At 35.3% G+C, this 144179-nt stretch overlaps 1 protein-coding gene across 1 annotated transcript; it reads right to left on the bottom strand.

The window, feature by feature from the left end:
• Positions 1-55406: 55406 nt before the first annotated feature.
• On the bottom strand, positions 55407-126269 carry LOC149572318 (putative phosphopantothenoylcysteine decarboxylase). Its single transcript, XM_089813522.1, has 3 exons — positions 126045-126269; positions 95993-96380; positions 55407-55804 (listed from the first exon to the last, which is right to left on the bottom strand). Exons 2-3 carry the CDS (start codon positions 96338-96340, stop codon positions 55532-55534), a joined length of 621 nt encoding a protein of 206 aa, XP_089669648.1. The 5' UTR covers positions 96341-96380; positions 126045-126269; the 3' UTR covers positions 55407-55531.
• Positions 126270-144179: the final 17910 nt, after the last annotated feature.

Raw genomic sequence — 144179 nt, 5'->3', positions numbered from 1 at the left:
TAAGGACAAACTATGTATATTATACTTGTTCATATCTTAGTTGAAGCCAAGAAATTGTTATTTTCGAGAAATTCTATGGCCACTGAGTACTCCTATGCATTCCAAGTGAGATAGAAGATAGTATAAGGTGATCTATACAGAATCAATTCATGTTGAGTCATACAGTAAGTGTTGCACATATAAAAGCTAAGGGACAACATGAAGATTAGCCATGACCGAGCACTAGAGTGTTCATGTGCTGAGCAAACTAGTTTTGATATATTTGTTTGGAATAGTACAAACACTGAGGTAAAACATTTTTGGTAGACTTATTGCATGTTTTAATGATTGAGGAGTAAATTAAGGAGATGACTATGCATTTTTTTATGGATCATTAATCCTTATGCAAGGTGAATTAACCAATTAGAAAAATGGAAGGTTTAAGCGAAAAAAGGGAGAAATCTAGATCATTGATTTTGGTCTAGAACCTTCTCCAATTGGTTATAAAACAAGGATCCAAGCCCTATTTTTGTATTGTGTTTGCATGTATGTGTGTTTGGATATTTCAAGCAAAGTTTGAAGGAGAATCAGACAAAGCATCTAAGCAGAGCAGTGAAGGGAAGAATAGTGATATATCATATTACAAATCAGATCAAAAGTGGAAAGAGGAGATTTGTAATCAACATATTAAGTGCAAACTAAAGTATCATTTACTGATACATTCTAGCAAAGTGTTTTACGGTAAATCTCTTAACAGAGTGGTCCTAACTGTTAGAGCAAAAGGTTAATTTTATTTGATTTATTAAATTACCTTTACTCCCTTCTTAAGATTTCCCTTTATGCACTTGCATTTCCATTTAATAATTAATTAGTAATTATTAAATTTCATTTACCTCTTAGGGTTTCCCTTTTAGGTGTTCTAATATCCTTCTATAAGGATCGATCTTTTGTAAATATATCTCATCTTTTCATTGTGATAATATAATTTTCCATATTTTTAGAGAAAAACACTTGCCTCTTCATTGTCTTTTCGTCTCTTTGGCAAGTTCTTGCATACAGGTGTTCTTTAGGTTTTATGGATTTTTATTACTCAAATTTTACATGGTATCAGAGCCTAACATGTTGTAGCTTGTTCTTATTTGGAGAAAAAGGAGAACGAGGGTTTGACAGAACACATCTGGCTTTTTTGGGAAATTTTATGTGAAAATAGGGGGGTCTCTAATTTTATGAGCACTTTAAGGCCAAAAAAACCTTTGGATTCAAAAGGTGTCAAAACCCCCAATTTCATATAAAATTTGGTGATTTTGGACAACACTGATTGGTGAGGCAAATTTATTTTTGCATAGAAAAGTTGTACAACCTTTGGCATGCATTACGAGGCACACCCATGCAATTTTTTTATAAAATATACAAAAATCATGGTGTAAAACACCACAACAATTATCCAAACCATCGCATCCACTGTTGGTGGTCGGCCTCACCACATGCGCTCACTATAGTGCTCTACCTAATTTCATCACCATTGCTTTTCCTTCACTTGAGCACCACTAACTCTCCTCTGCCCAAGTTTTGTCACCTCTCCTTCACCCAAGCACTATCATCGGGCCACCTCCACCTCCTCTGCCCAGCCCATGGTCATATGGGGGGTCAAGGGCTTAACTTTAGCCCCATTTTCATTTTTTGAAAGGGTTTGTTATTTTTTTCTTTGAGCATGCATAATTGTTTTTTCAATATGAAAGAAGCATCGGAAAGCTGATTTCGAGATGGAGACAATGATTTATGTATTTTTTGGAATTTTTTCCAATTAAGTAGCTATTTTTTTACTCAAAGTTAGATAATGCCTTATATCTTCTAGGGGGCATAACTTGCTCATTTTAACTCTATTTTTTGATCTAAAGTGTCGAAAAGATCTTCTCAAGATCTATCCAAATTCTCTATTATTTTCATTAGTATTTCTCAAAGGTAGATGTGATAATAAATTGAAACCTTTTTTTCTCTCTTCATGTTTATCCATTCCTTCTAGCATCTAGGGATTGGTTTTTTGTATTGTGGGTGGTGTTTTGTATTATTGTTTCTATTATGTACATCAGTAAACTAGAAATTTTTCAAAAAAAATCCAACACAATTCTAAAATAATGGTCAAGACCTCTTCTTGTCTATAACTTCTAATCCTTCATAAATATGACACATGGAAGTCTCTGATGACATGACTTCTTCAGTCAAAAGGGTTGTGATCTTGTTTAGATGTAGTGCAACCAAGTTTATAGAGGCCTTTTGAGGTCATGTGGCACATGAACAAGATGGATGAGGCAATGGGGTTGATTTCTTTACAAGTATCCGACAATCTATAGTTTCATCTTGATGGGTGCAATACCCCTCTAGCAATGTGGACCAAGCTTGAAGGCTTGTTTGGTACAGTGAATGAGTTCAGAGCTCTTTAGATTGACGTAGAGCTTACCTCTCTTATATTAGATTATTTTCCATCCATTGAGGACTTCTTGATGAAGTTCAAATGTAATAGAGATCTTTATTGTAGGGTTGTGGGAAAACTAAGACTGACACTGAGTGCATTTACCTAATTCTTTCTAAGCTTTGTGGAAACTTTCATATTTTTGCTTCTACCTTCTATTCCCCCAAAGATGCTTTGGGTAATAGATTTACCATGCCATCCTTTGAGGTTTTTTGTGATTGTTTGACTTGAGAGAAAGATAAGCTCTCTCATTTGGATTCTCTCATAGGTTCACATACTTATGCATTGGTAGCTCGACCATCTTTTGGGATGAAGGAGAACAAAGAGAAGTCACATCCTACAAAGTCTCAGATTGATTCTATCCCTCACATCGCATCAGGCACACCTCCTCCTAAGGGAGATAAACCAAAGCCAAAAAGACTGAAGTGTACTTACTTTAATAAGACTAATCATGATGAGTCATGTTGCTATGAGAAGAGTTAGATGGCTATGCCAAACAAGTTTCAAATTTTACAGCTCTCCTTCAGAAGAGAAACATTGATATTCCTTCTACTTCTCACAGATCTTCTTCATCATCATCATTTTAGTCAGATGGTAAAGATATATGAAAGGGTCGTGCACTATGTGCAACTACTATTCCACCTTCTTCTAGATGGTTACTAGATTCAAGTGCTTCACACCACATGACATCTTCTTAGGATTTGTTCTCTTCTTTTGAGGCTTCTCCTACTCCACACATTTTGATGGGGAACAATATTATTTTGACTATGTGTGGGAAACATTCTATTGGAATTAATGCTGGTACATTTCATGATGTACTTTTATTTGATCTTTTTCCTCTAACCTTATATCTATCTATCATATTACACATAGTGGGATAGGGAAGACATTTGAGTTTGCACAAGATTCAATGCACATTAGAGATAGTGAGACATGCAATATGGTTTCTACAAGGGTTTTTTATCACTCTTCTCACCTATACTCTTCCTTTCATTTTCGTCCACCATACCCACTATCAAATACTAACTCTCCTTCTTCACGAGAGACTACTAAGGTAAACTTAGGTCACTTGAACTTATGTGTTATTCCTGAGATCAATGTTGTGATTTCTACACCTCCACCTCCTCTTTAGATTCTATCCATTGCATAGAATTACTCTTCAACATTTCCTACAACTATAGTTCTAGTCATTGTGCCACCTACTATAGTTGTTGAGGGTATGTTAGAGGATGCAAATCTCCTCTCAAATGACAAATTCAACACATCTATTATCCCACCTACATTAGAGATTTTATTTAAGAATTCACATGCATCATCCTTTGTGCATCAACTAGGATTTCCAGCTTCACCTTACATTTAGGGGTTTCACCCTCCTTATCCACTATCTTTGTTTATTTCAAATTGGAGCCACATTGGTATGTTCATCAACACAGGAGTTCTTCCATTCTAGGAGGAGGGGCTATGGAGTCTCAAGCTTCTATCATGGGGAGTTTCATTGTATTTATGGTCCTGAGAGAGTCTCTTGAGATATTTCATTTGTGCATCCTTTTCTATCTCTTTTTGGAGTAGGGTTTTTTGCACTAGGTTTTCTCTATTTCTCTGTTTCATACAAATTTGATTGTGATTGGGTACCTCATTAGGCCTTGTTGTCAGGACCCAAGTTTTTCTCTCACCATTGTAGTTTTCTTTCTTTTTCTTGCATTGTTTGTAGCTACATTGTTGCTCATCTTAAGGGGGGGGGGGGGGTGGTTAGAGCAAAAGGTTGATTTAATTTAATTTATTAAATTACCTTTACTCTCTTCATAAGATTTACCTTTATGCACTTGCATTTCCATTTAATAATTAATTAGTAATTATTAAATGTCATTTACCTCTTAGGGTTTTCCTTTTAGGTTTTTTGATCTCCTTCTATAAGATTGATTTTTTGTAAATATCTCTCATCTTTTCAGTCTGATAATATAATTTTTAATATTTTTAGAGAAAAACCCTTGCCTCTTCTTTGTCTTTACTTCTCTATGACAAGTTCTTGCATGTAGGTGTTCTTCAGGTTTTGTGGATTTGTATTGCTCAAATCCTACACTAACATACCATTGTAAATCTCCTAACAGAGTGCATACTTAGTTGTAAGTTGAAATCATTTGATCAAGGTAGATTGAATAATTCTTGTAAGCTCGTAACAAGGTAGACCCCTCATAGAGTAAATCATATAAGTGATCAAACTCGGAGCCCTAACAAGAAAAATTTATTATTACAGTAGTAAAGATTTGTGGGTGTCATCCCCACCTTGATTTTCCCTTCAGCTTGGAAGGTTTCTAGGTTACCAAATCTTTGTATTATATGTTGATCATTTACTTTCATATTTGTGGATGTGGTTAGTTGTTAGATATATTACATTATTGTAGTATAAGTTTATGTGATTTATGATATTGTTGAGATAAGGTTTTAAGGTGAAAGATATCAAATTTACTATTTGTTTCAAAAGGTTACAAGTTTTATATATCCTAATTCACCCCCACCCTTCTCCCCCCCCCCCCCCCAATTCTCGATATCTAACTTTCCCAATAGACTTCATATATATATATATATATATATATATATATATATATATATATATATATATATATATATATATATATATATATATATATATATATATATATATATATATATATATAAGGTGAAGGGTCATGACTACGTAAGGATATGACCATTATGTGGTATAAGACATGTAGGGTCATGGCCCTACATGGTCATTCCCCTTGATAAAAATTTTGTTACAATAACAATACCACATCAATCTATATAACAAATACACTAATAATGTTACTTTGGATCGACAACAATCTGAATTTTAAGGTCTTGACCACTATGTAAGTCACAATGTGATCCAAGATGACTTTACAGTACAAGGCCCAATTGGGAATGGTTAAATGTTATATGCAATCAAATCTGAGACCAGATTTAGTAAATTGGTTAAGTCATTCAATGTATGATTAAAGCACAAAATCAGAGCATCAATCTGACTAAAGTTATAATTCTAACATAAGAATGGAATTAGATCTTTGTTGGACCTAAGATTAGATAAAAAGAAGTTCTTATTACTCCAATTGAGGAAAGAATTTCTCTTGAAGTTACTGAAGAAATAGAGGAAAAAAATAAACTTAAGAAAAGACTAAAGGCACATACTAAATTTTTTCACATACATCATTGACAAAATTGGATTATTGAAGACATATAGAAATGTGTTTACAAAAGGAAGAGACTTGCCAAGGAAAGTAATATATCGAATTGTTTACTCTTATCTAGTATGGACCTAAATACATCTGCATAAGGAATCCAATATGAGAGCTAGATGAAAGTCGTAATGTAGAGTTAGATCAAATAAAGGAAAGTCATAATTGGGAACTTGTGCTTATACCAGTGGAAAGAAATGTGACTGGAACTAAATAGGTATTCTAGAACAAGTTAAATGAAGATGGAAAAATCATTACCAACAAAAAAATATTACAATGTAAAGGTTATACTCAAGTAGAAATAATTGATTTTGAACAAACTTTTGCTTTGGTAGATAGATTAGAAGCAACTAGAATATTTATCTTTTTTTTCTCATAAAAAAATTATAGTTTATCAAATGGATGTTAAGTCTAAATTTCTAAATGGAGAATTGAAATAAGTGTATAATGAACAACCTGATGGTTTCTAGTTTTCAAAAGATTTCAACATGTTATGTAGACTCAAAAAGACGTTATATGGAATTACACAGGATCTTAGAGCTTGGTATTGTAGAATGGACAAAAATCTGACACAACTAAAATTCAATAAGGATAGGATTAATAGTAATATTTATTTCAAAGTTGAAAATGGTAAACTATTGATTGCAATTATGTATGTTGATTAATTATATTTAGAGGAGATGGAAATATCTACAAGAAATTTGTTTAGGAGGTGCAAAGTGAAGACTTTTTTCCTCAACCTTCAAGTTGTTCAGAAAGAAGGTGACATAATTATCTCTCATACAAAGTATATTAAAGAAATCTTCAAGAATTTTATGATGAAAAATTATAAATTATTTACAACTACTATGGTTTCTAGTTTTTTGCCAAGTAAAGGTAGTGAGACTCCAAAGGTTGAACAAAAAATGTACAGATCCATTATAGGTGGACTACTTCACCTAATTTCTTCTAGACAAGGTAATATTCATTAAATATGATTGGGTGTCAGAGATCAAGCCAATCTAAATCAAATTCATTAGATGGTAGAAAAGAGGATTCCAAAAATAGGTTGAATAAGCTTGGAGAATGTCTTGCATTATAATTTTAGAATGTGTAGTTTGGTGGACATGTTCATATACTTCATGTAGTGTTTTTATTCAAAAATCTTGAGTTGGTTTTCTCTGCAAGTGAAGATGCATTACTATAATTCTATTACCATTGTTTGTAAAGACCTTTGGCCTCAAAGTAATTTTGGATGAATTAATTTAGTTCCTATGCGTTGGAAAATGACTAAAGATGTTAATAATGATTTTATAATAGTTTTGGCTTTTCATTGGGATGTGTGCATCAGAGGATGATCTAGGGCTAACTAACAACATGTTATTGCACATTAGGTTTGGATTTTTTTCAAGAGATTATTGTGATGATTATAATTTTATGAAGATTTCTTTTGGAGAAGTATTTTGATATTATTGGGTCTCTTTTATCTCTTACAGTGGAACACATAGACTTTGGGTGGCTACATTGGCCAACTTTGTGTAAATGGTTATATATTCTTGAGTTGATGGCTAAATAAGTATATATTTGTGTTTAATGGATGGATTAAGGTGTGAGTGAATGCAATGATTGTGTGTCTAATGAACACAATTCAAGGGATTGAATGGTAAGTTAGTGTTAGAAGAGGCATAAATCACATGAACTGATAGAGAGTCTATAGTGATTAATCAAAAGATACTATACACTTTTCATATTTTTCTTTTCTTTATTGGAGGGGAGTGTGTTTATTTGGAAGCTTTGTGTGAATTTGTTTATTTTTGACAATGAGCTCCTTGGCATTATGCCTAAATTTTGAGAATAGTAAGTTCCTTAGCCTCTGACCTAAGCATTATAATTGACTATTCATATATTGCAAGAAAATTTCTCATCGTGGTTTTTCTCTCATTGGAGTTTCCATGTAAATTTGGTGTCTCGTGTGTTTACATGTGTCTTCATTGTAGAACTTAAGAGATAGAAACTATTTTAGAATTAATTACAAAAAAGAGTTAAATTTTATTATGTTTGATTCACACTTCCCCCTCTTAGCATTTGGTAGTGTTCAACAAGTAGACCAATTGAGTTAGGTCAATTAAATGCTTGATTTCATTACGTATTGGTACACTTACTAGTGATTTGAATTCAGCTTGATGTCTTGCCAAAATATAATTAATTATATTCTATTAGGTTACCATAGCAATTATTTTGGCATGAGTAATTGGAATAACTAACTTTACCTTAGGTAAAATCATTAGAAGCATAAATTCTTTAGTTTTAATTATATTTGGTTTTACCACTTATATATGATATTTTTGTGTGAATATATGATATTTTTTATCACACAACTTAACAAGGACACTACATAAATTATTTTCCTAATAATACGTCATACACATCTAAAGATATTGCATTACATATTACCTCTACTTTGAATGGTTTAATGGAGTTGAGCAAAATAGAAGTATATTTCTATTCAAATATCTCATCCCTATATCACCCATCCATGGAGTATAGTTATGGATACATAACATTATTTCTAATGCCAAAAATGAATTTCAAGGTTGTTCCATTCACCCACATTTATGAATAGAATAGGTATTCCTCACTTTCACAAGTCAAGATTTTGGCTATGGATACAATTACTAATGGGTCAATATTAATTGTGTCATCACCATTATATTCAAAAGAGCCCATAAAGAATAAATGTGGTTTAATTTCCACTTCAAGTGTTCATTCCACCAACATCATGGTTTCTCAATAATCCTTAGTGTTTTTTCAAGTTTTTTTATGAGCTTTACACCAAATTCCTATGTATCTTTTTTCCTTGTTGTTGCCCTTCTTCATTTCTATTCACAAAATATTTCTTTATTTTTTAAAAGGTTTTTTTTTTCAATATTTAAATTTATTTGGAGGTACACCTCAACTTCTTAATGTTTAGAAAGCCTTCTTAGGACAAACATATCAATGAAACTCATTACAAAACTTCATGCCTTGATGTTTCTCTATACCACAAATGTTCATCTTTGTTGAAAATGCATGGAACACATTGGTCCATCTCAAACTAATAGATCTTTTTTATATGGAAACAATTATTAGCTCATATAAAATTTATTCATTTTTATCTTCACAAAAATGCTCAATATATTCTACAAAGTCCTCCCATGTGGAAACTTCATCAATCTTTGCAACACTTTCTTGACTATCAAGGTTTCGCTTTCCATTCTCCTTGGAAGAAAGAACTTGGCCTCCTAGGATTCTTGCTTGTGATTCTCATATTTGCAAAGGGTTAATATTATTTATTCAACTTAGAAAAATATTTTCAATAGTTTTCCAATTTTGGTATCAAATTATCAATATCTACATCAAACTTCCAAATTTGGAATATCAAAATTTACATGTACATTGAAAGGGGTGTCTTCATTGAGAGATCTTCTAATTATTTTTGTTTGTAAGTAATACCACTTTTACTAGAGCAACTAATTAAATTAATTAGTTCATTATCTTCTTGTGTTATTTTCCAAAGAAACTTCAACCAACACTTTGAAGGGGTCTAAAGTGGCAGCTTGTTCCTCAACCATCTACAATCATTATCCTCAAAAGAGAGAAGTATGATAGATAACTTCTCTTCCACTAAGGCTCCTATTACCCTAAATGTGTGATGTTACATGGAACCTTCAAGAAGTGATTTACAAAAACCAAATCCTAATTCTAATATAAAATATCAACATTTACATAATATTTCTTCACAAGTTGGAATATCAAATTTTATTCATATCTTAAAAGGAGTGTGTGATCATTTAATGGTCTTCTCATTTTGTTTCTTGATCTACTAGAGTAATTTATTGAGCAAGTGTTAGAAATGTTTATAATAACTAAGAGTGGGGAGGGTGAATCAGTTAGTCAAGGTCCATAAGTATCATTTGAACAATCAAACATAAAACACTCACTATTGTGCTTATCATGTTGTTGCTCAATCTCTACTATACTGATAAAAAAATTATTTTCCCAAACATAAAATACTTTTTTGAATATAAACTTTATCAAATGTAAAACATATAAAGCATTCAAAACAAGTTTGACATTATGATTTTACATGAAAACCCAATATCGGAAAAACCACCAGCAACATGTCACCACTTTTTCACTCTTTCAAAGTGATCTTTGTTAGGAGCCAACCCTATTAAAGGTTTACAATACACATTGTTAAATGTGACTTGGTTAGAGGATTTAATCACCTTGTTAGGAGTGGCCTTGTCAGAGAACTTTGATCATTCTATTTAGAATGTTACGTTGTTAAAGGATTTACATAGACTGTTAAATCCTTCAAATGACTATTAGGTCAACCTATGTTAAAAGGATTTCAATACAAATTGTTTACAATGATTAGAAAGAAAATAGTAGGGTTTTAGTATCTTTGATTACAAATCACTTTGCAAGTTAAGATCATTGTTCGGTTCATGTGTTGATTTATTGATAAGCTTCCCATTTTCATTTCTATTCTTGATTCACTTGGAAACCCTTCAAGCAATCAATCTTCTCCTTTCAATCAAACTTAACCCATCTACTCAGATTCACTTATCAATATCAATAGAATCTGCACAAGCAATTTCCTTTAGCTTTTCATTCATTCTCACACACTTGTGCATCTCTGATCCACCTTTCTCTGTATGTGCCTCTCTCACACTCTTCAAGTTTGTCTCTATATCTCTTTAAATAGGAAATTATTTCTTTGCTATTTTCCATGATCATTGTAGATCTTAGGGTTTATGATCAAGTTCAACATGATTCATTGTATCTATCCACCTTCTTGATCATCGTCTAGAAAATTCTCTAGAATCCATCTATTAGGTCTTTACCTAATCCTCACCTTGAATTTAATGATTCCACTCATCAATCTTATCTTCAACATGATTTACATCTCCCAAGAAATCAACTAATGTGAGGCCTCGCCCTGACCCATCATAGCTTAGTTGATACTTTATTATTTTGGTACTCATGACTCCATATGTCGGGACATTACTTGATGCATTGAACATTATTATGCTATTTTACGATGTGTGATGCTTTACTTCAGTTATTTGATTTCATCATTTAATTCTTTATGAACATGTATAATGATGAAGTAAATGAATGCAAAACTAACACTTTGATTATGCAATTCTAATGGTAAAAAATATGAGTAGAATTAGATAAACAATTGATCATTAGAAAAATGGATTTTTTTATTTATATGATTTTTTTTCTGATACGTAATTCACATAATGCATGTGATTTCTTGATCTACTAATGCGTGCAATGAGTGTACAGGAAATTTAGCCAGGAAACCCAATGGAAAGACGAAACTAAAACCCCTTGTTAATTTGTACTATCTTTGCATTATCTTTCTTTGAAGCTTGTTAATTGGTCTTACTACTCTCCTAGCCTTTGTTTGTTTCCTATTAAGTCTTTAAGGTTTAAAAATATTAAATTTAAGTACCCTTGGGGTAAGGATATGGGTGGGGAGCACTTTCCAACCCCTTAGTCTCCTTGGTTAACTTTTAGGATCACTCAAAAATTCTATTTTTGGTTGATTGCGAAAATTGATTGTCTCCTACTTGAGTTGGTGACTCAAAACTCCACCTTGAGGTTACTTGAAGTCTAGTTGACTTAAGGATCATACTTAGAGGCAATTTGGAGTAGTTTTGGGGTTGTTACCCAATCTCTAGTTTTGGATAAAGTTTGAAGATTGAAAGAAAAAAAGGACAAGCTCTTCTCAACTTACCATTTTTCCATAACTTTTTGTGAAGGTAGGAGTTCTTCACTCTTTTGAATTGTTCTTCATGTTGTTCATGCTTGAATCATGCATAAGGCATTCTATTGTTCCTTGTATTGCTTTCTTGTGTGTTGGGAATTGATTTGGAGGGATCTTAACTTTTTTTTTTATGTTATTCCTATGCTTGCCTTGATATTTTGTTTTTGAGGGGATTTCATGGGGATTGTTTTGGCATCACTCGCCTTTGGATAGGGAAGAAGTGGCCATGTATGGGGGAAGGGCCTTAGTTGGACCTCAATAGTGTAGAGTCTCCTCTCATGGCGAGAGGAGGGAAAGAGGGTAGGGTGTACGGGCCCCTACTTGTCATCCATACCTTGTATAAAAATTTGAATTCTTGAAGAAGGGAAGGAATGAATACTCTTCTGATTTTGGCCTCGAAAGGGCATTTGTAGAAGAACGAAAGTTCTTGAATTATTAGCCCCAAAAGGGCTATGTTATGGTATGGTGATTGACATCTCCTATTGAGAAAATCCACCTCCTCCCTATTTTTGGTTCATTGTTGAATCTATTGTACAAAAATGGTTGAGAATTCATGCTTGAATTGTTCATCATTTTATGTTGTTTTACCTCCACGTTGGTTCTTGTTTCTCCATGGTTCCCTTGGTGCATTGAAGATATTGGAAAAGACCTCTTGTGAAGGGCCTAGAAGAGTTTTCATTTGAATTGTAACCTTATGTAAATATGTATTTTAAATTTTGATGTATTTGGCAAAGACATCGAGTTTTCTTACTGGTTCTTTCCCGATGGAGCCTTGAACTAGGTTGAATAATAGAGGAAGAAAAAGATTGTGAAAACCTCCTTGCATTGCTCTTATGTGATTTCAAATTATGCATATGTATGTGAGAAAATAGATCAATGGATAATGTTTTTGAATTATGAACTCTCAAGTTTTCAAATATGTTAAGCAAAAGAAATTGGATATGTTGAAATTTCAATTGCAATGTTATATGTACTAAGAGGAAACGAATAATCCTACATTGTGGACAACAAATTTACCTCTCTCCTTGCTAAATTATATCAGTGACAAAATCAAATTTGATTAAGGAATTATGCATCTCCTTGAATTCAACATAAAAGGCACATATACCTTTGTTATATGATGAATTAAAAAACATAAGTTATATATATATATATATATATATATATATATATATATATATATATATATATATATATATATATATATATATATATATATATATATATATATATATATATATATATCACCTTGTCATGAAATACTATTAGGCAAAATAAGCCTCTTAGAAAATTAGGCTAGTTAGAAAATTTTCACACTTCAAAATTCACTCAACACTTAGAAAGAATTTGGCTTGACAAAAAAAAAGTGCACCTACAGGAGCATTTTGCTCTCTAGATTTTGTATGGGCAAGCAAATTAATTGGTCTCATTTTATAACATAGAATATTCTCTGTTGATGCTTTAATTTAAATTTAAATTTAAAAAAAATAAAAAAAACAAAAAAAAAACTTTATAATAATCTAAATTTCCTAGAATCTACCCATAAAAATTTTTGTCATTAATTCTACTCCCATTCCCTTTTGGCACAGGCTTACTGACCAAGAAAACAAAACACATTATAATTGCATTCAATGGGGACTAGTGGGTGATAGGATGTGTGGGAGTGAGGCTAGTTCTAAAGTCAAACAAATGATTAATGCAAACTTTTTTTTTTACATCTCCTTCTTCCCCCCCTTAGGCGCAGTCCCTTCCTTCATGGGATGGCATTATATTTTTTGAGAGTTGCTATTGGTTGAAGGGTCTAGGTTGGCAGATAGTACCTGCGAATGGCAGGTGGGCAGTTTGAGTAAGTACTAGTGATTATACCATTTAAGTTTGAAATTGTGTGCATTGAATTCCTTACCTTATTATCCTTCTTGGTCTGCGCACTTTCCATGGTGCCTGGGTAAGTGTGCTATGTCCTTGGTAGTAGGGGTGGCAATCAAAATTTACCTTTTTGACCCCCACGTAATCCCTTTTTTTCTCTTCCCCACTTGGAACAAGATGAGGTGGCAGTACAAAGGACTGTTGGCACCTTGTAGCTTTGGAAAGGGGGTTAGTAATTATATGGGGTAGGTTAGGTATGTCTTAGCATAGGTTTTTATTTGAGTTTTGATTTAAATGTGAGTAGTATTAAATTTAGTTTAGTGTAGCAATATGTTAATTTTGAATTTTATTTAGTTAGATTTAATTTAGTTAGTTTTAAGCTAGGCTTGTTTAATATTAGTGTATGTTAGGATTTTATTTTGTGAATTTTAATCATGAACTGTTATTAGTTAGTTTTTGGGTTATTAATTTAGTTAAAGTTTTAAATTTAATTAAGCTTTATCTTGATAATAATTTTAATGCTTTTTTAATAATTTTTTTTTTTTTAAATTTAAATTTTTTATAAACATTGATTAAATTATTGGTGCAAATTATTTTATAAGTCAGAAATGAGATAATGAAACAAATGTCAATATCAACTTATAGCGAGAGTTCAAATTTAACGAGTTATTTCTCCTCAAGATTTTAAACTTAAGGTGTTATGTAGAGAACCTATACTTTAACTATGAACACAAAATTTTCAAACTTAGAGCATTTTTAATTATTAACTTTAAAAAAATAAAATTGATGTGTGTTTATGCCCCTATATTTTGGGCATGACAACTAAGTCATCTAGATTTCACAATTTCCTCAAATTCATTCTCAACACTATTACTCAACAATCACTAATTTCTAACACTCAATCATCACTTAATCACTTGATCATTGTAAAACTTCTGACTTGGCATCAACTATCTAGCTTGATCGATATTGACACTCGGTCAATACTAGATTTTCTCAGCACTTATTGCAGCTCGGTTGCCACTAGCATCACTTGGCATTTATTAACCTTTTTTCTCTATTGCTCAGCTTGGCTTAACTTTCTTCATATAAAAAATAACTTTGTCTTACCAAAGTCCAACTAATCAAATGTCCATTGCAACTTCCTTTTCATAACTCAACCTTTCCTGTAGGTGCTATTGTTATGAGTAATTTCTTAAATCCTCTTCATCAATCAAATAGATATGACATTTAGATTATGTAAAAATGTGTCTTATCAATATATTTGACATCAATGACAAAACAACAATTCTTCCATTTGTAAGTTTCCAACAACAAGTTCATCATAACCTTCAATTGTATTTTTAAAGCATCTTTAATCAACACCTTGAAGCTAATGAGTTACTTTGTTCTTCAAACATATATGTTCATTGTGCCTCAAAAGGAAGATGATATGATTGATTGCATCTTCAACCCAAACTTATATTATCCTAATCATGTGTGACATGACATATAGGAAAAACAACAAGATTTATCATACCTTTATCAAGGGAGAAATATCAAGTATAACTAGATAAGCTAAATATATAAGCAACAAGAGTGGAAGGAAATAGCAGAAAATACCTCAATAACATAAGTGAGAGTGGTGAGAAAGGAGAAGAAATCGAGGAGGGGGAAATCTTGGCAGATGGTATGTACAAAATAAATATAGCACAAATTCGAGAAAAACAAAAAAATAGAAATCTAGATGATGAGGGAAATGATCACCTAGAAGAGAATGGTATAGACTCAAAGGAAAATATCTATAGTGAAGATAACATAACCAGAATACAACAATACAAACATTTTCTTCATCAAAATCTATTTATAGAAGATATAAGGAGAAATGTGACCACCTACAATAGGTCAACCCATGAAATTATGCTAACTCAAAATGACACAAGTGATTAGCTAATCTTATGGGATGAAGCTCCCAAGTGAAACTTGCAACTAAACAATCATATTAAGATAATAGAAAACAAAGTAAAAGAGAACAAGAGGTTGGGAAGTAGCATATTGTGTAACAATCATAACAACCAAGAAGTACATCTTCATAAACTAACTCCATAAAGGAATAGTGAGAATTTATCAATTAAATTAATAAAAGAATAAATCATTCTCTTAGAAAATAATCAATCTAATAATAGAAAGGATGACATAATATCAAATAATCAAGATGAGAATGATATAAAAAGAACTCCACATATGACCCTTAAACCTATCATGGATAGAGTTGGCTTATTTAAAGAAGAAAATCTTGAGAAAATAGAATCTGATTCAGAAAATGAGGAAAATGAGGAAGTATTAAAGGAAAAAATATGGTTAGTTGGAAGAATTATAAAAATGGATAAAGACGATTATGAAGATATAGACCTAGAGACTAATACATAAACTTTCAATAATATTAATATTAAGGGTATTAGTGAGTCAAAGTTAGATACAATTGTAAGGATAGGAGAAGATATTCATCTAATACCCTTAAAATAAAAATATAAACTCAAGAAAAAAGATTAATCAAACTCTATTTCAACCATAGAGGAAATGTAGAAGTAGAAACTAATACTTGTAATTTTATTCTATAGAGGTAAAGATGCTTTTAAAAGAATCCAAATTATTAAATCAAGAAGAAGACTTAGATAATGGAAGTATTTCAACAAGAGAAGGATAGTATAAATGAAGTAAATTATCAAACTTCTAAATCAATAATCAAAGAAGTGGTAGAAAAAGATAAAGATATAAGTAACAAAACTATAAAAGAAATAGAAAAAGATTATGTAGATAAAGATAAAGATGATTTTATTACTAAAAGTGTGTACAATGTAAGTAATAATCTAGATAACCTAAGTATTAAAGCTAAGCAGGAAAAGAGGTAGAAAATTCTTAGCTAAACTTAGAGAAGCTACAGGTATGGTTGGCAATCAAAAAAAGATTAACTATAATGCATCGCCAAGGGATCCAAAAGAATTAACCTAAATTTTTACAAAGTTTGCCAAAAAAAAAAATCTTTTTAAACAAGAAAGATAATCATACACATCAAACACATAGTAGTGGAAGCAATAACATGTAATCATCTAAAAACATACATAATAGGTTACATTCCTTAAGGATCCCAAGATGTTGAGTCACATTTCATCTAATTAATACTAAGTCTAACAACTACCGCATCCACATGAAAGAATAATTAAAGTTCCAAAGTCCATAATATACATTTGTTCTAAATGCCTCTTGGCAATTAATTTCAGAATGCTCAATCATCCACTGTACATGTCACAGGGTATGAAAGTCTTAAAGGAACATACATATGTAGAATAAAGATACATCATCATCCTTGAATCCATGATACAAAGTAGAATAAAGTAAATGAAACCAATAACATACATGATACATCCATCCATCAATAAAGATATAACAACCATCATAAAAGATAACCATCCATCATAAAACACAACTAACTAAGTGCACGGTTCCTCCCAACCATCAATAGCATCATTAGACCATCGTGGGCCCTATCCATCCCTTCGTGCATAACATCCCAATTAACCGAAGAGATCATTGGTATTATCATAGTAGGAATGTCACTCCTAAGACACACTACAACTTATGAAGAAAGAAATCTAACATGCTACAACATATGCATGCAAACATTAAGCATAAGATGATCCTAAAAATTAGATAACATCATCTATCACATGCTAATCATCAATATAAGGATATGTGTCCATCATAATGATCTAAGAACATAATGAAAATAAATGCCAACAAATAATGCTCCAACCACGATGTCTCAGACGGATCCCAAATGGTAAAAGCGAAAAAGCACTACCACCCAACTGCATGGGACCTAAATGGCCCACTCCCACTGCGCTGAGGAGATAGTCTCAAGTCCCAAAAAGGATATCAAATCACATAACACAAGTACTCTCTAGTCTAGGAATCCTAGAAGTATACTAACTATAAGGTTCTAATAAGAATGGCATCTAATCCCAGAGGCACACAAGGCACGTAGGAATCTACTATGTAAGCGAAAAAGTGTCATCGCACGAATCATGTTAGAGTTACCCTAGTAGTCTCTCAATAGACCCCGGCCTCCTAGTGATCCCTATGCAGCCACTAGTATCCTCTTGTACTAATGAGGCATACTACAGAATGCAAGGTCACAACCAAGCGTTCTCTCTACTCCCATCTAGTCTGTACTAGCACTTGAGGCATGGGCGAGAACATATAATTATCTTATTAGGTTTATTTTAATCCCCATTTAGTGTAAATGTTTTCACTTATTAAATAACTTACAATGAGTTACCCTGGAAGCCACTTAGGGCCCCAGCCCCCATTGCAAGCCACTTCTCGACACTACAAGAAGATAACCTACCCTAGGCTCATGAAATCACAAATCACAAAATCACCTCAGTCCTATACAAGTGACTAGAAAGCATCATAAAGATAATCCACAATAATCACATCAGTTCTCCACGAGCAACTGAAAAGCATCCAATGATAATTATAATATCCATCAGTTCTCAGTGAGCAACCGGAAAGTATCTCAAAGTAATACTGATTGAAGACTCCAAAATGGTCAAGTCAAAACATGTCACAATATGACATCATCAAGATCAAAACAAACACTTCAGTCCCATCAAGGCAACTGGAAAGTAATCCAAGTATAACTGATTGATGACTCAAAAATGGTTAAGTCAAGTATCACAAATACATACACTTCAGCTTCACACAAGAAGACTGGAAAGCAATAATAATCAATAAATACAAACATCTCATAGAGCATACCATCACATTACAATGGTTGGGTTTTAAAAAAATTGAGACCAAATACCATCAACATGCCATCACATCCGCATAACTCCCAAGCCTCTAGTTCACATCCTATAACTGGTCAACACTCTAGGACCACCTAATCCCCAAACATGGATAGCATAAAGAACAAGATACAAACACATGTTTTAGTTTTCTTTTGCAATCACATGGTTAAGCCAAATATGAGGTTTCAGTTTCATTTCAAGTATACTTCAAGTGTATAAGATTCTTCGTTTAATCTCCAAGTCAACCCATTTATCTTTTCGAATAAAACATAGAATTATCCCTCCATTATTTTAAAACAATTTTCTAAAATAATCATAAGATAATTATTTACTTGTATAAATCATTGCACTAGCACCCATTGACTTTTAATATAATCATTCACATTATTTCACTAAAATTCAATGTTACTAATTGAATAAAATTCCCTTAATATTTAATTTCTCCAAAAATAATTAAAGGATAAGTAACCATCTATTATTTAAATTATAAAAATATTGCTCTTTGATTTTCAAGAGATTCATCTTGACTCTATTAAACCAATATTACAATAACAACTTCCCTCAACTCCAAGAGCATCTCCCATTATTCAAATCATAAGAATAATACTTATCAACTTTCAAATAATTAGTTTACAATTTCCTTAAAACATTTCAAGGACAATAATTTATTTAAAATAATGTTCATTGATTTTAAGTAAAATAATCTCATTAATAATTCAATTATTTAATTCCACTAAACACTTATTAATATCTCTTTTCTTTTAATTTGCCTTCATTTAAAAATCCATTTTACTTAAATTGACTAATAATTAATTACACTTCTTCTACTATTAACTAATCTTAATTAAATTAAATTAAATTAAATTAGATTAGATTAGTTAATAAATTATATAAAACTAATGCATAATAATAAAATTCTATTTTAATTCGAACCCAAACTCGAATCAATTTCCAAATCTTGATTCTATTAAGGGAAGATTGCAATAATATTTTTTTAATTCCCATAACTAGATGAAACAATATGCATGCTCAAATTCCAAATTACAAAATTGAAGATTCATTCATAGAGAATTATTCAGACACACATAACAGACACAATGAAGACAAGAAAAGAAAGAGTGTAATAAAATATGTGAAATAATCACGAGTGCCTACCTAGACACTGATGCTAATTCGTTAGGCCTCAAAATATTGTAGAGAAGCTCCTCCTCTTAGAACCTTCTCCTTTCCGAAAATTCCTTCCTTCTCCAACATTCACAATTCCTCCAAGAACCGAACCCCCCCAAGTGACTAGGAGTGCTTGTAGAAGCATATGAGGATGTCTATACACACTAGGAGAGCATGTATATAAAGGCCTCTAAGATGCATCTAGAATGTGTCTAGAAAGAACTAAGAGATAAGCATGACAACTAAGCACATATCTTCCACGATAAGAAGATGAACATGATGAGGTGTCTAGAATGTTGTAGACACCATGTGCTCAATAATGTGCTAACTCCTAAGTGTAGACAACATGTGCATAATTAGAGTGTTATACAACATGTGTTGTCAACATGACAACCCACAAGGGTTCACATACTCCTATGTGAATAAGTATTAAAATTATGCACATTAATTTATTTAATATTCAATTGGCTCTTTTTAAATTAATTTATTAATTTTAAATCTCATGCACTGATCATGAAATTTTTAATAAATTAATTTCTTTTCCACTTTTAAATTTATTTTTGAAACTTAATTGATAAAATATTTATTAACTTAAATAATAATATTATTTAGCATTTATTTAAAAATGAACTCTAAATATATTATTATTAAATAAATATTATCACGTTCCAAATTTAAACTTATAAGTTTCATCTCCAAATTTAATTATTTTTTATTTAATTGATTTCTCAATTAATTAAATAAAAATAAATATTAAAATATCATAATAATTTTTTATTAAATTAAATCATTAATTAAATCTTTTAATTGGACTTAATTAATAGAAAATACACCAAAGACTCACAAAGTAAAATATGAAAAACCCATCTTAGCAAAACACATACAAAATCAAACCAAGGGTTAATATCATGAATTACGTCATCCGACGCATTCAGAGGGTACTCAACTTAGATACTTGTCCTAATTTTCAATTAGGACAAATGGCTTAAAGGGTTGGGATTTGGACTTGAGAATTTATCTCCCCTCTCTTACCATTAAGATAATGCGATAGGGTAAGCTCATCCTGACAATTTAAGGAAGTTGATACTCGGTACCTGTAACCTGCATAAAATTCACGCATGTACATACACAATATATACTAAGCTAAACATGCAATGGCAGGAAGTGGTGCATCATGTAGATCCCGACTAGCAGGTGACTACGACTCCCTTCCTTAACCACATCAGAAACACCATACAGAAAGAAAAAAAACACGCACACCATACACATGCAAGTATGGGGTAAGTATCCATAAGAAAACACATATGATAATAAATTATCTAACTAATCATCATCAATAACTACAAACACTATAATAATCATCATACATACATGAACTATAAAGTACCAAGTAATCTCATCATATAATAAACTGAATCTAAAACAATATCTGATAATCTCAAAATAATGTTACTAATAATCATCAACATAAAACTAGCCCTAAAAGAGTCCGACAATGATAGCAAAAATGCAAACTAAGGCAGGCACTACATTAACAGCCTACTAAATGTAGGAAAGGAAAGGCTCCCTTCTACTTAATCATGAAGTTAACAACTTGGAACATAAGGGGTCTTAGAGCCCCTAATAAATAAATTTTATTAAAGTGCAACTTGTCATTATTTGAATCTGATATAATTTTAGTTTAAGAAACAAAACTTAATATAGAAGGAGACAAACTTATAAAACAATTAGGGTTTTGGAAAAAAAAAATTATTTGAATCAGCTGGGGCCTCTAGGGAGATAGGTATTTTATGGGATCCTAGGAGGGTAGAATTTAATACACTCATTTCAAGAAGTAAGATGGGGGGGGGGGGGGGGAGTTAAAAGCTTTAAAAGGGAAACTCAATTTATTCTAATAAATGTATATGGACCAACTCCAACATCAAATAAGAAAGATTTATGGAATTGAATAAGTAATTATCTAGAAACAAATCCTTTAGAAAATAATTTTATTGGGGGAGATTTTAATGCTATCCTAGACTTTGGATAAAAATTAAGTGGATGCTCGACCATTTCCCTAGTTATGCTAGACTTCAAAATTTGGTTTGCAAAAGAAAGTTATATAGATATCCCAACAACTAATGTAACTTTGACTTGGAACAATAGACGAGCGGGTTTTTGTAATATAGTAGAAAGATTGGATAAATTTATATTCAAAAGAAACAAAATTTCTTTTAATCATCCTTTTGGTACAATCATTCTTCCTAATGCATGATTTGATCATTGCCCAATTAGGCTAGAAATAGATGAACCACGTAAACCATTAAGGATTCCTTTTAAATGTGAAAAATATAGTTTGTAGATAAATATTTTCTCAATAACATTAGGCAACGGTGGAATAAAGAGGATTTTGAAAGATCTCGATTGTTTTTTTTAATATCAAAACTAAAATCTTTAAAAGGAAATTTTTTTAAAAATAGAATAAAGAACAATTTAATCACATTCGTAAAGATAATTAGAGAACGAAGAGGAATTAAGAAATTTAAATGAAGAATTTATCAAGGGAGGAATGTACAATGATAAATTTATCAAAGAATAAGAACTTTTGGCTAAACAAAATAAAATTCTAACAAAAGAAGAAATATTTTGGAAACAAAAATTAAGAGAAACCTGGTTGTTAGAAGGAGATAGGAATGCAAAAAAAAAATCACAATAGTACTATCAATACAAGGAATATAAATAGAATACTAAAATCAAGGATCATGTAGGTAGGGTAATGGAAATCCGTAATGAGATAGCATAAAATTTTGTTAAATATTATGCTAAAATTCTAAATATTTATGAATTGTCAAATTTAATAGCTCTAAATAAGATGTTAGGATCGATTCCTAAAATAATAACTTCAGAAGATAATAAGACTTTAAATAAGAAATTTATTAAAGAAGACATTAAAGGGACCCCTTTTTAACTTAATCTAGATAAATCTCTGGGACCATATGGTTTTCAAGCCTTTTTCTTTCAAAAGTGTTGGAATATCCTAGGAGATGATCTCTAGAAAGCAATTGAGGAAACTAGGAATTATGGATCTCTTTTGACAAAAATTAATTTACCTTCGTAGCTTTAATTCCAAAGAAGTCAAAATATGAGGATCTGGGAGATCTAGGCCCATAGCTTTATGTAATACAATTTACATGATTCTCTAAAAAGGGTTAGCCAATAGGCTTTAAAAAGCTCTCCCAAAACTCATTTTAGAGGAACAAACAAGTTTTGTTCCCAATAAGTCATATTCAATGGTATTATTATTATTCAGGAATTAATACACTTTGTACAATCAAATAAAGAATCTTGTATGTTAGCAAAATTAGATATTCAAAAGGCTTATGATAAATAGAATGGAGGTTTCTTTGTAAAACTCTTGAAGCTTTTGGATTCTCTTGTCAATGGATCAACTTAATATACAATTGTAAACAATTGTAGACTCAAAAATACCCCTTCTTATAAATGGAACACTTGAAGGTTTTTTTAGTATTTTTAGAGGGATTAGACAAGGGGACCCTATTTCACCTTTCCTCTTTATAACTATGGCAAAAAAAATTAGTAGAGCAATAATAAAGGCTCAAGTTGAAAGGAAGATAAGAAGTATTTCAGTTATTGAAAAAGTACCTAAAATAACCCACCAACAATTTACGGATGATACTATTTTACTAGGAGAAAGTACAAAGGAAGAAGCTCAAAATTTTAAAGAAATAATAAAAAGTTAAATGGAATCTTTAGGACAAAAAGTAAATGACAATAAGTCATAAATCTTCTTCATTAATACAAAAGAGGAAGTGGAAAGAGGCATATGTAGAATTATGGGATATAGAAAAGGAACCTTCCCTTATAAATATCTTGGGATTCAACTTGAAAAAGGCATTAGATAAGGTAAAGCTTGAAAAAATAGATTAAAAAATAGGAAGTTGGAAAGGAAAATGGTTAACTAAAGCTAGAAGAATGACTATGATTAAAGTCATTCTTTTAGCTATTCCTATATATCATATATCATGCCTACCACTACCCAAAGGTGTTAAAAGGAAATTAGACTCTAAACTTAAAAATTTCTACTAGAAAGGAATTGAAAAAAAGGAAAAACAATCTTTGATAAAATGGGATAGAATATGTAGACCTAAAGAGTATGGAGGATTAGGAATTAAAAATTTGAGTTGGCAAAACAAAGCACTAGGGGCAAGATGTCCAGAGAATATTCAAAGAACATAATAGTAAATGGGCTAAAATGTTATATCATAAAGATGTCCAAAGAATATTCAAAGAACATAATAGTAAATGGGCTAAAAATTTATATCATAAGTATTTAAATAGCAGTAATCTTTTGTCTCTATGTAGAACAATAAATCCACCAAACAGATCAAGAACTTGAAACTTTATGTTAAGTAGTTGTCTTTTAATAGCTAAAAACATAACTTGGGATATTGGTTTAGGACATGAAGCTTAATTTTAGGAGGACTCATGGGATGGACTTCCTTCTCCAAATAGTGAAAATCTCCAATTGAACATAAAAAATATCCTGAGAAATCTATGGGGTAAGCATGTATGTGATTACAAAATTAAAATAAACAATAACAAATATGGAGAAGGGAAATAGAAATCTTTAGATTAAACCCCTTTATCAGATTAGGATAATCACATATTAAGTCAATATTAAAATAAAAGACAAACAAATCGTAAAGAAAGGGAAGATAAACTAATTTCATAAGCATCAAAAGATGGAAAGTGTAAAGTTAAAATAGGTTATGAAAAGGTAATAAACTCAAAATAATGGAATAAGATTGATATTCCTTTAAATTTATGTTGAGATCTGGTATGTGTTCCAAAAATACGCACCTTTCTCTGGGTAGCTCTTCAAAGGAGAATTCTAACAACATATAGGTTTACTAAAAATGGGTTTTGAAGGAACGTCAAGATGTCCTCTCTACAAAAAAGAATATGAAACTATGGAACACTTATTTTTTGAATGTTCATTTGCTAAACAATGTTGGCACTGGTTATATAAGAAATTAAACTAGAATTCTATATTTTAGGAAAATCTTTTTTAAAAAATTAAGTAGTTGGCTAAAACATGGAAGTTCAAATGTTTATAATAATCTGTGGAATATATCTCCATCTATTCATCTATGAGAAATATGGAAATAAAGGAATAGAAAAAAAATTTGTAACACAAAAATGGATCTATCATAATTCTTTAAAAAATTAGATGTTTCCATAAGTGAGATAGTAAATAGTAATATCAAAAATTCATATAGGGAGGAAGGATCCTTTTCAGATTGAGATGCAAAAATGTGGAAGAATTGGTTTAATCTAATGAATCCTCCAATGATTTATAACAAAAAAATTAAGATTGCTAGGAAAGAATGTAAATGGGAACGTCCTCATGTAGGATGGTCAAAATTTAATTTTGATGGGGCTTCTAGAGCTAATCTAGGATTAGAAAGCCTAGGATGTACAATTTATTCAGATAAGGGATGATGTCTAATTTAACGTAATAGGGTTAATGTCTAACAATCTAGCATAGTTTGAATCCTTGATAGAAGGCTTAAAACTTGATCATGATATCAGAATTAAGAAACTAATTATAGAGGGTAATTCATAAATAATTTTAAATGTGATAAGAAAAAGGGAAACCCCTAATTGGATCCTAATTTCTAAATTTGAGTATGCCTTAGATATTGTAGATAATTTTGAAGAAACAATTATCAAACATATTTATAGAGAAGGTAATAAATAGGCAAACAACCTTGCTAATAAATGAGTAGATGAAGAAGAAATATTAAGAAAATAAAATTGACACGTTAACCATTAGATAGACAATTGTGCTTAGATAGTAATAATTGTAGAGGGATAAAAATTTATTTGGGATAAATCTAATAAAGATTAAATATAGATGTTGTCAATTGGATAATTTCAAGATAGGAGGAAACTTTAATGCAATACTAGAACTAAAAAAAAAAAAGTGAGGGAATACAAACAATCACCCAAGTAATGATGGACTTCAGAGATTGGTTCATTCGAGATAACTTAATAGACATACCACCAACAAGTGGGTCGTATACTTGGTACAACAAAAGGAAAGACTTTTGCCAAATAGTGAAAAGATTGGATAGATTTATCTTCAAAGGAGATATGCATACTTTCAACTATGCAATCCAATCAATAATTTTATCAAATGCAAGTTTAGATCATTTCTTGATTAGCTAAGAAATAGTTGAACAACAAAAGTCATCAAGAAATCCATTTAAATGTGAAAAAAATGTGGTTTTTGGATGATAAGTTCATGGAAAACATTAATTATTGGTGGCAAGAAGGCAGATTCGAAAGATTTAAGATATTTTTCTTTGTCTCCAAGTTAAAATTTTTAAAAGAAAATATTCAAAAATGGAATAAAGACCACTTTAATAACATCTCCAAAGAAAAATGGAAATAGAAGAAGATCTTCGTAAAGTCAATGAAGAAATAATAAAATATGGTACGGATAACAACAACTATATAAAAGAAAAAAAATTACTCTCTAAACAAGAAAATATACTAGCAAAAGAAGAAATCTTTTGGAAACAAAAATCAAGAGAAATATGGCTAGCAAAAGGTGATAGAAACACCAAATTCTTTCATAATAGCATGAAAAATAATAGAAATATAAACAAAATAACTAGCATCAAGAATATTGCAGGAAATTTGGTAGCTAAACCTTCAGAGATATCAAAATTATTTGTCAACTATTTTATTGATATTTTTAATAACTACAAAAGCTCCAACTTAACAACACAAAACACTATGTTAAATACAATCCCAAAGGTAATAAAAAATGAAGACAATAAGTTACTAAATAAAAAATTCACTAAGGAAGAAATCAAGGCTGCCCTTTTTAGTCTTAATCTAGATAAATCTCAAGGATTAGATGGCTTCCAAGCCTTTTTTATCCAAAAAAAGATGAGAAATCCTAAGAGAAGACCTTTGGCAAGCTATAGAAGCTATAAGGAATTTAGGCATATTATTGGTAGAGATCAATAATACTTTTTTAACCCTCATACCCAAGAAGTCTAATTATGAGGTTCCTAGAGATTTTCATCCTATTGCAGTATACAACACTATATATAAAATTGTAACCAAGTCTCTAGCTAATAGACTCAAAACAATTCTACCTAAACTAATTTTGGAAAAGAAAACAAGATTTGTTCCAAATAGATCTATATTAGATGGAATAATAATCATATAAGAGTTAATTTACTTGATTCAAACTAAAAAGGAAGCTTGCATGCTAATGAAAATTGACATTCAAAAAGCCTATGACAAGGTTGATTGGAGATTCATGCAAAAATCACTGGAAGCCTTTGGATTCTCCCATCAATGGACAAACTTAATATACACCTGTATCTCAACTCCAAAGGTTTTAGTACTTATTAATGAGACTCAAGAAGGCTTCTTTAGCATCACCGGCCGAATCAGACAGTGAGACCCAATCTCTCCTTTTCTCTTCATAATTATGGTAGAATCATTTGGAAGAGCAATAAAAAAGGCACAAAGGGAAACAAAAATCAAAGGAATTTTGGTTATAGAAGGGATAGATAATATTACACATCAATAATTTGTGAATGACATGGTCCTACCAAGGGGAAGAACGCCAGAAGAAGATAGAAACTACAAGAAACTAATCAAAACATAAAATGGAAGCATTAGGACAAAGGGTCAACACGAAAAAATTAGAGATATTCTTTCTAAATACTAACCCAACAATAGAGAACAACACTTTTCACTTGATGGGTTATAAAAATATGTGCCTTTCCTTGTAAATACCTAGGCATGCAATTAGAAAAAGGATCAAGAGAAAGTAAAACCTAGGACCTCATATTAGGTAAACTAGATAAAAAGATAAGAAGTTGGAAAAAAATGGTTCACAAAAGCAAGACGAGTAACAAAAATTAAATCAATTCTTTCAGCTATCCTCGTGTATCAAATCACTTGTATGCCCCTACCAAAAGGGGTAAAGAAAAAAATAGATAGAAATCTTAGAGACCTTTTTTGGAAAGGAACATATGATAAGAAAGAACAAGTGCTGATAAAATGGGAAAATATATGTAGACCAAAAGAGTTGGGGGTCTAGGAATAAAAAATCTTAGTTGGTAAACCAAAGCCTTGGGAGCTAAACTAGTATGGAGAATGTTTCATGAAAAATAGAGTAAATGGGCTCAAAATATCTCAATAGCTCTCAACCTCTTTCCTTGTTTAGAACTATCGATCCTCCTAAAGGATCTAGAACTTGCAACTCTATGATGCAATGTAGTCCCCTCATTTGCAAGAATCTAACCTAGGACATAGGATGTGGAAGGAATGCTCTCTTTTGGGAAGACTCATGGGATGGGCTCCCCTACCTAGATTCTTTTGGTCTTCCTCCTAATATCAAATATAAACTCATCATTATTTGGGGAAAACATATCAAGGACTACAAACATAAACTAAATGGAAATCAAAATGATGTACGGGTTTAAAAATTGGTTGAAGAAACTAATCTATCAACAAAAGAAAAACAATTGTTTGATCAATTCATTAATCAAAGATCAACTAAATCTAGAGACAGACAAGATAAATTAATTTGGGGTGCCTCAAAAATAGAAACATATAGCCTAAAAAAGGGGTATGAATTAATAATAACTCTCAAAGATGGGACCAGATTGAGATACTCCTAGCTTTGTGTTTGGACTCGATGTGTCAACCTAAGGTGGGTATCTTTCTATGGGAAACCTTACAATAGAGAATACTCACTGCTGATAGATTTACCAAAATGGGCTTCAAAGGGCCCTTTAGATTTCCTCTATGTAAAAAGGACTCAAAATTAGTTAAACACCTTCTATTCCAATGTAGATTTACTAAAGAATGTTGACAATGGCTAAGCCACAAACTCAACTGGAAGAGAAATTTCCCAAACAACCTTTGGGAACTCATACAAAGTTGGCCTAAGAACAAACAATCCAAGATATATAACGAGCTGTGAAAAATCTCCCCTACAATCCTTTTATGGGAAATATGGAAGTAAAGAATCAGAAAGATTTTTAATACTGAAGAAATAAAAGTTAGATCATTAAAATATAAAGTAGAGGCAAGTATAATAGAAGCAAACAACAACAATCTGAGAAACACAATCAAAGAAGAAGGTTTATTCTTAGACTGGGATGTAGAGATGTAGAGAAATTGGGGTAATTTAATTAATCCCCCAATGCTATATTCCAAAATGAATAAGCAAGCCAAATTGAATTACAAATGGGAACCTCCACCATATGGATGGACAAAACTAAATTTTGATGGAGCATCTAGAGGTAATCCAAATAGGGAAGGATTGGGATGTATTATCCATTCGAGCAAAGGATCTTGTCTAGTTAAATGGGCAAATTATAGGATCGACTTATAATAACATAGCAAAATTAGAATCCTTAATAGAAGGTATAAATCTCAGCATAGGATTAAGAATTCCAAAACTAATCATAGATGGAGATTCCCAAAGCATCCTTAATGCTACTAGGAAAAGACCCACTCCAAACTATCTAAATTAAACTCTATCCTGCAACAAGAACTACCACTAGTAGATAAGTTTGAAGATATCAAGATTCAACATATCTATCAAGAAGGGAACGTCGAAGAAGATAGGCTACCAAACTTAGGGGATGGTGGCATCGACATTAAAGAAAAATAACTGGGCAATTAATATAATCTCCAACTTTAAGTATGACAAACCAACATGTATATGTACCGAATATTAATGAAATACATATTTACAATTATCCGAAGGAATGGAAATAAGAGTATTTCTTTTTACTCAAATTTTATCAATGGAAAAGGTAGTATTAATCTGATAACTGAACTAGAAATTATGTTGAACTATGTAGGACCTGTAGTTTCTTTAAGAAATTTAAAAAAAGTGTTGAATGGTAGCACAAAAAAGAAATTAATCCACATGGGCGTAAATAATTTATGAAGCCAATGTTAGATGCCAAAGCTTGCCTCTATTGTCTCGCTATGTTTTTTTAGTCATTAAAGGTTAATGGAGACAAGATGTGAAGTTGTGTTTCTATACCAGGTTTCCTCTTAACAAATTTATCAAGAGAAGACCAAAATCCTTGAGTAGCCCAAATTGAGCACATAGATCTATCAAATATTAAGGAAATATACATCTTTAGTAATCAAAATGAATGACAATGGAAGATAATTTGTTTTCACTTAAATCACATCATCGTCAAGGTGGGTATCAATACTATAATTGGAATAAAAATATTTTAAATGTAACAAATCATTTTTTTTTAGTAGGTCAAAGCTCTCAGAGCTTATCAATAAATTTATTAATAGAGCATTATCAAATTAAAATAGGGGTCAATATTCTTCTGGGTGTTGAATCAAATTTCAACATATCTAGCAATATTAAGTTTTTTGTGGACATAGAGTTAGGGGAAAAGGAACTTAATACCAAGAAGATCATAAAAAATAGGTCTATCTATGAATTAAATTTCACAAGATTTGAAGGAGAAATCAAAGGTATTGTTAGACCTAAAGTTGGTCTGGATTCTAAACTCACAAATATTAAAGAGGTACTAAGTAATATTAATACCTGGAGGAAAATATCAGAATATGAAAATGAAAAAGAAATAGAAAAGAAGGGAGACACAAAAATTATATAAAATGAGAAAGGACATAAGGAAGAAGCATCAGATGAAGAAGTAAGCTTTGGGAAGGCAAGGAAGAAGAAAGTACATACAAAGAAAGAAAAATTAGAACAACAAGAGGAAAATGAAGATCTGAGAAGAAACCAAAACTGGCACTAAGGAAAGTTTGGAAATGCAGCTCAAAATCTCAAAATTTAAACAATGTGTATTATGTCAAATAAAGAATGGCTTCATAAAGGATCTTGAATCTAGCATGAAGAATCCTAATAGATTATCCCATGACACCTTACTTATGCAAAATGATATGGAAGACCAAATAATATCAAGAGAACAATTGCATAAAGAACATTGGAAAATAGCAACTCATGATCATAAAGAAGAGAACACTAAAGACTTAGCAAATAAAGAACAAGGAAGATTTTTATATAAAATGACTAAAGATGGATCAAGTGATGAAATAAGACTAGAAAACAATCAACACAATAGCCAAAATTGTAATGAAGTCCTAACTCTTAAAGAAAATCCAAAGATAGAAAATTAGGTCACATTAAAGAAAAATATGGAGATCATAACAAAGGAAAGACAAGATCAAGAAAAGGATAGAGAACATCCAAAATTAGTAATTGATAATGGCATCAAGGTACAGTCAGAACCTAATAAGAACGTAGTAGAAAAGAGCTACCAAGACTATACAAAAGAAGACACTTATATAGAAGAACAGATTTAGGAAGACAATATACCTTCAGCCTCATCTACATAGTCGAGTAAGGTTACAATCCAAAAAAAATCATAGAAAAGAATTCACAAATTCTATCAAACTCGTGCTACTAGAAAAGATCCCTTTGAAAATAGAGATAGAGAGGAACAACAAAAATTTGTGGAAATGAATAAGACTAAGGATCCTTTAATACCACGGAAGTAGCTACTTATATTAAGGTAACAAATCCAAAGCAACAAGATAATTGTGAAGAAAAAAGGACAGAAAGGGATAATTGGATTGAAAACTATCAAATATGGGAAGATTTTGGGGTTTTGAATGATGTAGAACAAATAAGTGAGGAAAAAGAGGCCAAAGATATGGAACAACAACACAAAGAAAGTAAGGAACAAGATATCGTTGAAATGGATTTAGAAGAACATATTATTAAGGAATTAGAAGAGGAAGAGGAGGATTCGAAAGAAGAAAGGAATTCACTCAACATAAAGAATGATTAAAGTTTTATGGATAATTTAGGCATTTCAATTAATCAAGAAGGCTTCAAGACTCTAACATGTGGTAAACAGAAAATGAAGCATGGAAGGAATTCACTTAAGGAATTGAGAGACATTTTTGGCCAAGCAAAGTGTTGATGTAAATAGGTATTTACTATTTACGCTTTACTTAAGTTTACTTAGGTTAGTGTATTATTTTATTATTTATTTTTATGAGACACTTAGGATTTTGCGCACCTTTTTGAGTTGTCATGTTGACAACACAGAAGTACGCAACTCTAATTATACACATGGTGTCTACAACACTGGAGTTTGCATCATTCACTGAGTGGTCATGTAGACAACATAGTTATTCGCACTCCTAATTTAGCACATGGTGTCTACAACACTGATTTGCATGTCACACCATTGTAGGCTTATCCTCTCATCATCGCACTTACTTCTGTGCTTAATGGAGGATAACCCATATCTAGTGGACATGTGCTTGGTTGTATGACTTATCATAATGCTGATTCTAAGGCATTCTAGATGCATCTCAGAGGCCTTTATATTCATGCACTCCTAGTGTACTTTTACATTGTATTGAATACTATACAGTTATTCTGATCATACTCTGGTCTAATTTGTTCTTGTGTTTTGAGTTCCTTGGTCTTGGGTGAATTCTGCCCTAAAGTAGTTCTTACATGGTATCAGAGCTGAGGGAGATAATTGTCACATAGCCATTGGAGACCTCATTGCTTCATCTCTTGAAGGGACCTGATTCAAATCTAGAGCATCTGCAACAATTGGGAGCATTTAGAGCTGAAGCAAACCTCACCATTGCGTCCGGAGGGACGATTTGATGAAGGTTGACTATAAATTTGCCTATTTTAGGCCATAGTCAATCATGAGGCAAAAAATTTTGCAAATTGAAACCCAAAGGCCCGATTTGCAAGCGGGGTATGGTCTTCATTTGATCTGTTAAATTTAATTTTTGGATCTGTTATTGTGCAATTTTTCTACATTTTTAGAATATTTTTTCAAAATTATTTTTGCCCAGTCGAACGTGCAAAGAAAGTGCAGAGAAAAAATATTTGGTCCAAGCACCAGGCAATCACACCCCGGCCCTAAACCAGTGAGGAATATTCTACAAGGAATATTTTATCAGTCGACAGCATCATTTTTTGGCATAGCAACGGTCATATTTTTTGGCTAAATCACCGGTCGAGCCTCTCCTTCCTCACCAGTGGGTGGCTTCCTTGTTTGCTTGTGTTGGGTGGACCTTTCCTTTTAAACAACAGACACCGCCCAAAACTTATAGATGTGGGACTAAAATAAAAATCAAAGTCTCCACCGAAACTTTTTGGCCCCCGCCAAAACTTGTTAGTACCGCTGCTACTCTACCTGCTGGTGCTTTTTTGTCTACCACACGGCGACCACCAATACGTCCACACCAGCCTAATCTTTGTTTCACATTTACAATGACTTTAAATATTTTTTGGTGTTCGCACAAAAATTCAGGCAATCATTGCAAAGTCTGGCATCAAAAAAATATAATCTGGTAACCCAGTTAGTAATCCCTACGAGGACACGTGGCACAATTTTGTTGGCCACTACAAATTCCATGCGAGTAGACAGTGACAAGTCTAGTGCTCACGTGTGTCAGATAGATAGATTGCCACTTCGACTGAGCACTTGCCTGCCACGTTAGCTTCATGTGCAGATGACATGTCATCGTACAGAAAGACACGTCACCTATGCCATGCAAGCATTGAGTCACCTGTCGTACACTGAGTCAGTTGCACATGTCAGACCCATCCATACAGTTTATGTACCATTCTGTACAGTCTTTATGTGCTAATGTTAGTAGCCGTATAGGGTGACATCATCACCACGTCAACAGGGGCCTGCATTTTCGTTGATGTTACCAAAGTACTAGCCTAAATTTGATAGCCTCTGACCATCATTCCAGAGAAAAATTGAACTACTACAATGTTCATTTGACCATCAAATCTAACATAGTGTTTTCCCCTCCAAACCCCTCTTCAGGTGCAGTTTTGATTTGTTAGCCTGACTTCAAACGACCATACCTCAGTCATCCAGACTCCAAATCAAGTGCAATTTTTTAAATTTTGGGTAAAATTTCCTGAACTTTTTAGTGGTGCATCTATTTTTTAGTTTTGGTGCACAGATTTGTCAAAATTAGCATTTTTTGGCCACTGTACCTATCTAATCTTGCATTTTGCAACTTCAAACACATCGTACGGGCTCATCTGGACTCCTTTCTAGGTTTCACTTTTTTTGAAAGTGTATTTTTTTTTTAGATTTGCAATCAGATTGTAGTCTTATGTCGACAAAAGTATCAATTTTAGAGATAGGTCCTGTTTTGCATTGTACTGCTTCACGATTATTGTATTTTTGAGCTACATTGTAAAGGTCCAGATTTGTACTCTATACAAAGGTTGTAATCAGAAAAATCAAAAAGCCCACTTTGTCCATTTTGATAAGTGGCCCATTGTAAACGCACTATATATAAAGTGTCAAAATCATTCATTTGGGGGGGGGGGGAGCGTTGGGATTTTTTGATTGAGTGAAAAGGGGGGGTGTGTACTGTGTACTGTGTCTCCTTGATCTTGTCTTCTTGTATAATGGGTTCTTTTTCAAAGTTAACTCCACATAATTATGCTACTTGAAAAGAAAATATTAAGGAACCATTGGTAGAAAAAGGTTTATTGTGTTATGTCACTAGTTCAACAAAGAAACCTCCTGCTAATGCTGATGAAGCTCAGAAAGAAGACTGGGAATCCAAACAAGAGATGGCCCTAGGAACCTTGTTAAAAAATATCTCTGATCCTATCAAATTTCACATTAGGAAGCTTACCGATCCAATAGAGGTTTGGGCTAAACTTAAAGCTTTGTATGGGACTAAAGACATGGCTTACACCATAGAGGACAAACTTCTCAAATTGGATCTTAGAAATTTTGACACTATCAAAGACTATCTTACCCAAGTAGAAATGTATAGGGCATAGCTTAAGGATTGTGGTGAACCCATCAAGGATGGAAAGATCCTCAAACACATCATGACTCATCTTCCACCTGAATATGCTCCTTTTGTTTCTATCTTTAATACACATTAGTTAACAATGGGTAGTGCCTGTGTTAAGCCTTCATTTGAGAAATTTTTAGAAATGTTGATCTTAGAACATGACAATCTAGTGGGTATGGAAATTTTCAAGTCTTCCAAGACCAAATCCTTGGTAACAAATAAAGGTAATTCAAGTGGAAAAAACTCCAACAAGAAGTAGAAGCAGTGGAAGGCTAAGCCACAAGATCACACACAATAGTCCTCCTCAAAACAACAATCTTCCTCAAATCAATCTTCTTCACAACAAGGAAGGTCTTCTTCCAAAAATAATCAAAAGGGGAACAATTCCAACTAAAAGGAGAAGAAAACTTGCTCCTATTCTAAGAGGAATCGTCATGATGAACATGAGTGCAAGGATAAGTAGATTGATGAATTGGTCAACATTATGAGGAAACACAAAATTGATGTACCAAATGCATATAAGGATAAGAGATCTTCATCCATTTCAAAGGGTAAGGGACAAGCTTTGGTAGCAAGTACAAATAATGTTGAGGAATGGGTTCTTGATTCAGGAGCAACACATCATGTGGGTGCTTCAAGGGAGCAGTTTTCCTCTTTGAAACCATCAAATGTATCTTACATCTATGTGGGAAATGATACTCAAGTGGAAGTAGAAGGTAAAGGAAATGTTGATTTGGAAAATGGTGTCTTCAAGGATGTACTTCATGTTCCTAACCTTAACACCAACCTTCTCTCCATCTATCAAATAACTCACTATGGATGTGGCAACAAAGTAGAGTTCCTCCCCGATACAGTTGTAGTGAAAAATCTCAAAGATGATTCTATGGTGGTGGTTGGAAAGGCAAATCATTAAACAAGACTTTGTTCTTTCTCACATTTTGTGTCTAAGTCCACTTCTCTTGCCTTGTTAACTCATTCAAACACTCAAATTAAACTATGGCATGAGAGACTTGGACATCTTAATCATTGCTACCTTTAGCAACTCAGTAGCAAGGAAATGGTCATTGGTCTACCTCAAGTCAAGTTTTCAGAGGGTGTATGTCCAGTTTGTGAAGCATGCAAGCATCCCGAAGAGAAATATGACAAGAGGAAGTCTTGGAAGGCAACTATTGTTCTAGAATCGGTTCATAGCGATGTAGCTGGTCCATTTCCAATACCATCTTTTGGTAAGGCCCACTATGTTCTCACATTTATTGATGAATTTTCAAGGTACACTTGGGTCTTTTTCCTAGCTCATAAGAATGAAGTATTTGATAACTTTATCACCTTCAAAGCTCAAGTTGAGAAAAAATCAGGGAAAGCCATCAAGATCCTACAAATAGAAAATGGCAGAGAATATGTCAACTCCAGACTTATAGACTTTTGCACACATTATGGTATAGATCTTCAACATTTAGTTGCATACACACCATAGTAGAATGGTGTCACTAAAAGAAAGAATAGAACCCTTAAGGAAATGACCACTTGTATGCTTAAACACAAGTCTCTAGATCAAGTGTTTTGGGTAGAAGCCATGTGTTGTGTCAACTACATCCAAAACAAAAGTCCACATAAGGCCTTAAATGGAATAACACCTTTTGAGGCATGGTGTGGTAGAAAACCAAGTGTCAAACACTTCAAAGTTTTTGGTTGTTCAACATGGGCAAGGATACCTCCACAAAAGCATAAGGCATTAGAACCACAAAGAAAACCATGCATATTTGTTGGATATCCTAACCATCTCAAGGCTTACAAACTAATGGATCCAGAGATGCATGAAACCTTTAATGAGAGGAGTGTTCATTTTGAAGAAACATGTCCAAGCTTGGCTTCTTCAACTCCTCCTTCTTCCTCCTTCATGGATAGTGATCATAGTGATGACAGTGACTCTGAAGATGAGATTCCTTCAACCTTGACTCATAGGACACCACCTTCACAAGGTCAACAAACAATTGAGGACATTCCTTCTTCTTCTTCCACTAAACCTCGTTGGGCACAACAAACTCTTGATGCAACAAGATCATTGGTGGGAAATCCTTTAGACACTCAAAGGACTAGGTCATAGCACAAGTCATTTCCACATGCATATATAGCCATTGCTTCAGATCCACAGTCTTTTAAGGAAGCATCAAGGATTCTAGAATGGGACAAGGCTATGGAGGAAAAATATAACCCCTTTGATGAAAAACAACACTTGGGACTTAGTTCCCCTTCCTAAGGGAAGAAAAGTGGTTTGATGTAAGTGGATCTATCGAACCAAATTTGTAGCGGATGGGAGTGTGGATAAACATAAGGCTAGACTAGTTGCCAAAATTTTCTCACGGGTTCCAGATATTGACTATACAGAGACTTTTGCACCAGTTGCCAAGATGAACTCCATTCTATTGACACTAGCAATTGCAACAGCTCAAGGTTGGGTTATACACCAGATGGATGTTAAGAGTGCTTTTTTGAATGGTGATCTTCATGAGGAAGTTCATATGGAGCAGCCATAGGGGTTCGTACAGGATTCTACTATGGTTTGCAAATTGAAGAAGTCTATTTATGGTCTTAAGCAGGCTCCTTAGGCTTGGTATGCCAAAATGGATTCCTTCCTACTCTCGGCAGGTTTCACTAGGTGTCATTCTGATTCAAATGTCTACATTCTTTAGAAAGATGACTCACACTTGATACTAGTGCTTTACGTAGATGACTTGATCATTACAAGGAGCACTTCATCCATCATTGTCAGTGTCAAGACCTCTCTATAGGATAGATTTTCCATGACAAACTTGGCTTTGCTACATTACTTCCTTGGCATTGAGATCACACAGTGTCTTCCACAACCCAAGTATGCTCTTGATTTGCTTTCTCAGTTTCACATGAGTGACTACAAGCCTAGTCCTACTTCCTTTTTATCAAGTGTCAAGCTAGAGGCTAAGTGTACCACTCCACTTGTTGATGCTACAATATATAGATAGATAGTTGGGAGCCTTATCTACTTGACACATATACGCCCTGATATTGCTTTTGCAATTGACATGGTTTCACGATTTATGCAAGAACCTCATTAGCTTCATTGGAAGGTTTCCAAGCACATTTTGCACTACATTAAGGGTACATATACACATGGGATACATTATGCAATAGGTATAGGACTTCAATTGGTTGGACACGCAGACTTAGACTATGCAGGGGACTTAGATTCTTGCAAGTCCACTTCAAGGTACATATTTCACCTTGGTTCCAGCCCTATTTTTTGGAAAAGTAAGAAGCAAAACAATGTTGCTCTTTCTTCCACAGAGGCTGAGTATCAAGGAGTTGTCAATGTAATTACAAAGGCTCTTTGGTTACAACACATCTTGGAGGAGTTTCGATTTGATTTGGTTAAGTCTACAGTTATTCATTGTGACAATCAGAGTGTCATTGAGATCTCTAAGCATCCAGTTCAGCATCAGCGGACTAAGCACATCGAGATTCATATGCACTACATCAGAGAGCTTATACATGATCAAATAATTGCACTATAGTATTGTCCTACAACAGAGCAAGTCATTGATATCTTCACCAAACCCTTCACCAAGGTCAAGTATACTCATTTGCGAGATCTCTTGGGGGTGCAGGATGTTGCAGAAAGGGGACTCCCTTGACTTCTCTCTTCTTCTTCTTCTGGGAGGGATTTTTTCTTGATCTAAGGTCTTCTTCTCTCTCATCTTCTTTATTGTACTTATCTCTCTTTTTGGAGGAGAGTTTTTCCCATGAGGTTTTCCCTCTTTCTTCGCTTTATGAGAGATTGCATGGCCTCATAGCTGAGACCCATCTTGCATTTGTCAGCTTAAGTACATTCCCCTAAGTTTTACTTAAGGGGGGTTGTTGGTGTAAATAGGTATTTACTATTTAAACTTTACTTAAGTTTACTTAGGCTAGTGCATTATTTTATTATTTTGCATTATTTTATTATTTATTTTTATGAGACACTTAGGAGTTTGCACACCTTTTTGAGTTGTCATGTTGACAACATAGAAGTACACAACTCTAATTATGCACATGGTGTCTACAATACTGGAGTTTGCATCATTCACTGAGTTGTCATGTAGACAACACAATTATTCACACTCCCAATTTAGCACATGGTGTCTACAACATTGATTTACGTGTCACACCATTGTAGGCTTATCCTCTCATCATCGCACTTACTTCTGTGCTTAATGGAGGATAACCCATATCTGGTGGACATGTGCCTGGTTGTATCACTTATCATGATGTTGATTCTGAGGCATTCTAGATGCATCTCAGAGGTCTTTATATTCAGGCACTCCAAGTGTACTTGTACATTGTATTGAATACTATACAGTTATTCTGATCATACTCTAGTCTAATTTGTGCTTGTGTTTTGAGTTCCTTGGTCTTGGGTGAATTCTACCCTAAGGCATATTCTTACACAAAGGAATAGAAAAAAATTATCGAAATTCTAAATGCAGGGAAGGAGAAGAGCCTTCTCATAGACCATTAAGGATCACAACCTAGAATGTTAGGGGTCTAAATGCCCCTAGCAAGAAATGCTTTATAAAGTGTAACCTAACTTTATTTGAATTAGAAGTAATATTAATTCAAGAAACCAAATTGAATAAAGAAGGAAGAAGATTAGAAAATAAGTTGGGTAATTGGAGAATTGTACTAATGGAATCTAATGGGGCATCAAGAGGAATAGGCTTCATTTAAAACCTATGGAAAATAGCTTGTAACATATTGGCTTCAAATAACAACTAGATAGGGTGAAAAATTAATATCTTTAGACGTAATCTTCAAATAATCCTAATTAATGTTTATGAGCCTACCCAAACAAAAGAAAGAATCAATTGTGGGACGAGACTAGTTCTTTTATGGAAGATAACTACAGTGAGAATTTCACCATTGGAGGTGACTTTAATGCAATCTTAAACTTGGAAGAAAAGTATAAGGGTTCTCAGTTGGTATGGTAGGAAATAAAAGATTTCAAAGAATAAGATGGGGAAAACAACTTATTGGACATACCGACCACTAATGAAATATATACTTGGAACAATAGAAGAAAAGGTTTATGTTACATAGTAGAAAAACTCGATAGGTTCTTCAAAGAAGAATTAAGCAATATAGATCTAGTACTTCAGTCAACTATTATGCAACTTGCAGGTTCGAATCATTAACTTGCTAGATTTTAATTAGTAGAACCTATTAAACCATCTAGGAACCATTTAAATGCCAAAAATGTGGTTCTTAGATAGTAAGTTCATGGAAAACATTAAGAAATGGTGGCAAGAAGGAAATTTTCAAGGATAAAAAATGTACTGCTTTGTATCCAAACTTAAAATTCTTAAAGAAAATACGTTAAAATGGAATAAAACTCACTTCAACAACATATTTAAAAAAAAATTAAATAATGAAGACGAGCTTAAGAATTTAAACGAAGAAATTATCAAAAAGGGCATGGATATGAAAAGATTTAAAAAGAAAAAGAGTTGTTAGCAAAACAGGAAGACATTTTGGCAAAGGAAGAGATATTTTGGAGACATAAATCAAGGAGAAATGGTTAGCAGAAGGGGACCGAAATACAATTTTTTTCATAACAACATCATTACTAATAGATCAATAAACAAAATTGCAAAAATAAAAAATAAATAAGGGAATATAGAAGAAGATCCTACTAAGATAGCATAGGTGTTTGTAGATTATTATAATAATATCTTAAATAACTTTGATTGTTCTAATCGAATAGCACAAGATAAGATGTTAAAAGCAATCCCAAAACTGATTACAGCAGAAGACAATCATTTTTTCAATAATCTATTTACTCTTGAGGAAATCAAAATTTCCCACTTCAACCTTAACCCAGATAAATCACCGGGGACTAGATGGTTTTCAAGCATTCTTTTTTCAGAATTGTTGGGAGATTATAGGGGAGGATCTTTGGAAGGCAATAGAAGCATCAAGAAATGCATGATCACTATTGACAGAGATCAATCACACCTTTTTAACCCACATACCTTAAAAAATGATCTTAGAAGAACATGGAAACTTTAAACCAATTACATTATGTAATACAATATACAAAATATTATCAAAAGCTTTAGTTTGTTGTCTCAAAAGCATCCTACCTAAACTTATTTCGGAAGAACAAACTAGTTTTGTATTGGTTATATCTATTTTAGATGGTATTTCGATTATTCAAGAAACCATTCATTCAGCCTCTAGGAACAAGGGTTCATGTACGCTTAAGAAATTAGATATACAAAAAGCTTATGATATGGTGGATTGGATATTTTTATGTAAAACACTACAAGCTTTTGGGTTTTCTCACCAATGGATTAATATCATATTTAAATGTATATCAACACCAAAAATTTCACTCCTTATAAATGAAACTCTAGAAGGTTTCTTTAGTATTTCTAGAGGGATATGACAAGGAGACCCTACATTGCCCTTTCTATTCATTATCATGGTTGAAGCATTTGGTAGAACAATAAAGAAAGATCAAGTAGAAGGAAAAATTATAGGAATAACTGCAGTAGAAAATATCCCAAACATTACTCATCAACAATTCACTGACAACACAATCTTACCAAGAGAAAGTACAATTGAAGAGTCCTAAAACTTCAAACAAATTATATAAGAATATATAGAAGCATTAGGGCAAAAAGTGAACGTTAAGAAATTAGAAATATTTTTCCTCAACGCATCATTAGAAGTGGAAGATCTCATATGCAATAGCATGGGATACAAGAAGGGTTCCTTCCCATGTAAGTATCTTGGTATCCACTTAGAAAAAGGGGCAAGGAAAACTAAAGTTTGGAATAATATCTTAGATAGAACTGATAAGAAGACTAAAATCTGGAAAGGAAAATGGTTAATTAAGGCTAGTAGACATGCAAAAATCAAAGCTATTTTTTCAGCTATACCTACTTATCAAATGTTGTGTCGCCCCTTACCCAAAAAAAGAAACAAAAGATTAGAAGGAAAACTAAGAAATTTCTTTTGGAATGGAACAAAGGACAAAAAGAAATCTACATTGAATAAATGAGAGAATATCTATAAACCAAAAGAATTAAGAGGTTTAGGTATTAAGAACTTCAGTTGGTAGAATGAACCCAACATCATTACTTATAATTAGGAATCCACCTCTTGGAATTTCATGACAACTTATCATTCAATGATGACTAAATATGTTACTTGGGACATAGGGAAAGGAGAAGAAGCATTATTTTGGGAGGACTCTTGGGACAGATTCCCTCCTTTAGATAGTCTTAATATACCTTTAAATATTAAAAATGCTCTAGTTAATTTATGGGGTAAACATGTAGCTAATTATAAACAACTAAAAAGGCTGAATGGGAAGGACATTCGAATCTGGAAATATTTAGAAGAATTAGACCTAACTTCTGAAGAAAAATAGATCTTTGAGCGAATAATTAGTCATCGGTAGGTCAATCATAAAGATAGAGAAGATAAACTCATATGAGGAGCTTCAAAAGATGGGCTATACACTGTGAAGAAATGCTACAACCTCATAATAAATTCTTGAAGATGGGAAAATATTAACATGCCTCTTAAACTATGTTGGGATCTAGCCTACTTACCGAAGGTAGGAATCTTCTTATGGGTTGCAGCTCAAAAGAGAATTTTAACAACCGATAGGTTTAGGAAGATGGGGTCCGAAGTTCCCTCGAGATGCAATTTGTGTAAAGAAAATATTGCGATAGTAGAACATCTACTTTTGCAATTCTCTTATGCTAAGGAGTGCTAGTATTAGCTCCATCGAAAGTTAAACTGGACCTCTCCTCTTTCTGGGGATCTTGATAGTCGTCTAATTGGTTGGCCTGATGGTAGCAAGTTTAAAATATATAATAAACTATGGAACATATCTCCTACCATCCTTATGTGGGAAATATGGAAAGAAAGGAATAGGCGTATATTTTGTGATGCAGAACTTAGCATCTCTTCTTTTCTCAATAGAGTAGAAGCAAGCATAACAAAAGTCATGAATAATCATTTAAGAAGATTAGTTAAAGAAGAAGGACCTTTACTGAATGGGACGAAGAAATGAAAAGGAATAGGGTCAACCTAATCAATCCACCATTAGTTTATGATAAGAAAAATCATAAATCAAGGAAAGAATGTAGATGGGAACTGCCTCGGATAGGATGGACAAAACTAAACTTTGATGGAGCATCAAGAGGAAACCCAGGCCAGAAATAAGACATAGGTTGTATTATTCGTTTTTGATTCTGAAAACTAGCTTATTAAAAGAACTAAACTATTGGGTATCTCAAAAAATAATATAGCAGAATTAGAAGCTCTTCGGGAAGGGCGTTACCTGAGTTTACAATTGGGTATAAAGAGATTATAAATTGTTGAAAGGGATTCCCAATTTATTTTGAATGCTTTAAGAAAAAGGAAGACTCCAAATTAGATTATGAATTCAAATCTTGAGAATGTACTAAATCTTATAGATAAGTTTGAGAAAACAAGATTACTGCATATATATAGAGAAGGAAATACAAAAGCAGACCTTCTAGCAAATAAGGGAGTGGAAGGAGAGGATATTATTCTTTGAGCAGCTGAGAATCTTCTATGATTTGTGCATTTTATCCTTAATTGATCCCTTAGCCTATCAATTCGGTTGATACTAGCATTCTCCTTTGATTTTATCATCCTTTAGTTAAACTTTCCATAGAACCTTATCTTTTAATCTTCAACTAAGTAAAATATCCTTTATAAGTCTATTTATCATTCAAAATTCAAGATAATTAATGAAACTATAACATAATGAATGTTTTTTAATAGTTAGTAATTATGATTTATACTTGTCATGAGCTTCCTTAGCTTATGTAATTTCCATCATTTTAGAACTTTCTAAGTCTTTCACGAAGGTCTAGTCTTCTGTAATCAGGGTCTATATATTTACTCCTTTTCTTCATACTTGTCACTCTCGTTTGTCCCTTCTTATAGGTGTTTGTTTTTGGTGATTTGTGGTCTATCATGGAGTCTGATATCTACTTGTTTCATGCTATAGAGGTTTGCACTATGGCTTTTAGGGGGGTTGTCGAACCAGAGAGATGGAATATGATTTTGAATCTAGTTGATGATATGACTAGGGTAGCTATGAGCAAGGTTCTAGGTGAGAATCATTTTAATTATGATTATACATGGTGCACCAATAGATATGTTCTAGGTTCTTTCATAGTGTTTCTAGTTAGGGCCCATGTTGGCCAGTGAGAGATAATCTGCTTATGTCATAATATCTGTGATTCAATCTAGTTAGAGGATCTAGAGTATACACTGCTCAGTATTAATTAGCACATGAAATTCCACTTGCAAAGGTTTATATGTCAAACCCTCTAAGCAACTTGGGGCAAGCTAATGTTCCTATGCACCCAATTTTATATATTAGAGATAACATTCAATTTTATAGGGAATGGCCTAAGATGGAGACCAATATCTAAAAGGAAAAAAAGAGTACCTTCCTTTGTCATTTTAACAGTTTTCCATATGTTTAGTAACTTAAATCTTATAGTACTCATGATCTAAAAGTTATCCCTTGGTATTTTTTGTCCAAACCAAATCAATGAGTGACATTTAACAGATACTATATCCATGAAAAACATACCAAATAAATTTAAACCAAATTGATCAGATAAAAGAACACTACAAAAAGAGATAAGAATCACACCATATCTAGAAAATATCTTTATATTGATAGTTTGATTATGTACAGGTAATCCATAATGTACTGACGAGGACTAATTTATAGAGATTTGGACATTATATATTTACGGGATAAAGAGTGAGACCCCACAAACTAGAAATATATCCTTACATTATTTGTCGCTTACAATCTTCATAATCCAATAAAGAAAGTATCGGAGACCCATACCCACTAAACCTAGGAAATTAAGAAAGCCAGAGAAACCTATTATGAATAGAGGAAAACTAAGAAGAAATGAAGGAAAAGAAGAACACCCAATTATTTCAAGGAAACCGAGGAAAAGACAAAACACAAACCAAAAGACAAAATCAAACGAAACAACCAAAAGAGAAGAGGAAGCCAAAACCTAGCCGGGGATCCCAACCAAAAAGACAAATGAATCAACCAAAATAAACCAAGATTCAAAAAGAAGGATATAGGGTCTCAAAACTAAGAATCCTACTCTTCCTTCGAATATAACATGATAAGATCAATCACTTCCTCCAAATCTGCCACCATGGAACCCGGGAGAAGTCCAATTTATTTAGGTCATCAAATTCCACACTTAGTTCATTGTTGATACAAGGTCTAAAGCATTAGAGAGATTTTTTTAGTCATATAAAACTAGGTATGAAAATATATTCAACAATTAAAATTGCATTTAAGTAATTAGTAAATCCTTATTACTCTAATAAATAAGAAACAAAGAACAATACAAGGTCCAACAAAACTACTAAATAAACAATAACTATGGAGACCATATTCAAGATAATATCTATTTAAATAATTTAGAAGCATCAAATTAAATTATTTAAATAGGAAGAAAATTGATAATATACCCTTTTGGAGTGTTAAATTTATTTTTGCTATAAAGTTATTTAGATTTTACTAAATATTATTTGATTATTTATAATTATATTTTAATTAAATAGATTTGTTTAAATAATACTATTGAATGAGGTTTAACTCTGCGAACATAAATTATCATCACATATGGTTCATTATCTCTCACAATCAAAGACTTGTGAAGAATGTATTAAAAGATTTCATAATGATCTAATATAGTTCAATTTTGAATCTCAAAAGACAATATTTTATAATGAAATTAATACCTACAAAATTATACAATATTAAGTTTTTAGAAACAATAAGTAATTATTGCTCACTCTTGATGTAAACTGTAAAAGAGTTGTTCTCTACTCTAAACAATCTGAAGCAAATCGTACCCAGGCAACAATGATGAATGCAAAAATTATGCAGTTGCTTACCCTACATAAAATTCAAGTAGTTAGAGCAGTTCAATTTCCCTCTTTCAATACTTTTTGCTTTTTTGAAAGACCATTGATCATTAGAGTGGTGAGACAGGTCTTTTCTAAAGTAGCAATAAGATCTTTTTATGCCAAGCTACAATTCCACCTATACGGAGCTCTGTAGGAAGCATCCATGATCCTTGGTTTCTTACATTGTTGAGAATTTACATGTTCAGAGAAGAATCGCTACATAAAATATTTTGCTATGTTTTTCTCCTTTTTCATCTCTTGTTTAAGAAATTCTTGCAAAAAAATAATTATGTATTTTGTATTCAGTTTTGGATGTAACCGATACAACTTATTGTTGATTGTTATTGAAATCGAAAAACTTGTTTTCCTTGTAGTCATTTTCAAAAATTGGAGTTTTATTAATTTTCCATAGTTTTTGTCATTTGTGTTCTTGATAATTTCTTTATGATAAAAACAGATAATGAAATGTGATTTTTTCAATAATGTTTTTGTTTTATTTATTTATTTTATTAATAAATCATTGAAACAACATTCTTAAATAAATTTAGAGGAAATTTAACTTTAAAAAATCTCAAATCTATCAATTTGCATTTTAGTCTAAAATAATTAATATAAAAAAATGATTGAAAAAAATATTAAAAATTAATTATTAATAAATATAATTGATTAAAAAATAAAAATAATTTAATTATAATTTAATTTGATTATGAAATTATTATTTTTAATAATATGATAAATAATAAATAGGTTTAAAATTCAAAGAATTTAAAAAAAAAACATTACTATATTATTTGTGAACAAAATAGATGCTTGTTAAATAGTGTCCTCTCCTTTACAATTTTACATCATTTACACTTGAAACCTTTCTTGGCAATAGTTTGGAAAAAAATTAATTTATATTTATTGTCCTCTCATAAACTATTTATTGTCATATTATATCTAAATTTAATGTTTATATCAAATTTATTATAAAAACAAAATCTTCTTTTATCTTAAGAATAAGAATATGTATAAATTTGATTTTAAATAATTATGATATAATTTTATCTTCTAAAATATTTCATTGCATACTTTATTAGATCTTTTCTTACAACAAATTACTCCTAGCTATTTTAATATTTACCCTCTATAATTATGGTTCTTTATATATATATATATATATATATAGTTTTAAATGTTTTAATTTAATATACAATTAATTTCATGACACAAAGCACAATAAAATTTTGCATTACCTTTTCTATATAATGAAAAATTTAATATTCTATATTAACAAGACAACATGCAATGTAGAAAAAGACTAGCAAAAGGCAAGTTTTTAGAAATGTTATATAAGAATTATATTCATGTAATATTTTGAAACTTTTTAGACAAAATAAAAATAATAATTGCTCTAAGAAAATTAGGAATATCTAAAAATATTCAAATGATGCTTTAAAGAAAGTTCAATTTTTAGTTTTTTTTTTTTTTAATTAGCTTAAAGATTTTTATAAAATTAAGTAGTTGCTTAGTTTTACTTTACATTTATTATTTTATTTATATAATTTTCTAATTTATTCAAGCATTATATGTTATTCAAGTAGTTAGTTGAATCCATTTTATTTAGAAATGTTATGTCATCATTTGACACGTGGCTGAACTCTCTCTTATTGTTGTAAGTTAAATTATTTGTTGAACATCATGGGGTCTCTAGCTATACTCAAGGAGGTGCTGCTAGCTTCTACTATAATGTCCCCATTTTAGCAGTTGACCAAGTGTGTGTGCGTTAGCCTTGTTCTACATGGTCCCGAGGGCTAATGAAGGGTTTAATAGGATCCTGGAGTGTTTTGGCCTAGTCATTTCTAGTTTGGGCCAAAATGAAGTTGATTTACTCAGTTTCAGGCATACTTACTATTTTTAGTAAGTCAGCAGGACACAATGCAGGTCAATTTTGGTGATTGGATTCGATACTCCTCGGTGAGAGCTTTCCGATGAGCTATCACTCGCATTATTCGGAGTCCGATTGCTAATACATTTTAATGCCTGAAGTTTTATTAAAGTAACGTCTAATTTAATTGTAAAATATTAAAGTGTTACTTTAACATTTATTTTATGGGGATGTGTACCCAAGGGAGACATAAGGAGTATTTTAATATGTGTTTTATATACTACACATCTTTTATCCCACATTGCCCATATGAGTTGAGCGGACCCTTGGAAATAGAATAAAAGGAAGCATTTGTGGCTTCATTAGCGAGGTTGAATATGAGAAGAAATTGGTGTGAGTTGCAGCTCCGTTCTTGGCATTTGAGGACGTCTATCCTCTCTTGTAACATTCTAGACGTCATTCCCTTGGGGTTTGGCCTTTGGAATTCTTTGTTATTGGCTTCATTATCAAGCAATTTAGTTGCATTTCTAGCTACAGGCAGATTTGGTATTTTGCTCATATTTCCTTCACTACTTTTCCGACGCTTATGCCGCTTTGAGGGAATGATATTATAAAGGTAGTGGACTGATTGAAGGAAAAAGCACTATAGCAGCAAGTTCGAAAGCATGGGCTGGAGTATTATGTCAATACTGCTGAAGTAATTAGTGAGTTGATAAATCTGCCATGTATTTGGTTTTATGAATTCTGAAAATAACATTTTATTAGCAGCAGTTCATTTCCACTTTGCATATTATTGTAGTTTCTTTCTTGTTTATGTTGTATGATACCAATTCCATGCACAAAACACAACAAACAAATAAACGTTTGATTTTCGGAGTTATAAGGGGTTTAAAACATTAAACGGAGAAATAAGAGGTTGAATGCAAACTGTTTGAAAAAATTACTTTCAACAAATTGGTTTAGTTTTTTGGGACATCCAGGGGTGCCCATTACAATGGTATCAGAGCTATAAGTCCTGCCATCCTGTGGAGGTCTTATAGGGAATTTAGAACAGCCGGATAGAGGGAAAAGTGTTTGACGAAATGTCAAAACACTAAAATCAGAAATAAAAAAACACAGGCTAAGCATTTATGTTTGAGCATGCGATAGGGGCCTTATAATTTCCGCGATACCAGAGCAAGACAAAATAGGATTTTAGACTTGCAAAGAAAACAGTCTAGTACATTCGTGCAGGGGGGCATTGAATCCAGCCATACAGACATAGAGGAGATATTCTTTGATCAGGACAACAATATGGGTGATCGAGATGACAGGAATACAGGATTAGGCAGAGGCGGGAATGCCGGTCCAGATCAGGGGGACGTAATGTTCAGACAATTACTAGATACATTAGAGCAGGGGCAGCGTATGCAGCAGGAGCAGAATAGGCGAATGGACATGATGTTGCAGCTCATGGCTAGACAAATGGGTGTCAATATTAATCCAGGTGATGCCAACAACAGAAACAATAACAATGAGGGAAACAATAACAATGGGGGAAACAATAACCATGGAGGCCAAGGCAACAATAATGGTCCTGAGAATAACATTAATGGTAATAATGGACACGGCAACAATGGGAATGAGGTTGATAACTTTAGACACGTTGCACACCCAACGCGGACTGCGAGCTCAAGACCTCTTCTACCCACCTTCCCACCCAGAGATCCGGTTCAACCAGTAAATGAACCGCAGATTACTGAGTTACAAGATCAGTTCAGGAGGGACTGGGAGGCTAGTGGATCGGAGTTTCAGGCGGATACTTCCCTCAAAGATTATATGGACTTGAGGATGAGACACATGCCTAGAGCAAGAGGGAGGAATCAAAACTTTGAGCTGAGAAAGAAAGTTGGAAAACTTACCTTACCTTATTATGATGCTTCAGGGAAGATGACTGCACGAGCTTGGGTGCAGAAGGTAGATACATACTTGCAGCGAAATCCTATGCCTGAGGAGGAGGCTATCAAGTATGCGGCTATGCACTTGGATGGCGTTGCACATGAATGGTGGCATCATGGCATGGTGACTTTGGGGCATAATCAGATTACATCCTATGAGGAATTCATCGAAACATTGATTGAGAGATTTGACACTAGGGATCCCGAGCTACATTTCAAAGAACTAGCACAGTTAAAACAGTCAGGTTCTGTGGATGCTTACATTGTCGAGTTTCAGCGCTTGTCTGTACTTGTTACTGATATCTCTCCTAGGAGATTGGTGGTGTTATTTTGTGATAGTCTTGCTGATCCATTACGAGGTTGGGTGAAGGGACATGATCCACTCACCTTAGCTGAAGCAACTAAAAAGGCACAAGATTTAGCCCCTTCAATATACAAAGGAAAAAACCATTCAACAGATTCTTCCTACCGCAAGGACAAAGACCAAAAATCGTTTCAAAAAGAGTATAGCAAACCCAAAGAAGGATCAAAAGGACTAGAAAATGAAACCTTGAATGAACTTCGAAAGAAGAAGTTGTGCTTCCATTGTAGAGAGCCTTGGGACTTATCTCATAAATGTTCTCTCAAGGCTAAGGCAAATCAAATGGAGTATTTTTCAGTAGAAGATTCAGAGTCAGAGGGGGAGGATCGGCACTCCGATTCAGATGAGGGTAACACTATAGAGGAGAGCAGCATTCCTAAGGATGATAGATCGTTGGCACGCTTGACAGGGGCCCAAAAGGCAATCACATTTAAGGTCAGGGGTACTATCCAGGGGCAGAAAGTGATATCTCTTATTGACACTGAGGCTACACATAACTTCATAGATGCACAGTTGGTAGCCAGGAGAGGGTTACAGACAGAGGAGCATGATGGGTTTAGAGTCATGGTGGCTAACGGTGATAAATTATTATGCACTCGGAAGATATCTGATCTTCACATCAAGTTTGGAGATGGCTACGAGTTGAAGGATGAGTTCTATGTTGTGGACATGGGAGATTATGATGTCATCCTCGGCATGACATGGATGGCTTCACTAGTGGAGTTCACACTCAACCTAGCGAAATTGGAGATGAGATTCCAGCATGAGGGCAGAATTGTGGTACTTAGAGGTCTTTCAGATGGAGGTTGCAGAGTAGTGTCCTTGAGGAGAATGCAAAGACTTTTTCGTCACGATGACATATAGTGGGTGGCAGAGTGCTACATTATGCCAACTTCACTAGAGCCACAAGAAAAGAGTCATCCACCAAATATCCAAAAGATACTTGATAGACACGCTAAAGTATTTAGCGATATTCCTCATGGGGTTACTCCTGACAGAGGGATGGAACATGTTATTGAGCTCGAGGAGGGAGCCAAACCAGTTATGATTACTCCCTATCGTCATCCTAAGAAACACAAGGATGAGATAGAGAAGGCGATTAAGGATTTGTTGGAGATGGGGCATATCAGGCCCAGTAAGAGCCCCTTTGCTTCAGCAGTAGTATTGGTAAAGAAGAAGGATGGGACAATGCGCATGTGCATCGATTACAGGGCACTGAATAAGAAAACAATTAAAAACAGGTATCCCATTCCTAGGATTGATGAGCTGATTGATGAGTTGCATGGGGCATGCTTCTTCACCAAAATTGATTTGTGATCCGGATACCATCAGATCAGGATGAGAGCAAAGGACATTGAGAAAACAGCCTTCTGATGTCACTATGGCCACTTTGAGTTCATGGTTATGTCATTTGGTCTAACCAATGCACCTGCTACATTTCAAAGTTGTATGAACCAGGTATTCAGGAAGCAGTTGAGGAGATTTGTCTTGATCTTCTTTGATGACATCTTGGTCTTCAGTAAGACCTGGGAGGAGCACTTACATCATCTGGAGGAGGTGTTATCTATTATGGAGAGAGAGTCATTGTATGCCAAGGAATCTAAATGTGAGTTTGGCATGACTGAGCTCCTTTACCTTGGGCATATCATTAGTGCAGATGGCGTTCGGGTTGATCCTGAAAAGATTAGAGCTATTGTAGAGTGGCCTACTCCCACAAACCTTACACAGCTTAAGGGATTCTTTGGTTTATGTGGTTTTTATAGGAGGTTTGTTAAGGGATTCTCACAGATTGCTACACCCTTGACAAATCTTACCAGGAAAGGAGCCTTCGTGTGGACAGGGACAGCACAGAGGTGTTTTGAGCATTTCAAGCAGGTAATGTGTTCATGTCCAGTTCTAGCTCTACCGGATTTGACAAAGCCTTTTGAGCTTCATTGTGATGCATCAGGTGATGGGATTGGAGTAGTATTGATGCAAGAGAAGCATCCCATTGCATTCGAGAGTAGGAAGCTTTGAGGAGTTGAGAAGAGTTACTCTGTCTATGACCGGGAGATGTTGGCCATAATGCATGCATTGGCCAAATTTCGATCATATTTGGTAGGTGGACGTTTTGTGATCAAGACTGATCACAACAATATTAAATACTTCATGAGCCAGTGTGATCTTAATGACCGGCAACAAAAATGGGTGACTAAATTGCAGGCTTATGACTTTGACATAGAGTTTGTCAAAGGTAAGAAAAATGTGGTGGTTGATGCCTCATCTCGGAGACCTCACTTACGTGCTCTGGCAAAGATTTCAGGAGATTGGAGAGATCGGATTATAGCAGAGTATGTCGAAGATGCTTGGGCTTTTGGATTGATTTCAGGTACCATACAAGATGATCACTATGAGGTGATAGATGGATTGATCAAAGTTCAAAACAGGGTTTATTTGATTCTGTCATCACATTTGAGAGAGGCGATACTGAAGGCATTTCATGATGCACCCACAGCTGGACATCTGGGGGTCTTCAAGACCTACAGGCAGATCTGAAAGCGGTTTTCATGGAAAGGGCTCAAGGATGATGTTCAAAGGTATGTCAAGGAGTGTGTGGTTTGTCAACAAAATAAGGGAGAGCACACATTTCCTGCAGGTTTATTAGAGCCCTTGCCCATTCCTGATAGGAAATGGGAAAGTATTTCGATCGACTTCATTACTAGTTTACCACGAGTGCAGGGAAGAGATTGCATCTATGTGGTGGTGGACCGCTTGACGAAGTTTGCTCACTTCTTTGCTATTCCGTCCACTTACACAGCAGCACAGGTGGCAGATCTTTTCTTTAGAGAGATATTCAGGTTACATGGGCTGCCTAGATTCATTGTCAACGACCGAGATAGTAAATTTATGAGAGTTTTTTGGCAAGAGTTGTTTAGGTTGTGTGGTACAGATCTTACACCTAGCACTAGTTATCATCCACAAACAGATGGGCAAACAGAGATTGTGAATAAATGGGTGGAAGGATATTTGAGGAACTATGTAACTGCACAACAAAAGGCTTGAATCAGATGGTTGCATATGGGAGAGTATTGTTATAACACCACTTATCATATGTCCATCAAGATGACTCCTTTCATGGCACTCTATGGTTATGAAGCACCTAGCTTCATGGATTTAGTTTTGGGGGACAGTAGAGTGCCCAAAGCCAAAAACTTATTGCAGGATAGTCAGGACATCTTGAAAGTGCTCAAAGAGAATATACAACAAGCCCAGAATCAACAGAAATTGTATGCTGATCAGCACCGAATAGAGCGTAGCTTCGAGGTAGGGGATATGGTTTACTTGAGGCTACAACCATATAGATAGTCATCGCTCAAGAAGAGCGGAGCTGAAAAGTTGAAACCTAGATTTTATGGTCCTTACAGGGTGATTCGCAAAGTGGGCAAAGTCGCCTATGAGCTTGAGCTTCCAAAGGGAAATCGAGTGCACAATGTGTTTCATGTGTCTAGGCTTAAGAAAGCCATTGGTCAGAATGTAGTGCCTTCTGCAGATTTACCCCCTTTGGATGAGGAGGGGAAGCTTGTGTTAGTACCCGAGGCTATTCTGGACACCAGAGAGAGGAAGCTTAGAAACAGGATAGTGAAAGAGTATTTGGTCGATGGAGAGACCTACCGGAGGAAGATTCTACATGGGAGAGTGAGCAGGTTATTCAGCAGGCTGGACTGAGATTGCTTGAGGACAAACAATTTCAAGGGGGGCGGACTGTAATGTCCCCATTTTAGCAGTTGACCAAGTGTGTGTGCGTTAGCCTTGTTCTACATGGTCCCGAGGGCTAACGAAGGGTTTAATGAGATCCTAGAGTGTTTTGGCCTAGTCATTTCCAGTTTGGGTCAAAACGAAGTTGATTTACTCAATTTCAGGCATACTTACTATTTTTAGTAAGTCAGCAGGACACAATGCAGGTCAATTTTGGTGATTGGATTTGATACTCCTCGGTGAGAGTTTTCCGATGAGCTATCACTCGCATTATTCGGAGTCCGATTGCTAATACATTTTAATGCCTGAAGTTTTATTAAAATAACGTCTAATTTAATTGTAAAATATTAAAGTGTTACTTTAATATTTATTTTATGAGGATGTGTACCCAAGGGAGACATAAGAGGTATTTTAATATGTGTTTTATATACTACACATCTTTTATCCCACATTGCCCATATGAGTTGAGAGGACCCTTGGAAATAAAATAAAAAGAAGCATTTGTGGCTTCATTAGCGAGGTTGAATATGAGAAAAAATTGGTGTGTGAGTTGCAGCTCTGTTCTTGGCATTCGAAGACATCTATCCTCTCTTGTAACATTCTAGACGTCATTCCCTTGGGGTTTGGCCTTTGGAATTCTTTGTTATTGGCTTTATTATCAAGCAATTTAGTTGCATTTCCAGCTACAAGCAAATTTGGTATTTTGCTCATATCTTCTTCACTACTTTTCCAATGCTTATGCCGCTTTGAGGGAATGATATTACGAAGGTAGTGGACTGATTGAAGGACAAAGCACTGTAGCAACAAGTTCGAAAGCATGGGCTAGAGTATTATGTCAATACTGCTGAAGTAATTAGTGAGTTGATAAATCTGCCATGTATTTTGGTTTTATGAATTCTGAAAATAACATTTTATTAGCAACAGTTCATTTTCACTTTGCATATTATTGTAGTTTCTTTCTTGTTTATGTTGTATGATACCAATTTCATGCACAAAACACAACAAACAAATAAACGTTTGATTTCCGAAGTTATAAGAGGTTTAAAACATTAAACGGAGAAATAAGAGGTTGAATGCAAACTGTTTGACAAAATTCCTTTCAGCAAATTGGTTTAGTTTTTTGGAACATCCAGGGGTGCCCATTACATCTACAGCAGTGTTAATGATATCATTGTCTGAAGACAATTGTCCCAACCTTCAAAATCTCACCCTAGATGGGAATGACCATCTGATGGATACCCAAGCCCTGCCAACATCATTGCAGAGGCTACGTGTATGCAACTATACCTATACCACCGTGAAGACAGACAATTGCAGATATCACTAAAATAATATGGTATGGTCGTATGAGTAACTTGATGTGCTACATTCCAAGATGATTGTCTTTCTGAACACACTGATAGCGACAACCTCCACCATGACCCCAAAAGGCAAGGACTCCAGCTTGCAAAGAGCTCTTGTTTATACAGTGTAAATTACGTCACTTCAATAGAAGCACCCAAAAGGATCATCTCAAGAATTCTAAGCCCAAAAAAAGTTCCTCAAGAGGAGAAATTACCATAATGGAAGGCTAATTTGCCAACATGATTCAACGGAGATTTCGCATTTTAGTGTTGTCACTAAGTATACATTTAATTTCTTAAGATATAGATGTCCCTCTATAGGTTTTGATTTTTTAGTATATTTTAAATGAAATACTCATTTCTGCTAAAGGTCAGTTTGGCTGTTGGAATATAAATATGGGAATAGGAATACTTATTCTTGAATAGAAAATGGGTGTATGTATTCCTATTCTTGTTTGGTTCAACCAGATTTTGATGGGGAATTCACGGACCCAAAAATTTATGTTTTCTAAAATAAATAAACTTAGAATAGTAATATGTATTTCAATTCCACCTATTTAGGTGGAATTGCAAATGCTCATTTTTTAGCCAAAATTGGAATATGTATTCCTATTCCAATTTCGATTTGGAGCATCCAAATGGAGAATTCAAAATTTCAAGAATTTACATATGCCTGTTCCACTTGTATTCCAGCTGCCAAACTGGCCTAGATCCTTCATGATACAGCTCATGCATTACCAATTGAATCAACACACACGGTCTTGAATAATCAAATTCATTACTACAAACTCACATTAATGACATCTCAGTTGCAAACATGATATGAACAGGAAACACCCAGCAGAGCCCTATATAAAATGACCAGAAAGCAAGAATAATTAGAAGAAATTTTAAATATGATTCTTCAGTTTACTTTGGATACATCCAACTTTATACCAGTCAATGGTGCCATGGCATTCTCATTTAATGAGAAAATGTGTTGAAATAGTTCATACATAATTCACTCTTTTAAAGCATCAAAGAAAGCCCTGAGAGTAGTATCTATCACAGAAGGTTCTGCCATCGCACCATTTCCATAATCACCGCAAGCCAACTTCTTTGATATTGGTGGGATAAATGAAATTCCCAGTTCAGTAAGTACATCCAAATGCCGTTGTGTGAAAGGGCTGTTCCACATGAAAGTGTTCATTGCAGGAGCTATAAAGAGAGGCTTTTTAAAGTCCCATGCACGCACAATGCACGTCAAAAGATTGTCGCAAAGGCCACCTGCTACCTGCAGATGCCAAAATTTCAGTCGAAAATCACCCAACTAGCCTGATGGCCTAGTTGTCTCATGCAAATTTACAATGTACAACTAAAAACTTGCATCTCCGTCTATCATCCCATGAGCTATATTTTTAGCAAACACTGCAGGTTAATTCTAATTGACATCAAATTATATGCATATTAGACTCGAATTAGCATCATCCCAATACAAAAGACGTGGTATTTATAATCCAAGTCGGAAGACAAACCAAACTGTTTGTTGAAAAATGGGCAGGGTGACTTACGGTTTGTAATGCTGCTTTTAGTAACTTAGCATGTTCGTTCCAAATCCCTCAACAGCACTGATAATTGACATGCAAATTTATAAAGCTAATAGGAAATACAAGAATCAATCTTTTGTGACATATCCTACCAATTAAAAAAATATAACAAACCAATTTCAAAAAAAGTGCTTTAATTGGATAAATTTCATAAAACATTCCTTGGGATATTTTCATTAAATATCAGAGCTAAATCTTGCCAGCTTGTGAGATTTCCTTCTTATGCAGTCAAATGGAAAAGCCAGAAGAGATCATCAAATGGAACTTAGAAAAACTCAACATCAATATCCTAAGAACAAACTCCTTTACAATTTGAGGTAGAAGTAAACATGAAAAGAGAGAAAACGAATTCGAAAGATCTTACAGATAAGTTTGAAAGAAAGCTCAACATTGTGTTAGATATGATTGTGTCGTGAACTTTTCACACATCATCCCATTGCAAATGAGACCCCCTATATTTTTTTGCTCTCTTGGTTGTTTGCTTTGAGTTTCTGGTAGTTTTGGCATAGTTTCAGAGTATTCCAATCATTTGGATGGGTGCTGATGATTTATGTTAGTTCAGGAATAAAGTGTCATTTGCCTTTGGCTATGAGAAAAGAAGTTTTATGATTGAGGGATAATGGAATTTGGCTAAGTATGGAAAGGATATCTATCTTCCAAAATGACTAACAGTAAAATTTGAACTGCTTTGATGATCTTGCTTTAGTAAGTTTCATGATGCCTCTGTTTGGCCTAGTTTTGAGTTTGGATGAACTTACTATTTTTAATAAGTCTCATTGTGGCTCTGTTTGGCCTAATTTTGAGTTTGGGTGATTTTACTATTTTTAATAAGTCTTTCTGTTGGCAATAGTTATGCATTGATTGCAAAGGAAACAGAGACTATCCAGGTCCAGGTCAATTGAAGTGAAAGGCTAAAATGAGGAAATCTAGTTGAGGTATGGCAACAATCCAAAATATTTCCCTGCCTCCACAATGTGCTAAGGAAAGGGAATCCACCATGACAAATGATTCCTCTTTAATAGCAGAATTCCTCCTCCATCCCAAAAGTGCACCCAGAAGAGGGATTCCACCATGATGAAGGATTCATCTTTAACTCCAAAAATCTTCCTCCAGGACAAAAGTGTGCCCACAAGTGGGAATCCACCACAATGGAGGATTCTTTGAAAACTCAAAAATACATTCTTCAGGCTCCACATGCACTCGTGGGCACAATCTCACCTGGTGCAAGGAATTTCCTCCAAGTCTCAAATGTGCTGAAGATGGCAAGGTGTCCAATATTTTATTATGTATGAGAAAACTCCTTGACCCCCTCTAATATGTGCTCATGATTGGAGAGAACAAGTAAAGACCAAAAAATGGCTAAGTATGGGCAAAATCCTTCTCCCAAGTCTACAAGTGCTCGTGGGTGCTTATTCTCCATCTGCAAGGAATTATCTCTCGCAAGGTAAATCCTCCAATATGTCTCAAGTGTGCCCAAGAGCAGTAATTCTCCTTGGCCAAGGATTTTCCTCCTCAAACAAGATTACTCTGCCCAATCTAAAACATGCCCAAGGAGGAAAATTGCATGAAAGGAGCACATGAGTTTGAGAAGAGCAACTTTGGAGAAGTTGAATGGTGGAATGAAAGGTTGCAAGCATGTCAAGATAAGCAAAAAATCACGAGTGAGCTCAAAGGATTTCTTCCGGGTCACAAATCATGTCAAAATAGAACGAAGTTGGCGACACCAACTTGGGATCCCTTAATCTGGTTGAATTAAGAAGAAGAATGTTTGGCCATCAAGGATGTTATCCATCATTCCTAGCTAAGAAGTTGACCTAAGTGGAATTGTGGTGGCAGCTTGTTCCCTCCTGCTATACAGTGCCCAGATTTGGTTCTTGAATGTGCAAAGTACTATAATTTTGGACAAACATCAATCTGGCTCCTGATGGCAAGTTGTTGGCAAATCTTACCCCAGAAACAATTGCTGAAGCATTTAGGATTCCAATGTATCATTCCATGGTGTGAGACAAAGGAGAGGGTGTTAAGGCTCTATTTGTCTAGAGTTGATGGATGCATGGAAGTTATCGATTGTAAGTGGATGCAAAACTCCAAACCTTATCATTCCATGATGCCCAAGCAGCTTGTCGGCATGGGCTTCAAACAAGAATTGGCGATGTTCAGCCAACTCATGGGACGCTCGCACTCATTCATGTTCAAATCAAGGATATTCTATTTCATCGAAGACATGGCGCATGGAGTAAAGATTAACCAATGACAACCTGGATGAGCAGTTGAGGAATTTGGAACACTCCGGGTCTTATTATATGTGCTGTTATATTGTATACATATTAGCAAGAATCGCCAATTATGAAGGTTTGTAGTGTAGGGGACCCATGGTATACAGTCCAAAACAACTCGGTGTATGAGTGCTACCCTCAATTGCTCCTATATAAAATTCTTGATTTCCTAAGAGCCGATGACACCTTCACCATGCATATTGGCAGGTCTCTTCCAGGAACTGTTCACATAAGGGTGTCATAAGAAGCAATGAAGTTAATAGAAAAGAATGGCTCGTGGATCATCAGCCCCCAAGATTGACCTACATTCAACCTCAAGGATTCTCTTCCTATACCAACAAGCTTCCAAGGTATCTGACTGATACAATGGTGCTACTGGAGGTGACAAGGCAATTGACAGATTATGATAAAATCCAAAAGAAGAGGAGGAAAAGTGGAGTCCAATTCCCAAACATCATGGGTAATTCTGATGAAGTAAGCCCATCATTGTCCACAGCAGAAAGATCAGCAGAAGAATTACAACTTTACCATCTCTCATATCATACAGCAAGGTCGGATTTTGACCCATATAATAGGATAAGAATGGTGGCTAGCAAAAAGTATAGGCATAGGATGCAACTTGAAGAAGTGTTCCAAATTACCACTCAGGAGTCAGGATTAGTAGAATATGGGAATATAGCCAGTGCCAAATCAAGTAGAAGAAGATTTGAACTCAGTTCAACATGATTTCGACAACGAGAGGAATAAGTTGATTCAACTGCCAGATTGGTATGGACCTGGAATGGCAAATCTTAATACATTATCCAAACCAGTCACAAAATTCACTAGCTGGTGGGTCAAGCAATGCATTAGCAAACTAAAACGCAAAAAATGTGCACCTAACTTATGACATGATCAGCGATAAGAAGTCACATAATGATAAAATTGCAGTCACTTGAAGTTGAATAAGATATTTCCTGCACGTGACCGAAATAAATAAATTGTAAGAATTTGCCTGTAGCAACAACCCAAGATCTAGTGGACAATCAATAGTGCAAAAGCAAGAGAGACAATGGACAAGAACAAATTGTATTCACATTAATGATGAAATAACTGAACTAAACTGCAGAACTGCAATGGATGAGTACAATGTAGATGTGTTAGCTTATATAGGCAATGTAATAAAAGAATATGATAACCAGGAGATAACTGATCATCCACACAAGGCGGAAGCACATGACCGCTATAGGTGGATCATCCTCCATTGTGCAATTAGTATGTGCAACATGTGGAGGATTATAAAGTGATAAGTGCACTATAGTTGGAGACAACACATAAATGGAATGCAGTAACAACTATCACCACCTAAAGTGGAGTTTCTCCTACACCATGTGTATCGAAATGTGCATCAGAGGTGGAGTATGATAAAATGATAAGACCACAAAAGGTAGATCGCCCACCTAAAAGGTGGAAGAGTCCATCCACTATAAGTGGATATGATAAATAATGGCATGATATGTCCACATAAAGTGGAAATGCTTGAACTATTCCTATGCAATTCCCTAAGTAAGCTTAAGTAATGTTTAGTAGTACATAGTTGTGAATTAACCAAGGTAAAATGCCTTAACTGCACCAACAGATCCACAAGAAAAGGTAGAGCGTAGGAAAGGGAAGAGTATTGTCCAGGATATGGAGTCAAAAAAAGGTAGGATGTCCTCAGTGAAAGGCCTCCATGCAAAAGTCAAAGGCCAGAAGTACCACCATCATCACCAAACAATCCCCCAAGCATATAAGGAGTTGACCTCTTTATTCAGAATAGATTGGATTGAGCATGAGATGAGAGTTATAGGAAGAGGTTCAAATAACTCCAAAACCACAAAATAGACAAAGTATCAATACTTCCAGAGAATTGGCCCAGCAAAGGAAAGAAGAGCAAGAAACTCCTTCAAAAGCAGATCTCCATATCCAACAATGCCTTGACATAATGTTGGTTGAAGACTTGGGAAATCCTAAAGAGTCCATTCCTAATGAGGGATTCCATATACAGAAGCCAAAACAATTACAAGTGCACAATCAACAGTTAGCTGCTCCAGAATAGTTTAGGGGAAAGAATGAGGAAAGAAGCTATGGAAGAAACTAATCCTACGCTGGAGTTGCAAGAATTTCTTAGCCGAATAAATAAACTAGTGGGGAAAAGTAAGGCAAAGAAATTCTCCAAAATCACCAAGGATGAATCAAGATCCGAACTTTTACATTTAGAAGTGCTAAGGACTGATAAGGCCAATGACAAAATTGCTCCAAAAGAGTATGATGTGACAATGATTGACCTGGGGCATGCAAACAAGGTGCAGTTAATGTTAGAATTTGATGATTCCACCCAAACATTGAAAGAACGGATAAAGAAAATGGAAGAAAAACATCGGAGATTGAAAAGCAAAAACATAGCTTTGTAAGGATATCTATAGCGCCTAACACATCCAATTAGGCAAGAAGATCAAAAATTTCTTGCCCCTGCAACACTTCCAAAGGAATCAGATGATGGCTTTGAAGAATTGAGGAGAATCACCCAAGGTGCTAAATGTTAAGTTTATATCAGATTAATAAGTAAATAGAATTTTAAGTTTAATTTTCTGTTATACAGAGGTATATATATAAGGATCGAATCCTAGAGTTCATTAGTATAGAATGAATCACTGCTATATGCAGTAATACTACAGAGATACCTCAATCTCTATCCGCTGTATATTAATGTTAATATGATATGGATCAATATTGCTGAGACCAGTTGATGGAAGACCGTATACTATATTGTCTGCAGTTAATGATTTCTGTACATCGCTCAGTATTGGATCGCCTTCATATAAATATATTAGTAAAAGGTTTTGTGCCTCACGAAGACGTCGAAGAGACATATCTCTACATGAGACATGTCACTGATAATAATTGCCATTTACTGATAACAACTGCCATTTTAGTATGTCAACGATATCATTAATCAAATACGTGATTGATATATATATATATATGCTGCGAACCTAATGATTTATATATCAATATTAAAAATCAATACTTCAACAATCAATGATTGTTAATTATTATAATATAGTTGATTGTATATGTGTGTGTTATATATACCAAATCAGTAAATGTTAAATCACTGATTATTAATCATGTGCATCAGGGGTTAATTACAATGTAACACAGGGACGCACACCCGACCCTAGCCCACCCCCCCCCCCCTCCCCCCAAAACCGATTGCACGTACATCCCCAGTACGGGTACCGCCGCTGCACCCGAGTGCCCCCACCGCCACTGCACCCGTCCCCATCCCTGTATGCTACTCAGGTACTCAGGTGCAGAGGGACAGTACCTGAGGGCTCCACAGGCATCCCTTGACCACACCCAGGATGTGATGGGATGTGGCCAGTTGTGGGGGACAAAAAGCAAAAAAATAGCATTTTTATAATTTTTTGTTGTTTCTAATTTAACCCTAACCTACGTGGGTCCCATATAGGGTCCTCTAAGTCTTCAAAAGCCATTCATACTACATTTGGCACTCACATTTGACATTTCTATTTTTGCAAAAGCTAAGAGCAAAGTGAGAAGAAGTGTTTGAGAGAGCTTGGAGAGTGATTTTGCACGTGATTGCAAAATCTCTTGGAGGAAGAGGAGCAAGAAGATTCAGCCTTGCAAGTGATTTCAGCAAGCAAAAGGTAGGGTTTTTAGTTTTAGTTTTAGTTTTCCTTTGTTTTGCATTCTAGTTTGTTGCATTTTTTATCAAAAACTACATGTTCAAATTTGTCATTAGAAATTTAGAATGCATTGCTATTTTTGTTGTTGTTGATATTTCAATTTTGAATGCATAATGATTATCCCATTATGCTGAAAATCAAAATGCAAATAGTAAATACAAAATAGGTTTTGGTTATTAAGTTTTTAACCTATGCTGAAAGTTGAAACTTAAAGTTATTTCAAGTTCTAAACTAGGCTGAAAGTAGTTAGTTTTTCAACAACAACAAAAAAAATTCTAAACTAGGCTAAACGTAGTTATTTTTCATTTTAATTTACTAATTAAGCTGAAATCTATATTTTTTGTGAAATGCAGTGTATAAATGGCCTCTAGTCAAAGTGCAGAAGACATGGATGTGCATGAGGAAAGTCAAAGTGCTAGTTTATCCGAGAATGATCCTGAGCATCAGACTGAACCGGAGGAAGAATCCGAACCGCCTTATGCTGCAACAGGACCAGCTTCTATTGGCTACCCCTCTGATACTTTGGCACCATTTGCTAGGAGTCCTTTTGATCCCAAATCCCCTCTAAAACAATTTGCTATTAGAGTGTCATTTCCTACAGCTACAGGTGGCAGTACACATAAACAGAAATGCAATTTTTGTGGTGTGGAATGATATGGCAGCATTACAAGGGTTAATTCACACCTCTTTTGGACTGGATATGGTGTGAGTCGTAGCAAGTTCCTTGAAAATGCTAAAAATGTTAAGTACAGAATTAAAATAAACAAATTGTGGGGCATTCCTAATGATAGGCAATAGGTTCAGGCTATTCAGCAGTCACAGGGGCAGCGAGATACTTCTACACATATCTTGCATCAGAGGTCTGGGACATATTCAGACTCCACATCCACTCCATTATCCATTCATAGTTCGAGAGGGGACAACAACAGTAAGAAAAGGAAGGCAAGAAGTTCTAGCACAAATCCATTGCTGATTTGTTTAATATGCAAGTAAAGGAGCAGATAGAGGATGCCATTGGTCAGTTCTTATTCGCCAATGGCATCCCATGACATGTTACTCAATCTCCTTACTATAAGAGGATGATGTCCATGGTGGCAAGGGACAGAGGGACATCATTTGTGCCACCTGGTGAGCACAAGTTGAGAACCACAATCCTGGATAGGCAGTCTAAGAAGGTTAGGCTTTTGATGGAGATGATGAAGGCATCTTGGATGGAGTCCAGATGCAGCGTTATCATGGATAGGTGGACGAACATTAGACATCATCCGCTCATCAACATCACGGTCACATGTGTTGAGGGCCCTTACTTTCTTAAGGCAGTTGATTGTTCAGGACGTCATAAAGACACTGATTTTCAATTTGACATCCTTAGGGAGGCCATTGAGGAGGTTGTACCACAAAATGTGGTCCAAGTGGTGACAGATGTTGCACATGTGTGCAAAGCTGCAGGGAAGCTTATTGAGGCAGCCTATAGACATATTTGGACTCCATGTTATGTGCATGCCATGAATAATGCACTCAAAGACTTGGGAAAGATTGACTGGATTAGACGAGTGATTAATGATGGTAGAGAGGTGTAGATGTTTATCTACAATCATCATATTTCACATGCACTCTTTAAGGGCTTTGCAAAGGAGTTCCTAAAACTAGCGGAGAGTAGGTATGCCTCATATTACATTCTCTTAGAGAGAATACTTGAGTTGTAGGAGCCACTGCAACTTATGGTTATGACACACAAATGGAATCGGTGGGTTGATTCCAAAACAGAGCAGGGGAAGAGGGTGATAGAGACAATAAAGAGTGACTAGTTTTTGGGTGATGCAAGATACACAATCTCCATTATTTCTCCAGTTTTTGAGTTAGTCAAATATGGTGATGGAGATTCACCTACCCTTGGAGAGGTTTACGAGTGCATCAATTCCATGCTTGGCCTAATGAAGGTTGTTGTGCATGGTGGTCTACGTAAAAGGTGAATGGTGTAGCCAAGACGTAATATTGAAACTTTTGTATAGTGTACACCATCTCGAGGGCCTTCCTTTCAGTGGTGCTATAATTCTTCTCGGCTTTTGAAAGCAGCCGACTTGCAAAATATACTAGGTGATCAAGGCCATGGTCGCCAATTTGCGCCAATGTTGCACCTATGGCAAAGTTAGAAGCATCCACATGGACGTGGAACTCCTTGTCCTAGTTTGGATATGCCAAGATAAACACCCCTAACAATCTATTCTTCAAATCTTTGAAGGAAGTCTCCTGCTTGAAGCTCCAAACGTACGATTCTCCCTTCTGTGTCAACTTGTCGAGGGGAAGAGCAATTTGGGTGTAGTTCTTTATGAACCGTCTGTAGTATCCAATGTGCCCGAGAAAAGAGATCACTCCAGTTACCTCTATCGGGGCTCTTCCATTTCCACAATCACCTGCACTTTGTTCGGGTCGGCCTTCAATCTTGTCTTGCACATAATGTGCCCAAGTAATTTGCCTTGAGGAACCATGCACCGACACTTTTTAGGGTTTAGTGTCAACCGTGCCTGCCAACACCTTACCATACATTCTTGGAGTGCCGCCAAGTGGTTGTCCTGTCCACTGAAGATGGACCAATCATCAAAAAATGCTCGGAAGTTGCCTACTGACATTTTGTCAAAGGTGTAAAATGATTCTCTAAAATGTGGCAAGTGTGTTACACAATCCGAAGGGCATCTGGTTGTAAGTGTATACTCCATCCTCCATCACAAAGGTAGTTTTCAATTTATCTTCTTCAGCAATGGAGATCTGGTTATAGCCAAAGAATTCATCCATGAAGGAGTACATCTTGTGTCCTGCCACTTCTTCAAGAATTGTGTCCGTGAGCGAGATGGGGAAGGGATCTTTTACCGTGATAATATTCAGGAACCAGAAGTCCACACATTTGGATTTGGTTCCCGTCCTTCATGGATATCACGATTGGTGACACCCACTCACCTATTTGGACTTTGAATATTATGTAGGCTTCTAGCATTCATTGTATTTCCTCACCTACGTGTGCTGCGTAGTTCTTATTCATTATGTACGATCACTTCCACACAAGTATGGCTCCGAGCACCAAAGGTATGCAGTGAACGCACATCTCTGGTGGGACCCCTTTTAAATCCTTAGAAGTCCATGCAAATACATCTTTATAGTCCATGAAGATTTTAAATGTTGCAGCCTTCAGTAGGGGTTCCAATTGCCTCTGACAAGTATGTTCCTCGAGTTTTTCATATTGCCAAGATTAGTGGCCTCCACTGATGGCTCTTCGTATCTAATGGCTTTCCCTTCAAAGTGATGGGTAGGACTCTCGTTGACCTCTGCGTTGCCTTCTTTGCATTCCAAAAACTCTGGTGGAAATACCTCCTTCTCCCCTTCAAGTTCCTTGATGCCAAGCATGTAAGAATGGAATTGCTCAGTCTTCCATTTGCCAATGGAAAAGTCCATTCATTGAACTAGTCTCATCTCCTCAAAATTCCTTCAATTCCAAAATGCCTTCATCATTCGGATCCATGCGGTCTCTTCCCTCATCCATCCGATGTTCCCCATCTGACTAGGACTCCGATGACGACGCCATTTCTTTACCATTTGTGTTTGGAGGTCAATGGTGAACTTCCACCCTCCGCTTTCCATAAACAGAATGTTCTTTTTCCAATTGTGATTCACCTTGGCTGCCACCAGCCATCCTCTTCCAAGAATGGTGTCATATCCCTTTTTCTTCAAGGGAATCACAACGAAATCAAGCACAAATGGTTGTGTCCCAATGATTAACTGTTGAGCCACCAAGGTCCCTAACGGCTTTATCCCCTACTGGTCGGTGCCGAGCAAGTTGAATGTGGTCGGCCATAGGGTAGGCTTACCGAGTTTCTTCCATGTCTCCTCGGGAAGGACGTTCACCCCAAACCCACTATCCACAATGGTGTCTATTAGGATGGTTCTGAGGATTCCCATCTCAACCACCACCGAGTGAAGGCCATTGCTTACTGTCAGCAACATGGGGTCTATGGCCGACCCTCATGGTAAAGTTGGTTGTTCATTCGTCTCCAATACCATTGGCAGGTTTGTGTAAGTGTTTAATAATGTCGTCCTCAATTGTGGTACTGTTTGTAAGAGGTCTTGAAGTTTGATGGGCACCTCCATTTGCAACATCTAGTTCAATAAGTTGTTCACCTCCGTTTGTCCAGAAGTAGTTCCATTGATATCTTTTCTACCCTTCATTGCCCTTTATATTTCTTCTTGTGCCTCCTGCAATCTTTGCTTCTCGGTGCGAGGATCTGGATACGTTGCCTATTTGGCCTAGTTGCGGGTGAGGGCGAGGACCTTCTCCACCTCAATGTTAGGGAGGTTCACTTGTTTTGGACAGTTGGCATCTTCGTGGTCCCTTGGACCACACCATCGACACAATTTCTAAGGAGTGTCACCCTTTAGGCAATCTCTGGCAAAGTGGCCCCATTGGCTACGTGCACAGCATTGGACTATGGGCCTTCCGTTGGAGTCATACTGCATCTAATTCTTGTTGTCATTTCCACCCCCTCCCCCTCGGCGGTTTTTTTTGTAACCATCACATGTGGCATTGTTGTTGTTCCCTTGCATCTCATTATTAGTGCCAGAGGTGGATGGTTGTTCCTGCATGAAGAGTATTTGTTGGCTTTGTATCTTCATGTTATAGGGGCACTCCTTCATAGAATGACCCAAAACCTGACAAATATCGCACATTGCCTTCTTAGGACATGCTCCCCTTGTGTGTCCTTTCTCTTTACAATCAGTGCACCATATTTCTCCCTCCTCTATACGGCTAGTGGTTCCCTTCATGTACTTAAACTCCATCATCCGCTCCATGTCCTTTTGGAGGGCTTGTACCTTCTTGTTGGGTTCTTCGTCACTGGTGGCACTGCTTTCCTCTTCAGAGGAGGATGAGGATTTACTCTTCCTTCTTTTTCTTTTTCTTTGTTGTCTTGCCCTCACTTTCCAAGTTCATGGCACGATTGTAGGCAACTGTTTACGATGTGGGTGGGACTATCTTCATCTTCCTTCTCAATGCTCCGTGGAGTTCTACGAACCACCATTTCTTTAATTCATCGATGGGTTGAGTACCCATCCTGCTAAGATCCTTGAGCCTTCAATTATAGGCTCGTATGGTTTCCTTTTTCCTTTGTTTGCAATTGTAGATCTCGACAATGCCCTCATAATCCTACAATAGTCGAAATTTTGCTTGAAATTCTCTTTTGAAATTGTCTCATGCATTGATCTTCACCTTGTCCATATCAGATAACCAATCCACCACCACTCCCTATAGGGTGGCTGGAAGTTGTTGCAACCACTCGTCTGCATTTGTGACCGAGTTGGTGGTCCATATGGTTTCACAATATGGCAATGTCGTATAGGATCTTCCTTCCTGTCGCTTATGAACTGCGGGAGTTTTTGTTTCTGAGACATTGTGTTTCTTGTCCTCTAACGACCAGTTGTGTGTGTACCACTCGATTGTGTCTCGAAACTGTTAGGAATTGGTCCCGGCAGTTTACTCTGACCACCGTGCAATGTCCCTCTGACACTTCCTTGTGCCCCGATGTCCTCTGTTGGCCTTGCCTCCTTTCCCACTTCACAAGGTTCCCTCTCGCAATTGTGTACAAGACAAATGTAGAAACTATTCCCTTGTCTCCTAAAGCACAATTAATCTGTGTTGTGTTTCCTTGAGGAACTCCTCGTTGCTCCATACCTTATCGTTCAGGCAAACTATGGCACCCTTCGGTGGTTCCTGTGCCACTCGCATGGTTGCCTTCTACCACACTTGATGATTCTTCCACCTGCCCTGATGGTGCCCAAAGTTTTGACCCCCAATCTGCATCTGTTTCATCCGTAGCTATCCATCCTTAAGGAGATTATCTAATTCTTGGGAGCAAGCAAGGCATAGTTTGTTGATTTGTTATGTGTTGTATCCTGGAGATGATTTTACAAAAGGAAAGACTCTATTTGAAACAGCAGTTAGCTTTGTGCTCAGTTTCTTTTCAAGACATGGTTGCCTCTATCAAAACGTTCTAATGTAGATTGAAGACAATTTCCAGTAAAGGTTGCAAATCAGATGTACGACACACATTCAGCATTCTTTGCATTAGAGTTGGTCCGTGTTTTGATTGATGTAGAGTGTTTGCCTTGAGATGAAGCCAAGAATTTCACTCAACGAACATTGGCATACACAAATCATAAAGCACCATCATGTACATATCCAATCTTTAGCAATTAACTGTAGAAGATCGTTATGATGATCATATCTGATAAAGTAGCAACAAGCATATTGGATTTTGCACAGCCAAAAGGCGTCACCCCACATTCAAAACATCAAGCCGATCGTATTAGATATTTGCAAGCATCATATGGCAATTCGAGTTCAAAATATTTTACAAGTGTTTGATATTGGTAGAAGATGTGCACTACACACGAATATCATTCACGGAGGAGTTTTTCTGAGCAGTTAAAAGAAATTTGGAGCATAAATATTGATAAGCTTTTGATACAGAAGACTATATCAAACCATAAAGATGCAAGTGTCCCCAACAAATTTGCGATTATTCTCCAAGTCACAGGACAAAAGACAAATGATGGCATGAAAGTCGAGCATAAAGAAACTTTGCGTCAGAAATAGATATATGCAATCCATGGAGTCGAATTTGTTCTTCTCAGCATCAACAGCTTCCACAAGGCCTTCTGGTAGTGTTTCCTATAAAATTATTACCTATATTCTTACTTACAGTGTCCCGTATAAGTTTTGGCAGGTGTACGCTCAAATGTGGGAACCATCACGCACAAGAGTATCCGAGGACATATCAGAGCAAACGCAAAGTGCCTAGATGAGGATGCAGAAGGAATAGAGTAATCAAGAGTTTTAACGGATGTGCGATGAAGGAGAGGTCCACGCAGATGATGTGGGAGGATATTGCAAAATATGAGCTCCGAATCGTTGTTCAGTGGAGGGAAATCGCATCAAATATTATAAGCCATGGGAAAGATATAACTACCGCTTAAAATTCAAATCATATTAAAAATTAAATATTGTTTAGTTTTTAATGAAGAGATGCAACGTTTGGTGAGGTAACCGATACTGCTTGGTCCTCTATAAATATATGTAATGTAAAATCAAATTGACACCATTCATTATATTTTCAAAAACCCTCTACATTCCTGAAGCATATATGTTATTATAATTCCTTTTCTGGAAGAGATTGAAGTTGAACTAAGCTCTTGGATAGCAAAATTATTGGGCATATATTTTGTTATTGTGTGATATAAAATTGTGTTGAGTGGAGCATCAACATTTGAGTGTCTTCAACACGAATTTCTCCACAGTATAATCAGTAAGATTTTTATTTGCTTTAGAGTTAAATTACTAAATAGCTCGTCCTTTGTGATCATTTTTATTTTCTAATAGTAATCTGTTATTTGGATAAGTGGATCAAATTATTTGTTGCTATTTAAACCCCAAATACAAATATTGTGAAATATTGTTATTGTTTTCTTTATTTGTATCTATTTTGTCCGTATAAGGGTTAAAACATCATAGACTAGTTTAAATATGCATAAAAACGAAATAGTTTGATGCATCCTGATAATTGTATTGTTGATAGATTTAATATACATCATATCATAAAGTTGTATGTGAAACGTATAGTTTTGACTCTATCGCCCTTTTAAATTTCAGCATTGATCATTAACTCACTCATATTTCTCAATCTAATAAGCTGGCAATATTCTAATCTTTTTCTTTTAAAGGTTTGATATCTATTTGTTTTAGTAATTCGCTTTTAATCTTATTTCAGCATTCACAAGTTCATTAAAGTAATCGTATTTCAAAGATTAATATTCAACATTAGCAATCCAGAAGTTTCCTTAAAATCTTGCCATTTCGGAAAATTGTCTTTGCATTGTATCTATCTGCTATAAATGTCTTAGGTCCAAGTTTGTTGTCCAAGATCAGGTGTACAGGCCTTGGTCTTGCAGAGCCAAAAATGCAGAGGATCTAAATCGAATTGATTGATCCTGTCAAGTTGGCCACAACAAATTAGGTATCCCAACATCGAGCAAGCAAGGCTTGTAGGATTCTAATCTACGGTTTTGGGAACCAATACGCCCCACAATCCGTTCTTCGACAAGTTGTCTTAGTTGTCGCCTTCGTTTGGCTTCGATTAAATCTCCACGCACAGATTGTAATTCATCAATACCCTCCCTCAAGTTCCTATTTTTATTTAAGAGGTTGGGCATTTGACATAACCATTACATTCAAAAACCAAAACAGAGCTCTATTATCTATTCAATTTGTATACATCATGTGGTTGACTCATGCGACTATTATAGGCTCTTGAGTGCTCTTGGTATCATGGCTCAAAAGCTCATGGCTAAGTTTCACAACACCGTACATCTCTCATAGAAATTCTTGAGGGTTTGTTGACGATGTTCCTCTTGTTCTACTTCTTCCTTGCGTCCTTTCTGCAACAGGTATGCTTGTGCAATTAAATGGGGGAGTTGGTCTAGGAACCTATTCGTTGTTGGGCTTGCATGCATGGCATCCCACACAGTATCCTGTGTAACCTCGTTTTTCATGGCCTCTCTCTGTACGAAGGTTTCGAGGCTTATGCAATACAAGATGTGGAAGTTCTAGGTCGCCTCATGCTCGCCTTCTAGGAGTTTTGTCTTGTTCTCATCATTAGTTTTCTTGTTGTCTGGTATAGGTATTCCCATTTATCCTCTTCTTTCCATTCATTGCCACTCCGGATTTGAACTAGCAACGGCGCCAAATGTTCAACCCATAGGTAACAGGAAATAAACATATAACTTAACAAAGTAAAGTATTATTCATTCATCAAATGCTTCTGTACAAAGTAATAATATTCAATACCAACATGATGCCAATTACATAAGTGTATGCCATATTTATAACATATGACACAGTGCCAATGAAGCGACACCGTCGTGCCCATACCCATAAACGTCTAACTACCCAATTCATTGGACAACAATGACATGTATACTAGTATATAAATAAAAGCCACAATACACATTAGAAATCGTAATCACAAATATTTATTACAGTTATATTTAAAATTAAATATGTTTTGAATAAAATAAAACTATTAAATTTTATTTTATTTAAAATAAATTAAACAAATTTTAAAATATTCATAAATTGACAAGATAAATCTTTAATTTAAATTCAATTTTTTGTTAATTTTTAAATATTTACTAACTAATGCATAGACTAAATATAACTAAATATTAAAATTTTATAATGAAATGTTTATATTGAACATTAATTAAAGATAAATAAAATATTATTTTATATCATGTAAACTCTATTATAAACATAGAACAAAAATGTATTTTTAATATTTTTTGTAAAACAATGAATATAAGGATAAAAAACCCTAAAAGTTAAACTTTATAAAAAATCTAATTTAAAAATAGCATACTGACTAGAGCGGTGACCAGTTTGCAGCAGCCAACAAGTCAACAATGTGCAGCAGTGAACATGACTCTCTACTTCGTGCATTATTCAACCATGGGAAGGCACATATGTTTTTTATTTTTTTATTTTTTCGGCATATACGCAGCTATTGAGAGTCCTTATCGCCACCTAACTACATAAAGACATGGCAAACTTTTCCTGCTGAGCTGCACCACTGACTGCAGCAGAAAGGAGTTGCAGAAGTCATTCGATAGGACACAGAAGCCTGCGGTACCTTTTGACATAGGTCCTAATTATGCTTTATAGAGGATTAGAATTAAATGCTATTTGTCTTGTTTGGGGTTTCATGCATGGATGTCTATAATAACTAGTTATTCAATGCCTACAACTCTTTTAACTAATCCTGCTGAAAAGAAAGTACGAAAATAATGCTAAGGCAAAAAATGCAAGTCTATGTGCTCTGTCTAACTGAGTTTGTTAAAGTGATGTATTGTTAAACTGCTACAGACATCTGGGACAAGTTGAGGAGCATTTATGAAGGTGATGCCTCCGTGAAGCAAGCGAAGTTACAAAATTACAAGGCAAAGTTTGAAGGCTTAAAGATGAAAGAAGAGGAGATTGTGGACTGTCTTCTTGGGGTTGATGAGATTGTTAATACCATTAAAGGTCTTGAGGAAGATATAAAAGATTCTATAGTCATTTTGAAGGTGCCAAGATCATTGCCTTCTAGATATGATTCTAAGATCTCTACAATTGAAGATGCCAGAGATCATAATATAATTACAATTGATGATTTTTATGACATTAGAGATAAAAATGGTGGTGAAGATAGATGTATTCAAAAGAGAAGATGTGTTTAAGGCTCCAAGGAAAGTGAAGTAGAAAAGTTCTAAATCAGATTGTTCTACTAATGAAGAAGTTGCAAACCTTATTAAAAAAATTAAAATGGGTTTTGGCAAGTACAAAGGGAAACTATCATATAAGTGTTTCAAATGTGGGAAGGTTGGGCACTTTTTAGCTAAGTGAACTTATGAAAGAGAAAACAAACATGATGAAGAAAACTTCAAGAAGAAAACAAGAATCAGTTTCAGCACAAGAAGAGAAATTCCTCCAAGGACAAGAAAAGCTAATACATCAAAGAAGAAGACTACAAATTCATAAGACAGCAATGAGTACAAATCTGATGCTAAAAAATGTGAGACATTATTCATGGCGGTTGAGTCACTCATTAGAGTGATGAAGCTTTGCATGATGTTGAAGAAGAGATAGATCTTGAAGGTGAATTATTATGTGCCTTAAACGAAATGAGAAGATTGAAGAAGGTGAATACTAAACAAAAGATTGTTGTATTAAAGGAAAGCAAAGCTTTGAAGAAAGAACTTGAAGAAGACTGTCAAGTAATCATCAATCTAAAGATCGAAGATTAAGAAGCCAACAAAAGAGTAGAGGTAATCAATTCTATTTTTTTGTTGAAGTCTGAAGAATGTTTGATATTAGAAAGTGAAGTTGTGGCTTTAAAGAATGAAATTGGACAATTCCAAAGACAAAACAGAAAAGAGAAAAAATTTAGTTTGTGAAAAGTTCAAATATGTTAGATGAAATGTTAGCCTGTCAAAGAATAGACAACAATCAATCTGATTTGAGTTTTGAAGAGGGTCAAACACCTAGCACAAGTAATTCTTTTGGTAAAATCATAATGGATAGTGATGATGGTTTCATTAAAGTTCAACAGCCCGAAAGGCATCCACAATGGTTTCCTCCTACAAGAAGACCTGCAGCAAAGAAGTTATATCCCTATTTCTATGGTACTTCTGCAATTGCTTTGGTCATAAAGCAGCTGATTCTAAAGTTATGTCAAGAAGAAAAACTTTGTTAGTAGAAATTCTTTCAATTCTTTAAAAGATTTCAACATGATGTGTAATAATTGTCAAAATGTTGGACATATTGCAAGACAATGTAACATGAGATTTGTTGAGGAAAGAAGGATTGGAAACATGTTCTCAAGTGATCTTGACAATCTCAAGAATGAACAAAGAAAGCATGGAAGAAGAAAGGAAAGAAGTCTGAAAAATCTATGATTGTCCAAACTGCTTGTCATGCAAAAAGACAGAATTTATGGATAATAGACAGTGGCTGCTATAATCACATGAGGGGCGATAGGGGCAAGTTCTTCAATCTTACGAATTGGACTGGTGGCCGAGTGAAATTTGGAGATAAATCATGAATCAAGATTTATGGTGGAGGTACCTTAAGTATAAATTGTTGAAGTATCTAGCATCGTTTTCTGCAAATGTAATAACACTGCCATTGTTATTGGTGTATTCCAAATGCAGATTTGAAAACTTATAAATATGAGAGGAGGAGACATGTCTCTACTGTTAATCATCATTAGATAATAATAATATATTAACAATAATATAAATAACCATATATATATAGTATATTATATATATAAGAATATTTGTCTAGATGATGATTTACCATCAACAATGTATCTCATGATCGAATCAATCTGACTGAAGCTACAAACTCAACACTCCCTCTTAGCTAGGGAGGATTGTTATAGAACACATTGTGCTCTCAAGTATATGAAGAGATATCATCTCAATATGATATTCCTGGAATGGCATATTTACAGATATCAACATATATGCATCAAGTTAAATGTTATCCTTCAATATAATCTGAAGTATGATTCAACAAGAAATATCAATCATATGATATTCATCATACTTATACTCTTTTGGTATGTGCATTGACATCAAAAATCCTTGATGCCTATCAAAAGAATATGTTATATCCTAGTAAAATATGAGTTATCTGATTTCCGACACTCTGAGACAACAACTTAATGAAGTCAATCAAATAACTAGTAATCAACTTGTCATCCATGACAAGTATCATGATCTCCAAAACTGCGGGACAGCAAGTTAATGTAGCCTGATCATGATACGTTTATTAGCATGACTACCAATACTTTGGGACAGCAACTTAACGTAATTTGTCATGATAACAGGTCAAGCTATTGATAAGATTGTCACCTTACAATAGCAACCCTGTATATATATATATATATATATATTAATGAAAGATCGTCACCTTACATGACATAATCCATATATGCAAAATAGTAACCACCATGAACCATGTCAAAGGGTTGAACAAGGGTTTTCACCTCAATTTCTCTCTCACAGAGAAGAATGCATTACAAGGAATTTCAGTTAGAACTTCTCCCTCAAAGAAGATATCATTCACAAGGGATTGCACCTTAAAATTCTCCCTTTGAATAATGATCCAGGGGAGTCAAGTCCTGTAGTTACTCCCTTAGAGATTCTCTTCGCCCAAGGATGTCTGTCGAACTCCCTCAATCTTTCGACTTTCGGGTGATAAGTCATTACTTCCTCATTATGTACATAGGAGTAGGCCCATCAAAATCATGTAATCACACACGTGTATTTTTAGACTCCATCTAAGTTTTAATCTTCTAAGCTCTTGCGTTGCCTTGAAGAAGTGTCAAACTCCCTCTAAATGAAAGAATACTCATATTCTCAATCATTAAGAATATTTGCTTCAAGAGCCTCACTTTATCCAATCTCATCATCGGATGACTAATGAATTCTAGATCATAGCTTCTTTCGAGCTACTGTCATAAGATTGAGTTTGCACAATGTTTTGGTAGCATGTGTAAAGTAACGACCTTTTCCTGCAAGAACATCCTCAAACAAAGAAAAAGATAAAGGCAAATAACTCTTCTAGTATGTATAGAATTACAAATAAGAGAGAGAGTATAATGATTAGATAAATGCAGTATGATCATGATACGTTTGTTATCATGACTACCGGCACTCTAGGACAACAACTTATCTACACATGATGGTCCATAGACATTTGAGAATCAAACATCTCCTTTCTAAAGATGGTTCAGGTGGGAATTGAACATTGATATTATTTCCCCCCCACAATGTGACATTACCACTCTTATATCATCGAACAATTTTGCATCACATCAAATGTGACAAACTTCATCTTAGGAATCATGGAAAAGAACAAGAGCATAATACTAAAGCAAATAACAATATATGCATGGATATAGTTAAGAAATTGATTATGATATGCTAATGAATCAATAACATTCCTAATGCACTATTCTTCTCTTCTTGCAAAAATATCCTCAAGAAGCAAAGAGAAGAACAAGGAAAATTGCTCGTACAATACATATAGAAATACAAATAAAAGGTTGACAACAAAAATACGAAAATAATACTGTATCTCATTATTTTGGAGCAAATACCCAATGATGTCCATCACAATGTGAGTCCTTTCTATATGTTGTGAGAGTCTGATTTATAGTTTCTTCTAGCATCTCAACTCAATGCTTAGTTTACTTTATTATGTTTGGGCCTCAGCACACAATATTTTATTAGAAATCTCCACTACATGCTTGTCACAATTGCAAGGGTCTCGTTACCCCTTAATAGTGTGTGGATCATGGGTGTCTCACAATGGGTCTGCTTGTTTGATGTCTTTTTCCACTCATTGGGATTTCTTCTACCTTATAAATGCAAAGCCTTTACTGTTTTCTTTTGAGCTCATTACGAAAGCAAGATTTGACTTTTCAAACTCTTCTTACAATGCACCTATGCCCTGTACCTTCTCAACGTTACCTAAATGAAAATACTCTTGTACCTTAATTTGGGCTACTAAATTAACGTCATCTTCTTCTTAGCCTCCACGTGAGAAGATCTAGGAAAAGTGGCACGTATGTTCTTCCTTTACATTCTCGTCATATTTTGTTGTTCTTTGGTCAATAGAATGACCATGCTCAATGTTGCTTCCTTTCTAATGCCAATCATGTATGGTTGTTTGGACTTCATCTTGATGTTTCTTTCTATGCACCCACATGCCAAGGTCTTCAGTAACTTCTGCTCCTTATCTTTTTATTTTATTCTCTTACCCTAGAAGCATTGTTCGCAATGACTGAAATGGTCTCCATTTTCCTTGTAGAGCATATCGATGCCTTAGTTAACATTTTGTATTTCACTATGGGGCCTTGTCAACTTAGTCATCTACATGTACATCATTCTTCATGGCTAAGGTAGTATGACTTAGTACTGTGTGTGTTATGTCTTGGCATCGTGGTTATGTCTTAACTTGGGTTCATGTTCATCGTGTATGTGCATGGTTGTCAACCATTCATGTTCATTGATCACAGTCCATGCATTGAGTTGTTCTGATTACGTTTGTAACAGAAACCTTTATGTATTCTTACCACCATTGGAGATGGATTGCTTAGTATTGTGAATGACTGGGCACTGTAAACAATATGACGTGGTGTCATAATATTGTGGGTTTGCAACTGCCAACATTTTACTGGTAGTTGTTGTTTCATATATGTCTCACGGATGCCATATTTCAGAGGTCTCTCATATTGTATCATCGATGGCCCTTTGAAATGTCTATGCATCACAACCAAGGTAGATGCTTGCACTTATATCGTTGAAGAGAACACCAATTATAATGTGTTGGCCCCAAAGGTGAGCAATAATTTCTAATATTATATCTCAACCATCTGACACTCATGGGTAACTAAAATATTAATCTATATCCATCGGGGTTCTTACTTATCTCCTCCAATCTTATTCTCTTGTTCATGGGTGATTGGTATCTTCCTTTCTTTGTCTATCTTCATTACAGATGCCAAACTTCCAAAACTTGATGCCAATAATATTGAGATCTTCCATAGTTGTTGCTAGCATTATCGCTGACTAGGCTCTAATATTTGTAGACTGCATTAACCATGGCTGAGACTCCTTATTGCCATGACTATTATGTTCATCTTATCCTTGTCACAATAGTTAGAATATTTGCTTCAATTAATTATTCCTTGCTTTTCCTAAGCCCACGCCACCATCTATATTGATTAAAGCTTTTGGGATCTCAAAGGGAATGTCCTTATTGTTGCCCATATTTTATTCTGTGATTCTCAATTCTAAATAGATTTCCTGTGGTTTGTGAGTCCATAGTTTTACAATTGTCTTTCTCATCCCTATCATCAATATTGTTGTTTTAATATTCGGAACCATGTACCTTGTTTATTTATTTTTTTCCCGAATATCTTTCAGATTCTCCTACCTCTTCTTATAAAGTGGTGAAATGTCAAGACTCCCATCTTAGTTTTTTTTTTTTCAATAGTAGGTGATGGTTACTATTTCTCTTGGCATAGACATGATTCTTTGCCTCTACTAGAACTCCTATTGAACTATGTTTGGTAGCCATGATATTCTGTAAATATGCAATTCCCTACATGGTCATGGTTTGTCTCTACTTGTTAACCTTTATTGTTTGAATCAATAAATATGATAGGTTCTTCCTTACCATATTCTTGTCTATATCTCTATATTATCCATACCATCTATTATAAATTTGTATTCCTCTGTGGACTATTGCTTGTAATCTTTCATCTAGTATTATCTTCTAGGAGTAATATACCATTAAATATCTAGCGCTAGTACTTTGTCGCTCCCTTCCTACATCTATTCATTCCTTCCATCATGGGTATTATATCCCTTTTTCTTATCTTTGATCAGGGATGATATTTTATAATTCTCTGTTTTTCTAAAATGAACTTTCTACCATGCCTTACATTCTTACATTTACAACCTGCTCTAATACCAGGTTGAAGTATCTAGGATCGTTTTCTGCAAATGTAATAACACTACCATTGTTATTGGTGTATTTCAAATGTAGATTTGAAGACTTATAAATATGAGAGGAAACATGTCTCATGAAGAGACATGTCTCTATGGTTAATCATCATTAGATAATAATAATATCTTAACAATAATATAAATAACCATATATATATAATATATATTATAAATATAATATAATATATATATATTTGTCTAACTGATGATTTACCATCAACAATGGATCTCATGATCGAATCAATCCGGCTGAAGCTACAAACTTAACATAAATGGCACATTAGCAATACATAATGTTTAGTATGCTCATGGAATAAAATACAATTTGTTAAGTGTTAGTCAAATGTGACAATGGATGTTTTGTAGTTCAAGATGTGACATTAGAAAAGCCAATTAGGAAGGTTGATTGTTGGAGGGAAAAAAACAAAAAGCAATGTCTATGATCTCAAAGTTAAAAGTTGCCTATTGAAACAAGTTGATGAACATTGGCTTTGGCATACATGGAAGCTTGGAGTTTAGGCTTTGTAATATCTCTTTCCAGATATTTTACCAAAAAAAACTGTGATATATATTTGCAGATTTAAATCCGAATAGTAAGCCAATATTTGATACAAATTCCAAAACCTTAATCCAACTTGTAACCCGCAGATTTGCATACAAGGAAACTCAGAAAACTTCATTTGATTTCACCAATATTCAGAAAGTACATATATAAACTAGGAATTAACACATAACCACAAATGCGTTACTATATTATACAACAGCAATACAATAACGTGCAACAATTCAAGTAATCCAATCTTATAAACAAGAATGACAGTCAGATTGGCAATGTAGATGAAACCTGTAAGAAGGCTAGGTTTGCGTCCAACCTTCAAATGCTTCTTCAAGGGTTTGCATCCTAGAAAAAATAACCAGCAACTGTTTCCAGCTCCCAAATTAATATTTGTTTAAATATTATAATCTTCATATATTTTCACGTATGGGGCTTGTTGTACCTTTATTACTTTTGCCAATGTGATGCACGCTCATTCAAGCAATGTGGTATAAAGCACCTTTTTTGTCCTTTAGTCACTTAAGTGAACATAGTACCTTTTTAAATAAAGTGACAAGTTAAATGAACTTTAATAGTCACTTAGTAAACCATATAGTCATCAGGCATTAAAATAACTGACCAAATGAACTCTAATAAGCATGTGCAATAGCTTGTTGGAAAGCTCTCGATGAGACGCTTCCAACCCAACACTGAGGTACCGAAAATACTGAGCTCTAATTACTTACTAAAAACAGTAAGCATCTGAACAACCTGCCAAAATTGCTCTATTGGGTCTGGAATTGGAAATGTCTAGGCCAAATCTCGAATTGAACCCCGTAAAGAACCTTTTCGCCCCCGAAACCTAGGCGAAGTAAGTTGGCCACACAAAATAATAATGTCTCAAAAAAAGGGAATATTACAAAGCCTCCCCTCTCAAAGATTGCTTGCCCTCGAGCAATCCGCTCATACTTGTAGAAACCAAATGCCAGGATCCCATACTCGCCTCGAGAATGCAATTTTACTCCTCAGCCAATGTACCCAACCATGCATCTTTCCAAACTCAGAATGGTGAAACAATACAATAGGAATCAATGTGCCAGATAACTGAACGCCAGGATCCCAAGTCTCACCATAAAGGGACACCAACGGTCATGTTCTGCTGCCCCGTGTGCCACTACCCTCAGTCAAAATGAATGCCTCACGCCATGAGTGACCCTGTGAGTCTCTATTATCAAGTGATGATGGGAGCTCAACAATATACCAATATCCACCCCAAGATAATATGACCAAACTCTCCTCCTAGCCCCCCGATAAAAGGCAATGCATAGGGATGCTCCCCCTGGATCCCAAATAAGAACTCATGCGCTGACTGAGATAGCACTGACCAGCTCCTGTGATATCTGTACCACTGTACTACTGTACCACTCCTGCAATAACTGTACCGATGACAATGATAGATTCAGCCAATCCGACTCTACCACCATATTACTCTGGTGGAAAAGGAGTAATCCTAATCTCTGGAACTCTGATATGTCAGAACGCTGGAACACACAGATCATAATCATGTGGTTGTGTAGCAACACAGCATAATTTGCCAGATGTAAGATACTATTAACACCTGAATGCCTGACTACCCAATCACCATGAAATCGGGTAAATGAAAGAGTAGTTGGTGAATCACCAACACCATGAGTGCTAACACTGTCTTCAATACCTTGCTGAATAAAAAATGTAGACACCTCATGTGGAACGTAGGGTAATGTGTGATCTCCCCACTCACCTGTAAATAACTCATTGATCCAAGAAAAATCACCAATTAACAAGTAGGTCGTGGCCATCTCATAAGAGCTGAGTGATAAAACTCTGAGTAAGCTAAAAAATCCCTCAGAGCATGTTAAGGATAAATCTTAACTTCCTACTCCAACATAATTACTCTCACTCATGTCAAGGTCTTCATAAAAGGAAGGTTCACCATTACTTGAAATTTCTAAATTATCCTCACTTGTGATATCACTAACCATGTGCTCATGTGAAGATGTACAACTGCTGTCATAAAAATCAGAATTTTCAGATTCATCAACTTGCTGGTCCATAGAATTTTTCTCGCCATAAGAAGTCTCAAACGGGGAACATGTGATTGAATCACATTGTTTGCCTTCACATCTACCCACTTTATGAATTCCTTCAATTATTTGTGTGATTTCTTGTGCCCTTGAACCCTATTTATCTTTTTCATAAGTGGCTGCCTCACTCGTTTGAGTTTCAGCTTTGTAGATGGAATAAAGTGTTAAGCTCAATTGAAGGCATAGCTCATCTACCTCACTCTGCTTGTCTCTTCCAAATTTTATTGCTAGATCTCTATCCATTAATAGTTGCAAGTACTCATATTTTATCATTTTTAAAGTTTCAAGAATAGTATGTAAAAGAGGACTTGTGACACCACATACATTACCATGCCTCTCTTCCATCACAACCTTCCATATGAGATCCTCAATCAAATTGGAAGAATCATCCATCCTCATCAACACTTGGACAATCTTGTCCTCTTTGACCAAAAACATATCCGATAAGTCAAGGAGTGATAATGGTTTTTGACCATTTCTTGCAAACACAAATGGGTTGTTCTCCGTAGCATTTTCTAATTTTTCATCACCTAGGGGAACAACATTTTCAAATATATCTTCGAACTCAATGTGTGCTAAATCATCTATCTTAACAACATTGCAATCCATTTGCTCCTCAAAATTTGATAACACTTCCAGCCTGGTATCACTATAAAATTCATCCAAGTTAATTTCCATGTCACCAAATAAGATGCTAGAGTTGCCAACGTTGGCAATTTGGTCAACTCTACTACATGGGCCATTAACCTGCTCATCAAAAAGACTAGTGAAAACAACGCCATAAGATACTTCTACCTCCCAATTACCTGTTAGCATACTCGTGCCATTATTAGTATTTTGCATATTATCATCTGAAGGTTGCTCTTCTTTTTTAGTACTACTATCAAGTTGATTAATATCTTCCTTATGCAATTTTCTGTAACTATCCTCTATAACGAGATCTCGAGCCAAATCATAATATTTGTTTTTTATCATATCCGTCTTGTTTTGCAGCTCTAGCTAAAAGTCCACATAATCCATGAAAGGAAATTCTTTTTGAATCTGAGGAGGAAATTTGTTATATTCATCGTACAGTCTCCTTACTTCAGTTTTGCATTCATAAGGATCTTTGACATGCCCATCACTATAGTACCTTGAATTCTTATTTTTTTGAGGGTTTGTTATAGCCATCATTTGTCTTCAACAACTTCCTGTTTTTCTATACTTGCATTGACAGACTGATCAAGATTTTCTTTCCGCCTCAATCCGTGAAGTGAAATAAGATCACTTGCCCTGTTTACTGCGTATGCAGTGGAGACCATGAACCTTCCTTTGCAAGTGATACAGTGAGAGGGAAATGAAGATCCGCTGTTTGCTACAGAGTGAAAGCCATCTACTCACATGAGCAAGGTTTTGTACTGTAATGTCCTCCTTCCAGGAAATACATCTCCAGTTTTGAACACAAGAAATGATGTTGCGTATTTCATTCATGTTATGTAGTCACTAATTGCGTGTTGAATATCTGTTGTAAGTTGTGATTGTTTTGTAGCTAACCGCTATGTAAAAAAAACCATTCATGTGATTTGCTAAGCAGAGTTCTCCTGGGGCTACCACTGTAATATTCTTCCTTACATATCTGTAGTAATTTGATCTTAAATTTTGTAATCAGAATGTTGAATGTATAGCATGATACGAAATTTTGTCAAACAATACTCAGGCAACCCAAATCTAACCAAATACCCCTGCTAGACTAAATAAATATGAACCACAGAATTTAGACTATAAGCAGGCATTTTAGCAAATACTTGTCATACAATCTCAATATTTTCGATATATATATTAATGTTCTTGCCCACGATACCACTGCTTGGGGTTCAAACACTATACATCTGAGAGGATAAACTAGAGCAATATACTGAACTTACATTCTTATTCATACCAATTGAATAACAGGAACAACATCATTTCATGGTAATCATAGAGTTTCTATAATGCCACAATGCTAATAGAAGGAAATAAAATCAGAGGAAGGTAAAATGCATTAATAGACCCATGTGGGGTTGTATTACGTGCAAACCTGCGCCTGAGAATACGTAGCTATGCCGCTACAGCTAGGCTTCCCTAGGGGCTCTATGGTATGCCATAGAAGTTACCATCCAATTGATGCGTGACCCTGCTCATTCTCCCTATCCGCCTGTTCAACAATCCTTGCATTTTTTTTTTTTCACTGTAAGAGGAAGACAGCTAACCCATGGAGAAGGAAAACATCCAACACATCCAACCTGCACCTGCCGAGAGACCTTGCCATTGGTTGAGACTAACTGACGTGATCCCCTTAGCCGGATGTGGAGTTCCACGCCCTTCCCATTAGTGAAGATACTTCACGTGCTTCTTGTAGCAACCCGCAGATTCCAAGTAGAACCAGTCAGTGACCCAACATGTTGACCTTCATACTAATGCTTCACGTGCCGACTGAACCTACTCTCTTACTGTGGCATCCGACTCTCCCTACGTTTTTGCCACTGTTGGAGTAATCACCAATGTCCAGGGCCACGATTGGGAGTGGAAAAAAATGGCAAAGACAACTTAGTTGGATGGATTCAACCTGTCGTTTAACTCTTCCAAACTACCAATGTCGTCCGCTTCGAGTCTCTCCAGCTTTCCACATGAATGGTCTTCTCTATTGCCATGGACTGATAAAGACGGATGGCCTCCTTCCCAACGTTGAATGTGTTTCGTGGACCCTTATTTATCTGGCCGATTGGAAGAATACCAACATTATTCTGGCAAATCCCAACTCCCGACCTTCTGCCAACTCACGTCGTTGACTTCATCTTGCTGCTGCAAACTGAGAAAAGGAGGGAAACACTTCCCTAATGCCGAATGACTCCTACACCCTTGTTACGCCTTGGCAACTTGGAGAATACTGACGTTTTTCTTAACAGATGCTCTAGAAAATACACTCTATAGTAAGAAGGGATAATCTGATAACGTAAATAGTGATTGGTTTCACCACAACCAACAGACCGATTCTTTTTGCTTTGAATATAGAATGGTTTGTTCTCATCTTTAAGACAGACTTTGGGCTCAAAAAGAAGTTTAATGACAGGAGGATTATCTTCTACCACCTCTGCTAGGTCCCTTCGAATATACCAAACAAGGTTTAGACATGGTATAACCGCCTGAGAGCATGTATGGAAGCCTTCACGGCTCCTTTTATCTACATGTCCCAATATGATATAGTTTCAGACTACTGCGACAGAGATTTATTAGTTACAGATCTCAGTATTATAGTTCTTGGTGATAACGAACTTGTACAGTCCTTGTATTCTTCCTCTCAGCTCAAGCGGTTCAGTTTTGGGCCTAACCAGACTTGTACAACATGAAACAATCTCTCCAATTGATTCAAATACCACCCAGCAACTCACTTTTTTTTACAAATAAGCACCAGCACAGTACAAACTGCTCCAATCAAAGTCTCCTGGCAACTGAGTATTTGACAAATGCAAGCAATAACAATCTTAAATGCAATGACCTCCTGCTCAGCCCATCAATCCCTCTACTCTGTCTTTCCACAACGAAGAGAATGTCATTTATGAGGAATTTAGTTCTCACAAAAGCCCATGCTATACTTTATTTGTTATAATTTCACAGGCTAGCCAAAAAACCAACTCTGATACCACTGTAATATCCCTTTCCGGATATTTTACCAAAAAAAATTGTGATATATATTTGCAGATTTATATCCGAACAATACACCAATATTTGATACAAATTCTAGAACCTTAATCCGACTTGTAACCTGCAAATTTGCATACAAGGAAACTCAGAAAACTTTATTTTATTTCACCAATATTCAAAAAGTACATATATAAACTAGGAATTAACACAAATAACCACAAATTTGTTATTGTATTATACAATAGCAATACAATAATGTGCAACAATTCAAGTAATCCAATCTTATAAACAGAAATGACAGTCAAATTGGCAATGTAGATGAAACCTGTAAGAAGGCTAGGTTTGCGTCCAACCTTCAAATGCTTCTTCAAGGGTTTGCATCCTAGAAGAAATAACCAGCAACTGTTTCCAGCTCCTAGATTAATATTTGTTTGAATATTATAATCTTCATATATCCTCACGTGTGGGGCTTGTTGTACCTTTATTACTTTTCCCAATGTGATGCACGCTCATTCAAGCAATGTAGGATAAAGCACCTTTTTTGTCCTTTAGTCACTTAAGTGAACGTAGTACCTTTTTAAATAAAGTGACAAGTTAAATGTACTTTAATAGTCACTTAGTCAGTAAACCATAAAGTCATCAGGCATTAAAATAACTGACCAAATGAACTCTAATAAGCATGTGCAATAGCTCGTTGGAAAGCTCTCGGCGAGGCGCTTCCAACCCAACACCGAGGTACCAAAAATACTGAGCTCTGATTACTTATGAAAAATAGTAAGCATCTAGACAACCTGCCAAAGCTGCTCTGATAAGTCTGGAACTAGAAATGTCTAGGCAAAATCTCGAATTGAACCTCGTAAAGAACATCTTCGCCCCCGAAACCTAGACGAAGTGAGCTGGCCACACAAAATAATAATGTCCCAGAAAAAGTGGACATTACAGGCTTCTTCTTCTCTCTAACTTAGTTCAAGAGTAAGCATATGCTCAAGGGGAGCATTTCACTGTCTTCTTGGTTGCCCCTGGCCCTTTGTCATTCATGTCAAAGAGGGAGAAATCAATACAAATTTATTTGAGATTTGATTTGCACAGTTATTCCAGATTTTCTGTAGAGTTTTGTAGATGCTTTATTTGTTGTTGAGGGAGAGTTTTGTTATGAGTTCACTGTTACAGATTTGTTGTGGTTTCAGGTTTATTGTTAATTCTAGATTGTGTTTCCAGTTTATTGTGTTGATTCAATTTGAAAAGGTTTGATTTTTGCAGCTCTGTATTTTTGACATCAATGACAAAGGGGGACATTGTTAAAATATTTGTCATTGATGTAAAACACAGAAATAGAAAAATGACGAAGTTAATGAAGAACAAATACATACATATGCAGATCGGATGATGTTGAAGATATAGAATATGTTGATGAAGAAAGTGTCCAAACATCAAAATAAGGGATGAAGCAACAATTATGCCCCGAGCGAATTTGGCAGAATGGATAACACTTGGTCCTTGGCTCTTAGCCGAAGAGGTTCAGCCAAAGTCAAACACAGAAATAGAAAAATGACAAAGTTAATGAAGAACAAATGCATACATATGCAGATTGGATGATGTTGAAGATAGAACGTGTTGATGAAGAAAGTGTCCAAATATCAAAATAAGGGATGAGGCCACAATCATGCCCCAAGCAAATTTGGCAGAATGGATAACACTTGGTCCTTGGCTCTTAGCCGAAGAGGTTCAACCTAAGTCTCATGCTCCTATACTGAGTAGCTAAATGATTTCGTGGATGACCTCCATCAAAAAGAAAATTATCAAACAATATCTGTCTAAGAAGATCATGGAACACTGTATGAAGATTGTTGTATGAAAAGTCTGCAAATATATATGCTTCTGCAGAATGTTTGATCTGATTTATGCTGAGTACATCTGTGTGGTTTGACAACCTCTAATATCATGTTCAGATCAAACTATTTATGAATAGGGTGTGTTAGGAACTTAGGAGTAAAGGAAGTGATGGTTGGATTAGTTTTTAGTTCCAACTGATTACCACCAGTATAGCAGTTAATAACTGCCAACCAACTACTATTTTGTTGCAACTGCAAACTACTTCAAACAGTTTTTAACTATCTTAAAACTTGCACCCTATGGGAAAAAACAAAAACACTACTTGAAGGTGCCTAGGTTTGATGGAGTGGAGAGAAGTGTGTATGGGTGTTGATAAAAGTGTAAAGACAAATATAAATTAAGTTGTTGCAGATGTAAAGTTAGAGGTTGATCATATTTAGTCCATCGGCATAATAAATTCTAAAAATGCCGATAAGGTTGTAAAGTTTGAAAATGTCAGTGAGTTTGTAAATTCTGAGAAAATCACTGGCGCTGTAAATTCTAAGAGTGTCTTTGTAAAGTGTAAAAATGAGTATATTCTATCTAGCTTCTATCAGTCATAATGTTCAGAGGAATATTTTGAATATTATCTGCAAGTTAGAGAGGTCTGAAAGAGAAAAGATGTTTGTAGCATCCAGAAGGTTGGTGCCTCAAGGATGCTGAGTTTGCACACAAAGAAGTTGGTGCTCTCAAGCAAGGAAGTTGATAATTCTTTAAGGTTGATGCCCTTAAAGCATTGTACACTTTTTTTTCGTGAGGCTGGATTAGGACAATAGATCTTAGAAACATTTCTAACTATGGTTTTTTTACCCACCTTGAGTTTTCCACGTACATCAGATATTGAAGTTTCCTTGTGTGATTGCTCTCTTTTCATTTCAGTTTTTATGCTTATCATTTCAAAGTTTTAAAATGTTTAAGGATCTCAAATTATACGTCTAATGATTAATCCCACCTCCTCCGCACCCCCCATCCCCAAATAGTAGACAACCTGTGTTCTACAGATCAATTGTTCTAATCTAATTTAATTATTTAATTTGAGGTGACTCCTTTTGCAACTCATGTCCCTGACTGGGTCGGCCCTAGTTTAATAGTTATCTGTCTAATCCTAGTGGGCCTTATTTTAATTATTGTGAAGCTTATGATTTTGTTTTAATGGCAGGAGATATTTTATTGCATGTCCCTAACTGGGTCGGCCTAGTAATGCATACCAATATTTTTGTGACAAGGAATGACTCTTGTGATTGATTAGAGTATAGTAATAAACTACACTTTGTATTGAGACCTATGGACAACATTCCAAACTCAAGTCTAATAGAATCTAGCTATTGGCTTGAGTTTTGGAAGATCCTAAAGAGCATCAAGATCATATGCATGATCTACTCTTATATAGCTATACAAAAAACTAGGGGGTAGATTAGACCTTAACCATCTTCACTATTCTTTCATGGTATGGCCATTACGTGAGAACTATTCTTTCATTAAAGGACTTGTCCTCAACTAACCGCATCGTGAAATATCTTTCAAGTAGAAATCATTTCCCTTAATCGAACTTAAGTTTCATGCAAATCATACTTAATTTGGAATTATCATCCTAGAAAATCAAATGTAAATATAGCACAAATTAGACTACATGAAATGACATTAACATATCGATTACTGAATCATTGAAATTACAAGATAGTCAAATCAACAATAGTAGAGACTACAAGAACTACATCAATCTTCATTATATGGAGACAAATATGTAGGTAAGCCATTAGAAAAATGATTTTATGCAATGAAATCAATCAATTATTGTCACATAGCAGAAAGTGGACTACATCAAAATGGCATTAAGATACAGATGCCACATGGTTGATTTTCTGTCTCTGGGAAAAATGCTTTGAAATCATGTAATGTATACATAATTAATAACTTAAGGGATAAAGGATGTGATGTATATTGGGCTATCATATTTGAGTTAGCTTATATAAGGTAAATGTGAAACCTATCAGATATCATACTCCAAATCATAAGAATAAACTAACCATGAATGGTAGAGGTTGCATAAGGTGTTATGAATTAGTACCTCAACTAGTTTCAAGATCACTTAAAAGGAGTGTTTAAGATTACCAAATCTCTACCCAAGGCATATGGACCTAACACCAATGGTCGGTAGGGAGCAACCAAAGATGTATGTGGACCTGCCCCATGGTAGTACAAAAATTTTGTGATGACGTATGAACCTAACATGCAATGGTCAAAGAAAATCTCATGTAAATACATGCAGACCTGAACCACAATAGTCAATGAGATTCCTATAGAGGACCTATGGAGCTGACACATGGTAGTTGGACAAAGTATATAAAGAAAAAATATACATGATCATATGGTTGTAATCATCATTTTGTATCAGTACATGATACACTTTTGCCTCATCATCACATTTGAGCAAAATATCTACAAGGATATTCTAGAATATACATGCAGCTATATCCACTTGTCAAATTGTAATGGGTAAACAAGTTTATGTCCATTGAAGTACTTTGTTTATATATTTATTGATTGAACATATATGAATTAATAATGAATGTTATAAATGCACTTACTGTGGAACTCAATATTCAAGTTGAACATTTATGAATTAATAATAAATTTTATAAATGCACTTACTACTTGTGGAACTCAATATTTAAGTAAAGTAATGTTGATTGTTTTTAAATAAATTAGGGTATAAATTGAGAATTTTGCAATGAACTTTAATGAATAGAAGAAGGCTCATTACGTATCATAAGAATAATCCAAGTTCAAAATGTGGCAGGCAAACCTTGTATTACAAACCCTAAATCCTCAATTAAATTGAAAAAGGAACTACACATTGACTTCCATGGAATTCTATAAAGATCACTCTATATTGTGGCACCTAGGTCATAAAGTGAATTCTTTGATGAGGTTGACCATGATTTGAATACTTGAACAATTTATATTATTTGGCATTGCCATATATGTTGTTTGTCATTTATTTTGATTGTTTTATAGTAAACAATTCAAGTTTTCATTTTATTAGAGCATAACAAGGAAAAATGTACCTAGGGGAAAAACAAATGAAAACTCAACTTATATAAACAATATGGAATTTTTAAAAAGCTGATTGTTTGTTGAGCACCATTATAATTCAATGGAATGAAAACACAATTGACATCTATTTTTATTTGAGCTTGGTTATGCTCAAGCCTGATGCTAGTTATTTTGACTTGTATTTTGAATTATGCTATCAATTCATTTTGATAACTATAATTGTTTTAGGCTACTGAAACCATTTGGTTAACTACGCAATACATGAAATTTCTTTATATTTAGGTAAATATATAAAGCACGTAGTTATCTTCACCACATTATGTATGAGCCTTGCTGAGTACTGTTGTGAGGTTTTCACACCATCGCCACAAAATTTTTGGGGACCCCCTTTTTCAGGCAAGCCTTGGTAATTTTCACAAGTGTTGGAAATTTTTCGATTGCCTTAGCAAAATTTGGAGTTGTCCAGATGTTTTTGAATTGACGATTCTACACCTTAGACGCCTTCAGACCAGGAGGGGATTTGTTTTTTTTTTTTTTTTACCCAGTGTGAAACTGGATTTTTTGGGACATTTAATTTTGTCCTTAGGCCAAACAAAATTCAACAACATTTTTTTCGATGGTTAAAATAATATCTAGTAGGACACATTTGCAAATTTTGGACTTAAATGGATTTTTGAAAATTTGATATAACTATATAAGCTTGAGCTTTTTCAAAATGAATTTGTGAACTTATTTGTTTTGGAAATCTTGAAACTTTTTTGGTGAAAAGAAATTTTGATAGTGAAATTGAATTTACAGTTTGAATTTCGATTGCTAGGAAAAGGATTTATTTTGTTAAAAAATTTGAAAGCGTTTTGCAAAATTGAAATTGGATTAAATTGCAAAATCTCATTAATTTGGTTGAAAATTTGCCTAGAGGATTTTAGAAATGTTAAAGGAAATTGGTAATTTGGAATTGAAAATTGATTTTGGCTTGCTAGATTCAATTTTAATAATATTTTAATTGTCAAAATGTTGTTAAATGAAAAATTTGACATCTCCTAAGCTTATCTTATTTCTATTTTGCAATTCTAGGTCAGGTTGGCAATTAGAAGGGGCAATTTCACTATGGGGTTTAGTTATTTTCATGTTCCATTTAAAATTGGGCCATCTTTGTGGGTTTAATTTAAATTTGGTTTCCCTCCAGGCAGGTCGGCCCACTCTGGAGGTCAACAGAAGGATATAAGAAGGGGCTTCCCCCCTCTTATTTCCACTCTTGCTTGATTGAGCGATTTTTTCCTCCAGCTGGGCAATTTTCTCCTAGGCAGTGATTTTTGAGGGTCTGATTTTCCATTTTTGGGCAGCAATTTCTTCGTAAAATCATGGGCAATTTCTGCCCTAAGGCGATTTTGGAGGTGAAGATCTGATTTTTGCAAGAATTGAGCAATTTTTGGAGTCTATTTTCCTCTAAGAGCAGCGAATTTATCCTCCAGCTATAGCGATTTTGTTTGGTGGAGAGGCAAGCTGATTTAAGGTCAGATTTTTTTTTGCAATTGTGGGCAAATTTAGGAGGTCAAAATTCTGATTTGGAGCAGACTTTTCTGCCCTAGGGCCCTAGGGCAGCGATTTTCCTTCAAGTTGGAAGTCGAAATTTGATGAAAGGGGGCAGATTTTTGCAAGTAATCCATTTGCTAGGGCATCATATTTTGGAGGGGGACTGAAATTTCTAAGATTGAATCTGAATTTGAAAGGGCCCGATTCTTAGTAGAAGGCAGATTTAAGATAAGATTTTTGTTTATCTTTAGAGGTGAAGATTGTTTTTAAAAGCGGATTTTATTCCTTGTTCTTGCTTGGTTCATTTCCTTTATCTTCTTCTTGCACTTTTCATCCACCACTTCATCATTTTTATTGATAGGTTGAAGTTTGGAGATTGATAAGTGTAGATTTCATGATAGGACATTTGGAGAGACAGAAATAAGCTAGACCACCCTAGGATTGAAATTGGGAGATATAAGTGTAGTCCATCCTAAGGTAACGAAGAGGCAGAAATAAGTGGTAGTCCCACCCCTAGGATTGAAGTTTGGAGATTGATAAATGTAGAGATAGGATTTGGAGAGGCAGAAAGAAGCTAGATTTCAACAATAGAAAGAAGTTTGGAGATTGATAAGTGTAGTCAATATCATTTAGAACAAAGGGGTAGAAATAAGTGTTTAAAATGGTGGATGTTAGTATAAGCAAGAAACCAAAGGGAACGAATACCAAAAAAGACAAGACATGATGCCTAAGACCACCTTCTTCTCGAATGTGAGGTGAATAAGTGACACCAATATCGACACGATGAACATGGTATAGTTGAAGGATAGATTGAAGGAAGGACAATCCCCTATGGCGAAGAAGATCTACAAGAATGGAATTGTACACACGGCAGCTTTCCCTCCTACCTTGCCTTGTCCAAAATTGGTAATGGAGTGCGCATCCCGGTTCGATATTGTGACCAAGTCCATCATTTTTTATGAAGGGAAGAGAGTGTTGGCTAACATCAGCGGACAAGTGGTCAAAGAAGTATTCAATATTGCCCAACATAAAGGCATGACAGTGGTAATAATGGATCAAACAACCAAGTTCTTTCAGGATAATCAGGAGGCATACTTCATTCATCTAAAGCAGAATTGGTTACATGAAGGCAAGAAGGGAGTTATCAAGTCGTCAAAGCTCACCAAGTCAAATTTCAAATCGGAATATGGCGACCTTATTGTGCTTCTCAGCCGAATCATGGGTGTGGCTCAAGGTATGGAATTGGAGAACTGAATGTATTATTTTATTAATGAAATTGAAAATGGAAAGAGAAAGCTTGATTGGGCTAGAATTATAAGTGAAAATTTAGAGTTGCAACTAAGGACAATACAAATTCAAAAACAATTCTACATGCAGACCTATCTTTTCTATCTGATTGCGAGACTATATGAATAGCCTGGACTTAAGGCCTTAGGAGTGATTAGCAATGGGTCGGGGCAATGTTTGGTGCATGAGTGCTATCCACAACTTCATTTGCACAACACCAAAGATTATAAGGTGTTTTATGATGCCTTTGTCATGAAGACAGTAAGAATATTACAAGGGACACCTGCTAGGAGGCTCTCATTAGAAGCGGAAGCAAAAGTTAAGAAGTATGGGAGTTGGTTCATCCAATTTCCGCAATTCACATACATTAGAGTAGCAAGAAGTATAGTTTGTCCCAAGAGACTTCCAAAGTACCCACCTGACAAGATAGTTTTGATGGAGTTGGCTAAGCAACTTGAGCATTATGACAAAATGATGAAACTTAAAGGTGAGATAGGGATTACCTTCTCATTTGGAATACACAATGATACTTGCCCCAATACTGTCACCTTTGCAACTACGAAGGAGTTAGAACAGTATCATCTAGGATGGTATAGAACAAAACAAGGATTCGATCCTAATGGTCTTATCAAGGCATCTCACGAGAACACATTCAAACATATTTCTACTATGGAAGATTTTTGGGCCATTGCACAAGATGACTTTCAAGTGAGGAAGCTAGCTTTCTCAAGATTGTCAATGGGCATGATGAGGGCAATCAGATGGAGAGGCCTTGATATTCCTAATCAACTGGAAGATGATGAAAATATGCTAAGAGAAGATTATGATATAGTGGATGGAACAGAATTGGGCCCAGTGGATTGGGATGATCATCAGGATCCTTCCTTAGACGCAGTTACAAGGACAGTTGATCTACACACTGTGTCATAGTACAATAAGAAGTTAAGGTAATTACAAAGTCGGAAGGTCCGCCTTACCTATGAGATGATGAAACAGGAGGAAGAAGGTCCAGCAAAGTCAGTCGGACAAAAAGGTGGGGGCAATAGCCAGCAACAAAGAGTAGTTAAGAGCAAGAAGAGAAGTTTGGAGGTTGAGAAAAGTAAAGAACATCAAAAGCCTCCAGCAAAGAGACAAAATGCAACACCGTCAAGGGAGAGCATAATTAAGGCAAATGCTTATGCCAAGAGGCGAGGTGGTGACTGTTTGAATAGTTGAAGATATTCAAAGGTTAGTGGAAAAGGAAGATAGTGAGAAACAGAAACAAATTGCAAAAACGGTGGCAAAGGTAATCAAGAGCGATGATGAGGATCACCGAAAAGTTCATATTGCTATACCAAAGGTTAGCAAGGCAATGGATGAGATCGTAGCCCAAGAGTATGAGATAGTTGAGCATAACTTGGGAAGAATCACGAATGACATAGAGTGTGAGGAGATCCAGGAAGGCATGGTTTCAATTAGAGAAAGGTTGAGGAAGTCAAATAAGAGGATTGTAAAGTTGGAGGCCGAAAACAAGTATTGGAGAGATTGTCAGCCTATCCAACAATTGCATCAGCAGCCCTTCCGCAAGACAGCGGGAACAACATAGAAGAGATACTAGCTCAGCTGAGCGAAATCAAAGATTGGATTAGTAATATAATTCAAGATGGGCAAAATTTCTTGCCTTCCTTTATCTCGACATTCAGGTCATTGGTGGCTATTAGAGACAAATTTGGTGGCTATTAGAGACAAATTCAGAACATTTGAAGGGGAGTGGAAGGATTTCCTTCCAGTCAAGGACTTAGCCATTCCCAGGCTACGGGCAGTTATTGGGCTACCGGAGAGATATTTGGAGAGAACCAAGTTGGTGGATGAAGGAGGAATGAGTACGATGGAGTCTTGGTATGTTGCCTTGACCATCAGATTGAGGATACTGAAGAGATATGGAATGAGATTGCACATCATAGCCCAGACGTTGACATTTCCATTTCAACCATGATGAGCAATATTGGGGCTGCACTTGATTTTGAGGGTATCAATGAGGAGAGCATCAATGAGACAGAGTTTGGATCAAGATTGGATGAGTTGGGGAAGGTTGTCATCAGGAAGAAGCATTTGGGCACCCTTGCCCCCCCTCAGTGCCTTTATCGGATATGCGAAAGAATATAAGAAGGATCATGAGACGACACTGCAAGTAGCGAGCAATATGATGAATTCAGCTAACCTCAAGATGAAGCACACGCCTTACCCTCCCATGAAGGAAGTCAACGACAGGCTAGCCAAGTTCATTTCCTTGGCTAAAAAGATGAAAGAAAAGGGTAGAATTATATTAGAGGATCATTTAATGTAAACCCAAGTGGCAAATTCTCCTTCTTCTTGGGTAGGATAGGTGTTTGATTCTGATTGGCTATCATTTTGGTGTCTTCTCATTGGTTGCCACTTTTCCTTTTTTTAATTGGTCCATTGATCGTCTTCTCATTGGCCGATAGGGTGGCAACCCTAGTTAGGATTTTTGGGATTTGATTTGGATCGTTGATTTTGCCTCTTAATCTCTACCGTTGGCTGTAATTTTGGCCCCTATATAAGGCCATTTGCTCTCACTTGTAAAGGGTTGAAGAAAATTGTTGCTTAAGATAATACCAAAATTGCTTCTCTTATCATTGTTGTGTCTTGCATGGTGATTAAGAACACTTGGTGTTATTGCATGGTTTCTACTTCCAATAGTTAGAGTAAAAATTCCATTGAAGTTGTTAAAGTAGATTTCTTTTCAAGAAAAATGTTAAGCAAGAGTAAGAATAGATGGATAGTTGTATGGTGATATCAATGGATGTTTGATAGGGATCCATAAACTAGGCCACTAGCATCCTAGCCGCTTGTTGGGAAGCCTTGCGTGGCAATCTAGTCTTTTTTTCCTTGAATCATTGCATCTATGGAGGTAGTGTCGCTGGTAAGCTTTCATCAGATTTGATACTCGTCCATTTGCTAAGCTTTCCATTCATAGGAGTAGAAATAAAGCAGCGAGTAGTGTAGTAGTTGGAGTTCATACGAGAAGAAAGTTAGAAAATTTGAGCATTGGTGACACGCAAACCCTCCATCATCGTCATCAACATTATTTGGCACTCATATACGTTAAAAAGCTAGATTTCATCATCATCACAGCAAAAGTCCAACATCCTTGAAAGAACAACGTAAGCCTACCTACGTGATTAACCAGCAAATCACATTAATATAACTGAATTAGTACCCACAGGTGTAAGGAACCTTGGAGTTTTTCTCATGTTCTTCATGAGTATTTACTTTTCAAGAGAGGGTTGAGTGTTTGGTATTCTATATCAAGCATTCAATTGCTATATGTTATGTAGTGTATAAAACTGACATCAACAAGTACCTATTCGGGATATTAATAGGTGGTTATACAGTCTCCCTAATCATTTTCAACCATTTCAATTTGGACAACCACAAAAACTGGGGTTTAAAAATCCCAAAATCTGCAAGGCTGGAAGAAAAACAATCATGATAAAATGATGACATGAAATGAAAATGGCTGCTTGCTAAAGGTTTTACCATCCAATCAAATACTAGATCATTTCACTAGAAAATATCCATATACTGACAAACAAGAAAAACTATATGAATCAATAACACATTTCTGAATTAAGCATACCTTAGCAAGTGTGTTTGCTGATAGTGGAGCAATTACCATAGCATCAGCCCATTGTCGGAGTTCTATATGCAATACAATGTCACCAATCTTTTTCCAGCTAGACCATTCATCATCATCAGTGTAAAAATTAGCATTAGCAGGAAGAGATGTTTTATCAATGAAATGCAATGCAGATTTTGTGGCTACTGCTTTGACTTCTGCCCATTCACATAGACTGTGTGCAAGAATCCCGAATTTAATTGCTGCCACACTTCCACTTGCAGCTAGAATAATTCTTGGCTTACGAGATACATTAATATGTGCTTTGTGTTCACCAACTGAACAATTCATCACATCCATGACTTGCATCAATGTAGTGAATCAATGGGCATCATTCAGAGGGCATTCCCTGCTAACACAAAGACATACAAGACGTTCAGCATATGAACCATTAAAAAGAAAGCAAACCTTTCGTGCATTTCTGAATTGCAAATGGTATGAATACTTCATTGCAGAGAGCCTGTGCCAAATTTGAAAAAATTTCATGCTGTGTATACTCAAATGAACAAGAACTGGACATTTCAATTTACTACTGGCCAATTGATACATCAAGATTTTGCAATGAAGATGTGATATTGGGTTTGACACAGATTTGGTATAATCTAGAATTCCAATGACAAAATCTGTTGTCGTAAATCCTTTTTTGTTTCTAAGAGGTCTCCTAATTTTGCTGTTTGAAAGGGAATAATACAAGATATTCCTTTGAAAGTTTTGTAAGCAAGGCAACTCAACACTATGTTATAGAGACCAAATAGCAAAAAGACAATATCTGAAACTTAATATGGTTCTGTTAGAAACCTTGGATCTTTGCAACTGATCATCCAATCATGTGTGAAATATAATATATAAAGATTAAGTTCAATGAATAGGTTATAGGCAATCCCCTTGTCAAGATTGATTCCAGCTTTTGTAACTGAGCAAATTGTATTAGCTTGGGAAACAAAGATGGAAGAATAACCAAAGGTTCCGATTATCATCTCGAGCATTGTGGAGCCCCAAATGGAAAGAAAATTTCATTGAAGAAAAATCTCATGCCCCGAGTTTAAGGCAACCAAAATTTGCTGAGTTGCCAAAGCATCTCTTGGAATCATCCAGGGCAGTGAAGGTAGCAATTGATTTAAAACTAGACCTACCCGAGCCAATCAGTGAAAGATATGAGAAACTAGGGTTATTGGCCTTGAGGGGTGGCCCGATCCTACAAATGAAGGATATGGAACAGGAACACTTCCTTTCATGAGCAGGTAAGTATTATTCACCTAGATAGAAAATTTCTAATGGTCCAATCCAAAAACACTGATATTAAAAATGAGTTGTTATCAGGGAAACCATTCAACTTTAGAGGGTATGTTTTTCACTTAGTTAACTGGATTCCAAATTTTAATGCTTCTACGTATAACCCAACTACACTTCCATGTCGGATTATCCTAGGACACTTGCTGAACTTATAAATAGAAATATACTAGAATTCACAGGGAAAAAGCTATGACAGTATTTAAGTAAACCAGGTTTTCATACGGGTGAAACAAGAATTCTAGTTGAAACAAATCCTAATCTTTGTACCCAAGGTGATTTGGAGTTCTAAACAGGTTATGGACTCATTATCGTCTACGAAAATCTTACTTGGGACCCATCAATGAGCCTATGTTAATATTCTAAGTCGCCAATGCTAATGCTGATGCGCAAAATTTTATTTTATTTTATTTTGGATGCTTCTACACACACATATATATATTACATATGCAAAGAAATGCAAGAAATATACAAAAATAAATCATTCCATAGTATGATACTTCACCATTGGCATTGATAGTTCAACTTCAAACTTCACAAACACAAATATACAAATTAAAATAACTAATTAGTAAATTACTACAGTTCATGATTCCAATCAATTTGAATTACAAAATCAAAACCTAGTTCATGATTCAATGTTGATCAATCAAGAGTCAAGACTCAAGATTCACTAAGCAAATTCTGTCACTCAGAATTATAAGGATGCAGATTTTAAGTCATTTTGGCCATTGAAAAGGCATTTGGGCCTGCAGATGTGCTCTAATGCTTCTGGATGCTGCCAGGATGCACCGCCCAAGCTTGTGGATACTTGTGGAAGCGCTCACAGCACCTCCACAAGCATCCACAGGCCCAAGCGACGCTTCCTAGATGCACTCAAGCAATGTCCACATGCATTGGAGCACCAAAACACATTCGAATCAGCATCCGGATGTTCTAAGAGAGGATCGGTATATGAGTTAATATCATCAGATAGTTTTCAGTCTCCATCCTATCATTGAGAAGCTTCAAGGATGTAGTTTGGTTGAAGCCATTGGTTTCCTAGTTGTTGTTCAAGCCCCAAAGCTCATTTATGAATGTGTCTACCATTACAATCTAGAAACAAAGCAGATAGTTCTACTTGATGATATCGTGTTGATTTTGATTGATAGACAAACGGTGGTGAATTGCCTCCGTGTGCCAGAACGGGAAGAGTTTTTTGAACTGATTGTCAGTGGGGCCATTTCGGAATTCTCAGCGAAGAAGATGATCTGGAGGAAGGAGATCATGCGGACATGGTTCCAAAAGCCACGGAGCAACAAGAGCAAAGTCCCCAAAACATTGTTCGGATCCAACCTCGAATGGAAGATAATCAACATTCTAGTTCGTCTGCACAGATTGAGAGGTGAAACCGAAGCCCTAAATTTTGTCAAACAATACTTCTTTTTGGTTCAAGTTATATGTTCGGATACGCAGTATATTGATTGGGCGTAGGAGGTAAGCGAGATTCTGTCCAATGCCCTCCAAGCGGCCAAGTTTTACAGTTCATTCTATATCTCTTCTTTTCTGAAATATATGCTAGCTTCTTTGCAATTATGGCCTGGCCTCCCATGTCTGGATGATTTCCCAGACGATGTTAAGTCATATGAATTTTCTCCATGCCTTTAGATGCAAAATAGCTATGCAAAATATGTAAAAGTGAATGATGAGTTTACTATGAGAATTTGCAGGGAATTGCAAGGGTGCCCAAAAAGGAGATTCTCCCCTGAAACCATGGCCGCCATCAATCAATTTGGTTGTTATTTTATCCAGTTTTCATCTTTTTCTTACCTGCGTCTTGCAATCTTTGACGGTTTTCCTCCGAAGCTGCCAAGATATCCAAATGACATGATAGTGTTGGTCGAGATCATCCGACAAGCTCTGCAAGTGAATGTCCTGAGCCGAAATCTGAGGAAGAAAGGGTATGAGTTCCCTATGAAGGTTGGAGCATTTAGTTGCGACACCCGATCGAATGCTAAAAATATGATGAAGATTTTCGAGAAAAAGTACAAATTGGAAATGTAGAAAGTCTTGAGAACTATGTTTGATCCCAATGGATATGCTAAAGATGCCCTACAGATTAGAAGTGTAATAAAGCATGTCAGCACAATTGAGGACTACTAGGCCAATTGCAAAGATGAATTTGAAAGTCATAATCGTGCTTTTGTAAGGTTGACAATAGATCAAATTAAGCTATACAAAGTGAACGTAAATGTGGATGGGGTTGAAGACGATGGTCAGAATATGTATAGCACGACTTACTTGACTAAATTAAGGAATACCCCTATAAGCTCTAAACTGGTCGGAGAGGTCGTAGAGGACCTGGACGTGATGATGGCAAGAATCTACAAGAGAACCGGGAAGTGCGTCGAGTGGACCACAGCATGGCGAAGAAGAAGCAAAGGTGCATCCACTCAACCCTCCCCAGATGTAACAGCAACATCATCTTCCCCTGGTGGTGCTTCAGGCACAATTCCATCTCTTACTCAAGGACCCGCTCAACCAGCCTGCGAAGGTGAGCAACCCCTGACAAGAATATCCCATTAAACAAAACTTGTCAAGATGGTTCAGTACTTGTGATTGGGACAGAGATAGAAGCTGAAAAGAAGGCAGAAGAATCAAAGGACACTACAGTTCCAATGGCTCTACAATCCCAAAGCAGCCCAATCCCATATATAGGAGCAACACTACTCTTACTAAGTAGTCCTCAAATACAAGTAGTTGACCTTGGAGATGGCGGGAGCAGCAAAAGCAAATCCACAAAGTCGAATGAAGCGGTGAAGAAAACATCCAACGCAAAGAAGATTCCTAAAGCTCCAAAATTCATTTCCCCTACTCCCGAAAAACCTTTCTCCTCAACTTCGAAGGTCTTGACTCCCTTTAGGAGAAAGATGTTCAATGTGGATACACTAGGAACTGCATCCAAAGTAATCGGCACCGAGTCATGGCTCGAAAACACTTTGGACAAGAAGAGGAAGAGGATAGAAGATGGGGCTCCGAACAAAGAAACTCTATCTTTGACGATCCACTTTGGATCGACATGAAGCAAAGTGAAGAAGCCGAAGACTTTGTCTATCCTTGGCCGAGATCCAAACACAAGACACCTCACTATGGAGATCGCCAAGCTCACCAAAGATGGTAGGATCGAAGATTTGACTACAACCGACTTCAAATTACAGACTCTGGATCTAGGAGAGGTTAGGCATGACACCAAAGTTGGCTTATGAAAAGCAACTACCAAAGTGATAGAAGAACTTGAAGACCTCAAGCTTGCCAAGGTCAGATTGAAGGTGGAGATCCATGAGCTCAACTACTTCATTAGGCAATTAGTTGCCCCATTAGCAAGCATTTCGGGGATACCACCCACCAATGATCTCATGGCTACAAATATTCAAGCCATCATCTCTCAACTGCAAGAGGACAAACATTTTGGGCAAATTGGCAAAAGTTGAAGTGAAAAACTCAAGTCTGAAGGACTTGTAGTTATAGAACAACTTGGCAATGTGGTGTTGAGGCTCGAGATAGAAAAGGATAACATCCTAGGTAACTAGGCAACTCTGTCAACAAAAAAAGCAAAAATGTGAAGATTGCATCTCTCCTACATATGATCATCCAAATGAAGGCCAAAGAAGCAGTTGAAGCCAAGTCTTTGCAAAAAGGAGACAAGCCTTTGTTTGAATGGGCAACAAAGCTTGCAATTCATGATCTCTTCCGCAGAAGGACTACAGAAGACAGAAAACAAAGTTAAGTAGGAGCAAGATAAGAATTACAAGTTGCTGAAAGGCCTACACACTGAATCCTAAACAAGTGGACAAGGAAAATGAGTAGTAGGAGTCATCATTATGCAAAAGGCTTTCTCCAACTACTTAGGTAAATTAATAGAGAGATCTTCTAGCCATCAGGACAGAGTGTCAAATCTCCAATGGCTCAGCGGATGCACACATGTAGCAACAGAAGAAATGCAGGAGCGGTTGGGTGCAATCAAAGACTTGGCCAAAGAACACTCCAAGTGGCTTATCATATACACCAACATCCACGTCAACAGACACAAGCAGCTCATTCCAATCATCGTTGTTGCCAAGGCCTATAAGGCGAAATTGGAAAAGGGAAAGAAAGTGAAATGATATTTCTCCCGCTCTTTTGTATTCTGATATGAAATTGTAACTGATAATTGGCTTCTTGCCATTTGTCATTTTCAAGAAGAAGATGAACCTATTCAATTTCTTTTTGTAATAGTTCATCACGGAATCCTATATTCAATTGAAAATTAATGAAAAGGTCGACTAAATTTTGGTGTGAAATGCTTCAGATTACAGAGACAACTTGAATGTGTTTTGTATCAATTATTTACTGTTCCATTCCATGTTTTAGTTAAAAATGTTTGAGTTGAATTAAGCTAATGAACAGAGTTTTGTTCCCCTGTCTTAATACAGCAAACTAAAGATAATTGTAGTATTGTTAGAGGTTAAAAGAGACTTTTTCCAGTATTATTTCTTAAGCTAGTTTCTTGCGTTTTAGAGTTAAAATCCTTCTGTTAAGCATCTTATTCATATAAATAGAATTCACTATTGCATCACCAGATTTTGCAAGTTCATAAGATGTGTGGATTCATAGATTTGGTCAATATTAAGACCCAGATTTTGGCCCGAGTTAGTTCCTGTCTAGGCCTAACTTGGTTTCCCTCTCTTGTTCTCTCGTCAAGAACAAACCCCATCTTAAGATTAGAAACAAACAAATTCATCACAAATCACTTATTCAAGGGAGCTGTACCTAAAAATTCAAAGGGAAATTAGTTGCTTAGTTATAGTTTCCCAACTGTTGTAATCAGTCATTGTTCATAGATATTGGGCATTTATAGAGTTCATTGAGAAAGAACAATCTGTTTACCAACAAAAACTATACAAGAGAGCAATTGATGGAACCTTCTTAAGATGTGTGGGTAAGCCTCAACAAGAAAGATTGCTTCATACTTTCCACAATGAGGCTTGCGGTGGGCATTTCTCTTTTACAATCACAGCCTACAAGATTCTGAGGCAAGGCTACTACTGGACTGGTATGTTTAAAGATGCTTATAAATGGGTGGCCAAATGCAATAAATGTAGGATGTTTACTAGCAAGCCTCAATTAGCTACCCTGCCACTAAAGCCAGTAGTAATAGAAGGCCCCTTTCAACAGTAGGGAATTGACTTTATTGGACCAATCAATCCTCCTTCTTTTGCTGATCACTTATACATTATCACTGCTACAGACAACTTCACCAAATGCGTGGAGGCCAAGCCTACCAAGAGAACTACTTTTCAAGTTGTCTGTGAGTTATATCAAAGAAAATATCCTGGTAAGATTTGGGGTGCCACTAAAACTTGTCATGGATAATGCCACATATTTTTCTTCTACGAAGATTATAGAATTCTGCTATGACAACAGCATACACCCTAGTCATTCGTCAGACTACTTCCCTCAAGGGAATGGTCAAGTAGAATAAAGTAATTAAAACTTGATTAACATCATGAAGAAGTTGCTTTATGAGAATCAGAAGGACTGGCACAAAAGACTACATGAAGCTCTTTGGGCAGATAGGGTGACACCCAAGAAGGCCATCAGAATTTCTCCATTTGAGCTGGTATACGGAGTTGAAGCTAGACTTCCACTCCCATTGGAACTATCCATCTGTAAACTGCAACAAGTGATCAAGGATCCAGTATTCCATAATGGTTTGGAGAAGCGCATCATGTACCTCACTAAGCTAGAAGAAGAACGTGAGAAACTGGTCAATCACATTACTGAGCATCAGAAGCACGTAAAAACATTCTTTGATATGAAGGCTAGACCAAGGAAATTCATGAAGGGCAATTTGGTCTTGTTGTGGGATAAGAGGCATGAACCTAAAGGTATGCACCATAAGTTTGACTCCCTTTGGAAAGGCCCTTTCAAAGTTATGCAAGTAAATCAGAATAATTCTTTCGATCTGGCCTATCACACTAGAGAGATTCTGCCATTTTCTTATAATGGCCAAGATTTAAAGCTTTAACAAGTTCACAATTGAAAGTAAGTAGCACCTGCAGTTAGTGTTAATCTAGGTAGGCTTTTGTTGTTGCATCTTTCCTTGCTTTGTTTTCCTGCTTTCCTAGGTTAGTTTTCCTTTCTGTTGCGTGCATAGTTTAATTCTACCCGTTGTAATTTGTCATTCCAGCTGTGCAAAACCAAAGATTTTGGGTCCCTTCTCAGACATTTGCAATGCCTAAGTCCCCAATCAGAGCCAGTTGTTGCCAACTTTCAGTTTCTCCCTTATCAAGTTAGAGTTGTTGGTATTCATTGAGTCTCTATTCAAATTGCATGTCTAAGTAACCTTCAGGTAACTTACTTCTCATCAATTCCCAAGACTATTACTTTGCATCTTTTTCGGGTCTCCTTTGCTTCATCTTTCCCTATCCCTCCATGCGGGTTTCTTGTTATTCCAATGCGTTTGAGTGATTTAGGCTTGGTTGGGATGTGTCTCAAGCGTTGTCCCAATCAGAAGTAAGTTCTCCAATCTTTCTGAACTATTACATTGCACCAGCATTTCATGTCCTGCGGATTCTGAGCAATCAGGTTGGTTTTCCCCTTTGGCAAAGTTCATCAAGCACGTACCCAAAGAACATAGTCACGATGTTATCAACAAGTTGTATACTTGATCATCTCATGATTAAAGGATCCAAGACAGTATAGGTCGAAGCTAAGAAGGTCTTGAACCAAGTTTCAAAGGTAAAATCCATTTTTATGAAGAAAGACAAGTGGTGCAGGAGCACCCACATAGAGATTGTACATGTTGCCACATTTTAGACTCTATCGAGTTGCAGAAGTTACCAAGCACTAGAAATTGTTTAGGATAAGATCTTTTCTTGGGATTTGTTCAAACCATTGTGGGATCATTCTTCCCTATTCTATATTGATCTAGAATACTCTGTAAGTCATTTTGGCGAAAAGTCTCTTTGAGTTGGTTTTCCTATTTTGTAATAATCTAGAATGTTCCGTAGACCGTCCTAGCAAGTATAAATAGAGTTTTTAGGTTTAGGTTTAGTCAAGTTTTCTGGGTACAAAGTTACGGGAAGAGGAAATCTTTAGGAGAGCAAGTGTATATATTGTTCATTTGATGAATCAATTAGAAGAATATTGTTATCTATCTCTTTCTGGTACTGGTTCCTTTTGTTTTTGCTTCCATTGAGTTTATCTCTGCATCATTTTTGGTATCAGAGCTTGGGGAAAGCTCATGCGGTGATTGGATTTTATGTCTGGATCAGAGTCAGAAGCTGAAACATAAAACATGGTTACCAATACTGAACTAGCAAAGAAGATGCAAGAACATGAGAAAACCAATAAGTGGTTATTGGATGAATTTGAGAAGCTGAAGAGCCAGATGGAAAAGAGAGCAAAGGTTTCTTCAAAGCAAGAGGAAGAAGGGGAAGAAGAGGATACCCCTAAGCAGGAGGTGGTTAACTTACCTGCAAACCAGAGATACTCATAGAAGCCCTTGAAAGAGTTGGCAAGAAGGATGTCAAACGTGACCTACCCATCTTCTCGAGAAAGATGGATGTTGATGCTGTTGTGGATTGGATAGAAGCCTTGAACAACCATTTTGAATGTGAAAATATAGCAAAAAAGGACAAGGTAAAAATTGCCAAGTCAAAGCTGAAGGGACCAGCCCTCACTTGGTGGAATTTCACCCAAGGAGAACGGGTTAAAGAAGGTAAGAACATAATAACTTCATGGGAAAGGATGTGTGCCAAGATGAGAGAAACATACTTACCTGAGGATTATGAAATCCAACTTCATCAAAGGAGACAAAGTTTTAAGACAAAAGGAGCTAGATGTCACAGCCTATACTGAAGAATACCAAAAATTAAGCCTAAGGGCAAAGTAGAGTGAATGCAAACGTGTAAAAGTTGCTAGATATCTCAATGGATTGAGGTTGAACATTCAAGAAGAACTTAATTTATTGTATCCTAATACAATACAGAAATGTTATCAACTAGCATTGAAGGTGGAAGCCAAATTGAAAAGAAGGCAAGAACAAAATAGCAAAGGAAGAGGAAGAAATCAAAGGGGAAGAGGAAATTTCCAAGGAAGAGGACAAAACAATGAAGATCATAAGGAGATAAAGCAAGAAACTAGTCAAAGCGAAGGAAATTTCAGAGATAATTTTAGAGGTAGAAGAAGCAATTCAAGAGGTGGATTTGGTGGTAGAAGGGCAAGTCCGATCATTTGTTTCAATTGCAATAAGGAAGGGCATTATGCATCTAGGTGTCTGGATAGAGCTAGTTCAAGTTCACAAGGAGAAAGAAGAACACATTTGGTACAAGATGATGAATACCAAGAGAAGGAGATGGCTGACTTAGATAGTGTACCTGAAAGAGGAGAAAGTTTAATGATGAAAAGAACACTTTTGAAAGTGCCTACTACTATGGAACCACCACAAAGGAAAACTATCTTTAGGATTGCTTGTAAATCCAGAGGTAAGGTATGTAAAGTCATTATTGACTCAGGATCTACTAAGAATCTAGTTTCTCTTGAGATGATTCAAAAGTTAAAACTTAGGAGAATACCTCATCCTTTTCCTTATAAGGTTTCATGGCTAACAAAGGGTCAACAAACTCTTGTAAATGAGCAAGCATGGGTTGATTTTCAAATTGGAAAGTATAATGACAGAATTTTGTGTGATATAGTTGACATGGATGCATGCCACCTATTATTTGGTAGGACCTAGCAGTATGATTTGCAGGCGCAACATGATAGAAAACTCAATATATACACCATCAAGAAGGATGCAAAGGTGATTAGATTGATTCCATTTGCTGATCATGAAGAAGTGGAAGAAAATAAAGAGAGGGAAGCCAAAATTATGATGGTTGATAAAAATGAATTCTTACGGGACATGAAGGATGAACCTAAGCCTTGTTTTCTTTTGATGCCTAACCCACAACCACAAGAACCCATTGGAAATGACAGAAAGGAGGCTAAAACAAAGAAGGTAATCCCTAATAAGTGAAAGAACTTTTGGATAAGTATGAAGGTTTGATTTCAAAAGGTATGCCAAAGTCTTTACCACCTATATGAGACATTAGTCATTGTATTGATTTCATTCCTAGAGCTACTTTACCCAATAAGGCTGCATACAAGATGACACCTCAACAAAATGAGGAGATTGCTAAACAAGTAAAAGAATTACTCAATTCTGGCTTGATTTCGAAAAGCTTGAGCCCATGTGTTGTACCTGGAAGGAAAGAACTTGGAGGTTGTGCATTGATTCTAGAGCCATTAATAAGATTACAATCAGTTATAAGTTTCCAATGCCAAGAATTGAAGATTTGCTTGATTGTTTGGGAGATGCAAAGTATTTCTCCAAGACTGACTTAAAAAGTGGGTACCATCAAATAAGGATAAGAGTTGGAGATGAGTGGAAGACGGCATTCAAAACCAATGATGGATTATATGAATGGAAGGTAATGCCATTTGGACTCTCTAATGCTCCTAGTACCTTCATGAGACTTATGAATGAAATACTCAAAGACTTCAATGGCAAGTTCATCATAGTATATTTAGATGACATATTAATTTTCAGCAAGACAAAGGAAGAACACCTAGAGCACATTGACATGGTTTTGAGAAGACTTCATGAGGAGAAATTGGTAATAAACTTGGAAAAGTGTTTGTTCATGCAAGAGAAGTTGACATATCTTGGTTTTGTGATCTCCCAAGGTAGTTTGAAGATGGATAAAGATAAGGTAAGTGCTATACTATACTGGCCACCCCGAAAAACAGTTGGAGATGTTCGAAGCTTTCATGGTATTGCTACATTTTATAGGAAATTCATAAGAAATTTCAGTCATGTATGTGCTCCTATGTTAGAAACTATTAAAGGAGGAAGGAAGTGTAAGTTTGCATGGAGTCAATCAGCAAATGAAGCTTTTGAATTGCTTATGAAAAGGTTAGTGAGCAGCCAATTCTTTCTTTACCTGATTTTAACAAAGTTTTCCAAGTAGAATGTGATGCTAGCAAGGCTGCGATAGGGGCAGTTCTTGGTCAAGAAGGAAAACCAGTGGCTTTCTCAAGTGAAAAGCTCAATGAAGCCAAGCAGAAATACTCTTCATATGACCTAGAAATGTATGCATTGGTTCAAGCTCTCAAAAGGTGGAGACATTACTTGTTGCCAAAGGAGTTTGTTATGTATATCAATAACCAAGCACTTAGTTTTCTGAATAGCCAAGACAAATTAAGTCATAGGCACATGAAATGGGTGGAGTATTTACAGGCCTATACCTTCACCATCAAGCATAAGAAGGGCATATCAAACAAGGTTGCTAATGCTCTTAGTAGAAAGAATCTGACTGTCTCCCAGATACAGCTAGAAAGTGTGGCAATTGAAGCACTCAAGGACATGTATGTAACAGATTCAGATTTTGGTGACATCTACAAGGTATGTATGGAGTTTGGTGAAAGATTACCATGCTGATTTTCCTGATTTTTTGATACAAGACAGACTTCTTTTCAAAGGAGGACAACTATGTGTACCCAGGTGCTCTATGAGGACAAACATTATCAAAGAGAAGCATAGCGGAACAATGGGTGGACATTTTAGTTTGGATAAAACCTTAGAATTGGTTAGAAGGTACTAGTATTACCCTGAACTTCTGACTGATGTTAGAAACATTGTGGAAACATGTATGATGTGTCAAAGGGCCAAAGGAAGGACTAAAAATGCAGAGCTTTATCAACCTTTGCCAATACCATCTAGACCTTGGGAAAGCATAACAATGGATTTTGTAATGGGGCTGCCACGGACACAAAAGGGGCATGATAGTGTATTTGTTGTAGTAAATAGGTTCGGCAAAATGGCTCACTTCTTACCATGTAAGTCGACCAATGATGCTTCTCATATAGCAGATCTCTTTTTCAAGGAAGTCATAAGGATTCACGGGCTACCTCTCAACATAGTTTCAAACAGGGATGTGAAGTTTGTAGGACACTTTTGGAGAACTTTATGGAGGAAACTTGGAACCAGTTTATCATTCTCATCAGTCTACCACCCTCAAACTGATGGCCAAACAAAGGTAGTTAATAGAACATCGGGCAATTTATTAAGAACACTCACAAGACAACATGCAGCAAAATGGGATGTAATCCTACCCCAAGCTGAATTTGCATATAATGACTCCATCAATAGAAGTATAGGAAAGTCACCATTTCAAGTGGCGTATGGAATTCATCCTAGAGGGATCTTCGAGTTAAGAGATATGAGTTCACAACAACAAGTTAGTGCCCAAGGAGAAGAATTTGCTACAGCCATAAAAGAAATCCATGATGAAGTCAAAGCACAACTCCAACAAACCTCTGACAAGTATAAGAAGCATGCAAATCAAAAACGGAGACACTTAGAATTTGAAGTGGGAGATTTAGTATGGGCAAATCTCAAGAAAGAGAGGCTACCAAAAGGTAAATCTACCAAGCTTATGTTGAGAAAACTAGGTCCTTGTCAAATATTGAAGAAGTTTGGAACCAATGCTTATGAGATTCGATTACCACCTAAGACTAGCATCTCTCCCATCTTCAAGATAGCAGACCTCACACCATTCAAAGCACCCAATGAAGAAATTGATACAGGACAGAATGTTTATATAGAAGACATTCAACATCTACCATTTAAGAAGACACCATAGCTAGAAAGGATACTTGGCACCAAAGTCATAAAACAGACCAGAGGAAAGGAGTCCAAGCAGTATTTGGTAAAACTCAGAAATTATTCAAATGTAGATGCTGTGTGGATGATCGAACAGGATATCAAGAGGCAGGGTACCACTCTACAAGAGCTCATCTCAAGTGGGCTTGAGATAAAATTCCTTGGAGAGTATGGTATAGGAGCACCCACATAAAGATTGTACATGTTGCTGCATTTTAGACTCTACCGAGTTGCAAAAGTTACCGAGCACCAGAAATTGTTTAGGATAAGATCCTTTCTTGGGATTTGTTCAAACTATTGTGGGGTCATTCTTCCCTATTCTATATTGATCTAGAATATTTTGTAAGTCGTTTTGGTAGAAAGTCTCTTTGGGTCTGTTTTCCTATTTTGTAATAATCTAGTATGTTTCGTAGACCATCCTAGCAAGTATAAATAGAGTTTTTAGGTTTAGGATTAGTCAAGTTTTCTGGGTACGGAGTTACGGGAAGAAGAAATCTTTAGGAGAACAAGTCTATCTACTGTTCATTTGATGAATCAATTAGAAGAATATTGTTATCTATCTCTTTCTGGTGCTGGTTCCTTTTGTTTTTGCTTCCATTGAGTTTATCTCTGAATCAACAGGTCTGCAGATTTCCAACTGCTCACTAATGGAAGCGTAGGTATTTTGTTCTGCTTCTGAAGCCAACTTGGCTAATGCCCGAATTCAAGTCTTTATGTACAAGCAGGATAAGCATGATGTTAAAGGGAACTATTCTAAGCCCATAATGAATGATCCATGCTCGAGACCCCACCTCGTAACCATCAAATTGAGATCAAAGGGAAGAAGTCTTGAACTTCTCCTCTCTCTGGAAAATGTTGCTTTCAGAGGGATTTTTGGTCCCTAGATATTGTAAAAAGGTCACATCTCCTGAGACTTTGAAAATAGAAAGCCAAGTCACTTTAATATGTCAATATTCTTCGAAAACGCCCAATAGATGCTTCCGATAAAATCAGTGGTAGAGGTGCAACCATGATATATGCAAATCAAATGTTAAGAGCTTAATGCAGAGAATGAAAGAATGAAATGCCTGAGGTATTAAAAGGATCATTCCCCACACCGCAATTCCGAATCAAAGGAAAACCGAGCTTACAGAAAAGTTGATTTGCGCTCTCTCCCCCGCACATAGTAAGTTATCGAATAAATCTTCACTCCGGATCTTGAAGTAAACAAGGTACTTTCTGGTAAATTAAAAAACCTTTGTTTCAGTAAAGGGCTTTTCACAATACAACTCCAATTTAAGCGAAGTAATGTGGCTTTCAGATTTTTGAATCCTTATGTGCATGGAAACGAAAAGTTTTAAATAGTCGTTGATCATGAAATTTATTGCAAATTCTATCGTTATGCTCATTGGTTGAAAATAATTTTGTTTATGTGGTGCCAACGTTTGGATTTCAGCATCTATTTAATCGGAATTGCCTCTAATTTGTTTCCTCGCTATTTCAAATGGTTATTTATCAAGAATCACATCCTTTGAAATCATAGCAAATGGTAATTAGAGCTATACAAGTTACGATAAACTTATAGGCCTGGAGAGTGAGTTAAAAGATTTAACAAATACATCGTTCAAGTTTTATGATTTAGGTGATTTCCACAAAAGACTTAACTCTCAGCCTATTCACCCAATTACTCAGAAGTTAAAAGAAAGCGGCTTGGTAGAAGCGGTCAAATTTCCCATGGTCGTACAAGCTCCAGAGCTAGTAAGTGATGTAAACCAATCTCGTCAAAGAATAATTCAAAAATTGACACAAGACAAATGTTTCAGAACACCATAACTCTTCATTAAAACTTTTGCAACTCTGCTTTGCCTCTACAATGAAAACAAACACCTACTTATTACAATTCCAAAAATTACCATATTTGGCAGATTTTCGAGAAAAACAAATTTTCCCATTTTTGGTAATTTTTAAAACTCATCCTACAAATCTCAATATTTCTCAAGAAAAACCCCCAACTAAGGCAAGACAAATTGCCAACTAATCAACGAAATCAAAAATAGGATTTTGGATTTATTACAAAAAAAACCACCTAAAAAAATGGAAAAAACACAAAAAGCTGAATTCGGAGGTCAAGATGAGATTTCAAGCTCCCGAAAAAATGTCGAAACGGCGACTTATCGAGCTAAGCTCATCAGCAATGCAAATAACTCCTAATGCCACTGCCTATAATATTTCAGCCAAAACCCACATCTAAGTCAACAACCTTGACCCTCGGATGCCCCTGCATCATTCTCCCCTGCTTGAAAAGAACGCAACTCCTACAAGTTTTGGTCCTCAAACTGCTTCTATTCAGGCTCATCTAGCTTCTGCAAATCCCATTCTGTAATCCAAGTGCTATCTATCAGTGCCAACCCTTCCCACTGCACGAGATATCTGTTGTGGGCACCATGGTGGGTCTAAACAGTCTTCTTGTCTAGAACCTATGCAACTTTTTCTCTTGTTTTGATAGGCATGGTATGTGTCCAATCTACCACATCCTCCTTTTCAACAGAGGTATCATCACCATGGAAAGTATACAAATCAGAAATACTAAACACAGAAGATATATCAAGACCACTGGGGAGGTCTATCTCATAAGCATTATCATTAATCTTCTTCAAAATCTTGCAGGGACCAATTTTCTTATATTTCAATTTATGAAAAGTTCCGATAGGAAACCTCTCCTTTCTGAGATAAACCATCACTAGAGCCCCTACACTAAAAACCTGATACCTTCGAGTAGCATCTATAGAAGCTTTGTACCACTCATTGCTGTCCTGCAACTTTTGTCTTACATCTTCCTGCAACTAGCAGAGCTGCTCTGCAAAGGCTTCTCCATCATCACTGACTTTGTCACCCAAGGGAAGCTGCACCAAATCGAGAACACCTTGAGGGTTATGTCCATAAACAACTTGAAATGGTGACTTACCAGTTGACCTGTTCACTGAGTTGTTATAAGCAAATTCTACCTGAGGCAATGCCAAATCCCATCGTTTGGGCTTCTCTCCAACAATACATTGCAACAGATTACCCAAACTATAATTGACAACTTCTGTTTGTTCATCATTTTTTGGATGGTAAGCACTATTGAATTGTAATTTTGTTCCCATTTTCTTCCATAAGGTCCTCCAAAAATGAGTCAAGAACTTAGTATATGTGATCGTTTTTAGAACACCATGCAATCTAACTATTTCAAAAAAGAATAACTAGGCCACCCTAGTAGCATCACTAGTTTTCTTACAAGCAATGAAATGAACCATTTTTGAGAATCTGTCCACAACTACAAAGATAAAGTCATTACCTCATTGTGTATGTGGCAATCCCAATACAAAATCCATACTCAAGTCTGTCCACGATCCTACTGGTACAGGTAATGGCATGTACAATCCGATGTTTTGGGAGTGCCCTTTGGCTACTTGACAAATTCGACACCTCTCCACAAACCTAGTGATATCTTGCTTCATCTTTGGCCAATAGTACTTATCTGCCACCAAAGCTATTGTTTTATCCTTCCCAAAATGCCCAGCCATACCACTGCTATGAAATTCTCGAATAATATTTTCCCGCATTGAGCCTACAGGCATACAGTTGCTTCCCCTTGAATAAGTAAGCATCTTGCATTAGATATTCACCTTGAATAGTGTCTACGTGCCCAGGTACTGGATTCTTCAACTGATCAACTTCCCAAAAGTCACTATCAGATTCATACAAGCCTTTGATTGCATCGAAACCAACCACCTTTGTTTCCATGATGGCCAGAAGAACAACTTGCCTGCTCAAGGCATCTGCAACTTGATTTTGTTTCCCTGATTTATGATTTCGAACAAAGGTAAACCCCTGTAGGAAAGAGACCCACTTTGCATGCCTAGTGTGCAATTTCTTTTGTGTGCTCAAGTATTTCAGAGCAATATGGTCTGTAAACAACACAAATTCTTTGACTACTAGATAATGCTTCCAGTGCCTCAAAGCTTGCACAATTGCATAGAATTCTATATCATATGTAAAATATTTCTTTCGCACATCATTCAATTTTTCACTAAAAAAGGCAATGGGCTTACCTTCTTGGCTGAGTACAGCACCAATGCCCACATGTGAGGCATCACAGTCCACTTCAAAGACTTTGTCAAAATCTGGTAGTGCTAGTATTGGAGCTTCAATGACCTTCTTCTTTAGGTATTGGAAACTCTCTTCAGCCTCTTTGGTCCATTAAAACTCTCGACCATTAGTGCAATTTGTCACAAGTACTACAATGCTGCTGAAATTACGAATGGACTTTCTATAGAAAGTAGCCATGCCATGAAAACTTCTAACCTCAGTGATACTACGTGGACTATGCCATTCAAAAATGGCTCAAACTTTCTCTGGATCCATCTTGACACCATCTACAGAAATGACAAATCCTAGAAAAACCAAGCTTGCTTGCATGAACCTACACTTCTTCAAATTAGCATAGAGCTTTTCTCTTCTCAATACCCCCAATATGATCCTCAAGTGTTGTAGATGTTCTTCCCTTCCCTTACTAAAAATTAGTATATCATCAAAATAAACTACTACAAACTTACCAATGTAGGGACGCAACATAGTGTTCATGAGTCTCATAAAAGTACTAGGTGCATTGGATAAACCAAAAGGCATAACCTTCCATTCATACAAGCCATCCCTAGTTTTGAAAGTTATTTTCCACTCATCCCCCTCTCGAATGTGGATTTGGTGGTACCCACTTCGTAGATCAATCTTAGAGAAATTCGTCGCTCTAGCAAGAACATCCATCATGTCATCCAAATGTGGGATAGGAAAACGATACCTGATGGTTATCCTATTGATGGTTTGACTGTCTGTACACATCCTCCATGTTCCACATTTCTTTGGAGTTGATAATATTGGGACAGCATAGGGGCTCGTGCTTTCCTGTACTAAGCCCGTTTATATGAGCTCAATCACTGTTTGTCCAATTTTGCATGTTGTGTCGGACTCATTCTATATGTTGCTTGATTGGGGAGACTTGCTCTTCGAATAAGATCAATATGATGTTGGATATCTCGTTTTGGGGGAAGTCCATCAAATAGCTCTTCTGGAATAACGTCTAAATATTCTTCCAACACTACAGCTACTTCTAGCGGTATAGTCAAGTCTTGCTCTTTTCCCTTTTGTACTACCAATGCATAACAACACCCTATCACTTTCATCTCCTTGACAAGTTCCTTTTCAAATAGCATACTTTCAGCTTTTCCATCACCCTTAAGAGGTAATAAGACTACCTTAGATCCATCCTTCCAAAAGGTGTAAGTATTCTTTTCCCCATTATGAATAACCTTTCTGTCATATTGCCAGGGACGACCCAAGAGGATATGGCATGCATCCATCGGAATCACACCACACCATAGCTCATCCTCATAGACCTTCCCTATGGAAAATTTAACACGGCACCTCTTATCTACTGTGACTTCACTTCCCTTTTTAAACCATGCAATCCAATAAGGACAAGGGTGCTTTTCACACTAGAGATTTAGTTTATCCACCATTTCTTTAGAAACCATATTCTCACAACTGCCTCCATCAACAATTACTTGACATACCTTTCCTCCTAAGGTACACCTTGTCCAAAATATGTTGGTCCTGAGCCATGAATCATCAATGCCTTTCTCCTCTACATCCTCCTTGGTTGGAATAATCATTGTCCTTCTCATCATGAGACTTTCTCCCATATCCAAAGATACTTCTTGTTCGGATTCATTGTCAGCCTAAGCTAGGCTCACTCTGGATGGCCCTCCTTGATTTCTATTCTGAATGTTGAAATTGGAACACTCAAAAGCCCTGTGGCCTTCTTCTCCACACCAAAAACAAGTGAGAGGCCTTCTCTGGTTTTCCCAGCCGCTTCCACTTTCATAGCCTCGACCTCAATAAAACCCCCTTCCTCTTTCTCGACCTCGCTAAAACCCCATTTATTCTCATGAGAGATGGATTCATGTTGAATCACTACTCATGAAACATGGGTCAATGAGTTTGACTCAAAATCACATAGTTAAATCCTGATAGCAATATCAAAATTTGACTTGCTGTGGAAATTATCTCTTAGTTATCAATTGATGAGCTTAAGGGGCTTTCTAATGAATAGTTCATAAGGCACAACACTTAGTGATGGTTTTGCAAATGGGGTTGCAAGCTTTGGATTTAACCATGGAGGAAACTCCATCGTTAAGCGCGCTCAAGCTGGAGTAGTACTAGGATGGGTGACCTCCCGAGAAGTCCCGGTGCTTCACCCTTGTTGGCATCACCTAGATCCAATGAGTGCTAAGTGTTCCATTTATTCTCATGAGAGATGGATTCATGTTGAATCACTACTCATGAAACATGGGTCAATGAGTTTGACTCAAAATCACACAATTAAATCTTGATAGCAATATCACAATTTGACTTGCTGTGGAAATTATCTCCTACTTATCAATTGATGAGCTTAAGAGGCTTTCTAATGAATGGTTCATAAGGTACAACACTTGGTGAAGTTTTTGCAAATGGGGTTGCAAGCTTTGGGTTTAACCATGGAGGAAACTCCGTAGTTAAGCGCACTCAGGCTAGAGTAGTACTGGGATGGGTTAACTCCCGGGAAGTCCCGGTGCTTCACCCCTGTTAGCATCACCTAGATCCAATGAGTGCTAAGTGTTCCATTTATTCTCATGGGAAATGGATTCATGTTGAATCACTACTCATGAAACATGGATCAATGAGTTTGACTCAAAATCACACAGTTAAATCCTGATAGCAATATCACAATTTGACTTGCTGTGGAAATTATCTCCTACTTATCAGTTGATGAGCTTAAGGGGCTTTCTGATGAATGGTTCATAAGGCACAACACTTGGTGAAGATTTTGCAAATGGGGTTGCAAGCTTTGGGTTTAACCATGGAGGAAACTCCGTAGTTAAGCACACTCAAGCTGGAGTAGTACTGGGATGGGTGACCTCCCGGGAAGTCTCGGTGCTTCACCCCTGTGAGCATCACCTAGATCCAATGAGTGCTAAGTGTTCCATTTATCTTCAGGAGAGATGGATTCATGTTGAATCACTACTCATGAAACATGGGTCAATGAGTTTGACTCAAAATCACACAGTTAAATCCTGATAGCAATATCACAAGATACTCTGTTGTTTTACTTTGATCATACTTCCAATCCTTGATTGTTGAAGACATCTAAGCGCAAAGACTTTTTGTAATTGATTTTGAAATCTGAACAAAAGATGTATCTTTCCATGGGCTGGATTGTTTCCATCAGTGAGGAGAGTTTTCCCAGGAATCCTTGTGTGATCTATAATTTTGAGTTTTTTTTATATTTCGTATGTTCTGGTTCGAAAATTAACAGGCCAAACCTATAGGCACAGCCTCCAACAATATAGTTGAGATGGACGCTCTATTAGGACCTATTGTGTACAGATATGGAAATAAAGAAGCTAGAAATCGAAGTTGACTCTTAGATTATTATAAATGCACTGAGAACTAGACGAACCCGTGATTGGAAGCTTAATTCTAGACTAGACAGAGTCATTGAGCTGCTGAACTTTTTCAAATTCATTTAGGTCAACCATATCTATAGAGGGTAATAAAAAAGCTGAAGATATTAGCTGACCGAGGCATAGATGGGTTGTTTACTGAAAAGATAGAAGACTAAGACTAGAGACTGATAGACTGATGGAATGTTTTCTTCCTGTATTAATAACTATGTAATGGTGGAGGACTTACTAATCCAAGAATGTTTCAAATTTTCACCATATAGAAGTGATGTCTAGAGGATCGAATTGACCCATAAATGAAGAATACTGGTAAAGGGATATAGACAGACATAGCAAAGATATATATGAATCATACAAGTACTTAAAACTTTAGATAAACTATAGGAGTCAAATAATAAGGACTGCTTAGTTTGCTTCCAGACTTATAAACTTACTGTGTGGTTGGCAACATAGTTCAAAATATCATTATCGGCAACTTATTGCTGAGGGGGAAAAAGGAATCGGGAAATTTTGAAGATAAGACAGAAACTTATTGGAAAATATCGGGATCTTAAAAAATAGCTAAATTTTAATTTCAATTAGATTATCCACAATAATTTATAAACAATAAGATTTTATGATATGGAAACCGCTCCTTAGGTTATATAGAATACAAATTACACAAAAATGCCTCCATTAGACAAGTTTACGTGCTTAAAACTGGGTTTTCTAGAGGTAAATGCTGCTATGAATAAAAGCAGCTCCACTTTCAATTGTTCTCCTATGTTCTTATCTACTCATATCCTCTGTTTTTTATTTTTATCTCCTTCATGTATCTGCATACTCTCACAATCATTGTAGATCTTTTTCCCAATGGAGACAACAAATGTAAAAGTTCTCTATGATGCAGTTTAATGAATAACTGTAAGTCTCCAGCTTTATCTTTGATCTTTATCCTACATTGCATCATCATCCTCTACATATATTCTCAGATTTCTTAATTTATCTTCTCAATATCTGCGTACTCTCACATTTTTTATAGAATTATTCCAAATAGAGACAATAAAAGTGCTCTGTGTGATACAATTTGACTTTTTAACTTTTACCCGAGGAAAATTTATAGCCCCTCTCCTTTTAGCAGGGAAATGTATATTCTCCTCCAATGCAGATTTATTACTGATAGTGGCAGGCAAAAACAAAATTAATTCAATGAAGTCTTTGATTTTCAAAATACTCGTACATTGTCCTATGGAACACATTGTCATGGTCAAGACACTTCGCTGGTGTCATGAGAACCAAGGTTCAAACCCAAATGACCTATTGTGCTTACAAGCCTTGGGTCTACTTAGGGCTAATGTGCTCACTGGTTTGAATCAGCAATGTGACCCTCCATATGTAATAACCCCAACAGGTTATAACTTCTTCAAACACCAAAATCTTTTCTAGTTCATTTGTTCGACATTTTGTCAAACACTTTGCAAGCAAACTCTGATACCAATGTAATATCCTCTTACAAGGAACTAATATGCAAGTGCAATTCTTTTGATATTTTCAATGCAAATATATGGAAACTAGATATGAAATGCAAAACAATTCACATACAATAATGACTACAGCAATGCCAAAATTTGATTCTGAATTATCATAGCAAAATCATATGCTTATGAAGTACAATGATAACTACTCATACTTACAAGAGGAACCTAATAATAGTGATGCACAAGAATGGAAATGAATCAAACATAGTTACTCCAGCGCAGCATCATGAATGTGTATTGTAGCAGCCGAAATCTATTCTCCAATTTAAGCACAAATAGAACTCTTGAATTGAAACTCTCCTGAATACCAAATTCAATGAATATTTCACCACCTCAAATGGTTGCAACACTGAAAAGTTGATGTTCTCCAATGGCTGACTGAAATTGGAAACCTTAGTTTCTTCTCCCAACTTAATATCAAATGCAATTCACAATAATCAGATGATAAACAATGATGCTCTCACCTCTATTTATACTTTTCCTTCACCCTTCTAGAAGGAAACAAAATATTTAATAATTGCATTCTCTAGAAGTTTCTTCCTTTCCAATAATTAATGTGCTTTTAGGAAATTAAATTACGAGAAGTTTCCCCCTTCCAATAACTAATGCACTCGCTAAAAGCTTCTCTCTTGCAATACAATAATTAATTGTGCTTCTATAAAATTAAATTACTAAAAGTTTCCCCCTTCCAATAATTAATGCACTCTCAATTAATTAAATTAATTAAATATAAAGTCACCTCTTTATTTTAATTTATTTAATGACTTTATTAGAAATTAATTTAATCAATTTCTCCTTATTTCTCCACTTAGCCTTCGGAGAATGTCAAGGCTAAGAACTCCACTAAGATGCTAAAAAGATGGAGACATTACAGTCCGCCCTCCCTAAAATTGCTTGTCCTAATTTTGGATGCTACAAAATCCCCTCACTCTCTCATGTCGCATCCTCTACTAGCAGGTCCTTCCATTTCACCAAATACTCCCTTATAGTGTGCCGCCTCAAGTTCCTTTCCTTGAAATCAATGATAGCCTTTTGCACCAATATCAATTTTCCCTCATCATCCAAGGGTGGGAGCACTGCAAAAGGAACAATATGATGTCCTAGCACCTTCTTGAGGAGTGACACATGAAAAACATTGTGCACCCTACTCTCTGCTAGCAAATCTAACTCATAAGCCACCTCTCCCACTTTCCTAATAATCCTGAATGGACCATAGTATTGTGGCTTAAGTTTCTCGGCACCACTCTTCTTAAGAGTGGATTGACGGTAAGGCTGCAACATAAGATACGCCATATCTCCAACCTCAAAAGTCCGCTCTGTCCTCTTTTGGTCTGCATACTGCTTCTGCTGATTCTGTGCCTTGGTTATATTATCCTTGAGAGTCTTAACAATGTCTTGACTCTCCTGTAACAAATCACCTGCACTGGGCACTCTATTGTCACTCAAAAGAAAATCCATAAAATTGGGTGCCTCATACCCATACAGGGCCATGAAGGGTGACATCTGAATAGACATGTAATAAGTGGTATTGTAGCAATACTCATAGAGATAAATCCACTTTACCCATGCCTTATGTTGCCTTGCTATATAATTTCTGAGATATTCGTCCACCCATTTATTCACTATCTCTGTTTGAGGGTGATAGCTAGTACTCGGAGTGAGCTTTGTCGCACACAACCTGAATAGCTCCTACCAAAAATGACTCATAAACCTACTATCTCTGTCACTAACAATGCTCTAAGGTAAGCCATGTAGTTTGAATATCTCCTTAAAGAACAACTCTACCACCTGTGTAGCAGTGTATGTAGCAGTGATCGGAAGAAGTGTGCAAAATAAATCCACTTTACCCATGCCTTCTGTTGCCCTGCTATATAATTTCTAAGATATCCCTCCACCCATTTATTCACTATCTCTGTGTAACCATTTGTTTGAGGGTGGTAGCTAGTACTCGGAGCGAGCTCTGTCGCACACAACCTAAATAGCTCCTACCAAAAATGACTCATAAACCTATTATCTCTATCACTCACAATGCTCTGAGGTAAGCCATGTAGTCTACATATCTCCTTGAAGAACAACTCTGCCACCTATGTAGCAATGTATGTAGCAGTGATTGGAAAGAAGTGTGCAAACTTCGTAAGGCGATCCACAAACACATATATGCAGTCCCTACCTTGGGCTCTAGGCAGTCTTGTGATGAAGTTCATAGATAAACACTCCCACTTCTTATCAAGAATCGGAAGTGGTTGAAATAAACCGCCTAGATAGGAGTGTTCCTGCTTATTCTGCTAGCAGGTGGGACACTCCCTAATATACTGAAGTACTTCTTTTTTGAGCCCTTTCCATGTGAAGCGCTCTCTAATCTACCGGTATGTCTTGTAGAAACCAGGATGTCCTGCCATAGGTGAATCATGAAAAGATTTTAGAACCATCCTCCTCACTGTTGAGCCTAGAACCAATAATATTCACCCTTTGTAAATGATGAGCTCATTCTCAAGGGTGTGTTTGTTGTCCTAAATAGTTCCATCTATGAATCCGGTGGTCCACGCATTCTTTGCATACTCTGCAAGGATCAAGTGTCTCCAATCCTCCAATATATCTGTCAATAAGCTCAAATGGGGCCTACGTGATAAAGCTTCAGCAACTACATTCTGTGTTCCTTTAAAATATGTAATATCAAAGTCATAGGACTGTAGCTTGCTTACACACTTTTGCTACCTATCATTGAGATCTCGCTGCCCCAAAAAGTGTTTTAGGCTATTATGGTCGATTTTGATACAAAATTTGCTACCTACCAAAAATTGCCTGAATTTACCAAAGTATGCATAATGACTAACATCTCTTTATCATATATGTTGAAGCTCCGTTCTAGCCCTCTTAATTTCCTACTCTCATAAGCAATAGGGTGCTTCTCCTGCATAAGCACTACTCCAATGCCCTCTCCGGAAGCATCACAGTGTAGCGCAAAAGGTTTGCTGAAATCTAGTAACACTCACACTGGATAGGAAGTCATCAAATCCTTAAATTTCTCAAAACACTCCTGTGCCTCAGGAGTCCACAAGAAAGCTCCCTTTCTCAACAAATTTGTCAAGGGTGTTGCATGCCTAGAATATCCATCCACAAACCTCCTGTAGAAACCACATAATCCAAGAAAGCCCCCCAACTGTGTAAGGTTCACCGGTGAAGGCCACTCCACAATGGCACGAATCTTTTTAGGATCCATGCCTACACCTTCTGCACTGATGATATGACCCAAATACAACTATTCTGTCATACCCAAATCATATTTCAACTCCTTTGCATACAAGGACTCTCTACCCAATATATCCAACACCGTGTCAAGGTGAACCAAGTGCTCCTCCCAAGATCTATTGTACACCAAGATATCATCGAAGAAGACAAGTACAAATTTCCTCAACTGAGGATGGAAAACCCTATTCATTGTTGCCTGAAAAGTAGCAAGTGCGTTAGTTAGCCCAAATGGCATAACTACAAACTCAAAATGGCCACAATGACATCTAAAGGTTGTCTTCTCGATGTCCTGCTCTCTAACTCTAATCTAGTGTTAACTTGATCTCAAATCTATTTTTGAGAAGAACAAGCTCCATGAAGCTCATCTATCAACTCACCGATCCTAGGAATGGGGTACCTGTTTTTAATTGTCTTCCTATTAAGCACCTTGTAATCAATGCACATCCTTAATGTCCCATCATTCTTCTTCACCAACACTGCTGAAGAAGTGAAAGGAGACTTACTTGGCCTAATGTGGCCCATAACAAGTAACTCCTTTATAGTTTTTTCAATTTCATCCTTCAACCTCTTCGGATGCCTCTACGGTGTAATCATGATCGGCTTAGCCCCCTCCTCTAACTCAGTGATGTGCTCAATACCCCTATCTAGTGGTCTACCTGATGGAATGTCACTGAACACCTTAGAGTGTTTAACTCTAAGCTTCTAAATATCAAGAGGATATTCAGTCTTCTGTTGCCCCTCCTGTGATGGCATTAACATCCACTCTACTGTCCACTCCATCTGATCATGTTGAATCAATCTAGCCATCCTCTAGAAAGAGACCATTCTAAAATCATTGTTCCTAATTGCCTTAAGAATCTATGTCTTCCCATTTACTTTAAACCTCATCTCCATCTCCTTGAGATTAAAAGTGAACTCACCAATATCATGCAACCAACTCATTCCAAGGACTATATCTATATCTCCCATAGGCACAACATAGAAATCTGCCTTAAAGGCATAATTATTAACTTCCAATGGGAGTCCAATGATCTTATGATCACAATTGAGGACATAGCCATCAGCTACCCTCACTCTAATTCCCCCAAACTCTTCTGTTTGTATGCCACGCCTTTCCACCAACCTAGCATCAATGAAATTATGAGTAGCACCGGTATCAACCAAAGTTATAACTCGCTGTCCAGCAAGTACTCCTCTCATTCGAAATGACCCTTCTTGCTTAACACTAGTGAGACGAGCTTCCCTAAGTTGCCCATCTCCTTCCCCATCCAAGTTTTCAGCCTTGTCTTCCTTTTGTTTCACCATCTATTTCCTCTATATCAGATTGTTGGTCTGAATTATCTGATTTTGATTCCTTATAGTATGCCCACATAACTCTATTAGCTTTGCCCTTTGATCTAAGAGGACAGACATGGTTTGCATCATAGGGTCCCTTATAGTAGAAACATAATTTTTTCTTTCTCAAATCATTTAATGTATCCCTGTCAAAAGGTGATGGAATTTTATCTTTAAAATCATTTTTAAAATCAGTCCTCTCTGATTTTTTATAAAATGGTTTGTTATCCTTACTAGAAGATGCTCCTTTGGACTGAAATTTGTTTGTTGAGACTGCATGTTCCATGCTTCTTGCCTTTTTCATAGCTTCCTGTAAAGAAATGGGATCCAATGCTTTTATCCAACCTCTTAGTGGTTGAGATAGGCCTTCAACAAAAAAAACTATCAATCTACACTCTGAAATGTTTGGCACCTTGATTGCCAACCGCTGAAATTCACCAATGAAATACTCCAAGTTGCCTATTTATTTCAATTATGCTAATTCCCAAAAATAAACCTCTGGATCTTTCTTGTCAAATTTTTGAACCAACCTATCCACAAAGTCCTAGTACTCTGTCACCTGATTATGCTGAAGTGTTACCATACCATGGTACCACCAATCATGTGCTACTCTCTCCAAATGCAAAGTGGCGTATTTGATAGCTTCAATCTCTCTCATTGGCCTTAGTGCCAAAAATGTGCAAAGCTTATGAATCCAAGCTTGAGCTGTCATCTTACCACTCCCATCAAATGTAGGCATAATAAGCTTTCCTGTAGCCCTCTTCAGCTCACTATTTTGACCCCTAGGCCTCCTATCCTGTCTGAGTGACCTGTAATGTTCTCTTCTCTGATTTACAAAGCGTTCAAAGGTCATCCTCTCCCGAACTTGCGGTGCCAATAATTCCCATTCATTATTTGCAGCCATAAGGATATCTGTAAATATCTCATCCTCAACTTCCTCTGTTGGTTCCTGTATTGATTCTTCTCTAGCAAAGGTAGGACGTGCGGGTCTGTCTGCTGTTATGGAAAGAGTTCTATGAGCTCTAAGTGATTCCACTACACTCCTGTTATCCTCTTGTTTTTTATTCTGTCTATCCTGTGGATTCGTGCACTCAACCATGGTGGTGAGTGTTTGCAAAGCCTGAGCCATCCGCTCTTGTCCTATAACCATTGCTCTGTAAAATTCCCTTGTTTCCTGATCCTCATTCCTATTGTCTCTTGGTGGGCTACGCTCTTGCCTGTCACCTTTGGTGTCTAGCTGCCTATAAAAATCTTATTCCCTATCAAATAAAACTTACCTGTGAGTGGAAAATTTGTGAGAGCCAACCCTAGGTGGCTGCATGTGATTGCTAAACCCTCAGGATGGTAGGATTTAGCTCTGATACCAATGTAATAACCCCAAAAAGTCATAACTTCTTCAAACACCAAAATCTTCTTTAATTCAATTGTTCGACATTTTGTCAAACACTTTGCAAGCAAACGCTGATACCAATGTAATATCCTCTTATAAGGAACTAATATGCAAGTGCAATTCTTTTGATATTTTCAATGCAAATATATGGAAACTAGATATGAAATGCAAAACAATTCACATACAATAATGACTATAGGAATGCCAAAATTTGATTCTGAATTATCATAGCAAAATCATATGCTCATGAAGTACAATGATAACTACTCATACTTACAAGAGGAACCTGATAATAGTGATGCCCAAGAATGGAAATGAATCAAACATAGTTACTGCAACACAGCATCATGCATGCATACTGTAGCAGCCAAAATCTATTCTCCAATTTAAGCACAAATAGAACTTCTGAATTGAAGCTCTCCTGAATACCAAATTCAATGGATATTTCACCACCTCAAATGGTTGCAACACTGAAGAGTTGACGTTCTCCAATGGCTGACTGAAATCGGAAACCTTAGTCTCTTCTCCCAACTTAATATCAAATGCAGTTCGCAATAATCGGATGATAAACAATAAAGCTCTCACTTCTATTTATACTTTTCCTTCACCCTTCTAGAAGGAAATAAAATATTTAATAATTGCATTCTCTAGAAGTTTCTTCCTTTCCAATAATTAATGGTGCTTTTAGGAAATTAAATTATTAGAAGTTCCCCCCTTCCAATAATTAATGCATTCACTAGAAGCTTCTCTCTTGCAATACAATAATTAATCGTGCTTCTAGAAAATTAAATTACTAGAAGTTTCCCCCTTCCAATAATTAATGCACTCTCAATTAATTAAATTAATTAAATATAAAGTCACCTTTTTATTTTAATTTATTTAATGACTTTATAAAAAATTAATTTAATCAATTTCTTCTTATTTCTCCACTTAGCCTTCGGAGATTGTCAAGGCTATGAACTCCACTAAGATGCTAACAAGATGGGGACATTACAACGTAGCTTCTAGGTGGCTACAACTTACTCATAAAAAAAACTCTTGCATTATTGTCCTTTAGTCCAAAGAAAATTCTAAACCATTTGATTGATACAGGGTGCTCTATGAAGAACGACAAGAAAAACTGGGAATGGGATCCATACTTGGAGATGAATAAGAAGAATCACTGAATCTGGTATGCCATCATTCATTTATTTGGCACCCCAGACTCAATGCTACGATTTTTCAGCAGTATTTATATGTTCAACTGATATTTCAACATAACCGACTTTTGACAAACTCGACTTCCTGCTGTAAGTTCTACCCACTTACCAAATCTTTAAAAAAAATAACATCATTAATTTACAATTGTGTCAGAATTGATATTCCCTTGCAAAACCAAAATAAGAACCTTGACCTTTGAAACAACTTCAAATTTCTTACTGAACCTAGTAGATTCTACCATGCATCAGTTCTCACAACAAAACTTTCCAGATTTGTGTGAGCGCGAAAAATATCATCGGAGCCGACCAGCTTACTCAGTTCAATGTCCTTACTTTCTACAGAAGATGGACAGCCTGTCAATTCTCGCTACTTCCTAAAGAACCTTCCCTTACACAAATAAAATCACATTAATCACCACAACTTCACTGGCTTCTACTTTGGGTAGCCATTTTAATGTTAAAACTAGATTTGCAAACGTATCAAATGAAGGAATAACGCTAAAGAGTATCAAGCAAAATACATAAGAGGAAATTTTTGACCAGAAAAACCATGTTTTAAACTCCATTAATAACCCCCAAAAAAATGCAAAGTCAAGCCGCTGCCCACATGTATAGGGCTTTCTAGAAACACGCGTTAAAAATGTCATCACACCCTGCATTAAAAACAAGGCAATCAACGAGCAAACAAAAGCCAACATATTTGTTCAGAATCTCAAGCTAGACCATAAACTTTTCAATGTTCTTAGGCTTTAATGTTTTTGAAGCAAAATAAATGAGGCACGTACCTGGGTAATTGTCGATCGCGGTTACAAGACACCAATGAAGAGCTATATCGAATGAACAGATGTCGCCTTTAACGACGTTTACTGTGTCCGCAGTTGACTCTGCAGCTTCTGTGAATGTCCTTCGCCACTTCGTCCTGTTTTTCTCGACATCTAAACCCATAATTTTTAATGGGTAAGCAACACGCTCAAAAAGAGTGGCAGCGGGAAAAAGATACATCAAAATAAATATCAGTTTAATATAATGTATTGTTAAATATATATAGTTATGTAAATCGTGTTGAGTGGTTTGTTAAATGTGTTAAAAGATTATATGTAAAATGAATTGAATGTTTTAATTGTGTTCATAATAAGTGTACATCTTGTTTTTGCAAGTTCACTTTCCCTTTGTTTTAAATATTTATTTATTTATTATCACAATATGTAATTTGGTATGTTTGGGAGTATGTATGTGTTTAGAGATAATGATATTCAATTGGGTTATGTGTTGAGATAACTTCTTTCTTGTGTCAAATGTTATGAAGATAATATAGTGTCTTTTTTGTTTGTTTTTTGCATGATGATATTCTAACAGATGTGATTTGGATGTTTATGCTCATTGTGTGATCATGTTGGATCTGTGAGAGGTTGTTACCTTTGAGCTAATTTAATTTATGTCATTGCATCAGTAGAGTCTTTGTGCCTTATATCTATTTGCATGAACCATGGTACTTTGGTTAGTCATGTACTTGATTTGGGATGTATTTTTTAGTTTTGTATGTGTAATGTTGCTTCTGTGTAATTGGTTGATTGAATCTTGTGATGCAGTGACTAATCATGTGTTGTACATTTATGTGGGCATAGTGAGATGCGCCTAGTGTAGTTCAGTGTTGTGCTCATTGCAAGGTTACTCTTGTGGTTATGTTTTGTATCTGGCTTTGAGGTTTATGAAGTTATTTGATGGTTTCATTTAGGCATGTGTTGGTGGTTACCTAGACTTGGATTGTATCACGATGTTATTGAGTACCCATGTGATATGATCAATGGTTGCATTATGTGATGCATTTGATAACCACACTTTATTCAAGTATAGTAGTGTTGATTTATATGTTAGACTACATTGTTAATAGGATTTTGATGGGATTTGCATTATGATATCTTATGATGTTATTTAGTTATTTTGTATTTGAGATTGAATTTTAAATTAAGATGATTTTATGGGATTGTATGTGTTAAATTTTAGTATTGTTGCAAATGTGTATGTAATGACAATTCAATATTGAAAAATACTAAATATTAAATTTGTAATTCAAAATCTTGGTATTTGTATTCATTGAACTCCAAAGGGCAGAACATTTATTAATTTTGATGTCTTTCCTTGGGATCGGATCTGTGTTATAAAGGTTATGAATAGACATATCCATGAGCGAACATGGCTCCACAAGGAAATCATTTGTAATTGTTAAGGGTTGAAATCCAACTAGAGATCAGGCATGAAGAGGCACCTTTTCATTAGACATACCCATGAGACATGTTTGTTCATGGGTATGTCTAATGAAAAGGTGCCTCTTCATGCCTGATCTCTAGTTGGATTTCAACCCTTAACAATTACAAATGATTTCCTTAGCAGTAGTATTTTATATATATCTCACATAATATTGTGTGTGTGTGTGTGTGTGTGGAGAGAGAGAGAGAGAGAGAGAGAGAGAGAGAGAGAGATTACCCAACTGAAGTTATAAAACATCAACACTCCCTTTTAGCTAGGGAGGATAAACATGGGAATAGATATCACATCAACATAATATTAGCAATGACAAATTATAAGAATATCTTTGATCAAAAGATATCCACCATTTAGATATCATTTCATGATATAAGAGTAATGGCCTCAAAATATCAAGTCACATGATATTCACCAAGTACTTCAAGTAATGGCCTCCTGACCATCAAGATGCATTATATTCACCAATTACTTTGAATAATGGCCTCCTGAACATCAAGTCACATGATATTTTGTAATGCCCCACCTGAAGATCCTTGGAACAAGGATTCAGTTCAAGCTAAAATTTAAAAAATTCCAAGTATGAATGCACATGACAACATCATACAGGGATCACAAAGATTGCAACAAAAGACTTCACCAACAATTCGAGCAACCAACGAATCTCCAAATGCCACTACCAAACCAAAAATGACAAACCACAGAGGAATGCAAATGATTTCGAATCTGAAACATTCTGAATTCTAAATCCAATTCCAAGGTATTTGAGAACACCACAAAGGGTATCCAAAACACCTTTGAAAAACTTATGGTCAAACCAAAAAGTGCATGTTGTCCACCTAGATAGGTTTTCCAAAGACCCAAGCAATACTTTAAATCAGCACGGTACGATATTTTCTACTATCATACAACCTTTCGAATGAAGGCATGCGATACAATCAGAGTTTTGGTGACACTTCTCAAGAAGGCGTGCGATATAACAGTGTTGCATGATAGAGTTTACAAGAGCATGTGATACTTTCTAGTATCGCACGATTCTTCTTCTTTGGACGTGCGATACTTTAAAGTATCGCCCAATGCTGATGCATGGTCACCTAGAGAAAGAAAGGATTACTCTAAGGGCCAAAACAAGGGATAAAATAGGAAAACATAAAGGTAAAAAGCTAGGAAATAAATTTCCTCCACACCGAGGAGTATTAGATCCACAATCGAGGCAAAGACACTCAAATGAAATAACTGAAAGATGAAAATTGAATCTAACCATCTAACATATCAGTGAAGGGAAATAAATGAAAACAACATCGCAATGTACAAAAGCAACATCACAATGTACTAAAATAACAAACTAAGTGTGTGGTTCCTCCCAACTGTTAATAGCATCATGAGACCATCGCGGGTCCTAGCCATCCCCCACGCATAACATCCCAAACCACCAACCAAATCGTCAAAGCTATCTTATGAGGACATTACTACTAAAACGTGCTACAACATAAGAATAAGGAAATCTAACATGCTAGAAGTAAAGCATAAGATAATCCAATAAATCAACCACATCATCTATCATATGGTAAACGTCATACGAATAGGAAATCTAACATGCTAAACCAAAGCAATAGATACTCCAACGAAGCAATTCACATCATTTAATCATATGATAAATATCATAAGATAGGAATGCATCAAATAAACTAACATCATCTAAACATGATATCCAAGTATTCCAATGAAAGCATAAATCACAAGAAAGCATACTCCAAAACCCAAAGTATCAAGTGAAAACATCCAACAACGATCACATTAGGACAAAAGACCACCTCTATACATTTGTCCCTAGCAGTGGTATAGGTAGCTACACCTCCCAACCACACGAAACCCGTAGGCCTACTCCTGCCATGCTAATGGAGATAATGATCCAACCACAAATACACATAAAAACAAATGTCCATGGCTAACACTCATGCCAAATAGTATAATGATTGAAACCAAGAACATAGACAATACATAAACTACAGGTCCTGGTCAGACACTCAATGGGCTACTAAGTAGGGGCTAACGTCATGGAGAGTCACTTAGCATTGACCAGCCCAAGCTCAAATCATGTGTCCTCAAACTTAAAATAGGTGCTCACCCATTGTGTCCTCAAACTTAATCGGGTGCTCACACATTTTATTATCTTAAATTGTATTACCACTCGCACATTTTATTTAGTTATCACTTGATTAAAGCTCCCTCTGCCAACCTATGGTGCTATGATCGCCAAGCTACGAGATAGAAGCCCCCTCCATATGCTACCCTACCCTACCCATGCTCATCCACTGATGAGTGCTCATAGGCATGCATATTCTCAACCCAACCCCAATGATCATAACTTTTGAATGTACCACAGAAGATCGGCCCTCATGAGTGACCTGAAAAATGCATGCACACGAGCTCGTGTGTAGTGCACCACTATCACGAAGATCATAACACAAGGACTGGATGAGAACACAAGCAAAATATCACTCAACCAAAACAACTTGGGAGGATGGATTCTACACGAACCCTAAAGACAATAAAACCATACATCATGAAATCACTCAACCGGCCTCAATCTAGGAGTATGGATTCTACACAAATCCTAGTGTCCACAAAACCAAAACAAAGGTCCAAAAGAAACCATTACACTAGATATAAAATTACTTAACTGAACACAACATCGAGAGTACAGATGTGGCACACATTCCAATGCAAACATAAAAGTGCATCAATAGTTTGACTAACATCCAAATGAATGATCGAGGTCCATGACCAAACTCATGCCAAGAAAACCTAATAAAATAGGGTGGCACACAAAATGAGGCAAAAACCCCACATTTTGGAAAACTTCAAAATTAAAAACCATTTGGTCTTTGGGCACAAAAACCCCAAAAATCCAATAAAATTTGGGTTCGGACATTGTATGCAAAAACAACCAGCATAACAATGCGAAACCCCATACCCCCATCTTGAAAATAGGGAAAATGTTCATACTCAACCAACTGGGTAGAACTAGAAAACAAAAATGGAGGGGAACACTAGTTCTCACCCTCCTAACAAATGGTTACCAAAAATAAAAACTGAAACTAAGTGGAAACAATAATATGGGAAAGCCCTACTTTACAGCCAAAAGAGCAAAATAGAAAATTAAACTATAAAATTAAAATCTCGCAGAAGTAGCCAAAAATTGCAGCAGTCCAAGGTCTCCCCGAGCTGAATCCAACGAGACCAACCTCGTGAAGATCCCATGCCCATAGCTCCCACAACAAACAAAACAATATTTCCTCGTGAAGAGGATTTTTGGGTTTTACTCTTAAACTTTCTAATTCAAAAGTGAGAAGTGAGGAATTAAATTCCTTTTTGGATACTTATTCAATTTTTGAGTGAATAATTGATTAGGGCAAATAACCAGCCAACCTAGTTAAACCTTGAATCACCCCAAACAAAAACATGCTATTCCTAGAATTCATCTATGGCAAAGCTGCCAAAAATTAAATTCAATAAAATTAAAACCCCGAAGACCCAAAACACAAAAATTTCCTTAACAACTTTCGTGACGATGCGAACCTCTAAATGCACAGACATGCTCACTGGTCTAATCACATAATGCAAATGAGTTCGGCTTTAATAATTATCGAAAGGATTAATTAAACAATTAAAGTAAAGATACATCAACCATATAGGGACGACATTAGTAAAATATGAATGGCTAAATCACTAACTCCATGTGCCACTGCCAAGGATATAAATCTTGCACACTAAACAACATGATCAAGTGAATTGCACATAACAACATAGCCAAAGCAATAAATGCATTAAATCACTTAATTTATCCAATTATTCAATTATACTGAAATAATCTATTTACATCACTCATGTTCACATATAGCATTATGAAGTAAGAATGAAGTAAATAACCATAACATTAATTCCATCACATAACAAGATCAAAGATATGTCCAAATACTGAATAACCAGATATCATCATAAAACACGTTGTCATCTCAAAATGGCATCATCATGCAATATGATCAACTGAATAGCATACTAGTCTAACATCTATGATACTAAAATCAAAGTATAACATCTAACCCTTAAGTCATCTCAAATGTAAAACATAACATGAGTAACAAGTATCTCATGGATCAAAACATAACAAGGTAAATATCTGTAGCACATAACCAATGAATCGAACATGGACAATCCATTTCTAATTATTTTAGCATTTAACAATGGTTGTTTAAACAACATGAAAAGGCACTTAAAACACATAAGTGAACACAATCATATACATGACTAACCACTACTATAGGAACCTAGTCTAGTGTAGCACAATAATAGTACACAGTGCAATCTCTGCACACATCTTAGGGTAATCATGGAATAACATCATGATACCACATTGATCCTAGGAACCACTAGCACAAACCTCAACGAACCATAAATCACATCATAATCTTGGAAATCAGTCATAAGCATAAACAAAGCAACTGATACAATAACATAAATCCAATCACCTCAAGGGTGTAGACCACTCATGGTCTCAATCATGATCCCTTCTCAAGGAGAGATCAACAAGGTTGCATCCATCGAGATGACTTATAGAAGTCAAATGCAAGAGGCACTACATATTCACCAAGTACTCAGAGTAATAGCCTCTTGAATATCAAGTTGCATGACATTCACCAAGTACTCAAAAAATGTCCATAGAATATGTGCAAATGTATCCTCAATGATACTTACCATATGAACATTATACTCATGGTCTATTTAAGGAAATTAATCAATCATGCAAGATATAATCTATTGTGATCTGCTTAGACATCATAAAATATCTATCATACCTTCCAATAAATTTAACAAATTATACAATTGATAATCATTTAGAAGTCATCACTTCCTCATGATGTACACAAGGCCCAAATAGTCATAAAATAACACTCACAAGTCAAAGTCCCCTAACTGCTACAGTTTCTTGATTACTAGAGAATCCATCTCGATATGGTCTACTCCCTCTGAATCAATACAATCAAGATCATCAAAAGTTGATTGGACCATATACTCTATTTGCTCCATCTCTTTCCAAAGTTACCTCTAATGGATGTATCTAACTCCCTCTAAATGTTACTTCCTCCTCTTTGAAGAAATATTTTTAGTTACTAACTCAGTTCCATGACTGCAAGCATCAATTTCTTTTCATGTAAATGAGTTCTATCTTGAAATCATATCGGAGAGAGATTTCAAATTGCTCATAAAACTAACTATTCTAAAGGTAAATAGTAAAGATAGAAGCATACCAGATTTATTATCCTAATGTTATGGAATGAATTAGGAAAAAAATATGAGCATTATTCAAACATAATATTATCATTGATTGTCAAATGTTGCATCATTCTCACAACTTCTTCTACTAAGTGTTGTATTTATTTTGAGTTTTTGGTTATTGTATCTCAAAACTATAGTTCTATTGATGCCCAGTATTATTAATCATCATTTTTTATCATAGATTAGTGGCATTGATTATAACCATGATAATGATCATTGATGGATAATTTTATTATCAACTTGGATTATTGGTCATCAAATCTAATTAAATATCTTATATCTTTATGTCTTTTTGTTTCCGACTATATTATGTTGGTCGATTGTTTATGCTAGAGACTATAGAATTCCTTGTGATAAATTATTCTTTCATGTCTCATTCACTGCCAACTGCAATACTTTGGGTAATGATAAGATCTATTTATTATACTAATCAACTCATGCACTCATGAAATATCATCATCCGAATGCAGATTATTGAAGTTTGTGTGACCATCAAATATAATCCATCATATTAACAAGAGCTCTTTGTGAGCTTGAGTCCCTACCTTTTGGGATCATCGAGTGCCATATCTAGTACAATGTGTTTTCATAACATAAATAATCTTAAATCTAGCAGCAGAAGATTACAAGATGACTTTAACATAACATGAATTTAGCACAATTGTTGCAATCAATGGGGGCATATCTTTCTTCTCAATTTGTATAAGCAACTGTCTTTAATTGTGGATCATTTGCTATTGGAACCATTGGTATGATATAATGGGTGAACAAATTTCTTTATAAATATTATATACTTTTTTGAATTATAGGTATAGCCGAATTCAATGTTTTAGATGCAAATTCACATACTAAATCAAAGTCACTTGGAAATTGTTATTTTTTTCAAACTAAAAAATGTCAAGTTATGAAATTCTTAAAAAAATTGAAAATTTTGTATCAAATTGATTCATAATGACATTATGGTTAAATATGTTTATCATCCTTTATTATAATTTAATATTTTTTTATTACTTAAATAATAAGAAACTTACATAATAAAAAAATAAAATGAATTACGTATTGAATACTTCTCAGCTGACTCTTTATTATAAAAAAAATTAAATAATCATATGAAATGAAATTGAAAAATTACTTTAACCAAAAATTTAAAAAAATTAAAAAAAATTGAATAATTCTAATTCTTAAAAAAAAAAATCATAATTAAAATTTCTACTTTCTTTAATTGACATAATAGTAATGCAACAATGATTTAAAACATTATAATTTCTTTAAAAATTTCAATTTACAATTCTCAAAACAAAAATCGTTAAAAATGCAATAAAAACTAAAAGAATTCGTCCTTTGAATTCTATCAAATATATATAATTTTTCTTAGCCTAGATATTTCACAACTGATATTGTGTATTTTTCTAAACCAATAAACTTATCTTAAACTTATCTTGTATAGAATTAAGAAGGGTTTGTATTCTTTAACCCTTCTATAAAATTAACATTATAGAGTATAATAACAAGGATTCTATGCGTCCAAAAAATATTCAAATACCTAAGTCATGTCAGCATCAAATTTGACAAAAAATTGAAAGCCCCTCTTTCAAGTGAGCATCCAAAATCTTAGATCTTAAACTCGACCCGGGGATCTCAGCGGATGGGAAGGTACATGAATTATATAGCTATCTTATAGAAACTGGTACAAACTTGTCTCCTTTGTACTGGACAATTTTTATTATCCTTTGAATTGCGGTAAGTTGTTTGTAAAAAAGAAACATTGATTACTGCTTAGTTGTAACAAAGAACTCAATTAAGTTGATCGCCAATTTGTATAATAGTAAATTTTTGACCCCTTTGTCTGAACAAAGATTTCTAATCTTGTACTATGGGATATGAAATCTTTAGTTGTCTCCTGCTTGTTTCGACACCTTCGTCCTTAGACAGGTAGGTTAATTGAAAATGTCATTCATTTTTATGAACATTTATTTCACTCTTATCTCTTCCCTGTGCAGTTGCTAGACACATTTAATTCATCTACACTACAACTATATCTTTGATGATTTTTTCCATTCTTAATTTAATTTAAAAATACCCAAAATCCCCAGGAAATTTGTATGAACCAATGAAAAATGTGGAATTAGCATATAATATGTAGATTTTTTTAATATTGTCTCTCAAACTTTAGAATATGATTTATGTTGGTAGGAAAAAATAAATTGGGGGGTAAAAGAAAACAATAGTTCCCTGCCTTTTAAAAGGCAGGAACTAATAAACGTTGGATGCCTTATTTGCCATCCACCAAAGTCTTATGTTAGCACACTTGGAAATGTTTTCTCCATTATTATGTCCTTGTGGAATGTCTCCACATTAAATCTGTCAAATGTAATGTCCTAAATTAGAGATACATATGTCTCTCTTTCCCTTCATTATTCCTTCATATTCACCATTCACCCATGCTAAGAAGTGCCTTTTGACCTGAATGGTGATTGCGTGTCCTTTTCCTTATCCATCCTCGCTGTGGTATCTACATGGGGTTCATTATAATTCAAAATAATTTTCTTTCCACCTTATAGAATACGTGTCTAATGAAAGAAATAAGGAAGGAGATATGAGAGATTATATAGTGGGAGATATAGGTTTTTGTGTGTTGCCTAAAACATGTCTAAAACCTTGTTTGGCACGAATAAGTGAGCATTATTGGTAGTCTCCCATCTCTATTTTTTATTGCAAAAGTAGAATGGTTATAGGACATTTTTGCTCTCGTTTATCACATTCTAAATATTGTCATTTCAATACAAAATGTTAATTTTTTCAAATTGTTAAATTTTACCCAAAATTTTGATATTTTGAGCCTTCCTCGTGTTCTAATGAGATGATTTACAAATTCTATGGGAATATTTACTTTTGGAAAAGTGACCAATCAAACAAATTTTTATTTGATTTATTCTTATTTTTACTCAATCGTATGTCTTGAGTGTTTTGGAGTTGAGATATCCTCCTTGTTGTTTTTTCCCTTATGTTTGTAGACTTCATGCTTGAGGATGAGCTCACATGTAATATATGGATGTATGACATTTGAGATGCATCCAAGCATGTAGTTAAGCTATGTTTATTACAAAAGTCTGAGTGGCTTGTACTTTGTTTGAGATCAATAGAGTTTACCATGGTTTAGTGGTTTATGACTTTGAGAGTATTTTATGGATTTTACCTTATTTTATATTTGATTTGTTCCTTTTATTTTTAATGAGATAAGCTTAGTTTCTATTTGAGTAGTGGAGTCAAATGACTCTCCAAGGCATACTGGGACTTAAAGGGGTCTCAGGGTATCTCTTGGTAGAGTTCTTAATAAGCAATAACCAAAATGAATGAATGGGATTAAAATATAATCAAAAGGGATTAAGGTGACTTATGAGACTACATGGTCATGCATAGATGTTGATATGGCATAGTGTCTTGCCATCTATGCACATTGATATGGTACATTACCTTGTTTTTGTTTAAGGATGTTGATATGGTATAGTATAGCCTTGTCATATGTTGTTGTTGATATGGATCGATCAAGAATCCTTGATGAGAGAAGGATAGTTCATTGTCCTACATTCTATGTGAGTTTTTGATGACACTCCATTCATGTAGAAGTTTTTGATGACACTCCATTCATGAATCTCTACAATAAACCTTTATCGTTGCTAAGTAGTACCCTTGGTATATTATGATTATATGTATCCTAGTTTGTATTGGATATTGGATCTCATATTGAGTGTACTCCATGTATGGTTTTATTTTGTACATGTATATTACGTTGGACCTTGTGATGTCTTGTGAGATTATGCATTCGATGTGTGTGTGTGTGTGTGTGTGTGTGTGTGTGTGTGTGTGTGTGTGTGTGTGTGTGTGTGTGTTAGCCATGTTAGCCACTCCTTGCTTATGTGTATGTCTTATGTCCATGATTGGTTTGCTCTCTCCATAATTACGATGGAGTGGTCTTGCTAGCATCATATGGTTGATAGTGTTTCTAACTATACCACTATTGGAGATCAGAGGGAAAAATCTTCTACCAACTCTACTGAACACTAGATATTTAGAGCTCATTCAATGTATAACAATGGTTTACACCATGTATTTTATTAGTTGTTCTAGATTCTAGCCTAGATCCTCTTATGTATTATACATACATAAATACATACATACATATATACATACATACATACATATACATATATACATACATATATACATATATACATACATATATACATATATACATATATACATATATATATATATATATACATATATACATATATATATATATATACATATATACATATATATATATACATATATACATATATACATACATATATACATATATACATACATATATACATATAATATATGTATATATGTATGTATATATGTATATATGTATGTATCTATGTATATGTATTTGTATATGTATGTATGTATGTATGTATGTATGTATGAGTGACCATGGCCTTGATGTTTACATATCTAACACTCCTTGGTGTGGAGCTCATTATTTAGTCATACGATGTAGTCAACAATAGTTTAAACTTACCAAATTATGCACTAAAGTCAAATTCCTTGATAAACATCTGTGCATATTTTTTAGTGTCTCTGCTAATTAACATCTCCATCTAGGGATGACCATATTCGACTCTCTAAACTAGGTCTTTTTTTGCAAATCTTCACCATTCATCAATCAATATCTTTATCAATCAACATCTGCACTTTCCAATTGGCATCATTATATGATCATCGTTGTCTTTGTCTAGTTAAGGAATTGATGCAGTTATGAGTTATGGCTTTTCTTTGTTTACTTTTGGGCTTGGATTCTCGAGGGTTATTGATTACTTTATTCACCTTTTATTGATGGCTTATGAATATTTAATTAGCTATTGTCAAGATGTGATTAAAAGGTAAAATAAACTTGTATGATTAACCATATTAGGAATCTTTCATCCAGGATTAAAAATAATGCTTGTTACAGATTGAGATTGTATGTATCTCCCTCTGGATAACCATGATTGCTTGTTGGTTTAGCCTCTTATATTTTGTAGATATTGTTTGGATCCTCAAAGGCCATCCTCGAGAATCTATGAACTCCATTCCAAGTATATGTTTAGTGGCTTGATAATTCTTAGAAGTGTATAAATATTTCCACTTTTTTTATGTGAATATATGGTTATATGCCATGTTCCCTGGTTTATGATTATGTCCTAATGCTTTTACTAACCTCAATGCATATACTAACCTCAAAGCAATTGAATTAGTAACCTATGGATTGTGGAGAGTTATCAACATAGCATATGCAATTAAAACATTGTGTGATGATGAATTTGCATTTTTTTTTCTGACTCCATGGCACTTCTAGGTGCTCATCTAGTTTAAGGAAGCATAAGAAGATATTCAAATTTTGAGTCACCTTTTTCATTTATGTCAAAAGGGGAGAGAAGATAAAAAATTGTAATATTATGTAAATTTTATTATGCATAATGTAAGGGGGGGCTTAGTAAGATAAATATAGGAGTATGATCAAATGGGGAGTACAATATGAAGGAAGCAATACATATAAGATGATCCACAATTTTGTAAATTTTCACAAGACCACAATTTTGCAAATATGAAATTTTCTCATACTTAGCCAATTTTTCCCATATATTGCCATCAATGCTAAAGGGGAGAGTGTTGGTAATTTCGCTAAGAGAAATTATTAGGGTTGTCATTTATGGAAACATATTACTAAGTTTGAGATGACAAAAGACAAAGAGAAGTATGGAGGAAGTATGCTTAAAAAATTGTCTAAGTAGAATACTAGTTAATAGGGAATAAATATATAGTTTTTTTTGACAAGCTTCATAAGAAGGATATTAGATTATGTGGGCTTCATGTCAGATAGAACACACATTATACACTATTTGGTTGAGGCTGCTAAAGATTATGTTTTGTTTTAAATAAGTTTTGGAAGGATTCTCAATGACATGTATGCTAATGCAAAATAAGGTGATTGGAAATATATTGAGTTTTTGGTTAAGGAGTTATTTTATCTTGACAAAATAATTGATTAAAAAGATAGGGACAACATCTTAGATGTTAACCCTTACGTGGAAAAAGTTAATTTGAAGATATAGTAACATGCAAGACAACATAAGGCCGACGGATCAAAGTTTTTGGTATAAGAAGAAACTTTTTATTTACAAAGATGCCAATAATATTCTAATGATATGATTTATATATGAGAGCTTTTTATGTGTTGTATAAATGTGAACTTATATGCTAGAGAAATGTAGAACATTGTATGAACATTTTTGTGAAGAGAAACTACAAGGATTGATCAAATATTGAAGGTATCAACACAGACAAGGTTTTGCATCTATTCCATAACTTGTAAAGATATGTATGCATGGTTGGGAAGTGGGATCAACTTATATTTTTTATTCTAATAACAACTCATAATAGGGTTGAGGATTGTAATATGACCTAGTCATCTAACAAGGATAGATACACTATACAAATGTGATAGACTCCTAACAGGTTCAATATCTTTCATAGGATACTTTTGATTAGTGGATCATTTTGTTGGTACCATCCCACTAGGGTTTTCCCTTGGCTAGGGTTAATATGGTATTATGAGTTTGTTTATGTTATGCATGGTTTTACTTTTCAGTTTACTAATTTATGCAAGTTTAAGATCCATAAATGACATCCATAGTTGGGTAAAAAGTTGTTTAAAGTTCATAAATGAATCACCCCCACTCCCTCTCAATTATACTAGAGAAATTTAATTTCTAACAATTGGTGTGAGAGAATAATAAATCATAAGAAGCTTAATGTCTTGGGGAGATCACTATGGATTCAAAACTCTTGTAGAAGAATCTTGAAACAACTCTTGAGGAATTTGATATAGTTAGTGATAAAATAAACAAGATAAAAATCAACCTTAAGTATGCACATGACTTTATTTATAAATTAAAAGATCAAATACAAAATTCAAGATCAAAGAATAAGGAACCACCTCAAAAAATCAAGGACAATGAGACTACTACAAAACTTAAAAAGGAAAATGAGATCTTGAGGCATGAACATGGAATTACAATATTGAAGATGAGTATGATAGAAGATGAGAAAAAGAGTCAATCAGATTTGAGATCTGATATCACAACTTACTAAGGTGGCATCTAAACTTGAGGCTACAAAATTGAGATTTGAAGAACTTGAGAAATACAATAATACTATTAAAGGAGAGGTTCCGGAAACCAAGAAACATCTTAAGAAGTTGTACACAAGCACAGAGAAACTTGATGAACAAACTATGGGACAAATATCTATTGGAGATATGGAAAGAATTATATATATTGAAGGAGAATCATCTAAAGGATATAAAGTTACAAAAGAACAAGAACTTATGAATCAATAACCTAGTTAGCAAGAAGATATGAATAAAGAGATACCTAACTAACTCGAAGAACCTAAAGATCAAAGGAAACAATTAAATCAAAGATCTTTTGCATGTAATCAATCTTGACACATGAAGAAGGAATGCACAAGTAAGTACTCTAAACCCTTTTTTGGTTATTGTTATAATTTGTTTATTTATGGACATAGATCTAGTGAATGTAGAAACCAAACCAAAGATTAACTATGAGAAGGCATGAAAGGACTAACAATGCAGCTAGTAGCCCTTTGGAAATGAATAACATCATTACCAATGAAGTTATGTGTTATGAGTGTAACACCTTTGGACACATAACAAGAGATTATAGACTATAGATAAATCTATTTAAACGTAGATATGAAAATAGAGTTATGGAATGTTAGATTTGCAACAACTTAGGACATACAACAAGAGTATTTAGATTGAATGGTTTTAACAACAATATGAGAAACATGAGATCATAGAATATGAGGATACCAAATCATAAAAGGAACATGAACAATAATGTAAGAAGGAATGAGAATGTAAAGCGCAAACAAATAGAAAACAACAATAAGACATTTGTGAAGGAAGGAACACCTACAAATACAAAAGTATGGATTGAGAAGTAAAAAGAAACATCTAAGAATAAGATGAGAAGCATACCAAGTATCGAACCCTCCACATTAGCATGAACTATCTATATTTAAGCATAAACAAGGGATATTGCACCTGATATCTATTAGACCCCTGGATGGTTGAATTAAGTTTTGCAAAGTTGATAGTAGCATGGCATGATATTATGGAATATATATCTAACACCGCAAAAGTTTTTATGATCATACATGAGGTCGTAGAATATTTGAAGGTTATTGGTATGAAGAATAGTTTTTTGTGTGCACGCACTTGCACATTGTTTATATTTGGAGGATTTAAGGGTTAATATTGCATAGTTTGATCACCATTTGAATGATAAAGAAGTGCAAAGAGATAATAGAATGATTTGGAAGTGAAATTGAAGCATTTGAGGTGATTTTTCCATGAAGACCTAAAACATGAATTAAAAGTATTTATTTCATAGATGCGAGATCATAATTAGCTTTTTATTTTTAGTTGAATTGAGGAAATGGCTACACTAATTGTTTGTGATGTAAAGGAAAGACCTAGGTATCAATTTAAGAAGCACCCTTTCGTGTCTCTAGGAAATGATCCTGCATGATCATTTTTGCAAATTCTTGATAGCTTTTACATGTCTAAGATATTCCTACATATATACATTATAAATTTGAGTCAATTGGAGATAATGATATTCATAAGGATATGAGTGAGGTTTACAATACTAACATAACATTCAAACAAGGTTAGGAACATTTAGGTCAATTGAACATAATGAAGCACATGTTTTATGAAGAGTTTAAACAACCTGAATAGACATGAGTAATACTAAGGAGAATTCATGATGAAATGTTTTGGGGAGGAGATATATCAATTATGATAACCAATGACGTAATCCATAAACTGACTAGTTTAAGTAATGAGGTCAATATACCTATTTATGAGAAGAAGGTTAAGAATTTAATTGAAGATACAAGGCTAAAATAGATTAAGAAAAATTAATGTGAGAATAATAAGCAAAATAAAAGGTTACAAAATGAATTACAATTAACAACACAATTTAATATCAATTGAATTTATCCATGTTGTATACAAGATCATTGTTGAAAGAGAAAAAGTTAATATATGCAAAATTTTAAGACAATAATTGATTGACAACATTGAGAGGATTAAGATGAACAAGTACAAACCTTTCATATTTGAATCCTTGATTATCTATTTTTTCTTTCAAGTTATGGCAAGATTTTCAATTATGCCCAATTATGAGTGAACTACTGATAAGTGCAATATGGAATTGGTTCTTATTACTTTAGGAAACAACCAACTAATAGGATAAGAAGGATATAAATAGATTGATGAAGTCCTTTTAGACTGAGATTAAAAGATATTTAGAATTCTTGAACCAATAGTAGAGAAATAAAAAGATAATATATGTTTTAGGGTAGTAACCAATCATACACACATAGTCTTTTTAGACTAAGATGAAAAAGAGATTTAGAAGTCTTGAACTGATAGTAGAGAAAAAGAAAGATGATATCTGTTTTATGGTAGTAACCAATCGTACGTGCGTGGAGGTTGTAAAATCTAGATGACTATGCATTGAACTGATGGGCTATGAAGTGATAGAACACATGTTGGATAATTATGCACAAGAAAATCTAAATTTAAAGAGAGGTGAAGAATTCCCTAGATGGGGAAATTATGATGATAAATATAGTGAAGTCAGAGATTATCCATATAGTAAATAAATTAAGAAGAAAGTGGACAAGAAGATCTAGCAAATGATTAAGGACTCTAGAATGACAAGGAAAGAATTTTAAGAAGTTAAGCAGATAGTTATGGAGACGAGAGATAGTGTCCAGTTAGATATACTTTTAGTTAAACCACTTGCAATTGATACTATAGGAGGAGAATCAACATCAATACCTACCACAGTGACACCATCAGAAGATGAGGTAAATATTACTTATATTTAGACTACTACACCATAGTCAATACCAATAAGGAGATCAACAAGAAGATCACCATCTGTTATAGAAAGAAAATGTATAGTAAGTTTTTCAATAGAGATAAAAGAAGAAAATTTAGAAGAAACACCCAAGAGGACTAAGCGAGTAAAAGAAATGACTCAAGGGCTAGACCCTAAAAAACTTAAACTTGAGATTATTTACAAAGGAAGAAAGAATCAAGCAAAGGTAAATGATGTAGCAACATAGAAGCCAAGGATGAGAGGAACAATTGCTACATCATAGCATAAACCTGAATCTAGTAGTGGTAAGAAGAAGAAAGGTTGAAAACCTGAAATTGGAAGGATGAATAACATGATCATTAATGATGGAAACTTGGAGAAATTGAACAAATATTATGATTTATATGATCCTAATTAAAAGAGAAAACTTGAGGATGTATTAGTTAAGTACATGATTAACTTAAAGCAATATTATATTCATATTCATGGCAACATTCCATAGGAAATTTACAATAGTTTAGAGACTAAGAAGCAAAGAGTAGTGGAAGAAGAGAAAATGTAGTATGTGAATTATGTATATTAAATAATGATGAGTAGTTTTCAGATATTTTGAAGAAACAAGAACCTCTCCTAAGAAAGAAAACCAAACCTATTCAAATTACTAGAGGAATTAATGAGGAAGTCATAGAGGAGAATGAGGAAGCAATACTCAAAGTACTTAATGAACCTAAAGAGTCATAACACATAGATGAAAATGAACCTATAGAAGAACTGTGATGACATTGACACTGAACAATATGTTAGCAATATAACTCAGCCATACATGATTACTGATGGAGTTCAAATAATCATTGACACATTAGAGGATCCATCTAGTCAAATTACAATATTGGTAATTTGATTATTAACAATGTAGAGGACTATAACATTGAAGACATGATTGAAGAAAAAGAGAAAGATTAGGATCAAGGCATTTTGCAAGGTGTGAAGACACCTGTGATACCATTATTCACTTGGTCACAACCAAGTATCAACACTTTTCCAATTATCTCTAAGGCCACAAAAACTAGTTTGACATAATAAAGGAAAGACAATGAGTAAAAAGATGTATTAGTTATAGTTGTAGAACAAGAGCCTAAGGTAGAACAAAAAGATGAGTAGATGAAAAATCAATCAAAAAAAGCACTAGAAGAACAAAAATTAGATAACGAGCATAAAGGAAAGGAAATAAGGACAAACAAGGTCACAAAAATAGTGAAAAGAATAGAGGAGGTGACCAAGGAAACTCATATTACAATCTTACAAATC

The sequence above is a fragment of the Cupressus sempervirens genome, chromosome 2, assembly GCF_028749045.1.
Source record: "Cupressus sempervirens isolate cs-2001-9-10 chromosome 2, ASM2874904v1, whole genome shotgun sequence".
NCBI classification, from domain to species: domain Eukaryota; kingdom Viridiplantae; phylum Streptophyta; class Pinopsida; order Cupressales; family Cupressaceae; genus Cupressus; species Cupressus sempervirens.
The sequence above is the reverse complement of the archived record's forward strand: the minus strand, read 5'-3'. Positions and strand labels throughout refer to the sequence as shown.

Excerpts from the sequence above, each read along its gene's own strand:
- LOC149572318 (XM_089813522.1), bottom strand. The coding sequence starts at position 96,340 with ATGCAAGTCATGGATGTGATGAATTGTTCAGTTGGTGAACACAAAGCA. Across the intron at positions 55,805-95,992 it reads CAGCAAACACACTTGCTAAG|GTAGCAGGTGGCCTTTGCGA; the intron begins GTATGCTTAATT and ends TGGCATCTGCAG.